The following is a 144,179-nucleotide window of genomic DNA, read 5'->3' as shown; positions in this document are numbered from 1 at the left end:
ATTGTGTGTGTGGGGGGGGGGGGTAGCCCTTTACATACTGTTCCACTGAGCTATGAAAAAAAAAGAGAACTTAGAAAAAACAAGAATGCGATTGTGGTGTTAAGTAAGTAGACAACCTGCTCAGATGGAAAAAAATGCCACAGTCCCACACAAAGGCTGTTGTGTTGCGCAGGGGTTTTTAATAGGTCACCCCAGCATGTAATCCCAAAAATGTCATGGGGAGTTGCTTGTGGGATGTCTTTGCTAATTGGCAAAGAAAGTAGGACATTAGATATGTTGACCAACCTGGAGAGGCACAGAAGGGGTGAGAACTAAGGGGGTGTTGCTGAGGATTTCTGGGTTCTGTTGAATTTGTCTAAGTTTAAAGTGAAACGTTAGCGTGTAAGCAAACCAGTCCAGTTTAATATAGCCCAATCAAGGGACCATTTTGTCTACCAGTAGTTGATTGAAGATCCTTGTAACAAAAATCTTTGTCTGAATTTAAGTGTGATAACTGGTAGTAATTTTGATGCTGCTTATGTCATCTAACTCTTTTAATTGGTGACAGGTGTGATTTTTTTTTTATTTTGCGTGGGTTGACCCTATTATATTGCAATCATTTCAAGAGGTAGTCTTGATATATTCAAAGTAATGCGTGCCATGGAAGATACAGAGATGAAAATATCAACTCCTATAAAGATATAAAGTGTTCAAAGTCCAGAATGTTGTTGAACCACACTCTACGTATTTAGAAGCCTTCAAGTGTCAGATTATCAAGAGGTATTGACAAATTGTGTTTGGGTGGCGGCATTGTTGAGCTTCTGATGAGTCATACCCTCATGCACCTCCATACAATCCTTACGACTGCTAGTCGTGACATTTCTGCGCATGGTGAAACGTCAACCCTGCAGTCTTGATAATGCATGCACTTCTGTTGCACAATTGCTGTCAGCGTATGCTCCATTGCCCATTACGACAAGTTGAGCGATCGGCATGAAAAAAAAAAGTATTATTTATAAACTTGTGGATAGAGATTTATTTGCTTTCATCTGTGTCTTGTGAAGCTTGACTGATTGTGCATGGCTGATCATAGGAGATTTCTGTGCATTTGTGCTGTGTGTACCTGGTACTTAAAAATGGATTGTCACTCTATGCGCGCACGGGTTCTATAGTGTTCAGAAAGCAAGTAGGCTCTAAAGAAACATTCTCGTCACAACATGGTAGGACAATCTCGGGGTTAGGAGGTTTCTAATTAAAAGAAGAGTCAAAACGATTTCATCAACTTTAAATACATGTATCCTGTAGGGTCTGAGAAAGATGACTTTTATACGCAGCTTGTGTGTGGCACACTATTATAGAGACATGGTTATTCCATGGGCCACCGGCAAGAATACCGGTAATAATGCAACAAAGCTTGGCACTGCCAGAGAGCATAGAACCCCAAACATGTACTTTGATAGGAACTTCTGTGGCAAAGTATACACACACACACACACACACACACACACACACACACACACACACACACACACACACACACACACACACACACACACACACACAGGCACACACAATGGATGGAATCCACGTCCCTTCTATGAACTATCACATGTCAAGTGTGTAAACATACAACTATAAAGCAGCACTTTCATTTGATGCATATCCTTTATATTTGAAGTGACACAATGGCTTGCATTCGAGGTAATTTTTTTCCCCCTCCATCCAGTTGTGTGAATGAAAGCAATCATGGTTGGATGATTTTTACAGCCTTGTGGGTTTACTAGGAGAGCCGTCATCTCTTTGATTATATAGGCCGGTTCTTACAGGTCTTTGCTTGGTTGGTGGCAATCATTATACAAGTCATTCCCGTGAATATGATTGATGTACATGTACATGGTATTCCATATATTGTATATTAATATTGTTTTCCTGGCAAAGCCAAGTCCTGCTAAAGCTAAATCGCACTGTTACCTTTGTACAATATTTTTTCCTGCCTAGTTGTCACCATATGTGACCCTGCACCTCAAAACAAACAAAAAGTCGCCAGACATGAATTTTTAGTTAAGACCATTATTTTGAAAGAGCAGACTTTAAGCTTTAAAATGATGCATAACTCAAATCAAATGGTCTCTCCTAACCTATCTAAATATTGGAAAGAAAGCACAAACTCAGGAAAAGTGTGAACTGAGAAAAGAGGCTCTGAAGTACAATGTCTATTCAAGCGCTTAATCTTTACCAAACCGTGCTGGCTGTGCGATGAATGGGACAAAAAACAGGAAGTAAACCACCAGAGTAACAACAATGAAGGGATTATTAGATTAAACTGAAATTAAGCATGCTTCATTAACACATTCTGTCCATAATTAATGCCAACTTTCAAAGCAGTAGCACTATCCTTTCAAAAGTTATTAGAGTTGAAAGTGAAGAGTGTGGACAAGGTTTTTCAGAAATGAAAAAGGGATTCCAAAGACACGCCTAATCACACTATTCTACCAAAAATGTTCGAGATAAACTGCTAAAAAAAACACACTTTCCTGCCCGTTTTATGACACCAAATTTTAGCATAATGTAAAAGAAGACCCGCTTTTTCAGAAAATATAAAAAAGTCAAGTTCGGCTAGGTTGACCCATTTCACTTATTTTCAGTCCTCACGCAAAATCAGTGTGTGCGACTTTATGTTCGTTTTGAGGTGCACAGTCACATATTGTTCATTCATAACTGTTAGTCTGATAACAGTAAGGTCTTACAAATTCTTTACAACTGTATATTATACATGTACACATATGTAGTATGAAATGAAATACAACTTTAATATGCATTTATATTGCCAAGCAAGAGGTGTTTAGGAATTTGAAAAGTATGTAAAAGTTAGCAAATGAAACATGTATATTTTGCTCCTTTCCTGTGATCATTTAATATGCAGATGTTTACAAGCTCTATTTTTGTGGAACATGATAACATGCATCTAAATCATGTATTATAACTTAAAGTGTATGTAGATTATATTATTGTGTCTTTGCAATGTACAGTTATACAGAGAATTGTTTTATTATAGTTGACTTGCAAACTGTATGCTTAAAATACATTCTTTTTAATACTATATGAATTGATATGCTTATGCTTCCAACTGCATCCAGTAATCTCATTATTGTTTTCAAGTGAAAATAGGACTTCCAAAAAATGGGTAGCGTACATTTGTTTGTTGTTGTTTTTCTTTCAGGAGTGCTTTTTTATTTATTTGTGGGCAAGTCCAAGATAAGGTCCCCTCAGAAGGCAAAATTTCATCTTTGCTCAATATTGACATGTTTGGTATCATTTTGAAGCTTATGAGTTGAAGTTTTGATTTCCGTGGAGGAAAAAATGATATTATGTAAATTTATGCAAATTTCAAGGGCTTCATTTGCATAAATGTGAAACACAGCGTTACGTATGGGACATTTATAAAAATTCATATCAATTCAAAGGAAAGCAAATAATATTTGATTAATATGTGGACATAAGAAGTTCATCACATAGTTTAACTTGGTATGAAAATTTAGGGATTATGCAAATGATTATGCAAATTAGCTCGTGTCCTATCATGAGATGTCCCATACGTAACAAAATGAGGTCATTTTTTTTAGGTTTTTTCTGAAATTGCTAAGGTTATTTTAATGCCCTTTTGGAAAGTTCTAATTTATTGTTTAGAGAAATTAAATACCAGAGAAAAAAGAAAAAAAAGTAAAAGAAATATCTTTTATTAGGCATTGAAATAATGATACGTATGGGACAAATGCGTTACGTATGGGACAACCTCATATATATTGCATGTGAATGCATGTAGCTAGCTGGGAAGGTCTCTCAGTACACAAATGGTCAATCATCCTGAAGGAAGCATCCCAACATTGTAGCTACTTTTTGAGTTATAGACACTTGAAACAATACATGAACTTAACTGAACAATTTTCAGAAAGGGGGAGGGGAAAATGGCAAAATACACAATGAAAAATCAGCATTAAAGGGATGGTATAGTTTTTTGTAGAAATGGGGATTCAGTTTTCAACATTTAAAGAGATGATTGGAAACCAATTATATGAATTACTTAAGAGCATAAAATCCTCAGACTAGAGGAATTCAAAGTTTATGTGATGGAGATCCAATTTGAAATGGTTGTGATATATATATTAAAAAAAAAGTAAATATGATCTTTTTTTTTATTGCAAGTGATACACAAATTGTCCTTATTCAGTTTTCAGTAGTAGCCACAACAAAATTCATGGGTATACATACTGAGGTGTGACTCAAATCAATGACCTGACTGCTAGACAGACATCATCTACTCAATCACTGGGGTTCCACGCGGCAGGTATTGCTTATTTATCAAACTTAATATTTCTTGTGTCAAGTTGTTATTTATTGAAACTAAATGGCAAACTGCCCTTCATCAAGGGAAGTAAACACTTTAAAACTATTCAATTTTTCAGTAGTAACTATCCTGATAAAAATAGGGCATACATACTCAGGTTGGTCATAAAAAATATAGAATATGATTGAATGTGATTATGATGGTAAATATCTTGGGAATATTGTTCCCTTGTCAATCTGGGTCAATATTTGAGTAATTTCAAGTGATTCTACCTCAACAATTATGCAAAAAATTTGTTTATGGGTATTTTGCAAAATTATTTTGCAAAATACCCATAAACATGGTTCTCCACACACTAAATGAATGGGGGACAAAGGGCATGCATACCTAGGTTGGTCATAAAGATATAAAAATATGATTGAATATGATTATGACGGTGAATATTTGGGAAATATTGTTTCCTTGACAGTCTGGATCTGTATTTGAGTAGTTTCAACTGATTTTACTTCAATAATCATGCAAAATACCCATAAACATGGTTCTTCACACACTAAATGAATGGGGGACAAACTGTCCCATACGTAACTGTCCCATACGTAACACGTCATGTCTGTCTTTAATTAGAACCTGTAATTAGAGCTTTTTGCCTAATGACATGAAACTTACCCGTGATAATCTTGAGTGTTGTGACTTTCATCACAGTGAGTTACAAGTTGTAGAATGATATACTTTCAGAGAGTTTTGAGGTTGAAAAAAATGTTCAAAAAAACAAAATTTTTCTGGTCCCATACGTAACGGCACATATTTTCTCTTCTAGAATATAATTGTCAAGGTCATTTTTCTCAATTTTTTACATGATTATACTTCTCCTAGATATCAATCACCATGATGAAGTTCAATATGATCAAAGGTCATTAACACTATTTTTCAGGTCATAAAAGTCTCTGAATGTCCCATACGTAACGTGCGTGTTATCTTGGACTTGCCCTTGTTTGTTTTCAGTCAAAGTAGGAAGTTGTGTGTTAGTTTGCCCATTGGCAGTGCCAGCTATAGCTGAGCATCGAGTTTTGAAAGTGGTCAAACTTTGTATTACAGGAGTGGTCAATTATGCACCAATTGTCTGTGCGTCATGTTTCGAATCCTTGATCCGTGGTTTTTGTCGCGTAGTTCATGGAACCCACCCTGGCCACATATTAATAGTTTGAATAGATTCTCAAGAACAGACTTGTGCACTTCTTGTTCTAAAGTCTAAAATTTGTCTTGTTTTGTTTAAATATTTTCAATTCCAAAGTGTTGGAGCATTTCAGCTGGCATTTTTTTTTCTATCTTAAATACTGAGAGTCACAATAACTACTGGTACACTGTATCATCCTCAAATTTCATGTTTACAAGAATCACAACACTTATATTAACAAGTATCAGTACTGTATATTCTACACCAAAAACATATTTCACAGAACAGTTTTTGTTTTTGTGTGTGTGTTTTTACCAGAATTTGGTGTGTATTCAATGAATCAATATCATGATCCTAATATTTCTTAGCATAGCAGTTGGCAGTCAGGTGGTCTAGACTAGTACTAGACTATCTGGGAGTTGAGTGTTATTTCTGAGTAGTCTGCTTTCAAGAGCACTGTATGTGCTATATATTTCTCAGGGGTTTTTATTTCTGCAAATTTTGTGAGTCGAGTTCTATTCGTGCATTTAACAACATGCAAAAAAAAAAATGTGAATTTCAATCCTGATCCTAATGCATCATTTTTGTGTTCATTGCTGTACTCAATGATCACAAATTTAGCCACTTGCGAAATTATTGGGAAATCCCGATTCATGAAAAATTAGATTCCCTGAATATATGGCGTATACAGAACCAGTCATTGATCTAGATATAAATCATCAGTAATTGACTAATTACAGTATCACTTATCAAATCTATTTCTGATCCTCAAATTTGCAACACATTTCAAGAAATTTGCGACTTCTGATTCTCTCTCAATTTTTTTTCACTTTTTTTTACTGAGTTATGTAAATCTAGTGAATGTAATCAGTTCAATATAACTTTGTAAGAATTATGAATTGTTTATAAATTGTATAAATATTTAGTAATGCAGTGGACTTGAGAGTTGCCAATTTTACAAGATGATAATTTTCCCAAGGACTTTATCGGTTTTAAAAGTAATGATACATTGTATAGCTTTTTTTTTTTTTGAATGCTACAGTAATCAAATATGTGAGGATAATCTATTTAAACTACCTCATTTATTAAAGGCAAACCCTGTAGAATGCAATTATGATGCCATGTAAAAAGGAAAGAACTAAAATGAAATCATGCATTTAAACACATTTAAGCCCAGAGCCAGAATGGTGTTAATATACTGTACAAAATCTGTAGAGTCTTGTCGACTGACAATCAATGATTATATGTACCATAAAGGTGGAAGGTGTTGTGTGTGATATGTCTAGTTCCACCAAAGGGATACTATGTACTTGAAATTGAAGAAATTACATGTGTGCATGATTAAAATTACTTCAACATTCAGCAACATATATTGCCAAGTATAACATCTTAAGTTCTTCTTGTGTTTTCTGTTGTACTCTGTTGTCAATATGTATGCATTTTGTCTTCTTTTTTTTAATATTTTATTCATCTGCTAGTGTATTAATGTAATCTGCTAGTGTGTTTATGTACAGTGTGTACCCGATATATGTGTGTGTTTGTAATTATGAATTGAAGACACATATCAAGGGTATTTTTTTTGGGGGGGGGGGGGAGGGAGGTTATTAGCTTTATGCATTACATACATTGTACATGCTTGACAATGTATATTTATTTTTTCATTTAAGTGATCTGTTTGGTGCCTGTATACAAGAAGTGAATGCATTCCTTAGATCACAAATATTATATGTTTTCGTTTTTTGATAATCTTTTATTTGATTTTGATTTTCAGATGTGACTGATTTAATTTTTACTTTATTATGATGTGGTGCTTGGCTAGCAGTCAACCACTGATCTTGAACCATGTCGCAGCTATATTTAAGTTGATATAGCTGAATAATGTTGATAATAATAACTTCCTGTACACTGTACCATCAAGTCATAAGGCAGAGTGTGTAATATTCAGTATTTTTTATTTATCTTTCACCCCCCCCCCCCCCCCACCCGTGGAATGATGACAATTTCCATACAGTCCTAATTATTCAAAATATCATTTTATATCAATCATCAAATAGCATTTAAGAAAAAAAAAAAAGAGAACAAAAGAGAACAAAATTTATTGTGCCTCGTGTATAAAGAGCACAATAAATTGGTTAGCATGCTTCGATAAAGTCAACCTTGTCTATATCAATTTTGCACCAGTCAGAGAAATTGCCGAAGTAAACAATAAAAAATAAAGAATAAAAAAAATAAATAAATAAATTCTTAAGATGGATGTAAGCATGTGATAATTCTATTGTGTGAGTCAAAATTCTTGCATATCTAAGGATTTTCTCTGTTCCCTTTTGATTTGACTTCAAATAAGGTGAGAGTGACTGTCGTTCTTAGCAGAGGTCAAACATTTGATTGGTTGCTTTAAGCAGCATGAGGTATTACTACTCTGATGTGTATATGTTATTTAGCAACCATTAGATAGAGAAACGCACTGTACAAGCCAGAGATACCAGTTAAAAGAGACTGTGCCCAAATGCATGGGAATTGATTCTCGTGTCACGACAGGCTTGGTTACTCATCCGTGGTATTACTTCATCAACCCCCAGAGGTTTCCCAGGGAGCCATCATCAGGATCACAAAATTCATTTGGCTTGTCACTGCAAGGGATGCACTGAAGGCTGTTTTGACTCCGTTTCACATTTGTAAGTTTGCAATTGGAAATACTGTAACCGAGCAAGGTAGAGTACATACTGCAGTAGTAAGATGAGAGAGGGAGATAGCAAGGGAGATGGGGGGGGGGGGAGAGATTTTAGTTGACAAAACATACTAACATTGTACAATGATACCTGCATGCCTCTTGCGGTGTGTTTAATGTAACCGCGACACTTGACATTATGTGACGTGTACAAGTGTACACTCTGACTGAGCGGTAGATCAGTTCACCATTATAGTGTGTTTGCTCTGTGTCGTTATTTCCTGCAAGTTTGCCCATGCAAGTTTGCCTATGGCATGCTTGCATAAGGCTAGGGACCTCATGTTTGGTCTTGGTTTTTCTCTTTTTTTTTGGGGGGGGGGGGTGGAGATTTCTATTTGGTGCTGTGGCAGGACTCGAAATGTAAAATGCCACTCCATTCTCCATTTTCAAATTAACTTTAGTGAATACAGACAATATTAGACAGTTTCAAAAAGTAAAATGCACTGGATATTCAAGAAAGATGTTGAATTCTTAGTTTTACACAGGATATAGCACAAGAGAGTTGTTGAGTTGAAAAGTTTTGTGCTTTAAAAATTGACGTTGGGCCACTACATTTATCATTTGGTTGCCCACTCGGGCAAATAAGATTCAAAATGGATTGTAACTTTTGCTTTTATTCAGATCACTACATATCTTTTCTGGGGCCATCAATTTGAAGATTTTATTGGCACCAACAGCCCACCAGACAGAAAAGTTAGTGTCGAGCCTAGATAAATGTGAAGCACGTTCAAACAAATCTGGCTTGTGAGTCCTGAGTTGATTCTTCATACTTTCATGTGTCACAGCTAGTATTTTGAGTGTTCTGTTCATCTGTTTTGGCTATGTAGTTCCATTATCTTAAAATACAGTGTAATAGGGAAAATGAATGAAACATTGGCCCATCAGCGTTTGTTCATTGAGATTCGTGGAGGGCATTCCTTCATAATTCTTGGCTGCAAGTGATATGCCCTAAATGATGTCTGCACATCCGGATGATTTTCAGACTTTTACATTTGAACAAAATAATGAAGGGGTCGGTGCAATATAGTGCTAACCCACACAATAGTCATTTCGAGATAATCGCTGTTGTGAATGCTTGGAAAATCCATACATTGTACATTAATAAAACATGTATGCATGCATTTTTAACCATCTTATTGGTTGAATTCAAATATGATATTTTCACGGAGGTTAGAGTGAAGGATAAGGATTATGAAAATGCATGTAACTCAATTTTGACAAAAGTGTGGGTTAGCACTATATATTGCACCGGCCCCTTCAAATATAAATCAGTTTAACTGAGTACAGAGTTTGTAGTTCAATTTATAGTGATTGGGATGAGGAATATGAATGTTTTCAAATGTTATAACATAATTGCAATGAACAAGGATGATGACATGGCAGCCTCACCATAAGTATGCATGAGTTGGAGCTCAAGGAAGCAGAACAAATTAAAAGACGAAGGCATGCATAGATTCTACACAGGTGACCTTGTTATGAAGCAAGCGGTATTGAATGGAATTAGCTTCAAAATTTCTGAAATATGTGAAGCTCCTTTGTAATCAACACTATGTCAGCGTAATTTGTACACAATTTTTTTTTCAGAGTGTTGGTTTCACTGCTCAAGGATCACAATATAATCCAAAATTCTATACCTGGAACTGTTGATTTATGTACTACATGATGTGAAATTATGAAAATCGTCTGGAATGCCACTTAAAGCATTTAAGTTTGTCTGCCTACTGGCATACTTTGCACCCACTGACCTTTGAATGAGGACAGGTAAAGTCTGATAATACTGTGTACATTTTGAGTGCGACTGAAAGAAAACTTGAAATAGAAAGACATAAGAACAGGCATGAATGCATGTACCGAACAAACAGAGGCCTTCAGGTAGCTCGTGATAGGCATGACAGTTGAAATATTTCCTGTGATAGTAAAGACATAGGGTGGTATGGTTAAATCCTTCCTAGGTTAAGTCGGGATTTTTCCTAAGTAGTACTAGTATTCTGAAAACCTTCCTCAGTTTCTTCCAAAATGTCTTTCTAACTTTTTTTCCTTAACTTAGGAGGAAACTTTAATATAGGAAGATATGCTAATGAGGATGAGATATGCAAATTTCTGACTTAGGAAGAAGTTGGTATTCTAGAATGCACTTAGGAAAGAATTTTAGGAAGATATTTGGGAAAGCCCCACCCCTGTCCTAAGTACGTTGTTAAGATATAGCAATTAAACTGCAAAACATCATAATAGGCACTTGTCATTCACTGCACGCAACATGTACATTGTACTTCGATGCGCGAAATGGGCATGAGAAAGGAGACATGCTGCACACATATTTTAACCCTACATGTAGTTATACTGTACGCTATTGTCATTGGTTAGTTCCTTATGATACGGCATTTTGCATTGGCTTAAGAAAGGACGTGGGTGGGATAAGGATGGCCTAATTTGCGTCAAGAAGCTCCTAGGAAGAAATTTCAGAATACCAATTCTGTCTTTCCTAGGCACTTCCTAAGTTTCCTTTAAGAGGAAGAAACTTAAAGGAAGATCTTCAGATTACCACCCAAAGTCCTGCCAGCACATAGGCCTGATTCCCCAGAAAAATGTCAATGTCTATCGAGTCATAAATCTATATAATTCAAATATTTGATTCTTGTGTCAAAATCTTTTCTGACGCGTGTTACGCATTGGTATCACGGGAAATAGCGTGTGTTTAGCGGCTTATCGCTGACAAATGGATTTTTCCGCGTACACACTTGTGGCCGGACGTGGTTAGCCGTGCCTGGGCAGTGCTTCAGCAGTGGAACAGCCGCCAAAGGCCATACCCTGTACAAAGCACGGCCAAACCAAAATTGACCAAAAAATTACCACCTACGACCACGTCCACCAGATTTTCGTAACTTTTTGTACGTGATTTGGATGGGAGTGCTGTGTGACCGGGGCCTAACAATTGAATGCACACCAAATTATGCAGTGCTTTTATGTTAGTCATGATAAAAACCATGGTCGTACAATACATGCTTCAGTGTGATTTGAACCCACGACCTCCTGATTGCTAGACAAGTGTCATATCCACTGGACTACTGAGCTTCCATATCCAATAGCAAGCAATGGTTCTGATCCCCTATGGCAGCACGTTTTGCATACTTATTCATATATCAATGATTCTTGCGTCAAATTGTTTTCATTGGAACTGATCGACAAAATATCATTCATTGACATAAATGTGACCGTGCATCACAAAATGAACAAAAAGTCGCATGCACTGATTTTGTGTGAGGACTGAAAATAGGTGAAAAGGGTCAATTTGGTCAATCTTGTCATTTTATATTTTCTGAAAGAGCAAGTCTTCTTCTACATTACGCCAGTAAATAAGGAGAAACATCAGACGATCTTGGTATATGATGTTCAAGAGTTTATTGGCCGTGACCGAGTCAGCGGTACGGTACAGATACACACGTCGGGTGTAACACGTTGCAAGCACAACACGTGGAAACCGATCAGAGTATGGAACGCCACTTGATACAACCTAACTATAATTATAATCATAATGGCGTGATCCCTTTCTTCATTCCTCTTGTTATTAAAATGATGGCACTACCCTGTACATACAATCTACTCAAAACTACTCTTTCTAAAATAACCTTGATCAACAACATACTGTACGCATCTACTCGAAACTGCTGTTTCTGAAATAGCCTTGATCACCAACATGGTGTCAGGCTATATGCATGAGCAAAACGACAATCATACACACTATCCTAAACATCACATAGGGCCCAACTCTGAACAATGTAGCAATGTATAAACAAACAACTACATGGTATTAACTTCCTTCTCGCTGAATAACTTAAAACTGTTGCATGACTGTTATCTATAGCGGCCTACTCTAAGAATAAATGTTGATCACATACATATATAAAACAAATTAAACAATATCTAACCTAACATTAAAACAATTTAGGTTGATTACGCAACTAGTAAATAACTGCACTATCACAAACACACATAATCAGGCCTACCTTACACAATGAGTGAAAATAACATCACTTATAACACAACTATCATGCTGAAGCTCCATTAATCAAAACACTTTTTACCGCCATCAAACTGCTTAACACATCTATAATGTTTGAGCACACACAGTAACTCATAACTAAGTTACACTAAACTCCAAACTTTGACAGAGTGAAATCAATCACAAAATGTTATGTATGGGACTGTACACAGCAACCAATGAGAGAACATACAACTACACTTGTACAAACTGTACCTACATACATAGTTATAGTGTACCTCAATACGTACCCCTATCAAAAATACTCAAAAACACGTCATACCTCACTTCCTCTTTACTCCTTAAGCCAAACACATCCAATGAATCAGCCTTGCAAAAGGAAGAATAATGTGTACAAATATTAATATAACAGCCAAAAATGAATAATATCATCTTAACAACGATTACTTATACTGGGTGTAAAATACTGGAAAAGGGCCACACACATATACATGTATGTGTGTAGATGGGAGAAGTGTGAAAAAAAAAACCTGCAGTTGCCCAAGACTATAATGAACAATAAATATAACCATATTTAGTACAGATGCCCACAAAAAAAAGGGAAAAACACTATCCAATATCTACCAATACTGGCTGTCAAATGTGAAATCTATCTAAATATAAAGATTGTCATGAAATACAAAACAAACTGTTATGACATACCAAAAATGACATGTACTGTATTCACATTCATGTAACAGTATGTTACAGATATCCGCATAGGATACTACAAAAGGTGGACAGCGGGTCAGGTCTGGAGAATGGGTACATGTACAGTACCTGCCCCACAGAAAATCTGTGTTCGTAAGCGAAATAGGAATACATGTATATCAAATCATGAAAAGGAATGACTGGTATAAAAAGCAATGATCCGGCATGCAATACGGCAACAATGCCTAGAGATGATACAACTTAGAACTTACACTGTATATACAAATGTGCGAGATGTATGAAAATTCAATATGTACAGACGCCAGCATAGGAGAAGCTGGTATACAACCTTTTAGGCATTTTACTCCAGAAATAAAATAAAACCGACATCACAATGTGAATTAACCAGCAGTGAGTACCAATAGGTAATAAACCTAGTACGTATTAAAAACCAGCTCATACACTTTAAAAGACTTCAACACACAGTAGAAAGAGGAGAATGTGCGGTCCCTTCCGGAAAGCAAAATACACGTACAGCTGTACAATGTCACATCTAAAAAGAAGAATACTCCCTGTGGACTTGATACTAAGGTAAGTATGGAAATAATGGGAAGTATTGGACTCTTCAATACATGTATAAAACATGCAGACTGTAAGATATGCTGCAAGGAGCTGGCAAATAAAAAAAATGTACCGGTAACAAAGTTATACGTTCATAACTTACTACATGTGTATTGACACTGAGCCGCAATGAGACAATGATAAAACACTTGAAACATATAACTTAACATATTCCCTTCATCTGTTAAAAAAGAAAGAATTAAAAATTTTGAAAAAAAATGGCACACTTGTGACAATAATGAACACAAGTAACATAACCTTAATGCCAATTTGAGAAACAAAATATCCTGCAATGCGGAGGATATAAAGTAATAGTCTCCCTACATAAACCTATCAGAATTATGTCTACAATTATACTGACCATGGTTTAAGGGAAAGTAAGAAACAAAACAACTTATAGAGTAATACACAGTAGAAGATGACACGGGGGTAGAATACCCTACTTAAGTCCTTCAACCTGGAGTTACTGGGGACAAGGGTGGGTGGTACGGCACTGCGAGGCCAGTACAGGCTGGGGGTGCTGGGGGATGCGCGATCCAAGGCACAGGGGAGCAGTTGACGTCCACGGTTAACCAGTCGGTGATGTCACTGGTAGGAGATTGGTGAACAGGATGGCGCTTGGTGGTCATCATCCAGCTGGCAAGATGCAGAGCACCATCAAGGGGGCGACAAGAAGGACCTCCTTCAACAGGGATTGAAGGCAGGCGGTGGCCAAAGGTCCAGGGGAATGAACTCCAGGTTGGGCTAGCGTCAAAGCAGGCAGGGTCAGCACTATCCAAGGACAGGTGGAGGCCCAGTGTGTCATCATCGGCATTGGGGGTTCGTGACTGGTCAGCAGCGAGGACAGAAACCGCAGTCTGACTGGTTGATGGGCACACGTCTGGTGACGGAGTACGGCAATCCAGCTGATGGACAGGATCACGAGGCTCTCCAGCAACAACCAGGGCTGACAGCTGGTCACTCCGGTCAAGGGCAGACCGACACTGGTAGCTAAATGCTGCCATGTCACGATAGGCGTTGTGATGTAGCGGAGGAGAAATAGCCACACAATCACTGTTGTGGGGAACACCTGGCGTCTCTCCATCAGGGCTGATGATGGGCCACTTCTGATGATCATCAGGAGGGGTGGCGTTCCTGGGATACAAGGAGGGAAATGTCTCACCAACAGTGGCAAGACTTGCACTCTCAGGAGATGGGTGGAGTCCCATCAGCGTATAATCTATGGGATTCCTAGAGCGAGGCTCAGCACTAATCACAGGGGTACCAGAACTACATTCTGTACACACAGGGGGATCACAGCTAGGCTCAGTGATAGAAGTATCACAAGTGGGATCAATGACTAGGGATTTACATATAGTGTGTGTACACTCATCTAACGAGGACCCAAAGCTATTCATGGAGACTAGCCCGGAGCACATGCTATGTTCACTAGAAGAGGGAGCAGCACCAATTCCACGGGAGTCACACTCAGAGCTATGCTCAGTAACCATGGCAACACTACTGACCTCTGTACAGGGAAAGGCAGAGCCAGGCTCAGTGACAGGAGTAGCAGTGGGACAGTCAACCTCATATCCAATACATGAAGTGGTCAAAATACCAGAGGACCTGCTCGTATGTGTAACTAGACAACCATCCAACCAATCATCCCTATCAGCATGGTCAAAGCTAAGACTGTCACCTACATACACTTTAGTCTGGGTACTAATGCCACATTCATTTTCCCTCTCATTCTCGGGAAAGCACTCACGCCTAGCAGACTGACATACTTCTGACTGACCACCATTGTCACTTTCTTTCTCCATCTTACTCTCGAGAAACCACTTACAATCATCACAGGGCTGATCCCCAACACATTCATCATGTTGTGTCTCATACTCTTTGCACTTCTGTGCAGACACTGTAGGCTTACTAATCTGATTGCTGTGACGGTCAGACTCCATCGACTCAGGCTCATGTGTATGCTCACATTCACATGCACTAGCGATGCTAGTTGGAGTCTCATTCATCTGCACAAGGATATCACACTGCCCGTAAACTGTATGTCCAAATGTAGGCTCACACACACACTCACACTTTGTCTCCGTCTTCACTACGTGGACATCATCACTCATCACTGTGTGCACAGGTGGATCAACACAACCTAAGTTTAACGGCAAATCAGTGTATGTGAATACGAGCTCGTCACCAAACATGATCTTATGTTTTGAGGGTCTAATGGACAAATCGTTGTGTTCCATGAATGGAGCACCTGCTGCGACTGCAGCATTCATATACCCATCCTCAACCACAAAGCCGTCAAACCACATCTCATAACCACTAGCACTGTGGACCAGTCGGAAAGAAGTGAGACCTACAATGCATGATGGGAGGGTAAACGATTCATCACAATCAATGTAGTCGTCATAGCCAAAATCGTCAACGACGATATCTAAACCACACGCTTCAGCAGCCGATTCACTCACCAAATTAATGGGAGAACCAGAATGCAATTCAACCTGTAAAATCTCTTCATAACCTCCCCGAAGGGTAGCAGGGAAATGAGGGACCTTATCGTCAGGCTTGCGTGTCGCTTCGAAGTCCGAAGCGGCATTGCCAACCGGGCGCCAGGGTTGGGCTTTCTCCACCTCCGGCTTCGCGGAGGCAGCAGCGCAACGCCGCTCGCGCTCGGATGCCGTGCCGCTACGAGTGGGCTCGGCCACAGCCGCGCATCGCTGCGTCGACGATGCTGCGGGCATTGCAGTGCGTAGAGCTGCGGCAACTCAATAAACTCGAACTCTAGTGTCTTTTACCTCGATTGTCACACCAAATTATTTGGTGAGCGTCTGACCCCTATTGATTGGGCTGGATTCACCTTAATCTAGGATCCTGGTAGCGTCTATTGATGAATTCATGGATTCGAATCAGCGCTGTCACCACGCCAGTAAATAAGGAGAAACATCAGACGATCTTGGTATATGATGTTCAAGAGTTTATTGGCCGTGACCGAGTCAGCGGTACGGTACAGATACACACGTCGGGTGTAACACGTTGCAAGCACAACACGTGGAAACCGATCAGAGTATGGAACGCCACTTGATACAACCTAACTATAATTATAATCATAATGGCGTTATGCTAAAATTTGGTATTACAAAATTGACAGGAAAGTGTGTTTATAATATTCAGCAGTTTATCTTCCACACTTTTTTTGATAGTGTGATTACGTGTGTCTTTAGAGTTCCCCTTTCATTTCTCAAAAAAAAACTTGCTGTACACACTCTTCACTTTACTCTAATAACTTTAGAAAAGATGATGCTACTGCTTTGAAAGTTGGCATTTATCATGGACAGAATGTGTTAATAGAACACGCTCAATTTCAGCTTAATCTCATAATCCCTTCATTGTGGTTAAACCAGTGGTTTTCATCTTGTTTTTTTTTTGTCCCATCATTGCACAGGTAGCACAACTTGGTGAAGATTTAACACTTGAATAGACCCTGTGCTTCAGAGCCTCTTTTCTCACTTCAAACTTTTCTGGAGTGTGTGCTTTCTTTCCAATATTTAGATAGGTTAGGAGAGTCCGTTTGATTTGGGTAATCAATATATCATTTTAAAGCTTGAAGTTTGCTTTTTCAGAATATGCTCTTAATTAAAAATCCATGTCTGGCGACTTTTTGTTTGTTTTGTGGTGCAGGGTCACAAATATACTTACCGATTATCCAGTGTTTGAGTATGGAGCCATGGGCTAGATTTAAACCCATGACCTGATCAGGCCGAAGCTTGGTGGTCTCCCTTACAAAAAATAACCATGAAATTTACGGTATTACCATGGTAAAACCTCAATTGCCATAGTAAAACCATGGTATCGATGGTATTACTACGAGTACCACAGAAAAACCATGGTAAAACCTCAATTGCCATAGTAAAACCATGGTATCAATGGTATTGCTATGAGTACCACAGAAAAACCATGGTGATGCACGGTGATACCACAGAAAAACCATGGTAAACTATCAATACCATGACACGACCATGGTACTGATACGTATACTATAGAATAACTGTGAAGTCTATGGTATTTCCATGGTTTTACCATAGGCGACACAAAATAACCATGGTAATAGTATGTTATAATTTTTATACCATAGCACTACCATGGTATTACTACCAGTACCATGGAAAAACCATGCCATCTACTGTATTTGCCTGGTATAACTATACAGGTACAATAAAATAACTATGGTGATGCCGGGTTATGGCCATCATACCATGGCATCACCACGGTATTACCACTTGTACCATAAAATAACCATGGTATATAAGGAATTTCCCCAGTATCGCTGCACTAATTAACCATGGATATACCATGTAATAACCATCATACCATGGCACGGTTCTGGCACTACTAGGCCTACTTGTACCATAGAATAACCACGGAGATACCATATATTATGATAACCATCATACCATGTACTACAACCACAGGGTCTTTAATCGTACCGCAGCATATATAACCATAGTCTTTTTGTCATCTTCTGTATTTCTAAGGGTACACAAAAATAGCCATGGTGATACCATGGTTCAACAACAACATATCAATTATGATATTCTTATAGCTGAAAGGGACTGTACAGTAGGTACTGGTTGAGATGAGGATTCAGATTTACAACTTATTTTTTTCTGTTAGATGATAAACCTCTCATGAAATAAAGTGTATGAAAGAGCATATACAGCTGTAATTTCAAGAAGGATTCAACGTTTTGAAGAAAATTCGTCTTGAAATGGCTGAGATTACCAACCCCCCCCCAAAAAAAAAAAAATCAAAATGAAATTGACAGGCCCCATCTTTCATTAGGAGCTCTTTGTTTTAATTTGTTTTTAGATATCTCAGTCATTTCTCAGCCTGTTTTCATTAAATAAACGTTTGAGTCCTCTTCTGCTCTTTATCATTTCAAAGAGTGGTTTCTAAATATCTCGCAAAATGTTACAAGCTGAATCCTCATCTCATCCAGTACTGTATACTCCTTTTAAATGTCAAATAATGACGAAAAAAGGTACATTCTCTACTGGTATCACAAGGAAAAAATGGTCCCATTATAGCTATCCGTTTGACCCAACTTGTTCAAATAGTTGCAAACTGGAAGTAGGCCGATACTCGTTCACATTACCATGGTGTGAATTACCATACAATTAAAGATGAAAATTAATACCAACTCACGCCATTCCAGCTGACACTAAATTGAATGAGCTGGCACACTCTGAAAAAAAAAAACCCAATCAATTCCAGCTGAATATTATGGCCTGGCTCTAAATCATTGATTATGAAGTTTTATTTGTACCAACTGGAAAACATGTCGTTCAACTGGCAGACTCACTAGTTGACTCCACTTAGACAAGTTGACTCCAAACTAACATTTCATTCCAACTGACAGACTGAAACAAATGAAATAAACTAGACAATTGTCTACCAATTAGAATTCATTGACATAACCTACAGATTCACCACTGGATTCCAATTGCAAGAAACGGAATAAAGTGTCATACTGAAATATCAACTACCCGATTCCTGTATAGATACAATAATTGTATTGAACTTGACTAGACACAACTGGCAGATTTACCAGTTGATTCCACTTGAAAGCGATGGAATGGACTGGTACACTGAGAAAACATAGATGACTCCAGTTTGAACAAATGGATCAAACTGTGATGAGTGAGTTACATGTGTGTAATAACAACATACCTAATAGTAGTAGCATAGTGGTACTGGTGATAATAATGATGATGATAATAATAATAATAATAATAATAATAATAATAATAATAATGATAATAATAATAATAATAATAATAATAATAATAAGGTCTTATCCAGGAGAGCCTCTCCAGTGTTGTCGCTGCTCTATACCACAGGGCCCTGCCATACCACTAACAGTTGAACTGTTCTAATGAAAATGACAGATTAAAAAAATTAGATCTATTGTGTAAACTGGAACATTAAAGCCTATTGGTTGATTCCAGTAGGAAGAAATAGACCAAAGTATGCCCTTAGACAAAGTGGGATCAACTGGACACAACAAGCAGATTTTTCAGTTGATGATCCACTTGAAAGAATTGTGTGAAATGGCATACAACAACCAGTTGATTACAGTAGAAACAATGAGTGCACATTCGAGTTCGACACCCACAAATCATACAGCCAACAAATCAAACAACCCATGAATTTGACACCTAGCGAACAAGGCCCACATGACTGCGACACTAGGTAAATAAGGCCCACGACACTTTTACAATAAGCCCCATGATGCAATGTCGAGCTTGTGGGCCGTATGACTTGTGGGATGACCCCGAAAAAATTGGACCAATTTGGTGCAGGTTGAATCGACTGGACACAACTGGCAGATTTACCAGTAAGAACTGGCATACTAAAACATCAACTCCATGATTCCAGCAGATTCAACTTTTTTGAACCAGGCTCTTGTATACCTGTTGCAAATGACTTGACACAACTGATAGATTTATTCAACTTCAAAGCAATGCAGATTTAACCTACTTGCACTTTGATAAAGTTTAGGCTGTAACAGTTAGTAGAACCCAGCCGGGTAATGTATCAAACTGGCATGACTGGGGAAGTTCATCCAGTTCATCAAATCTGGCAGTTTTACCAATTGATTCCACTTTTTAAACGATTATAAACGTACCAATACATTACAGTCAAAACTATTGGACCATTATGAGTATACTTGCAACGAATGGGAAAAATCAAAATATATATCAACCGATTCTAAAGGTAAACCCCTTAAACTCTAAGGGACGTGGCAGGAGAGGGAAGGGCGGAATCCACCCTCGATGTTTCGAGTCTGCGATGGAAGAGACCCTGTCATGAGACATTTTCCTGACTTTTTTTCAAGTTCAACTTCAAATTCATTGTTGTTTTTTCCACAGCAAAATAATCTATTTGGTGAACATAAATCTCGCTTTCTTCAATGAAAGTAGAATGCATGTAATTTGTACAGAGAAAGCAATAATTGAAAACCTAAAGTAGGGGTACAATGCAGTGGTTGCTGAGGTAACAAAAGTGAAATAAATGAAATATGCATTGTGTGAAAAAAGCAGGGACCCACTAAAAAGACAAAGCTTGTGAAGTACGGTCCCTTCTCCGATTGAAAAAAAAAATCGACGCAAAGATTGACTGAAAACAGCAACAAAGAAACTCTTTAAAAATCTGACTATTCTTTATCGGAGCAGATCCAGGAATTCCGTAAATGGGGTGGGGGTGGGGATGGGGGAGGGATCTGTCATGGTGCCACTTCCGCAATTAAAGGGGGCAGACACGCCCATTTTCATTTTGTTTTCTTTTTATTTATTTATTTTTATCTTATCAAAAATTAAAGAAGGGGCCCCCTGGTGCTATCACTGCTGTAACATTAATCACTGCGATTGATTGATCTTGTGCTAATTATGGTATAAAAGTGGTCAATGAGAATCTCATAAGAAAACAAAGGAAACAATAAAAAAACAAAGAAATACATTTGAAACTCAAAAAAAAAATCATATACATAATAAATTGGCTTTTGGAAGTCCTTTAATGTCTGATGCATGGTCTTTAAACATGTAAAAACAGACTTACAAATGATTAAGATATAGACTCTTAATGCTTTTAATTAGGCTAAAATAAGATGATGGGCCTAATTTGCACAAATAATTAATTGATGAATTAAAATTAGAAATTGACAATAAAAAAAAATATTATAAGATATATAACACATAATTTTGTAGATTACAATGTGGTTGTAACTTGGGCCAAATTTCGCTACGATCGTAATACTAATGGTCGAGATCTTGTGGAGGGGGGGGGGAGGCGAAATTCCCTCCCAAAATGCAATTTTTAGCATTTATAGCCAAATAAGCCTGGCCCGTTAAAGATAAGCAAAGTTTTGGAACTAATTCACATTGTGTGTTATCTCATACAAATTCCAAGTACGACCCAAAATATTATACCGGTATGTTCATGTAATAAATGTACTACAGCCTGTATTTAGTATATGTGTGAATGTGTGTAGTGTGTGTATGTGTGTATGTGTGTGCTTGTGTGTGTGTGGGGGGGGGGGGTGTGGGTGAGTGCAAACACCCGGTTAGTACTAATATATCCATGGTACTAAGAACTGACTTCTTCCCATGCAGTTTAAACCTCATTAACCCAACTGGAAAATGTAACACAAGTTGATTCAAGTTGCACGAACCATGTTTTGACTTGGTTTCTGTATCGCTCATGAATATTCATGAGAGAGCATCTAACATGCAAAAGGTGAGAAAATAGATAAAAGACATAAAAACCCAAAGTATATATTCTGGGTTTAAACTTTGAAGTATGTTGGGAAATTTCTCTTTTGTTACCAACTATTTTAACTTGTGTTATAACAATGCATATTCATATTTTGATAGGACTAATATTATGCATGACATGTAGTTAGTAACCATGCCTTAAACCTTTTCAGATATCAGCCCATATATAAAGAACTGATACACTAGCAATGTATCTAGGAATAGGATGTATACTCTAGGTATACAGATAGGTAGACCTGTATAGATTAGGATGTAGGTCTTGTACAACAGTGTAGAAACAGGTGTATGTGATTCGAGGCCAGGTTATGTAGGTAACATACTAGTACTGCATGCTGTAAATACACGACCATTAATGTTATTTTTCTTTTCAAATTGTAAATACCATGGTAATACCAGGGTAATACCATGGTAATACCATGGTAAAATCACCTCAGAAATACCATGGTATTGTACCATGGTATTTGGTAAGCACAGTAATACCATGGTAATATACCATGGTACATGGTAAGAGCAGTAATACCATGGTATTTTGCCATGGTAATACCATGGTAATGTACCATGGTTTTACCAGGGCAAAATTACCAGGTTTCCATGGTTCATTACCATACCATGGTATTACCATGGTAAAACCATGGTTCTTTTTTGTAAGGGCTTGTGGACACAACACCTGTCTAGCGATCAGGAGGTTGTGGATTCTACTCCCATCCAAGTATTGTAGTACAGCGTATGCCCATAATTTTCATCATGGCTCTTACTCAAAAATGCTGACTAATCGGTGTGTATTATGTTGATGATGGGCAATTTGTCAATCAGTTCCAATAAATCCAGAAGTTGAAAAACCAGAAAACATACCAAGATTTTGTTTTTGTTTGTGTGTTTCTTTTTAATGGATGTTCCCAGGCACCAGGACAAAGTTGACTTTTATATGCAAGCAGAGTATAAAATACCCCTCACACAAACAAGTTCTTGTGAACCAAGCAAAGCTATCTAAACATAATGATGTATATGACATTCTTTATGTGTGAGCAATTGTCTGATTTATATATTCATCTTATCAATTGGGATGCCCCTAAAAATAAAGGCTGTATATGGTCTACACTTTGGACTTGTTCTACTCTATTTTACTTTTGGGAATGCGACATTTTATCTCTGTCTTTTATGGGTCTAGATTAAGAATGAAAGCCTTTATCTTGACAATTATGTCGTAATATCGAATGTAGAGAATACTGTCGGTTCGTGACCTTCATTGTGAGAAATCAAATGATTTTATGATTTTTATGGTGGACAAAGTCAGACATGTTTGATTTACAGTAGATGTTATGCAAAGTCTTTGTTTGTTTATGAGTGCAATAGCAATCTCTGCTGATGTCGACCATGCACGAGTAGTCCTGAATCATCAAGGGTCTATATTCACTACATTCCAAGTGGCCCCTATGAGATGATGTGTGTTATTCTGAAGGTTCCTGATCCTGATGTTTTGATTGTCTGAAAATGAAACAAGGTGAAATGTGAAAATGGGGAAAAAAGTTCAGGCTAGCAAACTTTCAGAATTATAAATCATATTTCGTTTTAGGATAAACAAACCCTCAGAATAAGGAGCTTTATTTCATTTCCTTGTGCATAGTTCTGTTTCATAGACTCTTAATATGGTGCATTCAAGAGCTCTAAAGTGAACCAAACCAAAACATGGCAAACTACTGTGCCCGATTTGGAGCGTTTGAGTGCTCTCTTGAGAAAGCTTACCTCATGAGTTATTTCTAGAGGGGGTCACACATTTTGCAGCAAGAGGGTCATTTACCTAGCGTGCTTAAACTACTTACAAATGTCCCGAACAAAGAGAATGAACTCTTTGCATTATGACGCATGTGCATGACACGCTCCTTCTCAAGTGTGAACTTTTGGTATGCTTTTGGTACCCTTTTGGAGCACATCGGGACGTGGTCCACTTTTGGCTTGGTTCAGTTTTGTACGGTACACTATAGGAACGTTCGAGTACTCCTCTGGTGCAGGTACAGTACGGTTCAGTTCAAATTATTATGAGAACACTCGAAAGCATCCTTGGTATCTTAAGGACGACAAGCAGAGAAGAACAAGACATTACAGCGTGTACATGTAGCATTCAGATATGAGCTTTTCTGTTTGCATTTAATGCATAAAAATAAAATATGACTCCGTGAAGTTTGATTCCAGACAACATAAAAGCAGTTACAGGTAGCACTGATAACAAGTGATCATCACTCAAAGCGCACTGCTCGCTTTACAAGCGATCACTAAAGTCGCCACATGTAGAACCATGGCTGAGGTCAAATGAAACAACACAGCTGTTGATGATTAGCGATTTACACACACTCTTACAAACATAATCACACTCTTTTGTCATACCAAACGATTAGTAATTTAAAAATAGTGCTCATCATACACGCGGTAAGAACCTACACGCATCTATTATTTGACACATATACAATTATCAAGATTTATGATGCACATCCTTTCTCCCTAACATCAGAAATTTAAGGTAGCTATCACTGTTGGATTCACATAGCATCGTCAATTCAGCTTTATGCAATACCTATCACTGTGAGCATTACTTTCATACACTATATAAACCAACTTTATTTTTTCTAAATGTTTAAAATCTCCATTTTGTCAGAGGAAATGGATTTAAATCACATCATTCAGCCAGTGCTGTATATAAAGAGGATCTGAACAACTGCTAAAATTGGACACCATGTACTAGTAGTTGCCCAGCGTATTACACGTTAGAGGTTTAGCATGTATGCTCATACGTAGTATTGAAGCAAACCAAATACGGGGTAGTGAACAATGGGTACCACGTATGAGCGCACTTTGGTACATGTAACAACATGGCTCTACGAAGATCACGAGACCTGTTTTTATCAATCACATGCTTCAAATCTCAGCCGAAAACCAAGTTGGCCAGACTCTCTTTATATACGGCACTGCATTCAGCTACCCACACCGAACTGATGACGATGACATTAATTTGTCAACGTCACAGATTTCATGACCTTTAGTGACATAAAGAGGCTTCCAGGTCATAAAACAGAATAGAACTATGACAAGGCAGAAATCCATTTGATTCGAGGGTAAATGTAATTCAGCGGACCTTGTAACCAAACTCCCTCAGTCTGTAATTTCCAGGTTCGCGACATCAAACATGGGCAAGTACATTATCCGACTTTTCCCTGAAATAAGCATCACGAATAGACAGTTTATTATCATCACTGTTGACATTTTGACAACATTGAAATACCTTCACAGACATTTACGCATTGAATCATTCATTGACTGATCCTGGTGTGAAAGGGGAAGTGTTCTACGGACTTTGTACAGTATGAACGGCCCCCTACTGCTCCAAGAGGAGCTGTAATTATGGTGAATCACCTATTGTTAGAAAGATAACATGGCAGTATGAGTAGTGGGGAAAGAAAACACAACAACATTCACATATTAAACATTGCATCTTTCACATTGCATCTTTCACATGTGGTTTTATTCTCTGCTCACTGTTCAAGAGGAAATTGTGACCTCAAATCAAAGTGAAATTCCATTTCATGTTGAAGTTGATTATGATCGAGGAAAATTGAATGAATAGAATGGAACAAGCTTCATACGTGTTGTAAAAAAATCTGACGTAGAATCAAGAGGAAAAATTACAGAATTTCAGAGTTTCACATATTTTTACCAAACAGAAGCTGTAAAATTCACAAACAAGAAGAAAGTGTCTACCAATCTCGTTCATTTCTACTCCACTGCATCTTTCACATGCTCTAATTTTCCAGAGAAATATAAGAAAACAAAAATTAATACAAATTATACGATCACTTTAAAGGGTGTGTACAGTTCTGGTCGAGGTGAAGATTTAGCTTTTAACGTTTTGTGAGATATTCAGAAACCACTCTAGGAGATGTCAAAGAGCATGCAGTTCTAAGGGGTATCAAAAGTTTATTCGATGAAAATCGGTTTTGAAATGGCTGAGATATCCGAAAACAAGGTGAAACAAAGAGATCCTGATAAAGTTGTGGCATGTCCCCTTTTATTATTAGCACTTTTTTGGATATCTCGGTCATTTGAAAACCAATTTTCATCAAACAAACGTTGAATCCTTCTTAAAATTACATGCTCTTTCATATTTCATAGAGGTTTCTCATTATCTCACTTAGGAATGTTCAAAACCTGAATCCCTACCTCATCAGTATTGTACAGTCCCTTTAAAGGGAAACCACTGTGCAGCCATATATTGTATGTTGAGTCATGCTTAATGATGGGTGCTTTATGTGCTCTGCCAGCTGTCATATTCAGTGGCTATCTACATTTTTTTCTCTTTCTCTGATTAGCCCTCAAACTACATTAAATATCATTAAAAGATGAACTTGATCTCTCAGACCCATCTTCTCCAATCCATGTCATCATAAGGAGTCAAAGCTGTATCTGCAGAACCTACATTGTATAGTGAACTAATACAAATGACTATTGTGTCATCTACTTTATATTTCATTCAACCACTATGTCTTATCACTGAGATGTTTAATTGACATGCAGAAGTAATATTTTTCTTTACATTTAATTTTGTTTCTTCCATTGCAAGTTACACACACATAAAAATATAAATTTTACATATCTGAATTCTTTTTAATAACAATTCAAATGTGGTAATCATAGTAATCATATTCTAATTGCTACTCTACAACACCATCATACAAGTAAACAAATTCTTCACAAAATGTATGCACTGCATTGAAAGTATGATTTGATACAAAACCCACAATCAAACTCAATACACATACACAGACACACACATACACACAAATTGCCTTGTACGGTGAAAAGAACAACTGAATATTGGAGTTCAATATACTGTAAGCAGGGTTTAGAGAACATATTCATATGATTTTATAGACTTACAGAATCGATATAGGCCCATGCCTAATGCTGAGAAACGATTCTTTTGCTTTTAAATTCCGATCAATATAAAAACTGAAAACATTCTTTGTAAACACTCTATGTAAGGTCATGTGGTATTATTCTCTGTTCACTGTTCAAGAGGAAATTGTGACCTCAAATCAGAGTGAAATTCCATTTCATATTGAAGTTGATTATGATGGAGGAAAATTGAACAAATACATGTAGAATGGCACAAGCTTCATAAAAATCTGATACAGAATCAAGAGAAAAAAAATACAGATTTCAGAATTTCACATATTTTCACCAAACAGAAGTTGTCACATTCACAAACCAGAAGAAATGTCTGCCAATCTCATTGATTTTTACTCAACTGATAAAAGTCCACTCTTAGTACACAAGTCCACAAGCTTGTTGACTGTGGACCATGTAGCCCTGTTTTCTGGAACTCCTTGCCTACAGAAAATAAGGAAATCAACTTCACTGGCATTAATCATTTACAATGTATATTTAAAGACTGTTCTAAACACCCACCTGATTTCACAAATGTAGAATGCTAGTAGAAATTTCCTGTTATTTGAAAATACTGTTATAAAATTCATTTCATATATTTCTTCATTCTAAAGAAGTGATTTAAAAAAAAGCATATCTTAATTACTAATTGTATGTAAAGTGCATAGAGAACCAATTGATGATTATCATGCACTATAGAAATTTAGAATAAATCAAAGTTATCACGGATTATGTTATTCATGTCACCATGATGTAGCATTATAACATTCACACAATACAGTGTTTTTACGCCAAAACATAAAATTTTCACTGGTTTGATAGCAACATGCCAAGTCAAAAACAAATCAGATGTACAAAATGTAAACACTGTGTGTGTGCATGCGCATGTTTGTATGTGTGTGTGAATGTGTGTACATGTAGAGATTTGTTTGAAATCATAATTTTACATTATTCATGTGATTTGATATTTCCATCATTTATCTTTTCTTTGGATAGGCGCTATCATGTATGGCAACTTAATGTGTTCTGTATTTGGAAGTATTTATGTGTAATTGCAATCTACACATCGTTGCTGGGGCGACAAGACCTTGAATCTACAAAATGTCAAATTTTCAGGAGAGCAAAAAAAACAAAAACAAAAAAAAGACATGGCAGCCAAAGCACTGCATCAAATGGGAGAGCCTTTCCTTTGACATGCCATGGTGGCTTTATTTGTGGGGTAAGACAGCTAGGATTTGGACAGGACATCACTCACACTGTAACTGATTATCTGACCATTAATTTTTAAAAAATCATTTTCACCAAAAATTTCAAATACGAGGTCTTGTTGCCCCAGCGACGACTGTATCTTAGCTTTACGACATCGATTTTGAAAATTTTATCAAATACACGATTCCACTACGAAAATGACATGGTAGCAGCAGTAACATGTACAATGTATGAGTACCTATAACACATACACACTATAGAAGTTGTGCAGATGTCATAACCTTCGAATCACATTCTGCCCTGGAACAAATCATTTCGTCATACATGTTGTACTACCAGATGACAGATTTTAACATAAAGCCAAGCAAATTTTCAGAGAAGAATGCAACAATTTCTTTTGTCTGACACATCAGAATATACATGACAACTCATGGGTAAAAAAAAAAACAACCAAAAAAAAAAACCAAAACAAAACAAACAAACAAACAAACACATTCCACACAACAATACAGTGTGTATATAGCTATAATATATATGATGTATTTATAAGGTACCATGAATGATCATGATTGCACATCCAAAATATATTGAGTTGATGAAAGTTTGTTGCAAAAGACCAGATTAGTACAGTCATATTATTCAAAAGAATCTACATGTATATTTCTTCCATCTATGGTACAGGAACAATCTGAAGCAGTATTCCAAACAGATTATACACAAACATTAAAAAACATAAATATATATGCTACACATGAATATTTACATATAAAATGTGTTTCACACATCACAAGCACATATAACATTCTACAGTGATCACTTTCAAACATGAAGTGAAGGGTTGGGAGTATACTGAAATCAACAATGCTTGAAACAATGTGAGATACAAAAAACAAAACAAAACACAAAGTCCTTTTATCTTTCCCCTTTTGTGAATGGCAATGACAGAAACAATCACCTTTATATAACTGGTACATGTGGGTGCGATCAATGTCACTTTTCCATGGACACATGAATATAAAACTTGAATGTTATAGAAACTTTGCATTATACACTTTATTTGTCTGATCTTTACTAAACTATCCCTATTCCCTTCAACTGTTTCATCTCCCCCCCCCCCCCCCCCCCCCCCCCCCCCCCCGAGAGCAGGGCACACACACACACAACCTGCAGCCTGCACAGGCAAATTTTGGCCACTAAGTTGTCTTTCGCTGGGTGTGCGTCAGCTTTCGTTTCTTGCTCGGTCGAGCATTCTGGATCGATGCCAAGCATCCGTTGCCATAAATTGCTCAGGGATTTTTGTGCACGCACTTTTTAAAGGTGTTTTGAGATTAACCCATGAATTTTCTCGCTATAAGGAAACAAGGCACATGCATGCAGAGCTGCATGCTGGACCAACACAAGACACAAGTGAAACACACAATGGGTATTTGTTGTATGTGTGGAAAGGAGGAGTCAAATAAATGGACTCTATGTTCTTGCCAGTTAAAAGTACTTTTCAATACATCACAAAAAAGAAATAAACAGATAAACAAGGGACTAACTGCATATTGTACTTAGATTCTAATTCAGATTCTTTTTCAATCTCTCTGTGTTTTCTCTTTTTATTTTTTGGTACAAGGAGAGGTAGAGGGTTATCACTGCTTGGGTATCATGGATCACATTTACATTTTCTTGATTACCAGTATGTCATCATAACCCTTAGGGCAGTGAGAGTAACCTTGGCTAGTCTATGCTAGCAAACAAAATGGAAAAAGCTCACATTGTGGCAAATCTAGCTTGCTGGCAGTTTAATAGAATTTAAGTATGCAGTGTATGAGGTTACAATCAGGCATCATGTACAGATATTAGACAATAACAGTTTCAGAGTAATTTGACATGACAGTACAGTCAGCTGTCTCAACTATGCTTCATGTTTTTTCGCTGACCCCCAAGTTTGCTGCCAAATGTTTCTTTGTAGATTAGCAGTGAAATCCTGAGAAAAACTACCCATATGCATCGGGAGCAGCCAATCTCTTTTGTATCACTATGGAGCTCCTGCAGAACTGACTGGGCTAAATAGACCCTATGCATGCTTGGAGTGTAGCTTAGCACAGAAAACCCCATAAGATTGTATGCACTGCTCAAAGTCCCTTGCACAGAAAGACTTATGTAAGTGACAAACAGTGTACAACCACTGACGAATTTGGGGAGGCATGAAACATCATGAATGCCATTAACTGGCTTGGCAAGTTACAGCAAATTTTAATTAAAAAAAAAAATGTATCCCTACAGAAAAATTACAAATAAACAGCAACAGCAACAACAAAAGTGCAGGATCATTATGACGTGATTGGCAAAAAGAAAAAAAAAGAAAAAATAATAATTCAGAGAAACAGTTGAGATGTGATAGAATAATTATTGTCAATTGAAAACAATACATGTACTCGTCTGAACTTGGCACATAGATATCTAAGTAAGATATTAACCTTGCAGGAAATTCTATCATTCACATGATTTTTGTTCTCACCTAGACAAAGCAAGTTGGGCTCAATGATGATACTTGTTTTCATGCTCTCACTTCATACACTGTGTATAATAATGATCTAGATGAGGCTTCCTTGAGAAATCTGCCCACTGCCAACAGTTTGATTCCCTAGCATGGAAAAAGACATATACATACATGTACATTGTATATATCTCATGCACAGAAAATTATTTGCCTTTTTGAAATTCATATTTCCACCACACTCCTCTCCAATGCAAAGCACTGATGTCATTTCACTACTTCACTGTATTAAAGCACAAAATGAATGGCATGAATAGTGCTACCAACAGACAAAGCCAGACACTCATCCAGCATGATCCAACCCTATTAAAGCCGTCATCCAAACGCAACACTTTTCATAAACATGTACATCTGAAGCACTTCATGAATCATGAATGAAGAAAATAAAAGGCACTTTAAACAGAATAATGAATTCTAGGAAAATCATTCAGCCATACTTCCTGCATATCAAAGTTTCGTTCAACGTTAACAACTTAATCTATTTAAAAAAATGCAATTCTGTAATTCTTAAGTTTACTAAAGACTATGTTCTAAATTAATGTGTACTACATACATTTTTTATCAAAACCGAAATGATGAAAGCATCATAAATAAAATACTGCATACATTTCCGTTATTCATAATCTATATTGCATATCCTCACAGTGACTCACACCTCTTTGACTGTTGACCTTTGTACAGAAGTAAACATATGTGACTTCTACATTTGTAATTTCACTGCACCATAAATGCACATGACATTGTGACCCATGTAATACAACAATTCATTCTATGTACAATTGTAAGTACAATTTGAAGCTACTATAAACTGTATCATATACTTCAACTGTACTAGAAGCACAATGTTGTGCGCCATGTCAGATCTTAACCTGTTGAAGATGAGTCCCGAGTTTACTCAGGCAAGTGTCTATGAGAAATGTGCGTCGTAGCAAATTCAGCCCATCCTCTACGGGTTAAGGCTCTATAACAAACAAACAAACAAACAAACAAACGAAAACATCTCAGTAGAAACATCAGGTAAAGAATGCACTGTCTATTATTGGTATTAGCCCAGTAAAAAATCAGTCAGTATCTGGGAAACCAAGTTTTTTTAATGCCTCATATTCCTTCAAAAAGATAGTACAATTTTGATTGTGGAATACTCTGCAGTGTGTGATATAGAACAAGGACAAGTGTGAAATTACTGGGTCAATAGATATGTTTTACCCAAAATGCAATCTTTTATTTAAAATTTCCCAGCTTTCCGTCCTGAGGATCTAATACTGTATATCTAGTACTACAATATTTCTATACTTGCAAAAGTTGGCATTGCATTACAAAAGAGATTACCAGTATAAATCTACTATTACCACACTCTTGCTATTGTTAAATGGAGGGGGGTGGGGGTGGGAAAGGGGCAGGTTATAATCTATTATCATATCCCATAGTGTCATGTCACACAAAGACATGATCAGAGTCCGCAAAGATGTTGCACAAAAACAAACTTTTCTTTGCAGTCAACTTGCCCAACTATCAAAACAAGAAAAACATTCATGAATTCAACCTCAAATTGGAAGTCTCAAAGGTCAAGTTTAATACACACATAACCTCTGCATGAGTAATGCCTATGTTGCAATTTGATTGTATTCGCGTGGACAGAGTTTAAGGTGTGCGTTTGTATATTAATAGAAATGAGCAGATGCATTTCTGATGAATTCATAAAGGGATCCATTTCAAATCTACATAGCTGACGTCAATCTTCATTCGGTCTTGCATATGTGACAGTGCACCTCAAAACAAACAAAAAGTCGCCAGACATGAATTTTTAGTTAAGACCATATTCTGAAAGAGCAGACTTTAAGCTTTAAAATGATGTATAACTCAAAGCAAATGGATTCTCCTAACCTATCTAAATATTGGAAAGAAAGCACAACCCCAGAAAAAGTGTGAACTGAGAAAAGAGGCTCTGAAGTACAGTGTCTATTCAAGCGCTTAATCTTTACCAAACCGTGCTGGCTGTGCGATTAATGGGACAAAAAACAGGAAGTAAACCACTGGAGTAACAACAATGAAGGGATTATTAGATTAAACTGAAATTAAACATGTCTCATTAACACATTCTTTCCATAATTAATGCCAACTTTCAAAGCAGTAGCACTATCCTTGCAAAAGTTATTCGAGTTGAAAGTGAAGAGTGTGGACAAGGTTTTTCAGAAATGAAAAAGGGATTCTGAAGACACACCTAATCACACTATTCTATCAAAAAATGTTCGAGATAAACTGCTAAAAAACACACTTTCCTGCCCGTTTTATGATACCAAATTTTAGCATAATGTAAAAGAAGACCTGCTCTTTTAGAAAATATGAAAAAGTCAAGTTTGGCTAGGTTGACCCATTTCACTTGTTTTCAGTCCTCACGCAAAATCAGTGTGTGCGACTTTATGTTCGTTTTGAGGTGCACGGTCACATATATATAATATGTTCGTAGTTACATCGGACATGCTTGTGCGCAAACAAGTCTTTGTTGTCACCGTGAACGTTTGATCGACAGGTGCGTGACTTCACGCATGAGTTCATGAATGTCCATAGGATTATCACATCACTGGCCCTGCCTGAAGGTTACTTTATGTTGTGATGAATACTCACACACCTTGTCGTCAATCCCTCCGCATGACGGGTGGATAAAGCTGTTCCACAATTCCCTTGCACCAGTCAGCATAGAAAGAGGTCTTTGGATGTGTTCAACACACAAGGAAATCATGTTGAAGAGCTTTCAGCTGCATGTATTTCCTCTTCCCCCCCCCCCCCCCCCCTTTCAAAATAATGCCCCTCTCAAATTCTATCAATAAAATGACAAGCCTCTAATAAAGGCTACTGTACAACAGATGACAATTTGATTGTAAAACACCCTAAATGCTATCATGGCAGTCTGCCTATTTTAGAGCAGCAGTTGCAGAGGGCTACAGATGATTCCGAAAGTAGATCGGGTATCAAATTTTGGATACATTGTGATATAAATTTCAGATTTCCACAGTTTTGGCTGGATCATTTTATTTTGCAATTGTCTTGACTTTAACAGCTCTGACTCTACAACATGACAAATCGCAAATCATCTGGTAAGAGTGTATTACTCCAGCACTTGCAAAATCGCAATAAGTCACTGCTGTCTTGTTTGCATTGACATCACATAAATCTTGAAAACATTCAGGAAAAATAAGGAGCTTACAGATGTACATTCATAGTTCTTCTAATGAAAGTTCAACCTGAATGTATCAACATTTCAGAAGCTTTTCAGTGACTCTTCAATGATTTCATTTCAGAGGCAGCTCTGAGCTGCCTTATACAGCCTTGTCATGTACATCAATGCCACAAGCTATCAATAAGTAGCATTACAGAAAACATTACACAACAGAAATCACACAAGCTGTTGTAAGTTATGTACCACACCTCACATACACTGTAAGTATCTTGAGTTGATTTGTTGACCTGCTCAACCAACAACTGTATCTGTACTAGATGGATGGTGTAGGATCACTAGCTATCAACATGGACACAAAGAAGTTATCCATTTGGGTGTAGCAATGATGGACATAGCACCAATACAAGTACAACACAGCATATAACATGAGCTTCATATTCTTGAGTCTCCCACCTTGTATACAAGTAGCACTGGTTTTCTTCTTGATAACAGTTTTACAAAGACTCTAAAATGCATTCACACACACATGATTACAATCTTGAAGGTGTGTAATTCCCCGCATGTACAGTCTGTCAATTGGGCCCTCATTCACTTCAAACCACATAGAAGGCCCTTAGACCAGTTTCATACGGCTTTTCTTTGATGACTGAACACACAAGTTTCATCAACCATGCACGATGATCACAACTCGCAATCAAGCAAATTGAGTGAGCATTCAATGAATGGGAGATGTATGAATTTGGACCTCAAGATATTTGAGTACAACCCCAAGATGAAGCCTCATTCAAACAAAAATCAGTCAAGCAGTATTGCCTGTGCTGTATCTGAGTGCCTCCAAACGAACTACCTCCAATATCAATAATTGACCAGCTGTTTACACGTACTGGAACATCTGAGATAAATGCCCTAGAAATTCTCTCCCACCTACAATTGTATTACACGTCTCTGTCCCGATCTTCTACAGAAGCATGCAGGTAGCCATGCTGGTTTCCGCTTGGCAGCAAATATGCTAAATTGCTCTTGCATAACTACAAAGCATCACATGTGATCTTTTTCAAGTACAAGTACAATGTAACCTCTATAGTTATTTGTGATTTTACACACAGATTGTACATGAAGGTGGCTCTTTATGCATCGCACCTCATATCTGACTGTTTCTTTGACTTGCAGGTGAATGAATGTAGTGTGTCTACAGGTAAACTCCTAATGCAACAAGGCTCTTAGTCACATTCATGATGACTTTGTATGTCTGGTCATTACAGTATAGCATTTACACGATGGTATAAAAATAGCGATACATAAATTATGTACACTTCTAGTTATGAATGAATGCAAATAAATAGCTGCGCGGCAGTTACATGTGCAGGTGGACAATGTTTGATGCCACGGGGGAGCCCTACCTCACCGCTCATCTCTAGACAGTAGGTTGTCTTGGTCTTCCTCTGTCCTAGAGAGACTGGGCTCCTCCTTGCTGGTAGACGGGGTTTGGCCGGAGCCAGAGCGGGTCCGGGAGAGGAGGGGCCGCCCCAGGAAGGGGTTGACCCGGGTGGGCGTGGCCGTGGCCGGGGAGGGGCGGACGATGGGGGCGGCAGTGGGCGTGGCCGCCGGCATGTCCACGTCGTTGTCTGGGGTGACGGAGGAGGTGTCCAGCTCAGTGAGGAGAGTCTGGCGGCTCAGCTGGCGCACAAACTCGTGGAGGTCAGCCGAGTGCTCCCTGTCTGCCTCCTTGATCCATTCCTGGAGGGGCGTTGGTGGTGGAAGAGGTGGTGATGGAGGGAGGAGGAAGAATAGAAGGAAGACGAGGAGGAAAAAGAGGAGGAAGGGGAGGAGGAGGAGGAGGAAGAGGAGAAATGTGCTCTTCATTCTGCTGCAAAAGTACTCTAGAATTCCAGTAATGTTTTCAGTGTGGAATGCAATTGTGTCTGACAAAACACATCACAAACCAACCTACTGTACACGAAATCTCGGACAGATGTACAAATGTACATCTGTGCGCTCTGTCCCGAGTGGGGCTGAAATGAAATCACCTCTCACTCTTAAACCTCATACGAGGTACACGTGTGTACATGTATGTGGACAACACTCTCTGGTAGCCTCCCCTGTTACAATCTTTTCTGAACCAATTTATACCATGATTTCTTTCTATTACAATTGATATGCATCAAACCAGCATGAATGCTATAGCACCCATGTCAATTCTAGGCACATTCTAGGCACGTCCAACTCAGTCGATGGCGTGCCAACTTCGCATATTCTGCTCAACAAACAAAGCCGCCAAAACCGATCGATAATCCGCTAATTACTGCTTATCCCGCGGCACAATGAAAGCGTTTCTCATGCTTTTGTTCCTCTCATATACGGCTTGCATTCTATGTGGTGATCGACTATCAAGCGATGTTCCCAACTAGATTTGCTCATACATTCTAAGTTTCTGTCACGGTTTTATGTGCAAAAGTCATGCCTTTACAGTAATGTCGCATTTGGTCATTCAAAAGAAAAATGGAAAATAGGGTCGTCATGCAATTTATATCGAAACAAAGCTTGGCATTCCTCTTTAACTTTGCCTACTATTATGCCCATCTTAACAGAAATTTGTAGAAGTTATACAAATTGGAAAAATATAGTTCTTTCTCGAAGCATGACTACCTTCATGTCTCAGAATAACGTGGCACACAGGGGGTTTCCACCATGGCACATAAAGAGTTAAAGGGCTGGTATAGTTGTGATTGAGATGGGGCTTCAGGTTTCCAACCTTTTTTTTTTTGTGAGATAATGAGAGACCTCTTAATCATGAAATATGAATGAGCATACAATTCTAAAACAAAATTATAATTTATTTGATAAGGACTGGTTTTGAAATGGCTGAGATATCCAAAACAAAGAGATCCAAGTGAAAGAAACATCTTTGATGCATTCACTTTTTCACAGAAGCCAAAGATGTCGGTTGGTACAAAAGTTGAAGTTTACTCACCTTGACTTCTTCTGCATACATGGTCTTACTAAGGTCTGCCTTGGTTCGCTGTCTAGATCCCTTGTAACATATAGTGCCCTGCAAGCAAAAATGGCCAAACAAACATAAAATAAAATAAATACATAAATAAACTAGAGAAGCACTCCGAGAGCGCAGACCTCCGCCAAGCATGCAGCTCATTTCCACCACTGATCTTGTTCTTCCATAGTTCAGTGATATTCACCTATACGTACTTATAGCATTGTGTGCTAAAAGTCGCCCAATATACATGTAGAAGCCTTTGTTACGTCATAAACCCTCAGCTGCACGGCGCGCCTCGCCCTAGCAGAAACTAGAGCACGCACTTTAAAGTGCGCATGCAAACCTCAAATATGCGCAGCCTGAACTCCCAAGATCATTGACCCTACCTGCCAAAATGTCAAAAATCCTTCATAAATTCAAAATTCTCGCATCACTGCCAACAAAAGATAATCGTTTGTTACTTGTGTCATTCTCAACCTTTCCTGCAAGTTTCATCCCAATCCGTTAATTACTTTTTGAGTTATTTTGCGCACGGACAAACTAACGAACACACAAACAACGGTAATGAAAACATAACCTCCTCCCTTGGCGGAGGTAATAAACAAACAAAATCACAATATACAGACATGTGGAGAAAGGGCTTGGAAAGGTATGCTTTAGGAAGGATGACACCAAAAATCCTGCGAGGTGGTGAGGTGTGAAAGGTACAATCCTGCCAACCCCCCCCCCCCCCTCAATTTTTTGAGGAAAAACCCAGATCAAAACTTGATGATGATGATGATGATGACAACAGTCATGATGATGATTAATGTAGTTTAACCACTTGTTATAGCATTACAAAGGAGAAATCGCTGGTGCCAAATAGGTCAGGGTACCAAGTTCAGTGAAAGTACATATAACCCGTTCTATTCAAGAAATAGACTTTCTACATTAGTCTAAAAAATTAGACTGATTTTGCTAAAAACAGGTGCTCAAAAAATGGGAAAAACAGTCTACAAATGATCAAAATTTTAAATGTTAATCAGAAATTGTGGTGCAAGGTTTGGCATAAACAAAATGGAATTAACAAACCTGTCCTTCATTCTTTTCAGAATTGCATCAGTCATAGCTGAATATGTCAATGTTGGTCTTCTGCCAAACCTGCTGAGCTGGCAAGGTTCGGCTTTTGACGAACCTGCCGAGCTGGCAAGGTTCGGCTTTTGACGAACCTGCCGAGCTGCCCAGGTTCGGCTTTTGACGAACCTGTCGAGCTGGCAAGGTTCGGCTTTTGACGAACCTGCCGAGCTGTCCAGGTTCAGCTTTTGACGAACCTGCCAAGCTGGCAAGGTTCGGCTTTTGACGAACGTGCCGAGCTGTCCAGGTTCGGCTTTTGACGAACCTGCCCAGCTGGCAAGGTTCGGCTTTTGACGAACCTGCCGGGCTGTGCCCAGCTGCCCAGGTTCGGCTTTTGACGAACCTGCCGGGCTGCCAAGGTTCGGCTTTTGACGAACCTGCCGGGCTGCCAAGGTTCGGCTTTTGACGAACCTGCGGAGTTGGCAAGATTCGGCTTTTGACAAACCTGCCCAGCTGCCCAGGTACGGCTCTTGACGAACCTGGCGAGCTGCCAAGGTTCGGCTCTTGACGAACCTACCGAGCTGCCAAGGTTTGGCTCTTGACGAAAGTGCCCAGCTGCCCAGGTTCGGCTCTTGACGAAAGTGCCCAGCTGCCCAGGTTCGGCTTTTGACGAACCTGCCGGGCTGCCAAGGTTCGGCTTTTGACGAACCTGCCGGGCTGCCAAGGTTCGGCTTTTGACGAACCTGCCGAGCTGCCCAAGTTCGGCTTTTGACGAACCTGCCAAGGTGGCAAGGTTCGGCTTTTGACGAACCTGCCGAGGTGGCAAGGTTCGGCTTTTGACGAACCTGCCAAGCTGGCAAGGTTCGGCTTTTGACGAACCTGCCAAGCTGGCAAGATTCAGCTTTTGATGAACCTGCCAGGCTGCCCATGTTCGGCTTTTGACGAACTTGCCCAGCTGCCCAGGTTCGGCTTTTGACGAACCTGCTGGGCTGCCACGGTTCGGCTTTTGACGAACCTACCGAGCTCCAAAGGTTCGGCTTTTGACAAACCTGCCGAGCTGCCAAGGTTCGGCTCTTGACGAACCTGCCCAGCTGCCCAGGTTCGGCTTTTGACAAACCTGCCGAGCTGCCAAGGTTCGGCTTTTGACGAACCTGCCGAGCTGCCAAGGTTCGGCTTTTGACGAACCTGCCAATCTGTACAGGTTCGGCTTTTGACGAACCTGCCGAGCTGCCAAGGTTCGGCTTTTGACGAACCTGCCAATCTGTACAGGTTCGGCTTTTGACGAACCTGCCGAGCTGCCAAGGTTCGGCTTTTGACGAACCTGCCAATCTGTACAGGTTTGGCTTTTGACGAACCTGCCGGGCTGCCAAGGTTCGGCTTTTGACGAACCTGCCGAGCTGTCCAGGTTCGGCTTTTGACGAACCTGCCCAGCTGGCAAGGTTCGGCTTTTGACGAACCTGCCGAGCTGGCAAGGTTTGGCTTTTGACGAACCTGCCGGGCTGTGCCCAGCTGCCCAGGTTCGGCTTTTGACGAACCTGCCGGGCTGCCAAGGTTCGGCTTTTGACGAACCTGCCGGGCTGCCAAGGTTCGGCTTTTGACGAACCTGCCGAGTTGGCAAGATTCGGCTTTTGACAAACCTGCCCAGCTGCCCAGGTACGGCTCTTGACGAACCTGGCGAGCTGCCAAGGTTCGGCTCTTGACGAACCTACCGAGCTGCCAAGGTTTGGCTCTTGACGAAAGTGCCCAGCTGCCCAGGTTCGGCTATTGACGAACCTGCCCAGCTGCCCAGGTTCGGCTTTTGACGAACCTGCCGGGCTGCCAAGGTTCGGCTTTTGACGAACCTGCCGGGCTGCCAAGGTTCGGCTTTTGACGAACCTGCCGAGCTGCCCAAGTTCGGCTTTTGACGAACCTGCCAAGGTGGCAAGGTTCGGCTTTTGACGAACCTGCCGAGGTGGCAAGGTTCGGCTTTTGACGAACCTGCCAAGCTGGCAAGGTTCGGCTTTTGACGAACCTGCCAAGCTGGCAAGATTCAGCTTTTGATGAACCTGCCAGGCTGCCCATGTTCGGCTTTTGACGAACTTGCCCAGCTGCCCAGGTTCGGCTTTTGACGAACCTGCTGGGCTGCCAAGGTTCGGCTTTTGACGAACCTACCGAGCTCCAAAGGTTCGGCTTTTGACAAACCTGCCGAGCTGCCAAGGTTCGGCTCTTGACGAACCTGCCCAGCTGCCCAGGTTCGGCTTTTGACAAACCTGCCGAGCTGCCAAGGTTCGGCTTTTGACGAACCTGCCGAGCTGCCAAGGTTCGGCTTTTGACGAACCTGCCAATCTGTACAGGTTCGGCTTTTGACGAACCTGCCGAGCTGCCAAGGTTCGGCTTTTGACGAACCTGCCGAGCTGCCAAGGTTCGGCTTTTGACGAACCTGCCAATCTGTACAGGTTCGGCTTTTGACGAACCTGCCGAGCTGCCAAGGTTCGGCTTTTGGGGGGGGGGGGCCAGGCCCCCCTCCAGACCTCGGCCGTTGACTGCATGATCGCGACGAAAATTCGCACACACGTTGCCTATGATGTAATCTAAAGTACCATGAAGTTAAATTTTTTTAAAATTATCATTTATGCTTAATTATGCTAATTTATGCATAATGATGCATGAAATCAGACAATTTGGTATAAATCACTAAACAAAGCTCAAAATGGGCACATTTTTTGTGTAAATATTCTTTTTTTTAATAGTGTCCTGAGCAAATATTAGAGAAAAAAATTGTGCCATCGGAAAAAATTTCTTAAGTATTTTATTGTTTTTTGAATTTCTTATGTATTTCTTTGTTATTTCGACTTTATGTTTGTCATTGTTTTTTCGATGAAACTTGTTTGCGACATTGTTCCGAACAAGAAATTATGTTATTAACTGATTTTAATCAGGAACCCCAAAATAATCATGCTTTTACGAAATTTGCGTGTAAGCACAGTTTGCATTGAAATTGTACACGAATTCACGTTTTTGAGCAATTTTTGGTCTGACATGCACGTACATATTTATGCGCAACTTTGGAATCGCGCACCCGGGCATCGCAAATTTGGTGTCAAAAGATGCGGGAGACTTGAAAGAAAAAAGTCATGAAACGTTGCGGCGTTATCTTTTCGCGTTAGCGATACATCGCGCGAAACGTCGAGGGGGGGAGCCTCGGAGGCCCCCCCACCCCGGCGTAGTTAGGGTTAATGATCCTGTCAGGCTCCAAATTTTTCATCTGTTGCAATGTCCCTTTGCGAAGATCACAAAAATAGGGATTAGAAACAGTTAGTTGCAGTGAATAATAGGCAGAAATACATCTTAAATGCAGTTCAGTTTAATTAGTTTTCAGCGAAATGCTTTTTCATTTTTGAAATGCAAAAACATGCACTTCTATCATGCCACATTGAAAGGTTCATTCTTGTGTTGTTTTGATTATCCAGTACGCTGATAACCACAAGAAGCTACATGGTTCATGCATACCAATTTGGGGACCAAACTGCAGTGAAAACATGATATTCAAACATGAAAATGAAACAATTTTTATTCACTAGCTTAATTGTGACATTTTCAATTGCCAGAGTCACAAAATATGCTGCAGAAAAAAGGAGAATATTCCACAAAGGGTAAGATAAAAATTTGAGGAACATTAATTGCTCATTTGACTAAACAATGTTTTCATTATTAACTCTTTATGTGCCACGTTCGCACGTACGACTCAGTCGACGGCGTGCCAACTTCGCATATTCTGCTCAACACACAAAGCCGCCAAAACCGATCGATAAATCACTAGTCCCGCGGTACAATGAAAGCGTTTCTAGCGCTTTTGATCCTCTCACATACGGCTTGCATTCTATGTGGTGATTGACTGTCAAGCAGTGTTCCCAACTATAGATTTGTGTGTACATTCTAAGTTTCTGTCACGGTTTCATGAGCAAAAGTCATGCCTTCACAGTAATGTAGCAAACTGGTCATTCAAAAGAAAATTGAAAATAGATTTGTCATACAATTTATATCGAAGCAAAGTTTGGCATTCCTCTAAACTTTGCTCACTATCATGTCAAAGCTCAACAGCTGAAATTTGTAGAAGTTACACAAATTGGAAAAACAGAATTCTTTCTCAAAGCATGTCTACCTTCGTGTCCCAGAATAACGTGGCATACAGAGGGTTTCCACCATGGCACATAAAGAGTTAATATTCAGCTTCAGGAATGTTATGCTCCAGCACTATAACATATGAAACATATGAAACATATGAAAAACACATACGGTATGCAAGCTGAATAGTTCAGTAGAGTACAGTTCAAAGTATTTCAACAATAAGCATAGCATATTTGCAGTATCGTCTCTTTCTGGAGCTCAAAAAGACTGAGCACATCGGTACTCAATCCTGTGAATGGCATTTTGAATCAGTACAGTGTATTTCGAAACACTGATTCTACATAGCAAATTGAGCATAAACACAGCCCATGTAAAAGTAATACAAGATCATAAAGTAGTATGCCATATTGAATCACAGAGAGTTAAGCTGCATTATACCTGTTTGATGGAGAAGATGACTGATGATTCTTGATGTATGGTATCCTCCACTTGTGGTATAGGAACATGTGCACTACACTAACCTCCTTTTCTCCTTGTGAAAGATAATATGAGTCAGGGTGGGCAATTCGTATAAGGCTTTGGTTGGCTAGTCCATGCAATGAGGTTATACCTTTATACCTCTATAAAACAGGCCCTTGCCAATAAGCTACACTTAGCAGGCAATCCTAATAAATTATCTCCTTATCAGAGACAATGAAAACTCTCTTGTGCGCCTCCAAGATCAGATTGTTGATATAGCCAGGGAGGGGGAAGAGATACAATGTATATAGCCCTAATGCACTGCTGGTTTGGGGAAGTACCAAGCCCTATGGTTTGTTTCTCACAGAAGTGCTTTGTGGTCTGCCAATTAACCACAGTCAGCAAACAATGTTTGGGCAGTCTGTGGTTGAAACTCAAAGCTCCTTGGCATTCCTCTCAGCCTTCATTGAGAAAGTGAACTGATGCTCCATCCATACCAGCTGTGTACTCTGGTTAGATAGCACATTCGTCAGCTGCAGATGTTCCTCTGGACAACTATGATTCTAATTTTCTTACAATGGAGACGAATGATGGAAATATCAATGAACTTGATATCTCAGCTCAGTATTGATGATGATGGAGATGGTGCTAACATTTTGTCCTCAAAATTATCAACAAGAACAAATACCAATGGAGCTTCTGACATGATGGATTTATCTCACCTGAGCTTTGATGAGCTCATATTAGACATGATGCTGAAAGATCAACTCCTACAGAGGAGTTTGCATGCCACATTAAGATGAAATTCGCTTGCCTCATGGAATATGCACCAAGACAGACATAACAGTCAGTATCTTCGTGGCAAGGCAGAAATACTGGATCCTACTCTTGGCCGAGCTGAATTCTACAAATCATCGTCAAAGTTCTTCTGGCAAGTGAGAGTGAAAAAGGTAAGTTTTATGCAAACATACTTGCCAATCATGGGGAGTTTTTGCACCAACAGAGAAGGCTCAACATGTTTATTTTTCAACAAGTGTTAATGAATTATTTGGGAATACATGATACATAGAAAACCTATCCATATTCTTTATAGTGTCACAATTAAAAATGCAGATATATCTCATTAACTCGTATTAGCTAATCGCAGCTCTATAAAATCATTGAAAATGTAATGTTCAATTGGATTCTTTCTTATTTTCAGATATGGTGCTATATGAATTAATGACATCACAATTGATGATTCAGGCATCCACACAATTGTGACTGTTGTGAGGCATTTCGGTTGTATATTCTAAGTGACACTTGAAAATATAATAAAATAAATTGAGAGTGCTTCAGAAAGTTTTTGTAGACCTGTGAAGTCATTTTATTTTGTCTTTCAAACATATAATTTTCAATTTCTTAATCAAGGGGTACATTTGGAAACATCTACAGTGTACATGTAGCTGTCATTCAATTACTGGTGGGATTTGAATGTGTGTTCTGGTTAATTTAACCTATGCACACTTGCTTTTTAATATCCCTATATTCTAATGCATGTAATTTTGTGCACTGCAGTACTTTGATGGGGAGTGGTGATTTGATCATGCATAAAAAATTTCAGATTTAGAGTTTGGTGTAATTGATATTCTAACTTCATCAGTTTTCATTTCATGCAGACTTGAGATTTCTTCAAAATGCCAGAAATGTATTGTCCTGGAGAAGACACTAGACAAGGAAATGAACCAGACCAAAAAGGAAAGAGCTTGAGAATGCAATGATGATGCACAATGAAAGCCAAATGTAAGTGAATTTCAGGAAACTATTATACATTTCATCTGTGTACCAGTAAATGGTAACTCGGTCTGCTGCTTGATGGTAAAACTGTCACATAATCACAATCCCTCAAGGTCTATGTCCATCATCTTCCATCATCATGGTGTTTACATCTTTTTATACCATGCCATGTTATTTCCCAAATATAATATGAAATTTATATTGATGTGCAACATCATATTTCATGAATTTTTTTCCTTTCCACAAAGAATTAACTTGCAGTTTGGGTTTCCCTTTTTGTAGCACAGTCTGCATAGTGTGTACCAAAAGGGGTGTGAAAGCATTTGTGGGACAAATTCAAATAATCCAAAATGCAGAAAAATAATGTTAGTACCGCAAAAATATCAATGCATTCAAAATCTGAAGAACAGTGTTTTGTTTAGAGTAAAACGTCTGAAATCAGATAAAAGAACAAGTCCATTTTCATGTGACAAGTGGAGTATGTGAGAAAATAGAGCGCTATCAGAAGAGCACATTGACAGTTTGAGGAAAATCAATAATAGTTTTGAGGAAAATCATACAATCTGTTCAATTTGTTAGCAATTTTTAAAAATTTCTGTACAGTCACTACCTGATGAAAATTACTACAGTCTGTGATGTCACATATGTAAAGAGAAAACATTTCTATTAAGAGAATTCCACAAAATTTCATTTTGAGAAGAAAGTACAAAGGATTCCCTTAACTGGTACTGATGTATGTTTAGAGTAATATTATTCCCCGGCCTTCTGAATGAGACAAGTCAATTGTTCTTGTCATATACATAATGCTGCAAAGTGAAAAATACAATTGTATGTTGATTTTTCTTTATATTTTCTTTATTTTGTTGTACACATACGTGACATCACAAGATGTTTTAGTCTTCTTATCCTGCCATGGAAGCATTGAAACTTCACAAACTCATAACTTTTGAACAGATACAGTTGTCAGACTTTCATCAAACGTGCATTGATGTATTGTACTTATAATATTGCTACTTCCTCTCAATTCACATGCATTTTAAAGGGATCGTATAGTTTTGGTTGAGACCTAATTTCAGGATCTAACATGTTTTGGTGAGATAATAAGAAACCTCTTATGAAATATGAAAGAGCATGTAATTCCATGAGGAATTCAACATTTATTTGATGAAAATTGGTTTTGAAATGGCTGAGATATCCATAACAGAGCAATTCTAATTAAGTTAATTAAATTACATCTATGCATTGAAACTTGTGTATTTTTCCCCCACTCCTCACTCCCTTCCTACAATATCCTTAGAGCACCATGGTCATAAGCTCTGTTTCATGGGGGCTCATATTCATTTGCTTTATGTCATTCATTACAAATTGTACTTTGACTATGTCTGATTTTCAATAAGAAAAATTGAAATGGAATTAAATTGATATGGTCATGAGATTTTATCAATGAACTCTCTGCTCTGCTGTAGTGGTTGTCAACACAATGGAATGTGCTGGTCAGTAGCCTGAAACAAAGGGGCACGTAGAAGTGGGTAGAACAGGTCAGTGGGGACTGAGTGCTTTCCAAATAAACCAGTGGGTCATAGGGTAGTGCAAGGACATTAAGTGTAGGAGGGAAGTGAGGAGTGGGGAGAAGTACACAATTTGGGGTCTAACATCTTCCTGCAAATGATTGTCTTTGACTTTAGAATAACTAAGTATCTCAGAATGATAAGGGGAAAAAGTAGATGAAATGGCAGTTACAGAGAAAAGATACTGAGCTGATGTGATGAATATACCTACTGGCTGGTTATCTACTGGGGATAAGACAGTGGTCAAGGCCAATCACCTTTCTGTGTTTTATGTGGTCTTTGTAGCAGAACAAGGAGGTAATATATCTCTTTGAGTTGAAGAAGCCTTCAATCATCTTTAATAGTTTATCTACCTCCTAACCTTCTAAGAAGCAGTTTGTGCAATTAAAGGATGCAGTGCTTTGTGTCAGTGGGTGATTGCATATATACAAGTACATTCAAAGTATGCACTTGGTGTCTAGGATTAGGGTTTAACCCTAATCCCACTGGGTTATTTGAGGGACGAACTTTTTTGGCCTCCCCCCCCCCCCCCCCCCCCCCTCAGATCTCGGTTGTGGATTGCGCGATCCTCGCGAAAATTTGCACTAAGGTAGAGGCCAATAATCTAAAAGATTGTATAGTTAGATTTTTCAAAATTTAATTTATGTATTTTATATTAACTTAATGCTTATTTAAGCAAAAATATTTTTTTGCCTATAAATCCAAAAGTAAAGCTCCAAAACTTCTAATTTTTGGTAAACATTTTTTCATTATCCTCAACAATAATATTGAAGAAAAAATGCAGCTTCGTAATTTTTCTTATGTATTTTATTGTTCATAGAATTTCTTATGTATTTCTTTGTTTTTTTACTTTTTGTTTTAGTTGTTTTTTGTCGTCAAAATTTGTCGCAGAAACTTTTTAAAGCATAATCAAGCTTTAATGAATCATTATCAGCCACTGAAAGTAAAAATATCTATTTTTATATATAATGAATTAATTGCAAAAACACAATTTACATTGGATTTGTTCATAAAATCACGTTTTTGAGCAATTTTTGGGTCGACAAATTTTTTTCAAAAGGGGCATGGCTTCAAAACGATATGGCCGGGAGTGACAAATTTGGTCTCAAAAGTTGCGCGATATTTGAAAGAAAAAAGTCATAAAATGTCGCGGCGAGAGCATCGCGCGTTGCAAAATAAAACACCAAATGCGAATTCAAACACCATATCAGCCAGCTCCTTTACTTTTAACGGCACAATTTGTCAATTTGTAATCCTAAAGTAAAAAGCTCCCTAACCTGTATCGTGGGGGAGCAAACTCCTGCCTTGTGGCCCTTCCTCACCCCTCCTACTGCAGTTCCACCTTGGTAGGAGAATTCACTCAGAGCCATGCAGTAAGAAACGCTGGCATCTTTGCATGCAGTTGATATTCAGTGTATTGGCAGACCATACAGTGGGGGGGGGGGGGGATATCATGAAAGTATGATTGTGGCCAGGGAGCCAGTGAGTTCACAGCCCTGTGGTGGTTGTTGTTTGTTTGCTTGCCTCCCTGTGCCACATTCCATTGACCACCAGTGAAGGGCATGAGAGCATTTTCCACCTCCCTGATCAGTGTGTACATAAACAAGATTGAGCAGGTAACTCCAACCACTGCATTTTCTGGGAAGCTAGTGGCCAGAAGAGTTGGTATCACACCAGATAGGCAGCTTGCAGCTTGTGTCTTTGATATGACTAAGCAGTAACTTCAAAAATTGATAACTTTTGAACAGATTGTTAGACTTTCCTCAAACTCTCATTGAACTGTTCAATTTCTACTAATATTGCTGCATTCACTCAACCCACATGTCTATGAAGGTGATCCGAACTTGTTCTTTAACAGGTTGGGGCTTTTATACTTCTCAGTGTATATTGGACTGCTTAGCCAGTTGTTGATAACAGGACACTGAACTTGACTATCAGCTAGCTAGAGCTGGACAAGTCATTGTTCTTTATAAACAATGTTATTGATAAAGGTCCTAATGTGATATATTTCAACCAGACTTAAAACAAGTTTTGAATGTTCATACAGCTAAACATGGATTGTGACTGCATGACACACATTTAGGATGGAAAGACACCCATTTTTATGCTGATAAAAGTGGGCCGACAACACTTCTGTAAATAAAATCTGCAAGCTGATCACCCAACAGCTATATGATGATAAGGATTAAATGCCCTAAAAAACAGTACTCAGCAGTCACATCTATGTAAAATACATGCAGCTACAAGAAGCATTTTGAGAAAGTCTGTCACCAGCCTTGTCAACAAACTCTATAGACTTTTGCTTCATACAAACTTTTGAAACCAAGTTCATTTCTTGATATTCATGACATGCATGATTGTTATAAGTGTCAAACAACTTTATTATGATAATTAGTTAACCAAATTTGCTGACATATACATGGTATATCAAGAATTAGTTCACAAATTGAGAAAATGTTTCTTGCATGAAAAACAAAATGAATATTTTCCCTTCTATGTGTCTTCTTTTTTTTTTACAGGGTATCAATGATACAGAACTCCTCAAGACACATGTGACTGGTGTTATCCTTCATGAACAACTAAAGAATTTGACTTTTAGATATTGGACAACACAGCTATGATTCAAATCTTACCATCAATATCCTGCTGAAAGTATTCCTAGGTGTTAAAGGTAAGTTTTTCATTTGCATCAAAGCAAAAAGTAGGCATTATTAAAGTAATTACTGCTATTCCGCATGATGCATACTGGTCTTAAAAGAGGTCTTGCACTCGGACAGTTCCATTCTTTGTAGTTTTTAGTAGTAATCACATTTAGCAAGTACTTTCAACTATTTAAAAAAATAAGTCTATGTTGAAAGGAAATGCATTTAATCCCTGTCTCCATACGATGGCTGATTGCCTACATCACAATGTATAGATTCCTTTTAACAACAGATAACCAATTACTGTCATGGTTATGATATCTGGCAATAAACACAAAGCAATTTCAAAATATTATAATACTGTTCAATTTTGGAAGGAATAATAATCAGTCAGCTCATTTGACATCCCTTTGTCATATGCAAACCTTTATGTATGTGCACTTCCTGCCTCCCATTCAAAAAATGTGATGCAATTCTATTCTGTTGAGATCAAAGGGACCAAAATTGTTGTCGAGCAAAATTTAGGCAGACAATGACAATATTGATACTGAAAAATATGTGTATTGTTTCTTCCAAAATGTAACAATGTTAAATTCAATAAGGCAATAAGAAAGAGCAATGGACTGGTGTGTGAAAATGAAATATCCCAATTCATTGTTATACAGTATAAAGTAAAAAGATATATTTTATACAGTTGTAGGTACATTGAAACTTACACAACATTTAAAGAAAAAAAAAATGTAGTAGAAGACTTGACGGGTCTTTAAATGTACTTTGAAGGGTAACGTTTACAGATAGGCCCTGATCATCATGTAGTAATCACACTGCAGTTTAGAGATAGAAAATGATACATGACCGAGTACAATGTACATTGATAAAGATTCCAGAAAGAAGGTAAAATTTGAAGAGGCCTCATATGAGCAACAAAGAAGATAACTCAAGAGAGGAGAAAGATAAAGGTGTTGAAGTATGTGAAAATCTATCTTTACATCCTCGAAAATGAGAGTACAGATTTATTATGAAAATTTGTCTGAATAGTTCATACAATGTACATGCTAGGGATGACAGGAATGGTTCATCCTCAATTATTTGAAAATATACTTGGCATTTTATACTATCATCGCTACAATTTGTAGCTCAAGTACCCTATCGACAATACAATCGGATGAAATAAGTGCTATACTACATGACTGTAATAATGAGCCTTTTACAATCCAGTGTGAGGTCAGACAGTTCACACTACTGGTGTGCTTCCTATGCAATCACAGCACCTATACTCCCCATATAATAGTCAAGAGGCATTTAATCCTAATTCTGCATAAACTTGGCCCTCTAAAGAGGTGTGGACAATGTAGGTAGTTTAAGAAGTACATGTGTGGTCACCAAACAGGAGATTTGAAAAGTCAAACAAAGCTTAAGAAAACAAACACCTCTGTGCTGCAGCTAAACAGGAAACACCTTACTATCTGTGTGTTATACTGTCCCAAGAGTTTGTGTTTAAGTTTTTAAATTTTTGTTTCTTCCTTATAGGGTCATGTCACCAGACAGAAGTAACAACAGCACTAAGACTTCAACAGCACTCTGCAGGATTCAGAATGGCATTCATCTCCGTGAAATTCAACATAAATAGGCATATGGATACATACAATTACAATATACTCCTGTGTGCACTGGATGAGAATGCTTCTGCTATTGCCATAGATGAATGTGCTTACAGCTAGCAGCAGCAGTACCACTGCTCCTCAGGAACATTAGTAGAAATGGCTCAATGTGATGTGGACATCATTTGTGTCAAATGATCATGGAAGCTATACATGAAGTATGGACAAAGAGTGCTAACAGACTTAAGTTAACAGTGTGGGATTCAAATTTCCTTGGCTTGTAAATAAACTGTTTGTCACATAATATGTTTGGAAGCTAGATACTCTGTAAGTAGAATAACATCAGCTCAAGGCTTGCCTAAATTACTGCACTCAGCCCCATATTTTCATATGTGTATAAATACATTTTACTGGCCTGCCAAGCTGTACCAGGGAGAGAAGTATCCTTTTGTATATTCTTCTGCCCCCCCCCCCTTTTTTTTGGGGGGGGGGGGGGTTGAAATGGTGCTCTAAATACATTTGAACTAGATGTATGTATTCAATAATATTTTTTTTGTTTTTGTTTGTTTGTTTATTTTTTTTTGGGGGGGGCGGGCAGCCCAAAATTAATATCGCATTGTTTTGTGTGTTCTTTGTTATTGTTTGTGTTTTTGTTTGTGTGTGTGTGTGACTGTGTGTGTGTGTGTTTGTGTGTAACAGGTGTCTAAGATGGTTTAGCCTGAAATTTTGGTGGCCAAAAAAGGAAATGAGTACTGGCCCAAAATAAGACCAACAAAACAATCTATTTTCTATGATAGTTGCTTGCTTTGGGGACAACAGATAACTTTTTTCTTTTAAATTGATGGTCCACAATTAATCAACCTAAAACCAGGCTAATGGGCCACAGTTAATTTTTGACCCTGCATACTGCATATGGACCTGCAAGCAAGAGTTAATTATCCTAACTTGGTTAAAAACTTTTGAGTACCTTTTTCTATTTCAGTGTTGAGTAATGTTATCCACAGAGAATAACTTCACCACTTTCTGAGGCCACTTTAAACAAACTAAAAAAAAATACAGTTCAAGACTCTTCTTTTCTTAACAATCATGGATTCAATTTTCTCAGTACTCTTTTTGCACTGGAAATCAATTGAAGTGTGCCTATCGCTTGACACCGTAAATTTGAAAAGTCTATTTATTTGGTGTATGTTGCTCCACATATTAGAAGCTTCAGTTACACTGCATGCTTAATGCAGCCATGTAGACTGCGTCTGTGTGTGAAAGAGAATATTATGAGCCCTTATGTCTCCATCAATAACATATTTTTCAACAATTAATTAAGACCATTTCTGAAAGACATCGAAATATAGAGCAAGTAGTTGGCCTATTTCTTGCTGAATTGAGTAGTCTTCTATACAATTGATCATACAAATTGATTCATACAAATGAAGTGAGTATAGTATATGTATCACAGGCATGGCTGTTCTCTGATTTGAAAACTATTAAATTACATGCAATTTCATATTTTTTTCTATATTGGTATAGGATTCCTTTCAAACAATTAAAAGTGTAGCATATCCCACGTTAATATGTCTGAACACCTATTACTATTTTTATGCAAACTATACATTACAATTCTTCGCAAAAATTTTTGTTTCATTTTCTTTGCTGACGACACCTCTCACACAAAGCTGGGAAGGTTCAGCAAAATCCAAACCTGTGCATCTAGGCAAGTTTGTCAAAAGCCAAACCTGAGCAGCTCAGCACATTCATCAAAAGCTAAACCCGGGGCAGCTGGGCAGGTTCATCAAAAGACGAACCATGGAAGCTTGGCAGGTTCGTCAAAAGCCAAACCTGAGCAGCTCGGCAGTTCGTCAAAAGCCGAACCTGGGCAGCTCGGCAGGTTCGTCAAAAGCCGAACCTGGGCAGCTCGGCAGGTTCGTCAAAAGCCGAACCTTGAGAGCTCGGCAGGTTCGTCAAAAGCCGAACCCCGGCAGCTCGGCAGGTTCGTCAAAAGCTGTGCAACTCGGCGGGTTCGTCAAAAGCCGAACCCCGGCAGCTCGGCAGGTTCGTCAAAAGCTGTGCAACTCGGCGGGTTCGTCAAAAGCCGAACCTGTGCAGCCGCTGGCAGGTTCGTCAAAAGCCGAACCATGGCAGCTCGGCAGGTTCGTCAAAAGCCGAACCTTGCCAGCTCAGCAGGTTCGTCAAAAGCCGAACCTGTGCAGCTCGGCAGGTTCGTCAAAAGCCGAACCTTGGCAGCTCGGCAGGTGCGTCAAAAGCCGAACCTTGCCAGCTCGGCAGGTTCGTCAAAAGCCGAACCTTGCCAGCTCGGCAGGTTCGTCAAAAGCCGAACCTTGCCAGCTCGGCAGGTTCGTCAAAAGCCGAACCTGTACAGATTGGCAGGTTCGTCAAAAGCCGAACCTTGGCAGCTCGGCAGGTTCGTCAAAAGCCGAACCTTGGCAGCTCGGCAGGTTCGTCAAAAGCCGAACCCTGGCAGCTCGGCAGGTTCGTCAAAAGCCGAACCTGGGCAGCTCGGCAGGTTCGTCAAAAGCCGAACCCTGGCAGCTCGGCAGGTTCGTCAAAAGCCGAACCTGTACAGATTGGCAGGTTCGTCAAAAGCCGAACCTTGGCAGCTGGGCAGGTTCGTCAAAAGCCGAACCTTGGCAGCTGGGCAGGTTCGTCAAAAGCCGAACCCTGGCAGCTCGGCAGGTTCGTCAAAAGCCGAACCTTAGCAGCTCGGCAGGTTCGTCAAAAGCCGAACCCTGGCAGCTCGGCAGGTTCGTCAAAAGCCGAACCTTGGCAGCTCGGCAGGTTCGTCAAAAGCCGAACCCGTACAGATTGGCAGGTTCGTCAAAAGCCGAACCTTGGCAGCGCGGCAGGTTCGTCAAAAGCCGAACCTTGGCAGCTCGGCAGGTTCGTCAAAAGCCGAACCTGGGCAGCTCGGCAGGTTCGTCAAAAGCCGAACCCTGGCAGCTCGGCAGGTTTGTCAAAAGCCGAACCTGGGCAGCTCGGCAGGTTCGTCAAAAGCCGAACCCTGGCAGCTCGGCAGGTTCGTCAATAGCTGAACCTTAGCAGCTGGGCAGGTTCGTCAAAAGCCGAACCTTGGCAGCTCGGCAGGTTCGTCAAAAGCCGAACCCTGGCAGCTCGGCAGGTTCGTCAAAAGCCGAACCTGGGCAGCTCGGCAGGTTTGTCAAAAGCCGAACCCTGGCAGCTCGGCAGGTTCGTCAAAAGCCGAACCTTGCTAGCTCGGCAGGTTCGTCAAAAGCCGAACCTGTACAGATTGGCAGGTTCGTCAAAAGCCGAACCTTGGCAGCTCGGCAGGTTCGTCAAAAGCCGAACCTGGGCAGCTCGGCAGGTTCATCTAAAGCCGAACCCTGGCAGCTCGGCAGGTTTGTCAAAAGCCGAACCTGGGCAGCTCGGCAGGTTCGTCAAAAGCCGAACCCTGGCAGCTCGGCAGGTTCGTCAAAAGCCGAACCTTAGCAGCCTGGCAGGTTCGTCTAGAGCCGAACCTTGCCAGCTTGGCAGGTTTGTCAAAAGCCGAACCTGTGCAGCTCGGCAGGTTCGTCAAAAGCCGAACCTTAGCAGCTCGACAGGTTCGTCAAAAGCCGAACCTGGCCAGCTTGGCAGGTTCGTCAAAAACCGAACCTTGACAGCTCAGCAGGTTTGGCAGAAGACCAACATTGACATATCCAGTTATGACTGATGCAATTCTGAAAGAAATGAAGGATAGATTTGTTAATTCCATTTTGTTTATGCCGAACCTTGCACCACAATTTCAGATTAAGATTTAAAATTTCGATCATTTGTAGACTGATTTTCCCATTTTTTGAGCACCTTTTTTTAGCAAAATCAGTCTAATTTTTTAGACTAATGTAGAAAGTCTATTTCTGAAATAGAACGGGTTATATGTGACCCTGCACCTCAAAGCAAACAAAAAGTCGCCAGACATGAATTTGTATTTAAGACCATACTCTGAAAGAACAGACTTTAAGCTTTAAAATGATGTATAACTCAAATCAAATGGACTCTCCTAACCTACCTAAATATTGGAAAGAAAGCACAAACTCAGGAAAAGTGTGAACTGAGAAAAGAGGCTTTGAAGTACAGTGTTTATTCAAGCGCTTAATCTTTACCAAACCGTGCTGGCTGTGCGATGAATGGGACAAAAAACAGGAAGTAAACCACCAGAGTAACAGCAATGAAGGGATTATCAGATTAAATTGAAATTAAGCATGCCTCATTAACATATTCTATCCATAATTAACGCTAACTTTCAAAGCAGTAGCACTATCCTTTCAAAAGTTATTAGAGTTGAAAGTGAAGAGTGTGGACAAAATTTTTCAGAAATGAAAAAGGGATTCTAAAGACACACCTAATCACACTATTCTACCAAAAATGTTCGAGATAAACTGTTTAAAAAACACACTTTCCTACCCGTTTTATGATACCAAATTTTAGCATAATGTAAAAGAAGACCCGCTCTTTCAGAATATATGAAAAAGTCAAGTTCGGCTAGGTTGACCTATTTCACTTATTTTCATTCCTCACGCAAAATCAGTGTGTGCGACTTTATGTTCGTTTTGAGGTGCACGGTCACATATACGTGGATATATATGGAAATGTCATCATAGCCAAATTTATGGATAGGCCTACAGTTCTCCCTAAATACATATTAATGAGCTAATGAACTTTATTCATTATCAAATCAAAGGGGATGGCTAGTAACTGATCAGTGGGAATCAGTGAGAATGCTGGGGGATGATTGTTCCAATTCTTGTGGGTTTCATTTAAGAGTACATTATGTATCTATTGTTGTGTGAAAATTATTTGCTTCAGAATGGTCTCATATTCAAGTAATGTGCAGTTTAATGTTTCCATTTATGGCCAGGTTAGCATGCCTGTATAGTGACAGGGCAATTAAACTGCACATCACTTTAATATGAGACCATTTTGAAGCAAATAATTTTCACACAACAGTAGATATATAATGTACTCTTAAATGAATCCCACAAAGATTGGAACAATCATCCCCCAGCATTCCCACTGATTCCCACTGATCAGTTACTAGCCATCCCCTTTAACATGCCAAGTTTTTTCACCATTTCAGGATTAACCCATTGAGGAAGGACTGGTTTTGCTACAACACCCATTTCCCATTGACACTTGCCCGAGTAAACTTGGAACTCATCCTCAAGGGGTTATGATCTGGGCATTTTTATGGATTTTATGATGGATTTTTGATATTTTGGCAGGTAGGGTCAATGAACTTTGGAGCTTAAACTGTGAATTTTTCTTAAGTTTGTATACGCACACTGAAGTGCATGCTCTAGTTTCTGCTAGGGTGAGGCATGTTGTGCAGCTGGAAGTCAATGATGCAAAAACATTATTCGATATTAAGAAATCAGGCATTGTATTTCCAGCATGGATACATATGGGTGGACATCACAGATCTCTATAGAAGAAAAAGATATAAAGTGGTGGAAAGGAGCTGCTAGGTGGAGGTCTGCACTCTCAGAATGGTTCTCTTGTTTTATATAAGGACTATTTTTAAATATATCGTCTCATATCAGCATGTTGTATATCCATATGTCGTATGAACATTATGATAACTCGGTGTGCCCAAAAGCACTATAACTGACCATTCGGTGGAGGTTGCCCAGCAGCACGCCGAGGTTGACGTCGGCCCTGGCCCGAGGGAAGTAGTTGTCTACCTCAGCAGCCGTCAGGTGGGTGGTTATCTCTACGATGGTGTCAGCTGGGGAGAGCAGAACAGAGGCAAAGTCTCACATAGTCTAGCTGCCTCAACTTCAAACTCGAACTTTGTACACTGTACATCTGGCACAATAGGAATGGGCCCCAATTGATTGCCCTACCCATCTCTATCATGGACAATGAGGTCCAGTTCTAAAAAGCATAGTCAGCAAAGTGGAAATTTTCTTGCATTTTGTGCTACATAATACTAGTGCCACGATAAAAGCATTCATATTTGTTTATTTTTTTACTCTCTTCTGTTACCAGTAGCTTTCTTCGCATTTCCAAGTCTTGTAGCGTGTAAAACATACCTTTTACAGCATTATGTGCATCACATTTGAGGTCAATGTTCAATCTCATGGCACACACACAAAGAATGTTAGAATTACGAAATTGATATAAATTGTGACCCGCTACAACAAAAAGGTCCTAAAGTCGCGCACGGTCGAAGCCGTGAAAATCGTGTTTGAAGTCAGAGCATTAAAATTGGTCAAAACTTACGATTTTCTGATGTTGATATACTATTGGAGTCTAACATGTCTTCTATCATCTGTCGAAATTTTGAAGCAAAATGATCAAAGGAAAGACCAAAAAATAGCGTTTTTCTGAGCCATGTTTTTTGGCGTTTCAACGAAACAGAAACTGGTTCGAAAATTTGGATTGAGCGCCACAGATAGGTTCCGCCCCTAACAACGACCAGAGTGATCTCATTGGTCTGTTTGCTGCTTGCTGCTAACCGAAGCGTGAAGCTCGCACACTGCCCAGTCGACTGGTACGTGCGGGCGGGGTGCGCTATGCTCAGCCGCTTCTCACATCCTGGTCACTGATTGGTTGGTGAGGAGACCGCTGACGCTGATGTGCTTGAATGAACTCTTCGGGGGTTACTAGGGCTTACCATCTATTGTCCAGAGGTGAAAACTGACTTGCGTGTCCCTTGATCGCGATTGCGTCGAAAGGAAGACTTTTAGGGCGCTTTTCTCGAAACAGTGATTTTCCAGACGTCTCGACATGCTCTCTTTTATACATCGATATCTCCGCATCCAATTATCTTTATAAAACGTGTACATATCAATTTAAAGCAGAAAGATTATGGGATTATATCAAGCAATTTTCAAATAATCGACCTCACCCGACTTTAGGATCATTTTGTTGTAGCGGGTCACAATTAGAGATTATTTTCTTATTCTTCTCTTTTTAACAAAAAGAGATCCATCCCAAACTTACATCCCCCATTTCCGTTCTGGGCATCTTCAGTCTGCTCTGTCTTCTTCTTGTGATACTGGATGCGGAACAGGAAGGCTTCCAGGATGAATGCTATCACTATCGTCACGACAACCTGCCATGGAAACCAAGTCACTCTGTTACCACACAGAATATCGTACGGAACAAAACAAAAATAAACAGCCTTTTATAATGAACGAAGATGGAAAACGAATTGGCCATACGGAATGAACACACACAAAAATGGCCTTAATGAATGAAGACGGAACATGAATCGATAGCACCAAATGCGATCATGCAACACAAAACCCTGCAAAATGGCAACACAAGCCGAATGATACCCTATTAAAGCTAAATACCATTAGTTACCTGAGGCAATCCAAGAAAGGGGGATCAGCATCATGCATCCACTTTTTGTGTGTGTAATTGGGGAGTACCACTTCACCAGGTGAGGTCTGTATCCTGCTTTGTGCAGAAGTGAAATGGGATCTACCATATTTACCTCCGCCAAGGGAGGAGGTTAATATGTGACCCGCTACAACAAAAGGATCTGAAAGTCGGGGAAGGACAATTTTCTGAAAATGGCATGACATTACTCCCATACTCTTTTACTTTAATTTCATACATACATGTAGCACAACTCACAAAAATACTTTGTTGCAGAGATATCCATGATTTTATCAGCGCCTGTCAAGTGGTTGAGGAAATCAGAGTTTCAAGAAAAACGCCTTCAAAGTTGTCCTTCCGACGCTATCATGGTCAAGGGGAAGCGAGACAATTTTCACCGCTTGACAATAGGAGGCATGCTCCCAGCGACCCCCGCCATGTTCACTCAAGCTTAGCGCCAGCGGTCCATGTACAACCAATCGGTAATCAGGATGCCACCCACTGACCAATAAGATCACTCCCTCGTTGCTAGGGGCAGAGTCTAGCTGCGGTGCTAAATCCAAATCTTCGGACACGTTACTCTTGCATTGAAAGTCAGAAAATCATGACCCAGAAAAACACTGATTTCTTGCCTCTCCGTTGATCATTTAGCCTCGAAATTTCGGCAGATGATGGATAAGATATTAGATTACAAAATTATGCAAAAAAACAGAAATTGGATTGTTTTGACCAATTTTGATGATGTGAATTCAAACTCGATTTTCTCGGCTGGGCCATCAGCGACTTTAGGATCCTTTTGTTGTAGCGGGTCACATATGTTTTCATCGGTGTTGGTTTGTTTGTTGGGTTGTTGGGTTGAAACAAAAGGCTTCTATATTGGGAAATCGGGCAGTTTTCAGCATGCATATGCCATTTTCAGCTTGCATATGTCAGATCCTCGGTGCAAAGTCTACACTACAGAATTGTCCTCACCTCACACTGAACGGGATAATATGCAGTAGGAAGGGAAAAGGGCAATGACCCCCAACAAACTCACCATGCTGGACAGATAGAACAGGAAGAAGTATATCCGACTCCACTCCGACACAGTGGTGGCGTAACCTCCCTTTTCAGGTAAGAAGCAGAAGAGTGAACAAAGAAGATGAAATTCCAAGGAGGTTACAGTATCAGACACATTAGATGTATAACTGTACATACACAATAGAAGCCCAAGAATATCACCGCACAAACCAATGTGGCAGAGTACTGCATACGCCATACATTAAGTATTCTTTCATACAGTTAAAACACTACATAGGGAAAAGGTCAATAATGTGCAACGCCACATGTTTGGCAGCTAAGGAAAAAAAATGATACAATAGGGCAACATGATGTGTGTTGGCTTGGAGTATTTCTTTCTCAGCACACACACACACAACAACAAAAAACAGAGATTTTGTTCTTGTGCAAAGGTGCATGAGTGATTGCTGAATGTTTGTAATACATTATACTGTTACAACCTGAATTTACACCAAAAGGTGAGAAAAGTACAACCTGCAGTCTGTATGTGCCCTATGGACCAGGAACAGCATATTATACATTGTATGTGACCCTGCATCACAAAACCAACAAAAAGTCGCCAGACATGGATTTTTAGTTAAGGGCAGATTCTGAAAGAGCAGACTCTAAGCTTTAAAATGATGAATAGTTCAACTGAAATGGACTCTCCTAACCTATCTAAATATTGGAAAGAATACACACTCTGGAAAAGTGTGAATCAAGAAAAGAGGCTCTAGAGTACAGGGTCTAGACAAGTTCTTAATCTTCTCCAAGCTGTGCGAGCTGCGCGATGAAAGGGACAAAACACAGGATGTAAACCATCGGAGCAACAACAATGAAGAGATTATCAGATTAAGCTGAAATTGAGCATGTTCAATAAACACATTCTGTCCATGATTAATGCCAAATTTCAAAGCAGTAGCGTTACCATTTCAAAAGTTATTAGACTTGAAAGTGAAGAGTGTGCAAAGGATTTCAAGGAAAGAAAAGGGGCCTCTAAGACATACTTGATCATTCTAGTCTCCCCCCATAATGGGTTGTAGAAAAACTGCTGACATCATACTCTCCCATTCATGTTATGATCCCAAACTAAAGAATAATGTAGAAGAAGGATAGCTCTTTCAGAAATTATGGAAAACTCAAGATTGACTCCATTGACCCATTTCACCTTTTTTCAGTCCTCACGTAAAATCAAGGGGTGCGACTTTTTGTTTGTTTTGTGGTACATGGTCACATACGCCCTTCTAGTGTGAATACACTGTACAAGGTTTTGCTATTGTCTGGGAGAGGGACAAATAGATTGGACTGCATATAAAAAAAAAAATAAAAAAAAATGGGGTGGGGCAAAACAAAAGTGCAATGGTTTGTATACTTACCATGATTATATGCCAGTTATTCACTACAGTTAGTTCAAACAGGGTGACTGTGAAATAGAAAGACAACAGAGCCAAACAGCTGTGAACTTGAAAACGAGCTTGACAAATTGAGGTCGAATCAGGTGCAGTGCTGTGCAGAAGCTCAAATTTCAAATTTAATCTCACTCATGCCTGAATGAAAAAAGACTTCTACATTCAAAGTTTAGAGCCAAATGGAATTGGATTCACACATAAAAACATGCTGCAATATGCAGTAGGTATTGAAGGCTAGTTTATATAATCTTGGTCTGCAGCATTGCGATTCTATCGAGAAATGGCTGGCTGTGAAGACAAGTGCTCAAAAATATTCAGCCTACCATAAACAGAACACAAATCAGTCATACATGTAGTCTCAAATTTTAAGTTAGACAGCATATTAGTTAATTAACCCATTGAGGATGAGTCCCGAGTATACATGTACTTGGACAGGTGTCTATGGGAAATGTGTGTTGTAGCAAAATCAGTCCATCCTCAAAGGGTTACTTAACTCTTTGTTTGCAATGGTGGAAACCCCCTGTGTGCCACGTTATTCTGAGACACGAAGGTAGTCATGCTTTGAGAAAGAATTCTGTTTTTCCAATCTTTATAACTTCTACAAATTCCTGTTAAGCTGGACATAATAGTGAGCAAAGTTGAAGAAGAATGCCAAGCTTTGCTTTGATATAAATTGTAGGACAAATCTATTTCTATTTATTTTTTTTTAATGACCAGTTGCTACATTACTGTAAAGGCATGACCTTTGCACATGAAACCGTGAGAGAAACTTCGAATTTAACCGCAAACTTAGTTGGGAACGCCGGTTGATAGTCAATCAACACAGAGAATGCAAGCTGTACGTAAAAGGAACAAAAGCACAAGAAAAGCTTTCATTGTACCGCGGGATTAGGCGATTTATCGATCGGTTTAAGCGGATTAGTGCGTTTGAGCGGAATATGCCAAGTTGGCACACCGTCGACTGAATGGGACGTGCGAACATGGCACGTAAAGAGTTAAGAAGCTCGAAATCCAAGACTAAGTCACCATGATACCTCCTGACCATTATCGAAGAGATGAGGATTCGTTGTTTTGTTGTTACTGCTGTTTTTATTGATATTGTTTTTTGGGGGTTTTTTTGTTTTGTTTTGTTTTGTTTTTTGTTTTTTTTCAGGGGGAGGGGGGTTCTGTCCTCTTTTGTGGTGCTGGTGAGTATACTGGTAGATATTGTTCATATTGCTAGAACATTAAAGTTGTATACAGTATGGTAATTTCAATACGTCAGTCCGTAAAATACAGCTGTACATTAAGATGAAATGTCTCTCTCTTAGAAAGGAGAGAGAAATCATTGTAAGTGTAGTGACGTAAATAAAGAGAAGTTGAAAGAGACGTAAAGAAGTTCAGAGGAGAAGAACAGAGAAAGAGAATAAAGGAGAGAGATGGGGTGGGGGAGCATGAGAGAAGTACCATGTATCTCAACAAAATTCTCAAGATGTATTATAATCATACACTGTAGTTATATTCCTACATGTACATCCCCCCCCCCCCCCCCAATTTGGGGATACAGTAAAACTGTAAATCATGCCAGACCTGCATGTACTAAAAAAAAAGATAACCTTTCAAAAAGGTTAGAAGAGTGAACAATGCAGACAAGTGGCATAGTAACTAAGAGCAAGTACAGCAAAGAAGAAACAAAATTCAAGAACCATGGAACGGTTCAAACAAGGCTTAACACACATCATGAGTATCACAGAGGACAGTATATTATGCAATGCATTGAGATGCATATTAATCAAACTTTAAAACATAGCGAACATTTTTTATCGAAAGATGAGCATTAAACGGAAGTGCTGTTCCTGGGAGCAGTGCCTCACCGTAACTACGGAGAATGTCGTCAAAGTTGTTCAGGTAGAAGTAGGCCTTGTACCTTGAGGAGTTGCTGAAGTAGTCGGCGAAGGTTTCGTTTCTGGCAGAAGACGGTAGAGGTAGTAAACAAGAGAACCAAAATTATTTCGTTGGGATGCCATGCTCTTGTCTCATAGCACGAAATCCTACACGTTTATCGTTGCGATGAGAGCGTCAAATAGGGGCAAGTGAAGGCAACACAAGAAATTCTTTCAGTGGGACTACAGCCATGGGTCTCAAAGAGCGAAACCCTATACAGCTATGGCTGAACTGGCGACACTGAAGAATGACATACGAGACGGTGGCATAATGATAATGCATAGTGGTGAGAGACAGGATGCAATGGGGCAGAACGAGGAATCTGGCATGGTATAAAACATTCGGGTCAAAAGAGGACTGTGCTTTAATACTCAAGCTAGCTTGTAACACACTGCACTGAGGCTTGAACAGTAAAGTGTATGTTTACCCATTTTCTCCTTCTCAGGCAGGTCAAGTTTGCATAAACCATAAAACATTTTTACATAATTATGTACACTGCCACTGTCAAACTTTTTGGTACACAGAAATGTTGCATGCATTTACTATAATCCACATTGAATTATCATTTCCTGCACACAACAAATACAAGTATATTTAATATATAAAATTTGATTTGGTCACGAAATTTACAAATTACACATATTGCACACGCTGAATCCAATGTTTGGGAAAAAGACTTTTTATTTCAAAAACAAAGATTTTGGAACGTTTTGGATGAGGAATTCACCATAGCTTGTATGGTAAAAATACACCAACTGGCTACCCCGCAACAGAAAGCTGATGAAATGTGCATAATGTCTGCAGTGATTTCAGCACCTCGGAGGGAATGCATCAATAGCATGATGCTAATGTTGTACACTCTTTATGTGCCATGGTGTAGACCCCTGTGTGTCATGTGTATCATTCAGAGACCGCAATGCATGAGTGCATTTGAAAAACAGTCTGTTTTTACATTCAAAGCCATGTAACTTTTTATTGGCATGTTTATGTAACTTTTTATAGGCATGTTTATGTAACTTTTTATAGGCATGTTTATGCCAGAAATACAGTACTACAAAGCTTGCAAGCTTTGCTGTGGTATACATTTCATGTCAAAGCTATGGCTGTAGGTTTTCAATGTACTCTGGCATATTGTGATTCATTGATCAGTTTGTGTGCAGTCGTACATTTGAGGAAAATATGCAAAGTTGGCAAGCCGTTGACAGAGTCAAGCTTGCGAACATGGCTCACTAAGGCCCGAATTCACAAAGGTGGTTTAAATTCAGACCATGGACTAAATAAGCGTGAAATAGGCATGCCTTTGGCATGCAATCAATGCGCATTTGTTCCTGGACGTCTGTTGGCGTATGCAGAAGAAATTTGCATAAACCATGGTTTTGGTTTTAACCACCTTTGTGAATTTGGGCCAAAGAGTTAAGAGATAACAGCAGAGGCTGTGTGACTGACTTGCAACAATTCATCAGCTGCGTCTCGGCAAACAGCTCCATACCAATGATGGCGTAGAAGTAATAGATGACGAGCAGACAGAAGCCAACACTGTAGTACGGGGAAAATAAGAGATCTCAAGATATACATGTAAGCCCTTAGACTGCAATAGTAAATATTATTAGAACTGTTCATTGGAGGAACAGTGTACATTCACTGTTACTATCACATTCCATGTCAATTGTGGCTTAACCCTATTTTAACTGGGGGGGGTGTCAAATTGACCCCCCCCCCCCATTGACGTTTCGCGCCACGCTTCCGCAACGAGCAAAGATTTTGCCACGTTGTTTCATGACTTTTTTATTGAAGTCTCCCGCATATTTTGAGACCAAATTTGCGACGTCCAGGTACACCGTTCTGAAGTTACGTAATGTTTTGCATATGTGACCGTGCACCACAAAACGAACAAAAAGTCGCACCCACTGATTTTCTGTGAGGACTGAATATAGGTGAAAAGGGTCAACCGAGCCGATATTGACTTTTTCATATTTTCTGATGCTAAAATTTGGGATCATAAAATGGGCAGGAAAGTGTGCTTTTTAGCCGTTTTTCTAGAACATTATTTGGCAGAATAGTGTGATTAACTCTTTAGGTGCCATGTTGGAAACCCCCTGTGTGCCACGTTATTCCGAGACACGAAGGTAGTCATGCTTTGAGAAAGAATTCTGTTCTTTAAATTCGTATAACCTCTACAAATTTCTGTTAGGATGGGCATAGTAGTAGGCAAAGTTAAAGAGGAATGCAAACTTTGTTTCGATATAAATTGTATGACGAATCTATTTTCAATTTCTCTTTCGAATGACCAGTTGCTACATTACTGTACAGGCATGACTTTTGCACATAAAGCAGTGACAGAAACTTAGAATGTACGAGCAAATCTAGTTGGGAACACCGCTTGATAGTCAATCACCACATAGAATGCAAGGCTTATATGAGAGGAACAAAAGCACGGAAAACGCTTTCATTGTGCCGCGGGATTAGCAGTGATTAGCGATTTATCGATCGGTTTTTGGCGGCTTTGTTTGTTGAGCAGAATATGCGAATTTGGCACGCCGTCGACTGAGTCGGACGTGCCAACGTGGCACATAAAGAGTTAAGTGTGTCTTTAGAGTCCTGTTTTCATTTCTTAAAAACCTTGTACACACTCTTCACTTTCAAGTCTTATAACTTTTGAAGGGATAATGCTACTGCTTTGAAAGTTGGCATTGATTAAGGACAGAATGTGTTGATAAGGCATGATCAATTTCAATTTAATCTGATAATCCCTTCATTGTTGTTACTCAGCTGGTTTACACCCTGTTTTTTGTCCCATTCACTGCACAGCCAGCACGGCTTGGTAAAGATTAAGCGCTTGAATAGACACTGTACTTCAGAGCCTCTTTTCTCAGTTCACACTTTTCCTGAGTGTGTGCCTTCTTTCCAGTATTTAGATAGGTTAGGAGAGTCAAATTGGTTTGAGTTATACATCATTTTAAAGCTAAAAGTCTGCTCTTTCAGAATATGCTCTTAACTAAAATTTCATGTCTGGCGACTTTTTGTTTGTTTTGTGGTGCAGGGTCACGTATGCATGTCAACATGAAAACAGCTCATATTCATGATATCATGTGCAAATCCAATGCAAATTGTGTTTTTTGGTTAAATTGATATAAATTAGATTATTTCAACTTTTAACAATTGAAATTAATCATTTCTAGTGTAGATAAGCTCAAAAAAGTGCCTGCAACAAATTTTGGCAAAAAACAATAGAAAACAAAAGGTCGAAAAAACAGTAAAATACATAAGAAATTAACAAAACAATAAAAAACAAAAGAAATTGATTTTGATCGTGCTATTTTTTTACAACAAAATGGTTTGATGTGTCTTGAGGAATTATAACACAAAAATTTAGCAATCCTTCAGTCTTTTTAATGGAGTTATAGGTGAAAATATGATGTCATGCATAAATTGGCATAATTAATTTATCAAAAATAGAAAGGCAATATTTTTCTATTGTATGACCATATAACCTTATAGTTGACATCCAACTCTATCTTTAGGCAAAATTATGCGGTGATCGCGTGATCGGCGACCGAGATCTGAAGGGGGGGTCAAATTGACCCCTCCTCCCCAGTAAAAACTTGGTCTGAAATAGCCCAGTTAAAGGCATACAATCGTGGCGAGTGGTTTGTGCGGCACGGAGACGAACGCAACACGCTGCCTCCCCCATTCTGTATCAAATGTAGAGACACCGAATGAGAATAGCGCTGGCTCAATGGGTCAGCGAACAACACTCTAGACTACAAGAGTTCTGTGCTACAAATCTCCTGACCCAAAATGGCTGTCCGAGCAAGCCACGAGAGCTTCAGAATGGACGCACACTCTCAGTGCGCATGCGCATGAAGAGAGGCCGAAAGAGCCACGCGTCTTCTGGCCTCTCTCCTCCAATCACCGCAGCTCGCAGTCACAATGTTTGTGTATGATGCGTACACACACAGGCACACACACACACACACACGTGTCTCAGTGGCAGCATTGTCCCACACATTTATGGATATAGCACTGAGTCTGGCATTGTGCAATTGCATGCACAAACTTCGGTCGTTCAGAGTTTACGTACCATTAGGGATGATGATCGTCGGACTTTAAAATAGGGTTAAATGGAAGAGAGGTACATGTACATCGCGAAAAGACAAAAGCCAACAGTGTAGTTTAGGGAAAGGAGACATCAATATATGGACGCTGAAATTACTGAATAAGAGTAACGTTGTACATTAGCCGTACATCTGCCATAAAACATTATTGTTCAACACAGAATCCATCAAATACAGCTTACTTTGAGTGTTAGAAATGTTGCAAACCTTACCTTGCCATTCTTGGAGTCAGCTCATACAGAGTGCCAAAGACATCCCGGTATCTCCGGTTTATCTTGAATATTCTGAAATTAAAGAAATGAAAATTTTGAGCACACATGCCATAGGAGAACACCTTGAGACAATGCTGCTCTCTCAATCAATTAAGTTTGTCTTTATACCCATTTGAACTGAAATTTTAACAGAGAGGGAAAATCAAGTTGATACACCCCTTAGAAATACAAAAGCATAAACCTAAACCAATGGACTGCTTCCAAGGAAGTAGCTGATGGCTGCTTTTCCCAAAGCAGTTTCTCCTCCCCCTCCCCTCCTCCTCTGCGTCCCTCTCTTTTCCTCTCATTTTTAACGAACACAATTATGACCAAATTCTGGTTACAACAAAGTAAAAATTCAGGGCGCAATGTTTTCCATTCATGTTTTTTTTTTTATTGTTTATAATTATGTTCGGTTATGATGAAATTTCAATATAACGACATAAAGCTGCCGGTCCCGAGGACTTCGTTATAACGGGAGTCCACTGCATGGTCATTCTATGCAGTGTCGTTATGATTCTTGTTTTCACTCCCAGTAACTACATCTCCAACTAAAACTCACAAGTCTCACATGCCTAAGGGTAACAATAAAACACTTTACTTTTGTGAGATCTGAGCCACATGTTGCCCCATTCCTCTTAATCTGTACATGTATCATTTTTCCATTGTTACATATTCCCTGCCATTGTATTTCAAGTCATGTTTTCATATTCTTCAGTCGAACAAATAATAATAACAATAATATAAATGAATAATAACAATAATAGAAATAACAGTAATGATAATTATAATAATCATCATCATCATCATCACCATCATGATATCAACTCCTTGCACACAAGCCCGCTGGTTGACAAATGGCGTAAACCTAAGAGAGAGATGGGGGTGGGGTGTGGTCCTGGTCTAGCTTACCTCAGCAGTCTGACCGGGCGAAGGATGATGATGTAATGGAAGGACTTGTCCACTACCTGTGTGACCAGGCCTATGAAGGCAGTCACTGTGATGAGGAAATCAAACCTGGAAAGAGATGATCAGACATATAATGAGTAGAGTTGTGTCTGTATGTCATGTGGGGGTTCTGTGGTACAGTGGAAAAGACTCTTGACTTGAAGGTTCCAAGTGCAAGTCCTGTCAAGTGCTCCTGTCCTGGGACAAGATTTATTTATCATTATTACTATTTTTTAAATGGGTATGCGGCAATGCTGGGGTACAGTAGTAATAATGGCAGGGCTGTCTGGAAGAACAGTGTTAACGCTGAAGAGGATATGCTAGGGAAAATCAGATCATCACATTAACAGCATCATTATCATTAATCATTATCATTATCAAAATCATTATCATCATCATTATTATCATTATTAGAATTATTATTATTATCATCATTATCATTATCATTATTATTATTATTTTTATTATTATTATTATTATTATTATTATTATTATTATTATTATTATTATTATTATTATTATTATTATTATCATTATTATCATTATCATTATTTTTATTATTATTATCATTATTATTAGTATTATTATTATCATTATTATTATTATTATTATTATTATTATTATTATCATCATTATTATCATTATTGTAACTATTATCATTATCATGAATCTACTGGTATTTTGTTATTTCAATCATTCTGTGCCTCCACCCTATCACACAAACAGAGATCTTAATTTCGTTGAAGATTAGTCCCTAGTATACTTGGGCAGGTGCCTTAGGGAAATGCATGTTTGTAGCAAAATCAGCTCATCGTCAATGCATTTACTGCTTTCAATGGAAAGTAGTGCAGGACACACACAATTTCCTGGGCTGTCCATTGTTGTAGTACAATTCTACACCATACTTACTTTTTATTTGGGTTCTACATTTGATAAAAGTTTTATCATATGTTGGTTAGATTTTACTCTTTTCATCACAACCAACTTCAGCATGGTGTGGAGTGGAATTGCATCGTAACATCGACATTAAATGTTCATTCATAGATATATGGTAAAAATGCATGCTTAGCACCACAATATTACATTTCCATATTCTCTCACAGTCCGACATATACAAATTTCTGTGATGCAATCACTCTAAGTACAATCCATTCCTGACTGAAACATTGCAAAACCTAAACTATGCACCTTTCTGCCTCATCTTATTAACAAGAATGATCAACATTGAGTGCATTAACAATAGCTTGGATAACCAGAGCTTTAGTGATTTTCTTTGCAGAGTTGCCAGTGATGACTGGCATGAACGTTGATATACTCACAAGTTCCATCCGTTTGTAAAGTAGCCCTTTGGACCGAGACCCAGTATCTTTAGTACTACTTCGAGAAGGTAGACTGTGTGTAAAAGAAACATGTGGCAGAGATCACATACTCTAAACAGTGCAATATCTATCACATGAACAGGTTTACATCAAGACACATACACGCCTATGGCAAAACATGTTAAAGTTATTCATTCTGTAACATTTTACAGGAACAACTTAGAAAAAATTAAAAAACACAACAAAACAGAAGTCACGCTGGAAGTGAACCATTGCTTAAAACTAATGCTGCCAAATACAAACGTTTAAGCTTAATTTACCAATAAGCCATAATAATGTACAGATATGGACTGCTTTTGGGGGCACTGCTGATATTTTCGCTCCCAGGGATCTCAACTCCATGCTATGATCTGAGGAGCTTGCTCTGAGGGTGATCACATGGAGCCGAAACCCCTACGGGTATAGTATAGGGGATAGCATGCTGGTGGAAAGGCGTCTTCCCACAAAGGGCTAGGAGTGATCTCTAACTGAAAGGAATCAGATTGAGGTTGGGGAGGGGTAAGAAAATAATATAATTTCAAACTCCTACACACTGGATACTTTTGCTTCTCTGCTTCTCTCAACTTTTCCTTATTCAGGTATCCCCTTCTTTGCCTCTAAATTTATTTCTGTCTTCTTATATTCCTCTTGTGTTGTTCTCCTCAGTCGAATGATATTGAAAATACTCAGAAGTTCACACTGTTTATGTGTTTATGTGTTTTGTTCCCTCAATTAAAAATAGAGATAAATTGTATATTAGAAACAACATTGCCTGGAGGCTGTTATCCAAGGTAAGCAAATTGCTGAATCATATCAAAACTGGTCACCTCCACATGTATAAACTTAAGATACAATGATACAATGATATATATGTACACATATTATACACGTAATTATTTACTTCCTCTGAATACCTTGTTTATATTTTCATGTGAAAATTGTTGATCTTGTCGTAATGATATCATTCATACAAGTGGAGAAATAAAACAGACTATATCTGAAATTGAAGTACATTCTATAACAAAAAGGATTTCACTACTCACATGCCACAAAGGCCCAGTCATACCAGTAGACCGAAAAGACCTGATTCACAGACTGTGGCGAGCTGGAGCCTGTTGAGAAATATGGAAGAAAAAAATACATATACAATGAAATGATATCAAGAGTCCTCTCACTTCTGACATCAAGACAGTTTTATTTATTCATGGTTTATTGTGGCTCAAACTAAAGGAATCAAATGTCCTCATCACTCATTCAGGAATTTCCCGACATTGACAGACTTTAATTGACTGACAGGGAATAGCGCACAACCCTAATAGTGTTGGAGAGATGAATTGTTATCGAGTGCACTATGCTTGGTTTGTGCGTATGTGTCTTCCATACATTATGCCTCTTGTATAGTATCTGTAACTTTTTTTTTTTTCTTATCAAAGTTTAATGTTCTGCCTGATTCTCCGACAAATTTGAATAATAGTAGAAATAGTTGATGTAGGTGACTTTTTTTCATCTTTATTTCAAAGTACTGAAGAGAACAAGTAAACATGGTACCTGGGAATGCCATTGGGTATTTGTATGTGCATGAATATTTCCAATCAAGTTTTGCATAATACATTTTCACAATTTTTAAATATTCACTGGGGAACAAATTTAAGTTTTGGCATGGAAGAAACATACATTTTGATTCATATCTACTTTCATAAGAGGTCTGCTTGTCTTTCCCTACAAAGTATTCCTTCCTCCTCCAAAGTTAAATACATAACTGTAGCAATTGAATTTTTCTTGTGTTTGGTTTTATCAGTAGTGACTTTGAAATATCATGAACATACAATATCCAGTGTATTGCCGATACTAAGCTGTGGAGGTGGGATCAGATTTTAGCTTAAACATGAAAGTAAGGTTTCTGACCGCGCTACGAGAGGTGTGAAAATTGCAATCTTGCTTGTTCAGTATGTCTCATATTCCCTGCAACTCCATGTCCCCCCCCCCCCAACCCCGAAAAAAAAAAAATGATTCCGCTGGCACAATGCCAACTCAGCTCTCTCACCCCGTGAGAAACTTGGAATCTTCTCCATTCAATAACTTATCTCCTTGACTGCACCCCCTCTCATCCCCCTCGAACCCCCCACCCTCCTCTTCCAATCATACAATAATCTTCTCCCCATCGCTCCGGAGTTTACCGGGAGGAAGTGCCGGGTCAAGACAGGTCGCCGGGATTGTTGGTATAGGATTAGTCGTCCGACGACGGACGTCGGATCAAGGCGGCCGGTCCGCTCCGGATTAGCGGGGATCTCCTCACGAGGCCCCTGCAATATCGCCGGTGTCAGCTTTTGCGCCGGAGATTGGGCCGAATTTCAGTCTTGCTCTGTACAACTCAACCGAGCATTCTACTATAAGAGGTACTTCTGATCTTGATATCAGTTGCAGTTGTGGGGAGGGCGTGGGGGGAGGACCGAGAGTTTGGATGAGGATGCTGAAGGGGAGTGCTGGCTTGTAGTTCTGAAAACTCCACTCCTACGGCTGCGAGGTGCAACTATGCCATCTACCGCGGGTTCAATAACCCCTGCTGCAAAGGGGGGCATCTTGTTACAGTTTTTTTTTTCTACCCCCTCCTCCATTTTCTCTGTGCCGTTCTTTGGCATCCTTTTGAGTTAGGGACAATTGTCGCCTTCCTCCGGCAAATCCCCTCCGTGATTGATGCCAGCGACAGGTACCAAGTGCCTTCCAAGGTGGGTGAGAGATTGAGTTATAATGGTAGTGGTGCTCTTCAAACGTAGGGTGTGAAAAAGCAACAAAAATATGTAAAAAAAAAAAAAAATGCTTTCTGCAAAACCTCACACTAGGAATCCATTGTCTCTTGAAAGGGCCCTTATCAGACACACACAGACACACACAATTCACACACAGACTGACTCTACATCACTTTCGGTTGTCGTGAAGAGGATTTCACGCTTTACCCTCCGACCCGTTACAGTTACACAGACACACAAACACGTGACACACACACTCACACAATGTGCCAGAGGATCACACAGGACGGCTGCATGACTGGCCTTCACCTACTTCACACAACAATCTCTACAAAGATCAACCTGTTACGTGCATTTCTTCACACACAAATATCTACACAATACGATTCATCCATTTGGCATCCTGGGGGGCGTTTCATCAACGAGTTCGTCGGAGTTTTCACCGACAAATTTGCTATCAGCCAATCAGACCATGGATTTCATTAGCTTTTGACAGTTGTCAGTATAAATCCTTGCGTCTGATTGGCTGATAGCAAATTCGTCGGTGAAAACTCAGACGAACTCGTTGATGAAACGCCCCCCTGGAGCTCACGTATCTACATTGTATCAACCTATCCAAGCCAGGGTGTATTGTCTACATTCTGGTCCAACTGATTACTCATTAAAATTTCCCTATACAAAATGATCGTTTGTGAAAAATTTCTTAGTCCAAATGAGTGTTCATGAAAATTCCCTTGGTCCAAATGATTGTTTGTGAAAAATTCCTAAATCCAAATGATTGTTTGTAAAAATATCCTTTGTCCTAATAATTGTTTGTAAAAATCTCCTTGTTCCAAATGATTTGTGTGTGTGTGTGTGTGTGAAAATTTCCTTGGTCCTAATGACTGTTTGTGAAAATTTCCTTGGTCTCAGTGATTGCTTGTGAAAATTTCCTTAGTCCCAACGATTGATCGTGAAAACTTCCCCAGTGATGAAAGGAATAGGAAAAGGAGGAAAATCGTTTTTATCACAAGTCCTTTCCAAAGAAATACAGATATTTTGAGCGAAACTGGACGAGGATGAGGATGAAGGGAGTGACATATCTTGTTCGTTAAAAGTGAAATGAGTGAAAATTTGTCATGTGGAAGATTATCACCAATCTAGCATGTCTTCCTCTGGATCAAAATAGCAGATCAGATCATTTCAGTGTGACACTGCTTGAACATACAAAAAGTATTCCTCCCCTTAATTTTAAAGGAACATAAAACCATTTCTTGATCCCTCCACACAAAAACAAAAACAACCAACCCCCCCCCCCCCAAAAAAAAAAAAAAAATTCTCCAAAATTTTTCTCTTGAGGTCACAAGCATTTTATGTGATTGTACACCCTCCTGGGTAGAAGGGCTTTATATTATCAGGAAAATTTACGGGGAAAAAAAGATTTTTACTTTTTAGGAGATTATTACAAGAAATTAGCAGTATAGCACAGACACCAGCAAAACTAGTAATTTGACTAAATAAGGTTGTTTTTTTTTTCTCCCCCAGATGGATTTCAATGTCAGGTAAAACTGACATACAAGTTTGTATCAAACAGTTTTGTAGTATTGTATATAAATGCATCAGTATGGGAGGCTGGCAAGGCTAGAATGCCAATGCTGCACTTGAACGCAATTTATGTGACTGCTTTTTTATTCAGCTGAACATTAGAAAAGCCATCACATCTAGTGTGCCAATATGTTCATGAAACCAGAATAACCTACGACCCTGTAATGACATACGTACATGTAAGAGTCTTCATATGTATTTGGAGGATGCTTGTCAGTCGTAACAGTCACAACTCATCGTAAAACATTCAATGATCGTAAGTAATCTTTGACCGGTAAATCTGTGTGTCCCATTTACGGCCCAGAAAACTAGATTCCTTTCTTAAGCTGGTACAGTGTACAGTTAGGTGATTTAAACCTTTCCTCAGAATAATACAGCTGGAAACTTCTTTATGAAGGAGGGAGATTTCCAGTAAATATTTTCAGACACCAAAGAAAAAAAAAAACGCCAACTGCTATTCTCAAAACAAAAGTGGAGCATATTCCCGAATGACAAGGGTTACTTTTTCATTTCTTTTTTAAAAACTCTGAGGTGCATCACCTATAAAATTTCATATGAGATGTTGAGAGACATTATCCTTTTCAACCATGCAAAAGTTTTTTAACATCTGCAAAGGGGATATAGAAACTTCCAAAAAAAAAAAGAAGCAAAACAAAGAGCAAAATAAAACATTGTACTTTCTATCCACCTATCACTGCACTAGGCTGTCTTGGGGCTCTGCAAATGTCTGCACAACTCTCTCTTCACAAGGCACTTTGATACGGCTTTCACGACAGACACGAATCAAATGTAATGGGACCATAGTGATGATCAATGTACTCAAGGTCTGAGTTCACTGGTATTTACTTGAACTCCCTATTTCATTTGGGCACGTAAACATTACTGGGTTTGCGGGGCTAATTAATTGAAAACACCCCAATTACTGTGACTGGGTTAGCCACTAGATATAGGCAGTCTAGAAATTTGCTCTTGTGTTTATTTTCGCCTTCTCTATTATGTTTCCTTCGTTAATGAGAGGGGGTTTTTCCCCACGTCACATCACAGCCTGACAATTTGTCTGGATTAGGATTGGCTAATCCCCTAATCCTCGCACCCGCATCAAATCCCGACCGGGAGGGATTAGCAATCCTTTCTTCTCTGCGCTCTCGTTTCCTCGCGGCAATCCTGTCTGTCTCCCTCTCTCAATGCAAATCCGCTAACCACCAACCCCCAATCTCACGAGACTCAGCTACCCATGAAAGATGTGCTCACGTCGACAGAGCACCCTCCCTCACTCTCGTCGATGAGACATTGGTGCACTGATGAATTCCCGCTCTACCAGCGGAATAAAAATTTACCTCTCTTTTTCGCGGCAGATCCTTGGAAGTGACTTTGAGAGAGTTCTAGCAGTTAAAGATTACCCAGAGGATCAACGCGTGTAAGTCAAAACCCATCACCTCAGATTACAATGTTTCTCCGAGCAACGCATATGATTACCGTCTGGTTTACAGACAAATGCTGGAATCTGTTTTCCCCCAAAACTAGCTTTTAATCACTTATCTCCCATCACTATCGCATCACTCGGGAGAGAGGATTTCCACTGTTTCTTGCATCTGATTGGGTGGAGGGAGATCCAACAAAACTCACAGCAGATTTAATAGAGGCTAAAACCTCTGGGACTGAGGAATGCTTTTTAGGCAATACGCAGCTATATCCAAATCACACGGTCTGTTGGAATTTGCTAACTTTCAAGCTACCAGCAAACATGGGATTAAATCTCTTCATTTCAAGTAATTATTAGTGACACAAAAGAGTACATTTGCTATATGTGACAGTGCACCTCAAAACAAACAAAAAGTCGCCAGACATGAATTTTAAGTTAAGATCATATTCTGAAAGAGCAGACCTTAAGCTTTAAAATGATGTATAACTCAAATCAAATGGACTCTCCTAACCTATCTAAATATTGGAAAGAAAGCAGAAACTCAGGAAAAGTGTGAACCAAGAAAAGAGGCTCTGAAGTACAGTGTCTATTCAAGCGCTTAATCTTTACCAAACCGTGCTGGCTGTGCAATGAATGGGACAAAAAACAGGAAGTAAACCACCAGAGTAACAACAATGAAAGGATTATCAGATTAAACTGAAATTAAGCATGCCTCATTAACACATTCTGTCCATAATTAATGCCAACTTTCAAAGCAGTAGCACTATCCTTTCAAAAGTTATTAGAGTCGAAGGTGAAGAGTGTGGACAAGGTTTTTTCAGAAGTGAAAAGGGATTCTAAAGACACACCTAATCACACTATTCTACCAAAAATGTTCAATATAAACTGCTAAAAAATACACTTTCCTGCCCGTTTTATGATACAAAATTTTAGCATAATGTAAAAGAAGACCCACTCTTTCAGAAAATATGAAAAAGTCAAGTTCGGCTAGGTTTACCTATTTCACTTATTTTCAGTCCTCACGCAAAATCAGTGTGTGCGACTTTATGTTCGTTTAGAGGTGCACGGTCACATATATCAGATGATGTGAAAAAAAAAACGGTACTTCACACCCCAGCATAGTCTTTGTGATGGGAAATGTTTATAAGACAAAGTATGTCTCAGAACTGTTTTAGACAGATGATTAGTCAGTATGATTGTATATTGAGTTATCACAGAATAGAAAGCAGACTAACCTACCAATGTACAATATATTGTACAATGAACAACTCTATTGAATCCTTGTCACAAACAACCATTTGTATCAAAGTAAGATTAATGTTGCAGTTGGCAGATTTTCACTGCAAATTCTGAATTTACACCATTTCGCCAGATTGACAAAAACATAATCAATACTGTTTAAAAGTTTTCAGCCTGTAGATATTCTTAACCCTAACTAGGCCGGGCTATTTACAACTGTAGGTAGATGATAGAGCCGGAGGGGGGGGGGCCTCCCAGGCCCCCCTCCGGATCTCGGCCGTCGACCGCGCGATCGCGACGAAAATTGGCACACGCATTGCCTATGATGTAATCTAAAGTACCATGAAGTTAATTTTTTCAAAAATTATCATTTACGCTAAATTATGCTAATTTATGCATAATGATGCATGAAATCAGACAATTTGGTATAAATCACTAAATAAAGCTCAAAACAGGCACATTTTTGGTGTGAATATTCTTTTTAGTGTCCTTAGCAAATGTAAGAGAAAAAAATTGCACAATCAGAAAAAATTTCCTAAGTATTTTATTGTTTTTTAAATTTCTTATGTATTTCTTTGTTTTTTCGACTTTATGTTTTTCATTGTTTTTTCGATGAAATTTGTCCGTGACATTGTTCCGAACAACAAAATGTGTTATTAATTGATTTTAATCAATAAACCCCCAAAATAATCATGCTTTTATGAAATTTGCCTGTAAACACAGTTTGCATTGAAATTGTACACAAATTCACGTTTTTGGGCAATTTTTGGTCTGACATGCACTTGCATATTTATGCGCAACTTCGGAACCGCGCACCCGGGCATCGCAAATTTGGTGTCAAAAGATGCGGGAAACTCAAAAGAAAAAAGTCATGAAACGTTGCGGCGATAGCTTCTCGCGATAGCGATACATCGCGCGAAACGTCGAGGGGGGGGGCCTCGGACCCCCCCCCCCCCCCCGGCCTAGTTAGGGTTAATAATTGATTTGTAAAAAATTCTCTTCCCTCAGAATATGACCCATTTGAACATGTTTCAGAAATTTAACAGCTGCCCATCCCCCATTTTTTTTTTTTTTACTTTCCAACACTGAGGTCTTTACATTGATGTTCCTAACTGTGTGGTGGTGGTGGTGATGAAAGTGGACAGAAACAGAAGAGACATGGGTGAGAAAGGAGGAAGAAAGAGTTGGGGGGGGGGGAGGAAAGGGCTAGGGAATAGGCACCGGCGCTCACCTGAGAACATGATCGTCTTGACAATGAAGACCAGGCCATTGATCGCAATGACGATGTCTGTGAGAAGAAAAAAACAAACAAACAATGGATTCGAAAGAATAGAGAAAGACACAGAACCAAAAATGTCACTGACTGGGTGTGGCACTCATCTGACATCTAGTGACACCAGTATCTATGACTTCTAGACATCAGTTGCATTAACCCTAACTTACCTGGGCTATTTAGCGAGCTTGAATTCCTGGGGGGGGGGGGAGGGGAGCCATTATGGCTCCCCCTTCAGATCTCGGCCGTTGATCGCGCGATCGCCGCAAAATTTTGCATGAACATACAATGTAAAGCCGGATGTAATCTACAAGATTGCTAAGTTAAATTTTCAAAAAATTTGCATTTTCTATTTAAATCCATTAATTATGAAAATATATGCAAAAAACCTCATTTTTGTCTGTAATTGGCTTATAAAAGCTTATGGAATGCTGATTTTTGGTGTAAATATTCCTAGTGACATTCAAAACATTTCTGTGTAAAAAAAAATTCAGTATCAAAATTGATTTCTTATGTTTTTTATTGTTTTATCAATTTTTTAAAATGTATTTCTTTGTTTTTTCGAACTTTTGTTTTTGTTGTTTTTTTCAACAGAATTTGTCATACACATTTTTTGAAGCATAATTATACTAAAATAAATTGATTTCAGCCATAGAAATTAAAAATATGAAACTTTATATGAATTAATTGAAAAAACACAATTTGTATTGACTTTGTACACAAAATCACGTTTTTGAGCAATTTGGGGGTTGACGAAAATTTTTTGAAGGAGCGTGGCTTCGGAACGGTATGCCCGGGTGCGACAAAATTGGTCTCAAAAGTTGCGCGAGACTTGAAAGTAAAAAGTCAGCGAGCGGCGCGGTCAAAAAATTTTGCGCGCCGGAATGGTCGCGGAATTTGTCGAGGGGGGGGGCCATTATGCCCCCCCCCCAGGTAAGTTAGGGTTAATGGAATGCACACCATGGAGAGTTTGTAGGATTCATAAAATGCCTCTCGCTTGATTTGAAACTTCCAACAAATTTGCCCAATCGAAGTACAGTGTAAACAGACATGTGTATCCAAACATCATAACCCACCCTTTCCCCTTTTCCACATTTTGATACTGGTATGATACTGCATGCAGAAAAATATAAATGTCCATGTCTCACTATGGTGCATATCAGTACAGGTAACTTTTCATGCCATAATTACACAACATTTACACAAATCTTGTTGCCTAAAAAGGAATTCTTACTATTTCTTAATACTCATACATGTATATGAAAAGGTAACAAAGGAGCACGCACTATATGTTGTTGCAAAAAAAAAAAAACACTTTTCACAAAATCTCAGCAAAAATACAGTACCAATGCACAGATGGTCTGCATGATATCACTGAGTTGCCAATGTACAGAGAGTTCCAAAGAAGCAACTTCCTAAACTCTTGACAAATGCATAACTCATGGAGGATTCACCCAAACACATTCTACTTTTTACTGGACCAGAATTCTTTAACACATTTTATTCACTGAACATGTTGGGGGCGCCGGTTCCATTTCGACCAACTTCATTTGTGAGAGCACACCATTGCTGGTTGTGAAAGCCGACACCTTTCGTCTACCAACCTTACAAACCCAGCCATCAAGCCCTAACCCCTCTTCTTACCCCCCAGCACCACAAGTGGGGAGGTGTTTACCCTTGCTAAGTGGTGGATTAACCTTTGGACACCTGCTGCTCTTAGCCCCTAAAACCAGAAGAAAGCACTGCACACCTATTCACACTAAACAGAAGAAGAAAGTAAATTCTTTTTCCCCCTCCAAAGAGTATAACCTTACCCATGAACATTGCAGTCACCGCCAAAACTGGATTCAAGTGATAATGTTCATGTGCGGATGATGATGATGACAATGAAGATAAAGCTGATAACCTCTCAATAATGTCTTAACACAAACTTCGTACTAAGGGTAACATTCAAAATCACCATAGCTATTTAACATGCACACTAAACATCATCACTATACTGATCCTCACCAGAGTACTACGAGTCTTTCTTATGATGGTGATGCCATAATGATCTTAGCGTTGCTTTTAAAAAACAAAAAATAAAAACCCTCAACAACAAAAATGCTGTCACAGACATGATACAATTAAAGTCTCTTTAATATTTTGAAAGCCATGTAGGTACAAAAACAAAAGTTATTCAAACTTTTCTCAAGATAAAGAATAGGCATCACCAATAAATAGAGCCTACATTGAGTTAAATGCATATCGTTGCAACTAATTTTCATATACAGAAAAAATATTAACTTTACAGCAAAGGCAAGTGGAATGCAGAGTACACAAGAACAGAGTAATATGACATCTGTACAAAATGACTTATTCTGTTTCTGCTAGCATCCATTTTTGTTTTTTTATTCAGTTGATTAAACTTCTAACATTCACTTTAAGCTGGTACCTAAATTTTTTTTTCCAGCTGAAAAGTTCAATAATTACGTTCAGATGCAAATGAAATGCATACATACATACACATTTGTACTTCCATTTCTATCTTTTATCTACACCCTATAATACAGATTTGAGCCAACTTGAAAGCCGAAGCTTATCAACCACGATAATGAAACTTGCGTGTAAGAGAGAGAGAGCTTCATCTTTTGTAGGGTTAGCCTGAGACAACCAAAATGGCATATCATCACTGTTCTTGTCTTCTCCTTTCTTCTTCTTCTTCCTTTTTTTCTCATGTGAAAAGGTTGAGGCGGAAAGCCGGGGCAGAAGCCACTTAATCTATCCTCAAATCCCGCCACTCTTAATAGTCCCCCATGGTCCGTCCGGCGAAAGGGGAGAGATAGAGACGAAGGGTGAGGGTAGGGGGGAGAAAGTACAGACGACACCGCCATATGTCGCTTCGCTTCCCAGCGACGTGCACTCTAAACATCACACTTACCTTCCCCATCCACCCCCACCCCCCTTCCTCTGCGAAGCTGCACATACAAACCTATGCTCCTTTTCCTTGTCCTTTTAGCTCTTCCGCTCTCCCTCGTCCTCCCCCAAACAATTGCCGCCGCGTCGTCCGTGGCGACATCTATCATCGCCGTTGCTCTTCCGTACCCACCTCCCTAACTCCCCCTTCTTATTGCTTCCTCTGGCCACTTCTAATTCCCCGCCTCGCGCTCTCTCGCAGGAAAACAACCAAAGTGAAACGTCTCCGAAATTGGGACTAAATATCCACAACGTCTCCGCCCTCATGTTGTTATTGTCTCTGCCTTTTCCTTCTTCTTCTTCTTCTTCTTTCTTCTTCTGTCATCATATTCGTGCCTAATTTTCATTACAGCACAGCCAACGACCGGCAGAAATCAAACATTGACGAAATGTGCGGAGGGATCGGGATTGTTTGGGGGATTGTTTTTTCGAAGATTAATATTCGCCTTGGGGGGTGGGAAGGTAGCATTATTTTTTTTCCCCCATCTTTATTTCTTTCTTTTTTCTCCTCGGCTTGCATGCCATTTGAGGTGTTACACCACCTGTTAGCAAAAGGACAGACAAAAAGTTGCGGCCTCGGACACTCTCTTGATGGTTACTTGCTGACAGTTCCTCTCAGTGCCGTCTCCATGGGCATGAAGAGTCTATCTGGGACACAAAACATCATCTGAAACTGGCATGGACTTTTGTTTGGTACAGGCATGACCACTGCACTTTTCCCATTTCTCTTGCCCTCCCGCCCCCCCCTTTTTTTTTTTCAAGTGAACTTAAAAAGACATGGAAGATATATACCTATACATTCTTTGTCCTGGCATAACTAAAAGGACCACCTTGTACAAAACGAAAACAGAAGTTGGACGTGGAATTTGTTTTCTAAGGAGAAGTCAACCTGAAAAGGAAGACAAAAGAAGAAGAGGAGGAGTAGGAGAAGAAGGAAGAGGATGTAGAAGAAGAAGAAGAAGAAGAAGAAGAAGAAGAAGAAGAAGAAGAAGAAGAAGAAGAAGAAGAAGAAGAAGAAGAAGAAGAAGAAGAAGGAGGAGGAGGAGGAGAAGGAGGAGAAGAAGAAGAAGTAGAAGAAGTGAAGAAGTAGAAGAAGAAGAAGAGAAGAAGAAGTCAAAGAAGAAGAAGATGATGATGATAAAGATGATGAGGAAGAAGAGAAAAAGAAGAGTGATGACAAACAGTTGTACAAACAGTGACATTTGGGTACAGACATGGACAGATCAGAAACACCAAGATCTCTAAAGATGCATTGGACGTGAGAACACATACTGGAACATGTGTCCGGGCATAAACACATCCAAAGAGTCATGCATCACCAAAGGGGCAACGCCATATGGGCCGGACAGCGAGACAACCAACATGGAATTGTATGACTGGTTCTATGCTCTTTGAATGACCAGTCGGCAAAACGGGACAGTCAGGCATAATTAATCCATGAGGTGTCAGATAACCATAATCCTCATATCTGTGTTGGTTGGTGTCATATTTTTATATAACTATATAATTTTCAACATTCATTCCTGGTTTTTCACAAGGCAAAAAATTTAATGAAACTTTAACAAATTCCAACTAATCTTTGTCAAATAGAGGATATGGAGTCAGATTCAGCACTGCCATCACACACTGTGAACAAGATAATCATTTTCTGTAGCAAGACGCCCTAAGAGTGAACAGGTTATTAAACCAACATTTTGTCCAATCTGTATTTTTGTTACTGCACACCCTGTGTGCGTGCACACAAAATCACAACATGTTTAAATCCACTACCGTATCAATCACTGCTAATGCTCTCCTGCTGAAAAGTGAGATTTGGAATGGCAACGACCTACCACAAATCTGGCACCAGCCACTGACATACCTACCACAAATACTCCTCTTCAGGGCTGATGACAATACCAAGTCAAAATCAAGAAGGAACACAACAAATCTATTTGGGAGATACCTGTGTATCCCAATAATAAGTGATAATTCTTTTTTATACTAATTTTGTCAGATCTTGAAGAAGTTCATCTTTCAGGCAGCATACTGTAGAATCAGGAAGACTTGGTACATGTATGTCTTGATTTTGTATCTGCATTGTGAATTCAATACTTATTCCTCACAGTCTATGAAAGAAAAAGGGATTCTCATACACTGTTGGGCACTCTTTTATTGGGTTGCTTCTCTGCAATCTCTAGGTGTGCTTGGCGTGTGTGTGCTTAGTACATCAGTCTCGAGGATGTACTAATGAAAATGGCCAAATAAATTCAAACAGCAGCAACAACAACAACAATGCTAGTCTTTTCTCAAGACAATCAAAGTACATTGTAATCAGAGATTTAGAGTGATTTTAGGGTAAGGAAAGCCAGCCTGCAATCTTTCATCATGTTTGGGTGTTTTGATTGTTGTGTTTTTGGTTTCGTTGTTGTTGTTTTTGTGTGTGTGTGTGTTTTGTTCTGTTTTGTTTATTTTGTTTTGTTGTTTGTTTGTTTTGAAATTGTTGTTTGTTTGTTTGTTTTTTTGAGGGGGGAGGAGGATATGAAACTTTAGGACTTACAGACAATGGCAGCAAATATTCTTGACATGACCATACGTTGGAGGAGCCTGAAGGGGAGATCCAGGGGGCTGAGGAGGGACTCGAACCACAGCCGCTGCTCCTTCTCTGATTTCCACTTCAGCCGGGATACCTCAAAGATATTATGGAACTCCTGTGATGAAGAAGGGATGCGGGAGAAGATAGGCATCACTGATTAAGGGAGGGGGTGGGGATGTTGCTAGGATACTTGGTAAGTTTTTCATATATGCCTACAATCTTTTAACCCGAGCAAGTCCTGGGAGTAATTTTGGTGAAGAAATTATCATTTCCTCATTGCTGCATTGGCAACTCTGAATTAATTTGCATATCTCATACTGGAAAATGATTAGGTAGATCCGCCTGATTTTTTTTTTCATTCAAGCTGCACAAAATTGGAAAATAATCACAGAAATTTGTCAATTTGAGGGAAAACAGGATTTCTAACTTTCTAACTCTAACGGCATAGAACCCTATCTCGTGCTCACCTGCAGGTCCAGTTTCCCCGTGCCACTCGTATTTAATGTCTTGAACATGAGGAGGACATCCCGTTTGCTTTTGCGCGGTGCGTAGTACTTCAGAACCCCTTCGAAGTGAGGGAAGGTCACTTTACCCGGATGCTGAGTGAGAGATAAAAATAAAAAGTGAGAGAAAATCATTATGTAACTCTCAAATACACCACTGCTTGATTCATACCACATTTCTGGTGTTAAAAGACCCAGCAGCTTGGGAATTCGTGCAACGGGAAGGCTGGCATTACTTGGATATATTCTGAGAATCCTCGTAACAAATCATGTACAGCTTCGTCACTGATCTCTACATATTGTAAGTACACACAGCGCCAGAGAATCTCAACTGGAGTTGACCTTAACTGATGAGTCTCATCAAGCACAATATTTATATGATAGACTCTCATGACCATTAAGTAGTTTGTTGGGGGGGGGGGGTTTGCCCCAGAGTGCAAAATTTCTTTATATTTCATTGTTTTTCAAATTAGCCTTGAGATCACAAAATACCAGAGTGACAAAGTGGTTTCTCCAGCCCCATGCTAAGTTTCCTCTACATTATAGTAAGAGTCAACTCCACTGTACTGCAAGGTGAGATTTTGCCTATTTGCAAAGCCTGACACTAGCAACAAACATTGAAAGGGGACTTTACCTCAAATGTACATGGATTCAGTGAAGGCAGTGATATTAGTATCAGATGTCTGTGAAGTTAGAAGAAAATTGGATGATCAGCTCAAAGGTCATGAATTCGAAAGTGTTGGTTAAATCTATGTGCTGTCATTGCTTGATAAGAAGACTTCAACAATTTGTGACATCACAATATCGTAACAATATAACAAAGAGAATTTCCCCAAATTTCATTGTTTCTATAAAAGAAAAGTGCACATTCGTAACATAGGTTATTTACTGATAATATCATTCCTCCTGCTTTCTGAAAGAGGTATGATAAACCTCAAGTGCTCTTTCATTATGCTAGAAAATGAAAATTTGTTGAATGGCCTTCAATGGCAAACCTGGTGACATATCCCTTAATATCCACAGGCATCTTCATTCTATGTCTCTCTAGAAAAGATGAGAGTGAAAAAAAAGAGAAAAAGAAAGTGATTTGTTTGCAAAATACCTTGAAAGCCCAAAGCCAAATGTTTGCCGTATGCCCTATTAGTTGTGAGCCTGCTGTGATTGTTCAAATCCCTTAATGGCGGAATCCAAAGGGGGTTTTAAAGTCACTTTAATGGGTGGCACTGAGTGACGTGGGGGGGGGGGGGGGGAAGGGGGACAAGAAAGCCAGTAGAGAGATATGTGATGGGATAGGGATGCTTCGCGGTGATGACACGCCCTTCACCGATCTTTTTCACCGCTTTCAACGCTCTCCCAGTGCTTCTTTGCATCCCCTGAGTGTCTCGAACGAGTGCCAGGATTAACGCAGGATCAGCAGCATGCCTTGACAACCACCGATTTCGTGATTGGTGGGTGAAAATTGGATGTGTCGTTATGGGATCAGTGTGTATGTGTGTATTTTGTAAACTGTCTGTATATTTGTGTGTGAACATTTTTTTTTTTTTTTTTTTTGGGGGGGGGGGGGGTACTTTGCTGTTGCTGCAGCTGTTTTCATTTCTGTTTTGTTCTGTTTTTTATTTTGTTTTCTATACCCTGTCTCTGATTGCTGGAAATTCAGTAAAGATTTCCCAGTATTGCAAAGTGAGCATATAATTTATCTCCTACATTTGATATGGCATATTTAATACTCTGGATCTTCACACATACTGACTGGTTAATCTCGACTGTGTATGGAAACACTGACCTATCCATATAGGCCTGTTTTAGAACAAAGTACTCCGCAAAAAGCCAAGGGGGAAAAAAAAATCATATCATCAGGCACGAGGTAGCTGTGTCAAAGAAAGCCTGCTGAAGTTCAACGACCTACAGTGTGTACACATATATGAGACCAAAGTACAGAGTGCAAATGTACCCACTAAGGTACAACTGTATGATGTTATCAACCATATATTACAGGTGATTTAAGCCAACAAACTCCTATAAAAATTCTATTGGGAATATCAAAATTTTGCTAGGCATGGGGTTAAGTTGCAGGAATAATGCTAGAGTTGGCCATAGCATCTCAAGTGCAGAGCAAAGGGGGGGGGGGGGGGGGAGGGGATTACAACATAAAAGTGCTGTTGAAGTTACATTGGAATACAATGCACTCCCATTATTGTTATAGCAAATTCTAGTTATAATGAAATAAGAATTCAGGCTGTAACATTATCTACTCTATGTCTTTTTTATCGTTTATTTGTTCAGTTATAACGAAATTTCGATATAGCAAAACTGCCAGTACCAAGCACTTTGTTATAAAGGAGTCTACTGTATGGGGAAAATAACATGTTGGTTGATTTCATCGCCCCTGACAAGATGCTTTACATGAATATATTACAGTACTGGCACAGGCATGATCAAGATATGCGTGATTCCTGTGAGTCTTTGAATCGTTTTCTTTTGTGAGCCAGCGATTTGCACAGGATCAGCAGTGTTATTAGCTACTGTTGTACTGTATAAGCTGTTATTTTCGCGCACAGATATTTTCGCTGATGAGCAGGTCACAGGCATTTTCGCGAGATGTTGCTTTCGCGAATTGACACTGAGGTTTGCAAGTGCACTGGTAGCCTATAGCGCATGGCAACATTTTCGCGTGTGGTTACATTCGCGGTCCAACAGTGATTCGCAAAATTCGCGAAAATTAAACCCTCGCAAAAATAATGATAGCTTACACAGTACGCTGCAATCTGAAGTATCTTTCATCAGTGTGTACTGGAAGCACAGAAAGTATGAAAAGACTATCAAGACGCACACATGGATTATGTGTGGGATCGGTTCAACTGTAATAATTTGTTTGTTCATGAAAGACAACCTGCTGGTGTTCTGATCACCAAATCTTCAATTTATAGCAGTTGACTTTATATCTTAAGCTCGTACTTTCATACACTTGCATGTCTCCTGGAATATACAGGTATGTACATTTTTCGCATGTGATCATGATAGGAGTATGAACATAAATAAATAGAATAATCTTGGCAGAGAGGAGTCAGTATTGAAGAGATAGTATATGGTGTAGCTCTTTGTGAATGATAAAACTTGGATAGACTGATTTATACATTTAAAAAAAAAAATTACCATATACTCATGCTTTTGCCAAATTCCTTTAATAGCCAACTTCTGCAAAACTTTGTCCTCCTATTAGGAGTCCTTGTTGCCAGGTTATGATAAGACTTCATGAATTGGAATCAAGGATGCCACTTATCCTCTGGTGATTTCATGTCAAGAACAGAAATTTATTGAAGACATATGTGCTATAGGTCAATAGTAGACTCTAGATGCTGACATTGTCACATCTTCCACTTGCAAATGTGGTTGTGCCTAATATCATTCACTGTTTCATAAATGTGTATGAAACTTTAAAAGTTCCTCCACTTTCTTGTCTTAGGTCCAATTTTGGTGAAACCTCTACCATTCTCTGTGTCTGATTTTGACTCCCTTTCATATCGAGACCAACTTGAACGTGTTGTGGCATCGCACTTTAAGGACGCCACCCGATACCAGCGCTCTTGCAAAGAGGCTCGTCATAATCTGCCACTGATGAGGAGTCAGATCACCGCCAATCATTCCCCGCTCCCGTCCGTCAGCCGTCGCATCGGAGGGGATAAGCGCAGCGGCTAAACTTAGGAAATGAGACAGTCGTAACTCGAGAGCGCCTCGTCTTAATGCAATTACGTCTGACGATGTATCGCGGAAGACAAGTGCGAGGGATACCGCGCCGAAGAGAGAGTCTGGAAGACTCTCCTCGTGTTTTTCTTCATCACTATACGCGCTTTCTGCTACAATCTATGAGATGATCCACGATTCCAGCAATACAAAGGGGATTCAACAAATCGCATCAAATAAGTCCCAATAATCACGGTTACGACATCTGATGACAAGCGATCAGAGTAATGTTTGTAGCAAGCAGATCTCTTGTGCAAAATCTTGTGCAAAAGTGCCACACTAGCTCGGTAGAAGTCAACTTACACATTACTTCAGGAAAGCTGTCTTGAAGACTATGTTTTCAAGTAAAACTACAGTACCTCATGCATCTGTCAGAAGAATCTATGACATATATCTCAATTTTCCCTGTCATTTTCTTTGAGAGAACATGAAAACACAATCCGTAACATCTTGAACATACACCTGCATGTATCTCTCCCATTAATTGTCCTTTATGATACTTGGCCAATCTTAGGGTGCTTCTAAAATGTAATGCACTGGATTGAATGTGGTACCGGTGGAGAGAACACTATGTTAAATATAGATGGTGGTCCAACTGACAAAAACACCACTGGTGGTACCATTAGTGAAAACAGTAATGGTGGTATTATTAATGAAAACACTAATGGTGGTACAATTGATGAAAACATAAATGGTGGCACTGTTGATGAGGACAAAAACAGTGGTACCATGCATTATTAGGAAAACACCATTAGTGGTACCACTGATCAGAACACAAATGGTGGTGCCACTGATAAGATGAATGGTGATGGCGATATAAATCGTGGTACCATTGGTGAGAACACCAAGAGTGGTACCATTGATGAGAACACCAATGGTGGTACCATTGTTCAGAACATATATTGTGATACACACCACTGGTGAGAGCACCAGTGATGGTACATTGTACCGCTGAGGATAACATCAATAGTGGTATGATAGGTGAGAACACCGGTGGTGGTACCATTGGTGAGATGAAGAAAGGAGGTAAAATGACGGTGATCATAACTTACTCTTCTACTGCACAGGAGCCTGAAGGCTTTGCTGGTTGCTATTCTCTTGTGCAGCATCAGCTTCTTGAACTTGTTCTTCTCTATTCCAGTGAAAGTGTCGTAGACAACAGCCAGTAGCTACAGATGAGTAAAAAAATCAACAACCGAATACATGATTAAATATCATGCCTCTTGAAACTGGAAGAACATCAGAGGAAAGACTGGTAGCCAACCTCTTCTTTGCTTGACAATATAAAGTCTGCTTGTTTCAAAATTTCCAATCCCCCCCCCCTCCCTGCACACACACACACACACACACACACACACACCTTGTGACAATCCTAGACGATTCAAGATGTACCACAATCTTTTATAGCCCTTCAATACTTTTCTACAGATATACTATTATTATTATTATTATTCATTCGGCATTTGCAAAACAATACAAGTGATAACAGAGAAACAGAATAAACAAACAAAACACAAGAAAACAAAGTGTCAGGCTTTCCCTGTTGAGCTTCCCGAAGGAGCCGGGTTGGAAAAAAGCAATCAAAATCACTATGACCCTTGGGCCTCTCCAACCAAGTTATTACGGTTATTGTATTGTTGAAGCGTCAACGATTCAATCTTGTATGTGATATTCATCATATAAAAAACATAGTTTGAACTTCAAAAGGCTTACAATAAAACTTTTCTGTGTCTTGAATTGATTTGCTATCAGTACGAGGTGCACATAAGTTGACTTCTTCATGTTTAGTGCGCTCTTTTTTTAATGAAAAGCTTCTAACTTGTTAATGACAAAATTTTTGACATGTTTGCACATTGCACATTGACAGCACAGACTTGCATCATGCAGAAATATGAAACGAACCAGATCAGAGCAAATCATGGCATTGCTCAGAACAGGGGGAAAATTGAAGTTTTTCATATATTTCATGCTTAAGTACTAAAAAAAAAAAAACAACAACAACAAAGACATAATGATAAAGCTGATTTGCTGTTTAAAATGCTGTCTGTCCAATCTCCAAGAGATTTCATTCACTCATAGGACATTTCCACATCCTGTCCAAACATTCCTAAATGGTTAATACGAAAGTGCAAACGAGTGGGGGGCATCCCCCAATTGCATTTGCACCGCGAAGACACATCCTGCCCAATCCCCCGCTCTACACCTGCTCAAAATTTTCTGCCCCTGTCTTCCATTTCCTGGTATAGCAATGTCACTACAATAGCACCCCTCCCCCTCCCTCTCTTTAAAGTAAGCCCTGACAGCCAATATAACTACCCTTGCGAATAAACCCACTCCTCTGCACCTCATATCAAGTGCTTAACAGTCCCTGTGATACCTACACTGTAACAAGAGGAGGAAACTGCATGTGCTTCAGATGGTATCAATTTGTCATCACCCTTTGTTACTGCAGCCTCAAAAAAAAAGAAAAATGATAGAAGAGCAAAGTGATTGCTCAACAATAACCTAAGGGCATACCTGGAATAATTTTTGCTGGCAGATTCCCCTTCCCCCATCTTTTTTTGTGGATCTCATTTCTTCTCTACAAAATTCTTCTCTTGGGGTCTGGCACGGTGAAATAGAATCATGACTAAACCTCCCACAATGGACCAGTCCTGTTTCCTCTTGGTAGCATGCTTGGTTTGACAGCTACGTTTCACTTTTGAACTCTCGCAAAAATTGTCCTGGTTCTGCTTCCACGTACTGAGCTTGCAACTCTGACATCAATTTTATGTTCTGTCTTTTTCTTTTTGGAGGAGTTCATTTAAAATCTAGATCTCTTTATGCTCACATGGGGATATTCTACCACAACTGTGTTCTACTATCTCTATTATTTCAAAAAAAAGTGCTGTGGCTTTTGGATTTTACATAACTATTCTCAAACATAATTAGCATCTGAAAAATTTTAGTCCTAAAACTGTAATATCAATAGAGTACTGTAATTCTATGAGTCCACAGTAGTACAGAAACATTGCGTGTGGATAGTAATTGATCGCGGTAACCCACTGTATCTATCAGCCTGGAATATAACTTCTTTGACTCATGACCCAATCTTTGCGCTTGCTGTGGTTGTTTCTTTGTAGTTCACCTATCTTGATATACCACAAAAAAAAAGCTGAACACAGTATTACCAAACTAGAAATATCACTGAAGGTGATTAATACCCCCGCCCCGTGACGACAGTCTTACCCAAGGAATGATCTTTCCTTGATCTTCTGCCATTTAAATGCCGTTACCATGGCAACGCAGCTTCCGACACGTCCAAAAAATATGTCTTGCACATCTTCCCACCAAGACTATTGTGTGTGCCACATTTCATAAGCTTTTGTCAAAAACTGAGGAAGTAGTTCAATCCGCAAGATCTTTCCTTGATCTTCCGCCATTAATATGCCGTTACCATGGCAACGCAGCTTCCGACACGTCCGAAAAATATGTCTTCCACATCTTCCCACCAAGATCAAGGTGTGTGCCACATTTCATAAGCTTTGGTCAAATGACTGAGGAAGTAGTTAAATCCGCAAGATCTTTCCTTGATCTTCTGCCATTAATATGCCGTTACCATGGCAACGTACTTTCGGGTACTGTCAAAAAATGCGTCTTGCACATCTACAACCAAAGGCACACATCTGTACCAAGTTTCATGGAAATTGGGCAAAAACTGAGGAAGTAGTTTGCAACACAAAATTTTCCATCATTTTGGCTCATAATATGTGAGCTGTTACCATGGCAACATACTTTTTGTCACTGTCAAGAAATGTGTCATGCTGACCTATATCCTAAGACAAACATTCAATATGAATTCCATGAGAATTTGAAGAACACTGATGAAGCAGTTTTGCCATGAAGCATTTTGCCCTATATTTTACCAATAACATGCCGTTACCATGGCAATGCACTTTTTGCCACTGCGGAAATATGTGTCTTGCACATTAACATATTCAGATGAACATCTGTACCTACTTTCATAAAAATTGATCAAAAACTGTGGGAGGAGTTCGCACACAAGATTTGTACCCATTTTTGCCCATAATATGCCGTTACCATGGCAACGTACTTTTGGGTACTGTCAAAAAATACGTCTTGCACATCTACAACCCAAGGCACACATCTGTGCCAAGTTTTATGGGAATCGGTTGAAAACTGAGGAAGTAGTTCGCGACGCAAGATTTGCAACGGACCGACCGCCCGACCGTCCGCTGATTCCTATATACCCCCTTCAAACTTCGTTTGGCGGGGGTATAAAAATATAATAACAAAACAAAGTGGCTCTGAAACTGTGGCAATAGTGGCATTTGTGTGCATTTCAATTTCGCAAAGCCAAGATTCATGAAATTAAAATGCACACAAAGTCCTTGTCTACACTATGCATGCATTATATGCCAGTGGCAATTCGCGAAAATTTCATGCCACAAAAATATCTTACATTACAGTATGTTCAACAGGCTTTCTTTCACTACAGTTGTTGTTCGCAAGAGTACAACAAATTTTCTCGCTCATATCCCACACACACACTCACCAGGTTTATGAGGAAGTAGAGCTCGAGAACGAGAAAGACGATAAAGAAGATTGCAGAGAGCGGGTTGTGGTTGTAAGCCGGCATCATGACATCTGGAAAGCTGTAAAGAATCAATTGGACAGGAAAAAAATGAGCAATATTTGTACCTTTCTGGATTGGTTCAGCACATTCACACTCACACAAAAAAAAATAATAAAATGAAAGAAAATGGGGATCCCAGTTTTGTTCTGATTAATTCTCTAGTGCAATCGTTTTTTCTTAAATAGGCCTACACGAAAGAGCTCTAGTAATGCATGGATTGACAACTTCACGGGTTATCACTGCTGTGAAAGTAGCAATTCGTCGGGTGCCCGTGCATTGGCCGTTAATGCAATACAATTTGTATTGCGTTAACGGCCAATGCACGGGCACCCGACCAATTGCCCTGCAACAAAATTGTACTACACTAATTATACTCATAGACAATGATCCTCAACATTATCATTTCAGTTAAATTTTCAAAACTTGTAATACTTTGTACAATTCCATTAACAATCAAGATAGTCTTAGACTTTCCATGCAATTTCTACAATTATTATGCTTAATAGCACAGTACCTATCATATGCAATACAACACTGTATATTCCTCACAGACATTTATATTGCCATGGATGAAGCAACTGACTACAATACACATTGTGTATACATATTAAATAAATACATCACTGAAATTTTATCATATTCACAGGACATCAACCCCAATCAAAGTCATTCCACTTACTTTGCCGTTGTCATTAAAACAAAGAGATTTACGAAGCTGTCCTGCAGCGTCTGGAAATAGATGTCATCCTCAACTGTAACAAATAAGTAGAATCCTGAAAGAAAGATGTAAAAAGTGCATGGAAGATAGGTAAGAATATATCACAAACTGCATTTCGGTCAAAAGAGTGATTAAGTTTTGAAGCGTGACATTACTGACGTACACACACACACACACACACACACACACACTAACACACAGTCAAAGGAAACCCGGCATTTGTGTGTGGGTAGATTTTGTTTGGTTACAAATAGAGGGTGTACTTGAGAGAGACAAATATTTTGGGGCAAAATTTGAATATAATTTGAATATTACGCAGGACTGTGAGGTTAGGGCACGGTTGTACAGAAGCACATGAGTGAGAGTGAGGAGTTGCATTTGAGCAGTGCTGGCGAGAGGTTGCTGGGGACAGGTTGAAGCACTAAAGAGCAGAGCCTGACCATCCCGAAGACATTTGGCTGCAATGCTTGGTGCTATCCCCATGGACACCGCCTGCCTGACCTCATGAAAAGTAAAAGTGACGAAGAAGCTGAAAGTTTGCAAACATTTCCAGATTGATAACAGATCACAGATGAGTGCAGAGAAGGAGAATATAAGTCTCACAGGATTAGTGTTTGCAATGTTCCGGAAGATAACTGAGCCAGAAAGAATATTGGCCTGATAGTGAGTAAGTTTTAATAATCTTGTGTTAGTGAAGAAGTACTGTATTGTAATGCAAACACCAAAAGGCACGTGACAGTCGTTGAGAAGGAGAAAGGACAGGGGTTTCCTTGTGGCTGTAACGATAATCCCTTGGTATCGTGTGGCTGCTCCATTGTTCTCCTAGCCTGATACTCATAGGTAATAAGTACTGTATACGCTGTTATTTTTGCGTACAGATATTTCCGCGAATAACGAGGTCAGAGACATTTTCGCGCAATGTTGTTTGATGATTACATTAATGCTCTATTAACACAGTGCACGGAGACATTTTCGGGTGTTGTTAAATTCGCAATCCAACTGTGATTCGCGAAATTCGCAAAAATCAAACCCTCACGAAAATAACAGCTTATACAGTACAATACACACACAAAGATCGATGAAGAATTGTTTTATATCGATCGAGAAACTAGTGTTACAAGAAGGTATGTTTTGTTTTGTGAAATTATGCTCCCTTAGTACTAAAGTGGAAGAGAGTAGATTTTATGCATAGGAAATGAACAGTAGCCAGCATAAGCTCGTCTAGAAAGGAGTATGTATTGAAGTATTAGGCACTTTGTGAGGGTTTGTTCGAAAGAGAGACCCAAAGTAACCGTGTCATCAATAATAGCTGACTGGTACAGTTATTCATATTACATGAAGATGCTAGTTCATATGTAAGGGGGAAAATAACCCGATGATCTGGTGTATACCGAAATGAAAAGTGAACAATAATTACCTCCCTTTGTGGAAGTCACTGCACTAGATTCCATAACACCATAAGAGTATATGAAACCTGAAGAAAATAAGAGTTGTGCTGTTTTGATGACTGTATTCTACATTGTAACAGCACAGTGAGAGTAGATAAAAGGATATGATAGAGTACTGAGTATGAGGAATTCCCCGTGAGATGTGTATTGTGAGGAAAGATTCTTTGCTTCATTTTATAGCCATTATCCAGAGTCAGATTCAATCCAGACACTACATATCCGAGATCTATCCAGAGTCGGATACAGTCCAGACATCCAGTATCAGAGGTCCAGCCGCAGACACAGGCAGACACCTCCGAACCAGACAGCTATATTGTACTGTAAAACACGATATTTTCGCGACATGAAATTTTCGGGAATTGGAGCCGACGGCCTTTTTCGGGGCATGAAATTTTCGTGAGTTGCCTCTAACATTCAATGCATGATAGTGTAGACAGGAACTTCCATGTTCATTTTAATTTTGTGAATCTTGGCTCTCGCGAAATTAAAATGCACGCAAACATTCCTTGTTTTACAGTACTCGCGAATCCGCCGACAATGTGTATCCAACAACACAACTGATAATGCCTGTCAACACCACAATGCACTGCTGGAAACGGGCATCAGCCTCCTTGCACGAACCGGCTATCTAACGCCAGTATCCAGCTTTGCTCGAAGGGAAGTCATCGAGCGGCTATCCGCATCATGGAATTGCATACATGTACAATGTATATGTAGGGACTTCGTACACTGGGGATTCTCTGAATTGAAATGCATGTGCTTTACTTAGGGATATTGCTGGCAGGGTATAAGAACTGGTGAAGAATTTAGTCTGCTTTTGTTTTCTCCTTTCTTTCTTTCTTTTTTTGTGTTTTTTTTTTGGGGGGGGGTTGGGGGGGGGGCCCGAAAGAGAGCTTTTGGTGTGATTGTACAATCTGGGAACAGAAGATCCCACATTTCACTGACGGAAGTCAATTAAAGGGGTCAGATGACATGAATTTGATTTCACACCGTAATCTATTGAGTATTTTATTGCAGTCGTTCTCCCCGAAACCCTTTGACACAAAAACACAAATAAATCAAAATTGCACGCAGCAAGAAACATACAACTCATATCAATCATACAGCCCAGTGTGAACTGAAAACAATGTTGTAGTATCATGTGGAACTGTTAATTCCAGACTTCACATTGCTTTATTGTTCCAAAATTGTGGGGTTTTTTTTTTTTTTTTTTGGGGGGGGGGCAAGAAAAAATCATATTGTAACAAGTCATTTTAATGAATGATATGATTGATATACTGTACTGCATGTGTCAACATGATACTTTTATAACTTGTAACTCTTTGCATCATGAAACTGGAAATTAATTGGATTAAAGAAGAAATCAATTCCGTGGTACTACCATGCATGTACAGTCAAGAGTATGTGATAATGAGAAAAGTGGTTTCAAGTTGGTGAATGTATCACGTATGCTCATTGCTATGTGTATACATGAATGGATGTGAGATTCACTTTCAAACAAATTGATAACACAGCAATGCCAGTTGGCCATTAAAACTTGTTGCATCTTGATTGGAGAGCTCTTTAACACAAGAAATAAATCAAATATGAATATTGCCATCTGTCCAGTTTGTGCCAATTACATATTTGCTTCCACCTAATTCAATGTTGCACATGTTTTATCAGGAGGGTTGACAAACACACCAGCACAGGCCAAATGAAGTACTACACTACATTAAAAAAAAGAAGAGAGAAATAAATAAACAGTTGAGCTCATTACAAGAAAACAATGCACACGAAAAAAGCAATGTCCTGTGTATCTGCATGCTTGTGCACTGTCTTCAGTCTGTGTATGTAATACCAGAGTACCCTTTGCATCACACATCAAACACTAGGCAAAAAGCAGAAAGGAAAGGCAGCTGCCAAAGGGGTTTGCCAGAAAAATCATCAACTTCACCCAGAAAATCTCCTCCACAGGCTAATTAAATTCATAATAAATCTACATGACAAATTTTATGTATTCTGGGTATCAATTCATGCAACTCTCTAGAAGTTTTGTGCCGCAGACATTGTTTTCTTTTTCTTCTCTTTTTCTTTTTTATATTCCTCGATATTATATGTATATTTCCCTCATTCATAAATTGTAAGTCCTTTCAATTATAATCATCAAGTAAGAATTTATCTCATATCAACATCTGGGAATCTACACCATACAAGCAATGCTTTTATGCAGATTCCTCATATTTCACATTTTATTGTCTTAAATACTGTACTTGACAATTCACCCATGCATTTTTTTTTCTCTTTATGGTTTATTTGTTGAAATGTGGAATACAAAACAATAAAAACAAACAAACAAACAATTCTGAAATCTTACTTGTCTTTGCTAGCAGAGCTGTGGTCACATGGCTGCCACAATTTGTACACGATACCCAGGTATTTGTACATATTATCAGCACAAATACAGTAGATTCATCGAGTATGGTAAGAAGCACTCTCTAAACCCTAATGGTGGGCCAACTTAAAACAGGGCCAAAGACAGATATCCATCAAAGAAACAGTTGCATCTTCATGGAAGTACACGTTGTATTGGCACACCATGGCTGACAACACCTGCTACTAAGTCTTACTTTCCAATACACTGCTTCTGGGCCCTGTTGCATAAAGCTATCATCGATGGTAACTTTACAATCAACTCTGCCATCAGTGGTAACCATCAGAGATTTCGTGGGTCTGATTGGCCATGGAATAGTGTTGCTATTAAAGGTAGATACCATTGACTATAGAGTTACCACAATTTTATGCAAAGGGGCCCAGGTGGATGCTCATCTTTGAAAATGTGCAGTAGTGTCGCTTTATAAACTGAGGGTACTTGCCTAGTATTGAGAATATGATCATGAAGTATGCAAGTAGAAAGAGCATCTCCATGATTGGCGGTAGAGACTGGATCATCTGGCGAAGAACTCTGGGATATTACAAACAAACAGAGAAACAAAACAAGAACAAATGAGGAAGTCACTTCACAGTCAGGCATGAGAAGCGCAAGTTTGAAACACTGCCCTCTTTAAACAGCATTGATCCCAATCAAAGTTGGAACCGGAATGGTATGTGTAGCATTTTGGCCTAAACAAACAAAACATTTCATTCAACATAGAGATGAAAAGTATCAACATTATTCTCAGAATTTTTCATGGCATAAGATGTCTTCTAAATGCCTGTAGAAGGAAAAAGTTACTGAACTCTCATGGACACCTGAGAGTTCAGCAGGCCATTTTCTGTCAAGGAATATATCACAAATGAGTATCAATCGCTTTGAGGTACAAAGGGCCCCTTTCCATCAGTAAATCTAAAGTGGTCATGTAAGTTTCAGAGTGTATATCTTGCAATATCTCCAACAAATGAATGATCATCTTTTTTGTTTTTGTTTCAGAATACAAATCTTTTGAAGACATATCACTTACAAATGTATATTCAAAGATAGGGCTAGTGCTGGACAAGTAATACTATTTCAGCGGAGAATATGTTCACAAAAGGTAGCATCATGGGTTCTTTCTTTTTCTTTAAAGTGCTGTAACTCTACGATTAGATCTCTCTCATATAATGCCCACAGGAACCCATCAATTATTGAACACAGTAGCAAAATATAAAGATGCATTTGTATAGTATATTTAAAGTTACTTTGCAGATTGTCATCAAATTCAAACATGACAAGAAAGTTGCTAGAACGAGAGAGTGTGGAAATGGGATAGTTTGGATGAAACAAAAGTTCGTAAAAAGTTCAAATAAAGGAAGTTATTATCACCTTCTCACTCCCCCACAGTAGTGGCAGTCCACCAGAAATATCGGCCGCAGCGCCCTGGTCACCCGGAAGTGTGACCGCTGCCGGGCGATGACCACCACGGCCTCACTGTACATCACAAAGAGCACCATTGCCTTTGGAGAGTGGTGGAAGTAGATAAATATCACCTCTGGATTTAGAGTGGATGTTTCCCTCTCAACAGAGTTGGAAATTGAAATACTGTATACTTCTCTAATAAACCTCAGTCCATTTACTGTAAACACAGCAGTGTCAAGTTTAGAATTACAAGATGTAAGATTTATCAATAACTGCTGCTATCCTTATCACGGAGGAGGGGAGAACTATGAAGAGTGATAAGATTAATGATGACAAGCAATTACACAATTAATCACAGTATTTGTGCATGCATGACAGGTTTAAAATATTTACAACATATTATGGAAAACAATTACCAAATATTCAAAAATATTTTCTTTTTTAGCTCCTTCCTACACCTCCATCCACATTGGCAAGCTAAAAAAAAGGGAAAAAAGCAACAACAAAGGAACACTACGAGTACATTGTCTCACAAACTTTAAATGTATTGTTATACCTTGATAATAAAAAAAGGGTTGTATATTTACTTTTTAAGATTTTGCTGCTGTTGTTGTTGCAATAATGTTTTTAACTCTAGTGCCAGTTCATTGAACTCTCAACAGGGTCTCACCATTACCGTACAAAAATTTATGAATAAATAATGCCAGAGACACTCAAGCCAGTGCAAGGTTGTAGCCACAGCAACTCACTTTCAACAGAGTCCTCTTGTGCTTGATGAAAGACTTGACCCCCAGCCATCTCATCTTGAGGCCCAGGCCAAAGGCTATGATGGTCAGCCCAAACAGCTCCAGGGAGGCATGGATCTGGAAGTAAATGTAAAATAGATAACATTAACCTAGAAAAAAATATATATACTTTCGGATTGTGGTCAAGATGCCATGGACTGATAGGACTCTAGCCTTTAGTCACACTGGCAAAAGATCGAGAACTTTATTAAAGATCGCAAAGTCTTCACAATCTTTGGTCCGTCTGTCCACATTGGCAGTCAAACTTCTTAATTTTTGGATTGAGAAGTTTGGGTCACTCAGGGTCACTAGTGCCCGTGTGCAAGAAAGGAGAAAGAGTACACCGTCTGATGGCTAGTTAATGTGATATGTAACAATGCAAACCTATAAATCAAAATGGCTACGCATTTCAGAGGCACAGTCGGCAAACAGGTGGTGGACTGGTCACAGGACAACAAACTTCATAAAGTTTCAGTTACACGCATTCACACTAGCACAAGATTGAGAAGTTTGGGTTTTTTTCGGGGGGGGGGGGGGGGGGGGGGGAGAATATCCCTAGTTTTGAGTGGCAAGTTTCGCAAGAAGTTTCATGGGAAGTTTGCGGTCACACTGGCAAAACTTCAAGATCTTAAAGATCATGATTTTAAACTAAGTTACGATATTCTGCGAGTGTGACCGCGGTTGTAAGTCACCATTCATGAAACAAAAACAACAATACCAAAGTCCAATCGGTATTACAAGTATTGACATGTTCCTACAAGGACAGATAGCACATCAAACTCAATGCACATACCACATTATACTGTACGTTTTAGCCTGTCTGACACTCCACCATTGACCCTTATATCTTTACAACAATGCATATTAAACAATTACAAAATTACATACCATGCAACGTGACTGCATCTTGATATCTAATGACACAGAATTCATTGATTATAAGTACAAGTGTACATACAGTGTATAAAGTGTAACTCATAAAGTGATATTGCGATAATGATCTTGGACTGAAATCATTACATTTTTTTTTCCTTTGGTGAAAATGTGACTACGACATCCTAGATGTATAACATCAGGTCAAAGTTTCTCACTTTTTTAGTTTCCAAATGACATTTATAATCAAGAACTGACATTTATTTTCTACTAATCTGACAAGATTAAAATGAAAATAAAGGAAACCCTCTCCCCCCACCCCAAGAACTTCCATCTTTCATACCGGTCTCCCTCCCCTACTCCCCTTGCACTTCTGAAAGGCAGTGACCTCTATTAAACAGGGATGCATTTAAACAAAGATAATGATCAATAAAAGCTATCATAAACAGTGACATGAGAGATAACTGGGAAAAAGTCTGAACAGCAAGGACTTTGTGCCAGGCTAACTTAAGCCGACCAACAAACGTTTGACTACACTTTGATTTCGCTTCGTATCATGAAACTATAATCCACTTGACAATATAATATATTTTGTGGGTTTCACTTTTGAAATCTTAAATGTTTTTGCTGACAAAGCTGCGGACACATGTCTGCCATGCCTTTGTACGCATCATATTTTTAAATATATCGACACAGATCTACAGATCAAACAAATGGTGCAACCTGGCGCATGGCAAACAAATTATGCATTACGTTTGAACTGCTCTCAGCACTGGATGTTACTGTTGAAACAATCGATAGATTTTATGTGTTGAATCAATTGTGCTGACTAACAATGATATTTGTGATGCCTGCATGTCAATACTGCAGAAAAGAGTGTGAATCTGGGATAAATTTTCAATGTGAATTCTCCATCATCATTCACATTATTTTTCTGGTATGCAATACACACAAAATATACTACATACGAGCTACAAGTAGCGTGAAAGACATAGAAAATTTATATGCCCCAACGATTTCAACATCTATATTACAGTATATGACATTGGAAAGCCTGCTGCACAAACTCACAATCGATGGTGAATGCAGATTTTGCATTGATAAATGACAGATTCACAAGAAAGTTGGTACTGATATGATACACCTCTGCAAATAAGGATATAAGAGTCATAGATGATAATGATTAAATAATAACGATAACAATTAATGATAATGATAACAATATCAATAATAATAACAAAAAAACAATGATAATAATTATAATACTATAATAATAATAATAATAATAATAATAATAATAATAATAATAATAATAATAATGATAATAATAATAACAATAATATTAACAATAATAATAATTCAATATATTGTAGGAACAAGAATAAAGTTTGCTTTGTACAAGAAACAATTATTTTCTATAGCCTCAGTCCTTATGATCTCATATTTCGGCAGTGACATAAAATCTTAGTGGCTGATGCTCGCGGGCTGAAACAAATGCTGCACCTAGCAGACCAGGGCTGAAACACCAGTGATTGCATTTCAATAGCTAGCCCTGCTCCTTCTTTCACCCCCCTCAAGGAGTCAACCGGGGAGACATTGGCAAAAGGCAAAAGTGCAGCAAACAGCTATTAGCACTTCTCAATCTCTGTAACCGTCAACTCCTGGCAAGGTACTGAAAGAAGATAGTAGATGGACGCAGGTTCGCGAACAAATCGGCAGACGACAAAAAAGCGTGACTCAAGACATGTTGATCAAGCTGCTAAGCCCTCAAGCCTCTTCTTACACACACTCAAGAAAAAGTTTTTGAAAAAAAAAATGTCTATGAAATATTGGATTCTGGTGGGGTCCAGAGAATACTTCAAAGGGATAAGATAATTAGCACCAACAGAACATGAGACTAGGCCCCCTCCCCCTTCATATCCTCTTCATTCTTTATACCCACACCCCCCCCCCCCCCCCAAATAAAAAGGGGGAAAAAAGAAAACGTCAAGACCCCTTACAACTTTTGGGGTCGGTTTACAATAGAACTGTGCTGAAGGGGCGCGAACCAGTGCTGCTGCCGCACGAGAAAACTCGCAAAACTCGCACCCGGAGTGTGTGAACAGTTTGCACCCGATGACGGAGGCCTTGTTGTGATAGAACGTTGCCGAAATTGGCTCTTATTTTCACAGGCTCAGATAATATAGTAGAGCGAGAGATAGGCAAAAGAAAGACAGCGAGAGAGAGAGAGAGAGAGAGAGAGGGAGGTACATTGTAGGGACAGGGAGTGAATCTAAAAGGAGAGATGGCGCAGATAAAAAAAATAGATGGCAGACGCAAGTGAAACGAAGAATGTCGCAGACCGAGAATGGAGTCGAGAGAAGGCGACAGAGCTCGAGGCTATTGACCACAGAAGTGTCATACTGCCATAGCAACAGGAGTAGCTGGTACTGATGCTTCCACCAGATGCTGTTTGGGCTCTTGAATGTGACATCAGCAGCACATAAACATAATTTAAGACAAAACTTATAAAGCACAGAGGAATCCAGCAATTTATGTTCTACAGCAAGTTATCATGACCATTCTCCGACATTGCGTAAATACAGCATTAGCAATCTAATGTTTCCCCACTGACTTTTCACAACAATTCTGATTGTTATCTGCTTTTCAGTTCAAACTATTCCAAATTGGTATTCCTACACATCTAACTGCTTTCATTCGATCCAATGTACTGGTAGTATTAGGGATCTCCTTTCTAATTGCTGTTTAATCATGACTTTATTCAAGTTCAAGAAAGTGTGAGAATAACATACACGTACAGTATACAAAAGAACCAGGTCCACCGTTTCATTCAAAAGCGAATGGCAGGTTTAGACACGTACATGGGGGTGCAAATCAACAATATTAGAGTTTACATTATTGCAACCCATATCACACATAAAATATCAAATACTACCGGTGATCAATCAATGAGAAATCAATACATATATTATTTCTGCGTTACAATAACAACAGTGGTGTACCAAGTAATTATCTTCCACAGTATCAATACAATAATTCACATTGAAATATAATATAATAAAATTATACAAACATATCATATATATAAAGACACTGAAAGTAGTGACTATACATTGTAAGTCCAGTATACAATGTATAAAAATATGCAGACTGATATTCTGATATCAAGCAGTTGATGTATTGATGCATGCTATCATTACTGTTAGGATTACAAGGATCAACTGTGAAGAAAACACTTTTGTATAGCAGTGGAACTCAAACTACGCAAAGACCTCTTCGACAGCTTGTGAAATACCCTGCTCCTATCTCCCAATACAATAGCCATTCTTTCTTCATGCACCACATCAACTGGACCATGCAATGGCAGACAATATCTTTTTTCTATGATATTTTGCTACAGAACAAATAATGCAAACATTGTGCACCAAGAAACTTTTGTGTTTGGGGCAAATACACATGATGTACATGTAGCACAGTAGTATTTTAGAGAGTACCACCTACACTGGTGCAAAATTCACAGGGAAAACCGCACCTCAATGTGTCTTTCATCAATACAAATAACCCTACCGTGTGGTGCTGCATCATAACATTGTTGAAAACTTGTAACTGCAATATCTGATGTAAACAACTTTTCACTTGGCTTTAAAAATATATGTTGTGACCAGAAAGTACAGTCTATCATATTTTACTCCAATTACTATCAAGTCCTCCAAATGTAATTTCTGTTGCTGGAGCTTGAAAATTCTTATGTTTATAAAATGAGTGACAGAGAATGAAGGGATAAATGAATGAATGAACTCTGAGAAAGATGGATTGATAGATTGATGGATGTACATGTCTGCTACGTAGCTCATATTTTCATTGCCTTTCCATTCCTGTCACAATTCACGCAGCAATAAGCATGCCTATGACTGAAATCTGGGTTTGTTCTACTCTGATCTGTATCAAGGCAGTATTTCCACTGACATTATACATACCATAGTGTTTGGGTAAACTGTTAATGATGAGGGATGATTGCTCAACAACAGATGTAATGACTTCAAAGTTCAGTTACACTTGAAAATTGACAATGGCACACAATTACACCCCCAAAAAAAGCAAATAATCTACGGGATGACACACTGTGTGCAGCCAGCATTCTAAAACAACTTGAACAAAGTTCTACATTTGTACACAAGACTTTGTTTTTAGAGCATTGTGGGAAAACATGGTGTATCCTATGACATCCGCAATTCACAGTTGTCTTTAAAACCAAATTTTACCACGCTATGTTTTGCCTGAAAAAAAAATCTTATTTTCCAATTAAACAGAACAAAAAAATAAATACAGAAATTTATGTCTTGCACAAGATAAGATGACAAACAAAATCTAAATTTCCAAATCGTCACTGGGGGAAATAAAGGAAAAAGATGCAGTTGGTGAAATCTAAATCTTGACAGTTTGCAAGCAAATCTTGTTTTAGTCAAGCAATAGATAGAGGCTTTGAACAATAGAGAGACTTTGAACAAAGGAAAATCCGCTGTATCACACTACTTGTACAATGTGTACTTCGTGTACATGGACTATGGATGAAATGAAAAAGGAAACAAAAAATCAAACAAAAAATCAAATGATCAGAGCACTACAAAATGAGTAACAAAAGTAAAACTGCCTTGATAATCAATGCAATGTCGAAGTTTTTGTTGCATTTCATCATGGACATCTCTTCGGTCAATCACTGCGATGATAAAACATTGAAACTGTGCAGGCTGAAAAGGGGGTACGTATGGGGTGCCACGTGAGCCCATCTTTTAGCAATGCATATATCGGGGAATACTGCGCACAATCTCCGAGGACCTTCAATTTACTGCAGGCACCATTTCAAGAAATGAACATCTGACGACAGCCCGGGCCGAGGACAGAGGAGGGAGATGGGGATGAGGATGAAGAGATGAGATGGTGATGGCTGGAAGAGTACAGTGGTGGGATGAGAGGATGGGGGGATGGGGAAGATGGAACAGGGGTAAAGGAAGGGGGAGGGGTTGTGACCTACAGGTGGGAGGGGATGGGAGCTGGGAAGAATGGATAATATTGGAGATGAGATGGTGATGGCTGGAGGAGTACAGTGGTGGGATGCAGAGAAGGGGGAGGGAGAGGGAGAAGATGGAGGAGGGGTAAGGGAGGGGGAAGGGTTGTGACCCACAAGTGGGAGGGGATGGGAGCTGGGAAGAATGGATGATACTGGAGATGAGATGGTGATAGCTGGAATAAAACAGGGGTGGGATGGGGTGGGGGATGGAAGAAGGTGGAGGAGGGGGTAGGTGGAGTTTGGGGAAGGATGGGGGAATGGAGGGGGAAGGGATTGTGACCCGCAAGTGGGAGGGGATGGGGGCTTGAAAAAATGGGTGATATTGGAGATGACATGGTGATAGCTGGAAGAGTACATGGGTGGAATGGGGAAAGGGGGAGGGGAGGGGGAAGATGGGGGAGGGGTAAGGGAAGGGAGATGGGTTGTGACCCACAAGTGGGAGCGGGTGGGAGCTTGGAGGAATAGATATTGGAGATGAGATTGTGATGGCTAGAAGAGCACAGGGTGAGATGGAGGGAGGGAGATGAAGAAGGGAAAGGGAGAGGGGAAGAGTTGCGACCCACCTTTGAGATGGGAGCTTGGAAGAATCAACAAGAACCAATATTTTGGAAAACTTTTGTACACTGCATATAATGCATACAAATTTCAAACTTGTTACTGACTTGTGATACAACATACACACCTTTATTGTATGGCCATACACATACTCATACATTGATCCACAATTGTACCAAACTGTATGCTCACTACTTTCAATACATTGTGGAGTGTACATTGTACTATAAAGACCAAGCTTGACTTTCTTTTACCCATGTTTAAATACATCACTGGTGTAATCAACTTGTGTGCTTCACTGAAGGAACAGCCAAAATGTTCTGTTGAATCTTACAGTAGAGCAGAGCTCAACCCTGCTGTACTGTCATGCACTATGAAATATGAGTGTGACAGCTAAGAGTAGGTTGTGTTGGTTTGTTGGTTTGATGCAGTTTTCCTCACAAGCTGCGGGGTACCGTGGATACATTGTATATCACAAATCTTTTGAAAGTAACTGCACATATTTAAATGTACACACTGTACAATTGGTACAAGTGATCAATAATGAGCAACTGGACAAAAAGGCATTAAACAAAGTTAACAAAACAAAAAAGAGATTAGGTAAACCTGTAAATCAATCAAGAGCTTCTTTATACACAGTGTTTGAAATTATGTTAAATAAAGTTGTAGGAAAGACAAGGTTAGGCAGGGCCTGGTAGGACTACACGCTATTGAAAATAGTAACTAGAATGAACTGAAACAAAGGCAAAATGAAAATGAAGCATGAAATAAAACCAAACACTTTCAGCTTATAGAGTGTTGTACCGCAAGTTCAACTCTAAATTCCATAAAGTCTCTTTTAACTAACCCTTCAATTAATACAAGTTGTGCTACGCTTCGTTCACTGATTGGCACCCACCAAGAATGCTTCCTTCCACACAGACAGACACAGATGTCAGGAAGCTCATTGTCAATACAGATTACCTAATCCCCCTAATCCCTATGGGTCATCACATTTTTCCTGTTGGACTTGGGAACATAATTACATATGAGTGGGCTTGCGTGTCCGATCAACAGTATTGTACAACAAGGTCAAGTGCAGTTATTAAATACTGAATGTTGATGAAGATGCTTGGCAAGTTCAAGGTGCTATACACAACATACAAGAATCTGGGCACACAATGGTTTAATATACAAATGTAGTTTTGGTTGTGATCCTAATAAAAGGTGGGTCCCATTTTTATTGGGACCACTTTGTTTTTGGATATCTCAGTCATTTCAAACTGATTTTCATCAAATAAACTTTGAATTCCTCTTACAATTTGTACACTCTTTCATATCTTGTAAGTGGTTTTGAATATCTGTTTTGAAATGGTAGAGATATCAAAAATCAAAGTGGTCTAAATGAAAGGTGGGTACGGTAGTAATTCTACAAGTGTATTAGGACCACAACCAAAACTATTATACCATCCCTTAAATTGGTTGATGGGGCAGTGAGTACCATCAATGGCACTCCATTCCCTTGCTTGACCCTGCCAGTACAGTGCACGTAAAGTAAAAGGCTAAGGTTGGCTTATGGCGATATGCGTCATATGTAACATGAGCTGCGCACTGTAATGTCATGATCGTGAACACTGTATGCTCAAAGGTTAAGCTAATATAATGGGTGGTACACCTTCAATGGAAAGCACTGATACTAATCCCACTCCCGGTAAGAACTATGCAATGCCCTTTCCAGATAGTGTCATGATTCATTACAGTACAAGCCTATAACCCCTGCGTGCAAGTACAACCAATTGATACAGTTGTATCATGCTATGAAAGGAAACTATTTCACATCAATATGCACTAAAAAAATTTAAGCCTACACCAAATGCTCCAGATATGAGGTAAAAGAAAGTTGTGTTTGCACCACATGACCTTGCAAAACAAACTGCCTTTGTTTCCTATTTGGCTTCATTCATTTCTATAAAATTTTCAGGAAATTCAGAAAGGAAGCTACATTGTATTTAACATTTGTAGCTATATCTACAACAATTGTATGTATACACAGGCAGTCTTAAAGGGATAGTACAGGGCAAGTCCAAGATAAGGTCCCCTCAGAAGGCAAAATTTCATCTTTGCTCAATATTGACATGTTTGGTATCATTTTGAAGCTTAAGAGTTGAAGTTTTGATTTCCATGGAGGGCAAGTCCAAGATAACACGCGTGTTACGTATGGGACATTCAGAGACTTTTATGACCTGAAAAATAGTGTTAATGGCTTTTGATCATATTAAACTTTATCATGGTGATTGATATCTAGGAGAAGTACAATCATGCAAAAAATTGAGAAAAATGATCCTCACAATTATATTCTAGAAGAGAAAATAAGTGCCGTTACGTATGGGACCAGAAAAATTTTGTTTTTTTGAACATTTTTTTCAACCTCAAAACTCTCTGAAAGTATTTCATTCTACAACTTGTAACTCACTGTGATGAAAGTCACAACACTCAAGATTATCACAGGTAAGTTTCGTGTCATTAGGTAAAAAGCTCTAATTACAGGTTCTAATTAAAGACAGACATGACGTGTTACGTATGGGACAGTTACGTATGGGACAGTTTGTCCCCCATTCATTTAGTGTGTGAAGAACCATGTTTATGGGTATTTTGCATAATTATTGAAGTAAAATCAGTTGAAACTACTCAAATACTGATCCAGATTGTCAAGGAAACAATATTCCCCAAATATTCACCATCCTAATCATATTCAATCATATTTTTGTATTTTTATGACCAACCTGAGTATGCATGCCCTTTGTCCCCCATTCGTTTAGTGTGTGGAGAGACATGTTTATGGGTATTTTGCAAAATAATTTTGCAAAATACCCATATAAATTTTTTTTTTGCATAATTATTGAAATGGAATCAGTTGAAACTACTCAAATACTGATTCAGATTGACAAGGGAACAATATTCCCCAAATATTTACCATCATAATCATATTTAATCATATTCTATATTTTTATGACTAACCGGAGTATGTACACGTGTATGCCCTATTTTTATCAGGATAGTTACTACTGAAAAATTGAATAGCTTAAAGTGTTTACTTCCATTGATGATGGCCAGTTTGCCATTTCGTTTCAATAAAAAAAAACTTGACACAAGAAATATTAATTTTTATAAATAAGCAATACCTGCTGCATGGAACCTCAGTGATCGAGTAGATATATGATGTCTGTCTAGCAGTCAGGTCATTGATTCGAGTCACACCTCAGTATGTATACCCATGAATTTTGTCATGGCTATTATTGAAACCTGAATAAGGACAATTTTTGTATCACTTGCAATAAAAAAAAAATCATTTTACTTTTTTTTTTTTTATATTTATATCACAACCATTTCAAATTGGATCTCCATCACTAAACTTTGAATTCCTCTTGTCTTAGGATTGTATGCTCTTTAGTAATTCATATGATTGGTTTCCAATCATCTCATCAAATGTTGAAAACTGAATCCCCATTTCTACAAAAAATTATACCATCCCTTTAATGCTGATTTTTCATTGTGTATTTTGCCATTTTCCACTCCTCCTTTCTGAAAATTGTTCAGTCAAGTACATGTATTGTTTAAAGTGTCTATAACTCAAAAAGTAGCTACAATGTTGGGATGCTTTCTTCAGGATGGTTGACCATTTGTGTACTGAGAGACCTTCCCAGCTAGCTACATGCATTCACATGCATTATGTATGAGGATGTCCCATACGTAACGCATTTGTCCCATACGTAACATTATTTCAATGCCTCATAAAAAATATTCCTTTTGCTGTTTTTTCTTTTTTTCTATGGTATTTAATTTCTCTAAACAATAAATTAGAACTTTCCAAAAGGGAATTAAAATAACCTTAGCAATTTCAGAAAAAACCTAAAAAAATGACCTCAATTTGTTACGTATGGGACATCTCATGATAGGACACGAGCTAATTTGCATAATCATTTGCATAATCCCTAAATTTTCATACCAAGTTAAACTATTTGATGAACTTCTTATGTCCACATGTTAATCAAATATCATTTGCTTTCCTTTGAATTAATATGAATTTTTATAAATGTCCCATACGTAACGCTGTGTTTCACATTTATGCAAATGAAGCCCCTGAAATTTGCATAAATTTACATAATATAATTTTTTCCTCCATGGAAATCAAAACTTCAACTCATAAGCTTCAAAATGATACCAAACATGTCAATATTGAGCAAAGATGAAATTTTGCCTTCTGAGGGGACCTTATCTTGGACTTGCCCGTGAGGAAAAAATGATATTATGTAAGTTTATGCAAATTTCAAGGGCTTCATTTGCATAAATGTGAAACACAGCGTTACGTATGGGACATTTATAAAAATTCATATCAATTCAAAGGAAAGCAAATGATATTTGATTAATATGTGGACATAAGAAGTTCATCAAATAGTTTAACTTGGTATAAAAATTTAGGGATTATGCAAATGATTATGCAAATTAGCTCGTGTCCTATCATGAGATGTCCCATACGTAACAAATTGAGGTCATTTTTTTAGGTTTTTTCTGAAATTGCTGAGGATATTTTATTGCCCTTTTGGAAAGTTCTAATTCATTGTTTAGAGAAATTAAATACCATAGAAAAAAGAAAAAAACAGTAAAAGAAATACATTCTATTAGGCATTGAAATAATGTTACGTATGGGACAAATGCGTTACGTATGGGACATCCTCATACATATTGCATGTGAATGCATGTAGCTAGCTGGGATGGTCTCTCAGTACACAAATGGTCAATCATCCTGAAGAAAGCATCCCAACATTGTAGCTACTTTTTGAGTTTTAGACACTTGAAACAATGCATGTACTTGACTGAACAATTTTCAGAAAGGGGGAGGGGAAAATGGCAAAATACACAATGAAAAATCTGCATTAAAGGGATGGTATAGTTTTTGTAGAAATGGGGATTCAGTTTTCAACATTTAATGAGATGATTGGAAACCAATTATATGAATTACTAAAGAGCATACAATCCTAAGACTAGAGGAATTCAAAGTTTATGTGACGGAGATCCAATTTGAAATGGTTGTGATATATACAAAAATATAAAAGTAAAATGATTCCTTTTTATTGCAAGTGATACACAAATTGTCCTCATTCAGTTTCAATAGTAGCCACGACAAAATTCACGGGTATACATACTGAGGTGTGACTCGAATCAATGACCTGACTGCTAGACAGACATCATCTACTCGATCACTGGGGTTCCACGCAGCAGGTATTGCTTATTTATTGAAATTAATATTTCTTGTGTCAAGTCATTTTTTATTGAAACTAAATGGCAAACTGCCCTTCATCAATGGAAGTAAACACTTTAAACTATTCAGTTTTTCAGTAGTAACTATCCTGATAAAAATAGGGCATACATACTCAGGTTGGTCATAAAAAATATAGAATATGATTAAATATGATTATGATGGTAAATATATGGGGAATATTGTTCCCTTGTCAATCTGGAACAGTATTTGAGTAATTTCAACTGGTTCTACCTCAATGATTATGCAAAAATTTGTTTATGGGTATTTTGCAAAATTATTTTGCAAAATGACCATATAAACTTGGTTCTCCACACACTAAATGAATGGGGGACAAAGGGCATGCATACTCAGGTTGGTCATAAAAATATAAAAATATGATTAACTATGATTATGATGGTGAATATTCAGGGAATAATGTTTCCTTGACAATCTGGATCAGTATTTGAGTAGTTTCAACTAATTTTACTACAATAATTATGCAAAATACCCATAAACATGGTTCTTCACACCTAAATGAATGGGGGATAAACTGTCCCATACGTAACTGTCCCATACGTAACACGTCATGTCTGTCTTTAATTAGAACCTGTAATTAGAGCTTTTTGCCTAATGACATGAAACTTACCAGTGATAATCTTGAGTGTTGTGACTTTTATCACAGTGAGTTACAAGTTGTAGAATGAAATACTTTCAGAGAGTTTTGAGGTTGAAAAAAATGTTCAAAAAAACAAAAGTTTTCTGGTCCCATACGTAACGGCACATATTTTCTCTTCTAGAATATAATTGTCATGGTCATTTTTCTCCATTTTTTACATGTTTATACTTCTCCTAGATATCAATCACCATGAAGAAGTTCAATATGATCAAAGGCCATTAACACTATTTTTCAGGTCATAAAAGTCTCTGAATGTCCCATACGTAACGCGCGCATTATCTTGGACTTGCCCTACAGTATTGGTGGAGATGAGAATTGGGCTTTTAACTTTTTGCGAGATACCAAGAAAACACTTATGATATAGTACAGAGCATACCATTCTAAAAGGAATTCAAAGTTTATTTGATGAAAATCGGGTTTGGAATGACTGAAACATCCAAAAACAAAGTAAAAACAAAGCAATCGTAATAAAGTGTGGGTCCCACACTTTATTAGAATTGCTCTTTTTTGGATATCTCAGCCATTTGAAAACCAATTTTCATCAAATAAACGTTGAATCCTTCTTAAAATTACATGCTCTTTCATATTTCATAAGAGGTTTCTCATTATCTCACTTAGGAATGTTCAAAACATGAACCCCCTCCTCAACCAGTACTGTACAGTCCCTTTAACCTATGCTGCAACAAAGGTTTGTCTTTCACAGATCATTTGTGTGGGTGGACATGCTATGCGTGGGTTAGCTGTAATTGAAAACATGCTTATCTTGTTTTGCAGTCAGAGTTAGTCTGAGCCATATGTCACAACAGCAGTCACATTTATCAACCAAGTGTGAGATTCAGATTATAAATCGTAATTCAGTGGCGACCAACATCTTGAATGCATTAATACAATCAATTGTGAGAACTCAGTAACAGGGTGTAGCCTGGTGGAGAATGCTGTGAAGGGTCCTAGGAATAACGCATTAGACACAGGGTTTCTCATGAGTCAAAGAATGATTTTCTGGGTACTCTTTCTTTTTTTTAATCAACAACTATGTAGTAAAGCAAGGGTCAGCACAGACATATTGTATCAACATCATCTGGTACACAAATAATTCTGTATCACCCTGAAATATTTGCATTCAAATTTTACAAAAATCATTACTACAAATGTACGTACCATTCAACCTTGAAAGCTGAAACAAACAGCCATGTTACACTATTAACCAGTTCCAAATACCCTTGACTGCTCGTACTCTCTCCTTTCACCTTCCTCCCCCCCCCCCCCCCCCCCAGAAAAGAAAAGAGAGAAAAGAATGAGTAAATAACTGAATACTACAGCTATAACTATGGCAAATGAGTCAGATCCATGAATTCTTGTGTCGGTTTAGTTTGTTTGTTTGTTTGTTGTTGTTGTTGTTTTTTTTTTTTCATTGCAACTGATTGTCAATGACAAATTGTTGAAAAAAAAAAATAAAAAACTTGTTTCACAACATTGGCTGGCTTTGCTGGTACATGTAATTTGCAACAATTGCATTTAACAATTGAAATGGTCACAGCTCAATTTCACTGTTGCCCAGATTTCAAACAGAGTGCTGAGTGTAATCACCGTATGTTGCAACCATTGCAAAGCATTTTACAAGTATTTAAAAGTATAGGGGGGTGGGGGAGAGGTATTCAGCACAGGACTTTTTCAGTGGTACATTGCACTTGCCAGAACCCGGTTAAACGAAACCCTTGTTTACACAAAAAAGTAAAAATTCAGGTCCTACAATTCACTTTATATCAATCTTTATATACTTTAATGTTTGGCTACGAATTTCTACATATTAACTCTTTATGTGCCATGGTGGAAACCCCCTGTGTGCCACATTATTCTATTAGACAGCAACGTATCCATGCTTTGAGAAATCATTCTGATTTTCAAATCTATGTAACTTATGTAGATATTTGTTAAGTTGGACATGTAGTGAGCGAAGTTGTAGAGAAAATGCCAAGCTTTACTTTGACGTAAAATGTATGAAATATCTATGGGTCTTTTTCTTTCAAATGACCAGTAGCTACATTGCTGCAAAGGCATGACTTTTGCACACAAAATAGTTACAGAAACTTGTAATTCATACAAAAATGGAGTAGGGAGCACTGCTTGCTAGCCCATCACCACATAAATTGTAAGCTATCAGAGGAACAGAATCGCGAGAAACGCTTTCATTGTACTGCAGTGGCATTTGGCGATTTATCAATCGGTTTGGGCAGGTTTGTGCGTTTGAGCAGAATATGCGAAGTTGGCATGCCGTTGACTGAGTCGGGCGTGCGAACGTGGCACATAAAGAGTTAAAAGAAAACTGCCAGTCCGGAGGACTTTGCTATCACTGGAGTGCCTGTATTAGCAGTTTGCAAGTTGTTTGTAATCAACAACACGATTGGACTCAAAAGAGCCTCGGGATCGAGGAGGACGACTTACAATCGGTTCCAGCTGGAGCGCATCCACCGCCGGCTCCTCCACGAGGGCCAGGAGCATGACGAGGAGCGCGGCCGCCAGGTCCATGATGTAGAAGTAGAAGTTGTGCACCATGACGTAGGCTGGCAGGGCGTCCTGGCTCCGCGGGTGGGTGTCGAAGCGGTCGTTGTTCTCCCCCTCCTGCAGGTAGATGGCGGCCTCTCGGTAGTTCAGGTCCCAGTCCTGGCTGCCGCCCAGGGCGGGCATGGAGAGGGAGGAGGTCTGGTGGGCCAAGAAACCAGGACTACGGGCCACCGAGTCATTGTTGATGATATCTGAAAGGCAAAGTGACCCCAAATAATTAAAAGAAAGGGATTTCAATAACATTGTTCTCGCAATTTTCTTTTTGTCTGATAATTTTTCAAGTGACTGGCTGAAAACAAAACAAAACAAAACTTCTATGGGTATAATTCCCTTGTTGACATATAATTGAAAAGAAAACTTGTATACTAGAATTCAGAATTCTTGTTGTGTTGTGATAAAGAAGCAATGATGAATTTCAAGGAGAAAGGTTGCAGTTACAATATCATTGCCCTAAAATACACTTGTATTTTTGTGTAGCACTCAAACTAGTTGCAGAGTTGTCGAGTTCAGCAAACATCATTAAAACATTTCAGCCAATGCGCATAAATTTGTGGTTGCAACCATATTCACTATTTGCTGAACATATTGTAAAGCCTTACATTCTTAGTTTTAACTTTTCATGACAGTTCTATTATTTTGATCATCTACTTTTATTCTATTCATTAGACTGAATCAGCTGGAATGAAGGCGTGGATTTGGACCTTAAGACCATGTAGTCACAGTGCCCTACAAAAGTCCCTGGAACTGCTGACAAAGGATGGACTGTAGAAGTTAGTACTAGTGTTTGTGCTGCTTACTGTATTCATGACTCCTTTTCTGAGTACCAGGTACCTGCTGATTTCTATAGGTGACGACACAGTCAGATTATGACTGACAAAATGTAAACACTGGCAAAATTTGGAGCACTGACTTACCAATTTTTAGAATTCTTATCACTTTAATTCTGAGCGTTGTTTGGAATCAACATTAGAAGTTATAATCCACGCTCCTTAGATCAGCTACTACACTTTAAAGTGTGGTTGTAGAAGTTGTTGCATCTTAAGACCTTTATAAACTAGACTTGTGATTTTTCTGCGATGGACTCATAATCATCAAGACATACTGTATTATCTACAATTACCACTGATATAATTTCAGAGGCCAGCCCTTTGATTTGAAAAAAACAAAACACAAAAAACATAAATGATGTTAACTTTGAAAGTTCTGATGGCTTGGAAGTACTACCGGTACTGACTCAGATCCACTCTGTATTAGTATGACAGTGAAAGTGACATGTGATGCTTGGGGTTGTTCCAATACAATCTCATCATCACAAATAGCTGCACATGGTTGTAATGCTGACATGCGCTATGTGCACTGGTAGTGACATATTCCACACAACACATGCTACAATGTACACTGCCAGAACACTTTACGTATAGCCAATGCATGTACAGACTACGTATTATAAAGAATCATTTTATTATATTTTTTAAATCATAGAATTAGCACACATTAATTGGTTTTATTAGAATACAGAACTGGTTCATTCAGTTTCAGTATCACTAATGCTCTACACTATACCTACAGTCTTTGTGAATAATTCATAAGTGTAGAGTCTTAAACAATTATATGACAAATGTTGGATTACAGATAGATCTATTTACCCGTTGAGGACGAGTCCCAATACTCAGGCAGGGGTCTATGGGAAATGCATGCTGTAAGCAAAATCTGATCGTCCTCAACAGGTTAATGTCTATTGCACATACAGATAACATCTACATTTATTACAAAATATCTAACTAAAACTCAAATGAAGCAAATATTTATGATGTAACTTTTTAAAACAATTTATATATGTTTCAGGAAACTAAATCTTGGGAAACCACCACATAATGATAATATTAATAATAATAAGAATAATAATAGTAATTATAATAGTTATTTAATGATAATAATAATAATGATGATAATAATAATAATAATCTTCATCATCGTATGAGTGCATCAAAGAAGATTCGTGTTAGGTACCCGCGTACACTTGTAAACCAGCTTGTTTACAATGTAACTCTCGCGAAAAGTTCTTCTTCCCCCTCAAAATATTGGTCCCAAAAAGCAGAGGATGTTAATTTCTTTCTCTCTCTCTCCCTCCCCCTCTCCTTCCATCTCCCTCCCCCTCCATCTCTCTCCCTTTCTCTCTCCCTTTCTCTCTCCCTCTCTCCATCACTGACACTGTCTTTCTTGAAGTTCGGGTGTTCTATTTCAAACTCAAAATTTAATAATCCCTGTCTGAAGACTTTTTGTTGGTTTTGTGATGCAGGGTCACATATGGCAAAAAGCTTCATGAAATGCTCCCCAGGCCGCCCCCAGGCCAGGGGCCAGCTATGGCAGGAGTCTTTCACTCTTCACTACACACTTCAGTCAGACAGTGAGCAAAACCATCTTTGTGGCGAATGCTGGCTTGACCATAATTAATATTGCTGAAATTTAAACAGTTGAGCAAAAATTGAATGGAATTTCTAACTGGACAGGCCTGGTCTTCATACCAGCAGGGAGGTGAAAGAGAGATCTCTTCCATGATCCACCTCTCTGATACCAGGTATACATACGACAGTCGACGGTCCACGTAAATTTGATCGGCCATCGCGTACGTGCAGTAGACTAGTGTTTACGTGCAAGGTATGGAGCTTGGTAAAGTACATGCGCTAGCAGACGTCCCCTTCTCGTTGTATTCATCGCAATTACAACAAGTGCGAGAAGAAATATTGTTCATAAGTCCATGATAGAATAAAAAACATGACCCCTTACCACATCTCACAGATCGGAAGCTATGGCTTGCCTGGGATTCGGTCAATAATGGGCTTTCAAGTTCAACAGAATCGGCGATCACTTCATCCTCGATATCCGCCATGTTTACGTTCCCATCTGATAAATTCTCGTTTTCTCTCGATGAGTGAGAATGAGAATACGCGAGATTCAGACCCGCCAGTTGACCCTATCTCGACCTTTTGCTGATGGCAGGCCTCTGGAGTGAGTAACTAGGCAACGAACCGTATCACATAAATACCTGTAGGCGAATGAATATGAAATATTCCTGTAAAAGCCGCAGAACAAGGTGACATATACACAAAATACTGCTTTTAGTGTTAGTTGATATCTCCCCATTCAAACCATAACCATAGCTTCAGTTTATTTATCTTAAAATATGATATAAACTAAGAGTTATATTCTTGCAAGCGCACGGATATTCTATGCCTCTCGACTGTGGTGAGGTTACCTCGCCAGTCCCGTTGTTTATGTGTTGTACTCGCGCCTCTCCCTGTGTACGATGCATGGTTATGGTGCGGTAAAAGGTTTGCATGCACCGTGAATGCAGTGCTCGATTTGGATTTAGGCCTATGTGCTGGACAGAAGGTAAACTGATCGTGATCGTTGACGATGGTTACGTGCCAAACTTTGTAGACATTGTGTTTGTTCTTTAGCATGCCCGTGATCATCAAGAAACTAACGGTTGAGCAAAATTATTTTTGGAAATACTAGACTGCAGAAAACATTCTTTGGCCAAAGCGGACAGTTTACTTCGTTGTATAAGAAGGGGTGCACCACCGGGTGACAAGTGTTTGTGTGATAGTTTGTCCGCAAAAAAAAATCAAGATGTCGTTCGCCGACATGGCAGTAATGGAGACCTTTCGTCTCCTGGACAAAGTCCGGGCGGAAGGTCCCAAGGAGCGTCCTGAACGACCAAACATGGACTACCCCCACGTGAAACCCCATCGACCAAGCAGACCCAAGGAGCCCAAAGCACACAAAACGGATCCCCTGCGCATTCTTGACCCCGGGAGAAAGAAACTGACGACTGTCGAATCCCAGCGCATTCTCGCCGTCCTTGACGAAAGTATCAAGAAAGTGGAGGTAATGAGCTTGATGCCGTACGCCTGTGAAAATGTCAATCGTTTTAGTGCCGTACTTGGTGCAGAAACCGTCCTAGCCATGCAAGAGCATGGAAAGATTGAGGCGTCCTTCCGAGAGGCATTCAAAAAACTCAGCGACTACCAGAATACTGACAAACTTTCCCTGCGCTCAGGTGCAGGCAGCCGAAAATCCACACCCGGCATGTCACTGCGTCAGGACGTGGAAGATGACCATTTTGAGGAAATGCAAATGATCGAGAGCAGAAAGCAGACGCCGGTCGATCGGTTACAGGAAAAAGTGGAATCGGTCACACTCGAGGACAATCAGAACGTTATCTTCGACGAGGAGGAGGAGCAGCTTGCGAAGGCAGTCGGCGTGTACGAACAGCAGCTCAAGTTCTCATGCAGGAACATCCTGCGATTGCTCAGTCTGAATCCGGCAGCAGTCAACCAACTGCGTGCGGAGCGGGAGCACCGGGATCAGGAAGCGTCTGCTCTCGTCGGCTACATGAAGGACCTGCGGGGATTTATCCTGGAGAGGCTCCTGACCACACCCCTGGAGGAGAAGGAGAAGACAGACTATCTGCAGGAGATCACCATCAGGGAGCAGAAGAACTCAGAGGTCATCAAGAAATTGTCAGCAGAGCTCCAAGAGGCCATTGAAGATAAAGATATGAAGGTAGGCCTACGGTTAAAAAAAAAAATTCCGAAATTTGCAAAGGCATTCGAAGAGTACAACCTTGATATGACTATATGAGACTATGTTGAGCAGACCTGTAACCAGTTCTTATTGTTATCTTGATTTAAATTGTAGATAATCTGATAATTCAGTTTAATAATAAAAATTCAAATTTGTTATGCCTCAATCCAAAATTATGATTTAGGCCTATTTAATTATTGGAATGATGATAAGAGAAATTCAGTCAGTGGTCACTCACAGTATAAATGTGTTTACTTTCATTCAAAGAGAAGAAAGGTGATTTCTATGACAGTAATCATAAATTGTAAAGATGCTCTATTGTAAATGAGAATTAACCATGGTACACATATTGTAGCCTCCTGCTATTGATGTTACTGCAGCATGTAAGGGCTTCCTTGTTCAAAGGGACACAGTGGATAAAAAACGCTGTTTCCATGCCAACTCAACTAGATTCTATGTTTTGATCCATTTTCATCCTGCAGATATCCAAGCAGAATGATGAGATCCGTCGCCTCAAGGGGGACCTCCACCAACTGGAAAAGTTCTCTGAGGAGCACATCCGGCGCACCAAGTCTGAGTCAGAGAAGCAGCAGCAGGCGGACCTGAAGAACTCGGAGGTGAAGCAAAGCAAGCTGCAATCGGAGCTGCAGGCCCTGCGCACGCAGCTGGCCAACCAGACTTCTGAGCACAGGGACAGCGAACTGGCTCTCAGAAAGGTGTGTAAATGAAGGAAGGTTCTAATGTATCTTTTTTTTAATCTTTTTAATGAATAGAAGTACAACTGTAGAATGATCAACTGGATCCACATTGTAGACAACAGATCAACTCATGGTTTGCAGTTATGATATATAGAGTGGAATGAAAATCAATAAGTGCCAAATATGATACAGCTTGAAGGCTTTCATACAAAGTGTCTCTAATCTTGCAATTTGAATTTCCTTCTTTTTGTGTGTGAAACATCTTGGTAGTAATTGAAATGATCCAAAATATATTTTCAATGTACAAACATGTACTGTATACAGTGCACTCCCGTTATAACGAACACGGTTATAACGAAATTTCGTTATAACGAAGTAAATCTTCTGGTCCCAAAATTATCATCATTAAAGTCTATGGTAAAAAATTCACTTATAACGAACACGGTTATAGCGAAATTTCCGTTATAACGAAGTCTTTTCCGAGCGCCACTGACAAAGAAAAACAAAAGAAATATGCTCCGTTATAACGAAATGCGAATTGCTTTCGAAAATACATAGCGGAACAAGCATTTATAGCGTCTCTGCAAGGGTGAATGCTTCACACCACTGTGTGTTCGCTCCACAGTTTCTGAGGGGAACTTGCGTTTATTATTGTGATACAGTTATCCCATTACATTTCCATACTTTCCAGTGTATGATAAGTATTCAGCAAACAGAATATGATATTTATATGTGGTTTCCTTGTTTTCTGTATATATTGTATTTGTTCGGTTATAACGAAAGAAAACTGCCGGTCCCGAGCATTTCGTTATAACGGGAGTGCACTGTATATCAATAAGTGATGTGCTTGACAATAATGACTACAATGTACTTTCATATTTTTCTCCCACACATTGTGTGCCTAATCCACAGAAAGCAACTGGAGCATGAATTTTCTCTTTTTATTCAAAGTTACAGTGTATGTCAGTGTCTGTGATACCATGGTCAAAATGTGTATTAGATATACAGTAGTTACAAAAATACTTACAAATAATTATCATTTGGGTGATTACCCTGCAACTTTACTTGAAACATGTTAAGCAATGAGGGAAGTTCTGTATCATTTGAATCAAATGACATTATTGGAGAAAGAAACTATTTATGAGAAAAATCTCTTCATTTTGTTCAATATCTACATTGTGTTTGTCTTTCTACAAATAACTTTAATCCTTTTACATTTCAGAGAAAGTACATGATCGAGACAGAAGTTGAGAACTGGATCCAGAAGTATGACCAAGACATGGGAGAAAGACAGGTAGGAGAGACATAACAGACAATAGGTGCGGTCAGACTGGCAAAAGATCGAGAAGTTTAAGATCGAGATCTTACAGTTTTGCCAGTGTGACAGCAAACTTCCCGCGAAACTTCCCGATATGTTTGCAGGGGGTGCCTCCGAAGCGCGAGGCCATTGTCATGTACAGATGTGCATTGTTACGTCACAATCAGTAGCCATCGGACGGCGCACTCTTTCTTGCGCATGTACCAATGGCCCAAACTTCACAATCTTAAACTTCTCGATCTTTTACCAGTCTGACCGCGCCTAATATGAATTTTTGAATGCCAGTTGAGAGTGTTTGTCAATTCATTTTGGAAGTTTGCAGTTTCCTGCGAATTTATATTGAATGCATAATTTACGTTTAGTATTGATTATGGTGCTTATGTTTGAAGAAAACATGCTTGTAAAACTACCAATTTGTCACCTAAATTGATGACCATTGAACAAGAGGGAGTGATGTTGTGGGATATTTTTTCTTCATTTTCTTGTGCTATTTTCTGACCGAAGGAAAACAAATGATAATAGGCACAGTAAAAGTTGTGGTGTTTTGCTCAAATTGGATGGATGTTGACACAACTTGAAGCTTCAGGCAGAAAATGATACCTGCCAATCATAGTGTTAACCTGCACAAATTTTTCAAGAAAATGACGCATTTTTTACACGCTCCTACCCACCACAGGCAGAGTTTGAGGATGTGGATGCCATCTACACGGAGGAGAAGGCACAGCTCAACGAACTGGAGGAGCGTTTCAAGACGCTGGAGGAGGAGTACAAGCGCATCGTGGAGGAGCGCCGCATTGCCCGCGAGAAGAAGGAGCGCGAGGAGCGGGAGCTGGCCATGATGATCAAAGCCGCCACCATCGTCCAGTCCTTCTGGCGCTCCTACAAGTGCCGCAAGGCGCTCAAGTCCAAGAAGAAGGGCAAAAAGGGGAAAAAGGGGAAGAAGGGAAAGAGATAAAGATGCATGCACTCATCATCATCATCAGCATCGTTCCGTAAAGGCAGGCTTTGAAGAACTTGAACTCATTTTCCTGGAGGGTCACTCATAAGACGATGCCCTTCTTCTTTGATTTTGCCTCTCTTTTTTTTTTCGCTCACTCCATCCATAACAGTCTTTCAGTCAAATCGCTAGATTTACACAATAATGACATGCATGCTTTTTTTTTTCACCTACCTGCCTTTTCTCATATTGTGTCTTTAGTTTGTATTCCAACATAAGAACAAGAGACCGTCCGGAGGGTTTTCTACGGCAGTTGTCATTGGACATGCTGAAGATATACCAGAAGCACTCCTTTGATACCTCATGCACCATCACCTTTTACGAAGTGCCATTTGGGTGCACAGGTTTTCAACTGTGTATCATTTCACTGCATGGATATGAACTGGAAGTCAGTGCTAGAAACTTGCTTCTAAAATAAGCTCTTTTCAAACAAAGAAAACATCTTTCTATGCAGCCATACATCTGTCATTCTATACACAACATTGCTGTTGTTTACCATTCTCTGGTGAGAGGTACAAACCTGTATGTTGTATGGAGTGGACACTGGTTTTCATGGTGTGCTGTAGTCCAGTTGTTAAATGAGAGAGAAAGACTGAAAGCAATATTGAATGTGATTTAGTTCTTCCCAGTCCCAAAAGTTTTGGCACTGAGTACCTCTCCTTCAGTACATGAACCAAAAGCTAAAGTGTACTCGACTGCATATCAATTGAAAAGATAAGTTGGTAGATTGAATGTAAATCATATAAATGCATATATTTAAATATATATAATATGCCTTGATCCGAATTTTCTTGATTGTATCCTTTTTTGTTCTTTTCCTAGTCTGTGACACTGAAAGACCACTGAAGAATATTCTGAAATGTGTGTGTGTGTGTGTGTTGCCGCTGAATAAAATCATGTGACTGATGTTCTTTGGGCATACATTGTATGCATTGTAATTTTTGTTCCATCAGTGAAATATCTTAACTTCACAGCCTATTTGCCAGATTAGACAAATACAATATTGTACATTTTTTTTTGTGCATATCACTATGGTACATCAGTTTATATACCAGAAAAAAAAGGAGAGAGAGAATATAATTATTTATATACCTATTATGTACTCATGGAAACACCTCTGTATGGAGCAGTCTCTCGTTTTACCATTATTATCATAAATACAAACAGCAAGTTTCATCAAAGTCAGTCGTGAAGTGATTAAACTTACACAATTTTAACTCTTTATTTGCCCTCTACGTTGTATGTGCCAAAGGTGAAATAGCTTCATAGAGGGAATGGGATGTAGTTGCTACCTCATGGCGCAAAAAAATAAAATAAAAAAAATTAATTTAAAAAACAAAGTCTAAAGAACTGGTTTTGTTTTTGTTTTTTAATTATTATACTTATATGTAAGAAGTCATAGAACATTTGATATCAACACTTCATCTCACTAGCATAATGTTTTTGGGACCAATAATACTGCTCCATGAAAACTTGCATAAATTTCATGTTCAATTCGGATGAAACTTCTACTCATTGGTGTGAGGATATTCTGATTATGGAAGTCAAACTCATTCATGGGGTGGAATGGCACTATATATCCAGAAATGCTTGAGGGGGGAGGGGGGCCGAGCCCCCCCCCCCCCCCCTCCCCACACTTTTTTTGCACCATACAAAGGAATACATAAGGTGTCACCACTTTGGGGCCACCCTTTTTTTTTTGTAAGTGGCACTAGAAAAAAATAGAGACCTTGAAGTGTGAGCATGGTAAGGTTATGTTTTTGCACTGAAGACCTTTTTTTTTGTTGTTGTTGTTGTTGTTGTTGTTGCTTGTCGGCTGAAGAAACCCGGAAGTGGCACCAGAAGTTGCGCTGAACGCCTTTTTTTTTTTTTTTTTGCTTGTTACTGTTAGCTCATGAAGCCTGGAAGTGCCCCCCCCCCCCCCCCCCCCCCCCCCACTTTTGAAAACGCTCCGCCTGCCCTGGTGACTCAAGAGTAAGAAAGAAAAAGAGGTGGTAGAGAAAGGGGAGAGTGAGGAAGAGAGAGAGAGAGGGAGAGAAAGAAACGATCACGCGTACACACAACACACACTATCATACTACTCGTGTATTTCGACAACAAAGGATTGATCTAAACCTGTTCTGTGGACAGTAAAGAGCTGCCGAGGCAATCAGAATAATGAGATGAAAATAAAAGCTCTGCCGCCCTCTTGTGTTATCCACGCGACATTGTTGCAGGTGCACAGTGCGTATTTACGAAGACGCAGACCGTCCTTCCCACGAGCCTTGCGTGGCATAATTTTCCGCACATTGCACGTTAGGAATAATATTATCATTATTTGCCAGTTATTACCTTAACGGACTTACGATGTTGCGTGCTTGATACTGAGTAAAGGAAGAAGGTTTTAATCTGAAATAGAAAAATGCAATAAGTGTATTCTTCTGATTTGCGGAATTACTTTCGGCACAGACTGCCTGAAAGAAGGAAATAATCGGGCTTACAGAGCAGGATAGCACATAAATGGGTAAAAAGAGGCTTTTATTCATTTACTTATCAATTTTACGTTTGTAGCACGAATTTATGCAGACGTAATGTATATAAATCCATGTGACAAAGCTTGCAGACAAGATCTTGCTGGGGTTTTTTATCATCTTTTTTTTTTTTTTTTTTTTGGTTCTCATTCTGTTCCTTTTCTTCAGCAATGCAATGAAAATTCTCCTTACACTGCAGTACTCTATCTGTTGTACTGGACTTTCCAGCGTGAACAAACTGACAAAGGGACATACTTTTGAGAGAGAAGAAGGGAGTATCGGCATTAGAGCCAAAGAAGATGTGAACAACTTAGTGAAATGGAGGCAAAACGAAAACGAGACTCACAATGAGTGATGGCTATTGAAAAACAGTAAATATCCAAAGGCTAGCAGGGAGTATGGTCAAACAACGCAAGAGAATTAAGGCTGCAGAGTTCTTGTGATTTGATTTTGCCTTTCGCAAGAAACAAAATAGAGAGTATGGATCCAAAGTACACAATTTAGACTTACTCCAGTGACTCTATATGATAAACTGATGTCATGCTTGTTTCCCGCTGTAATTGAATAAAACATCGTTTGGATTAGGATCACTCGGCAGATTACCGTCTGTTTTTATCTGGGCCCACTGTATGCGCACGCTCCTGAAAGATAAACGCGACGTGAAGTTTAACCCAGCTTGCTTCGTCACGCTCGCAGATCCTCGCAGAATCGCGTACCATTGATTATACGACCATAATTAGGTTACAAATAATTACGAAATATCCACCAGCTTACACTTTTCCCCACTATCGCGATGAAAGTATATCCCACGATTTTTTCACCCTTTTCTGACGGCAATGTGCAATACATCACCACTTCTTCGTCGTAGTCTCACGCTGATCTTTCTAGCAATCCTGCATAAGAAAGTAGAGGTGAAAGGTTACACTAGAAATGGCAAAATTATGCACCTGTAACAAAAAAAAAGAGAAAAAAAGAGGTCGAGAGGTCATTTACACGAGTGGTAAGCGATTAGAGGTCATTGACCCCGACAAGTGCAATTCATACAAGATTATATGTGACCTAAGTGACCCTTAATTGCAGTCAGGACGTGTCGTACCGTTATTCCATTTCCTCGCGTACTGCACTTCCTGTCATACACGTTCATTGGTGTTAATTTGATTAAAATTCCCGGGATACGTTACAGAGACGGGCAATTACCCCCCCCCCCCCTCCCCCACCCCATCAGCAGCCTGCGGTTTCATTGATGACTTGACCGAAGCACGAAAATTCCGTCACTCACAAGTCAAGCCGTCCTATTGTAGTGTAACTCTATCAACGACAATGCCAACTGTTTATGCCTAAATTGCATTGTCGATAGAATCTGAATGTTTACTGGTTTTGAGAGGGACAACAGCGAAATTCATTTATGCTTCAGCCAGTTTAACCCTTTGTGTACTTTGAGCGACAATTGGCACCGTGACGGTAATCCCCCATAGTGTTGGACACACTGTCCAAAGTTCCTGGCACAGAACGGGTTAATCTCTGATGAGAGCAACAGATTGATGATCGGCGGGAATGAATGAATGACGGGAATGTTTAGCGGGAAAAGGAAATAATAGTTGTATTGCCTAAAGCATCCTGATTCCGCGCTTGATTACGTCATGTCTCGACCTCTTGTTTGACTTAATTACCAATTTGAAGTTTGGCCATGTATGACAAAATGTCAACAATTTCATGACGCAACAAACGAATGAACTTGTCCATCTTTTTCAAGTTTGTGAAATATCATCCACGTGGCATGCACTGCGACCGTATTTGAGAGTTCGAAGATGTCGGGCAAATTTTTGAGGGACAATGAACTAAGTGTAACAGACAACACAAATTAGCCAAAACCGATTCATAAACGCGTTAGATATCAACCGAATGACTTCAATAATGCAATTTGTCGTGTCACGTTCTGGATGTCTGCTACCCCCCCCCCCCCCCCCAACCTACCTCTCCCCAATTCACCCTTCCCGATATCTCCTCTTCTCGCTTTCTGCATGGGGCAGCACGTTCACGTGGGTTCAATGTACTTAAGCATTAGACCCAGTAGAGTGCACACCAATCATCCATGCCGTCATGTATGTATCGCATCACGAGGTTGCATTCCGACAAACTATCAATGTGCCACAATGTGTCTGTGTGTATGTATATGTGAGAAAGTGTGTATGTGTGTGTGCGTGTGTGTGTGTTACTGTGTCTGTGTGTATGTCATGAATAATTATAAAAAGAAAAGAGAAAAAAACAAAGATAACAGAATATAAAATGGAAGGAGGCAAGGGAGACAGAGAGACTCGGCGACAAAAAGAAGAAAAAGAAAGGAGGAGAGGGGGAGGGAAGAGGGTATACAAGATGACATTAATCAGAACCTCCAGAAACTTTAGAGTAATCACGAAGAATTTCAAATTGAATCATAGTTCATTATAATCGAGAGTACCGAGTAACATGATCACCCCACTTTCTTTCAAATCTGAAATCGCGGAGATGTCCATGTACTTGTTTTTTTACATTATGATAATTATTGATAAGAATCATAAATATACTTTTTTGTCCAGTAACTATTTGTGTTGAAGAGGAGATATATGTATTATCAATCCACATGACATTGACAAATAAATGAGCATAAAAAGCGACAGGCAAATTAAATCTTGAAGGAAATAAAAGTATAATTTGTGCACAGATAATCGTGCACAGGATAATACACGTAGGACATACATGCGAAGAATACAGCATTTATTGTACAATATACAATGACGGGGGTGTGTAATGATAGTAAGTCATTATCTGTAATAAACACACAGAACAGAAAACCAAAAACTGAAACTCTGTGTGTGTGTGTGTCTGTGTGTGTCTGTGTGTGCGTGTGTATTACTATCGCTTCACCATGCCAGTGCGATTGTCTTGCTCAAGAGCCTTTTGATGTCGTTTAGGCCTATTTTGTTGATATGATTTCATCTTTATTTCCTCGCTCCGTGTTTATTCCCTTCATAATCCTTCATATTACATCTAATCCTTACGGGAAGGAGATTCCTGTGTATACAGTGAGGTGGCTGGAGAGTTCAACGTGCATGTGTGTGTGTTTGTATGTATAATTATGTATGCATGCATGCATGTATGCACATGTATGAATAATTATGGATGTATATAAAAAGATAGGCAGACAGACAGATACATTGATAGATAGATAGATAGATAGATAGATAGATAGATAGATAGATAGATAGATAGATAGATATAAGATGAATAAATAAATAGAGATAGATAGAAAGATAGACAGATAGATAGAAAGATAGATAGAAAAATAGATAGATAGATAGATAGATAGATAGATAGATAGATAGATAGATAGATAGATAGAAAAATAGATAGATAGATAGATAGATAGATAGATAGATAGATAGATAGATAGATATGTACAGATAGATAGATATAGACAGCTCTGAATGAAGATGCGCAGGAGGGGAGGGTAAGGGAACATTTTAGGGCCTACTAGAATAGTGAAAGTCGGCAAGAAAACAGAACAACTCGAACCTATAGAATCGTTAATAAGTTTGTATAATTTTGACTGATCTATATTCGGGCACTATTGGAACGTAATGACATGAACATATCGCCTAGACCGAATGATAACAAAAATAGTATTATGTTCAAATGTTCAGTCGAGAACATACATGAAACGATGTCACGAAAGCATGTCAGACTGTCACATCGTCAGTAATCCTGAAAGATTTGAAGATTTAAGACAAAACACAACAACAACACATGAATATAGCAGACAGAGGAAGATTCTAGACCCTTGGATGCCCTCACAGATATTTGATAACCCGTGTCATATTCTCCACAGCCCTCGGGCGATGATTTCGTCACATTTCCGATCCAGTTTCTCGCCCAAAACTCGCGGGAAATCTCAAGACCTGATGTACTCTCTCCCGGTCCCCCCTCTTCCCACCCGGCCATGCCCGACGCATCCGGCGTTACTCAGCCCTCTCTATATACGAAGCTCAGCAGCCGAGCGGCAGGTGCGAGAGAGCAGGCCTTGTTAAAGCAAGAAAGCGTTATAACTATTGAAAATCGAACTGCCAGCCCGTACACTCTTCAGGTGAGGTGACAAGCTGAGTCCTCACGCTTTCGTATATAGGCGGGGCAGTCCCGCCTAGCTTTGACTTGGCTGCCCGCTCCATCTTCGTGCAATCACGCAGCTGCTGTTAAATCGCGTAGAGTTCCACTCTGACGAATGACTCCCGGCGAGCTCACCTATATAATACTCCCGTCTTTAATTCTCTCTGCTCCAATTTATTCATGTCATTTACTGTTTGAATTATTTCAAATTCCATTGCATGTAACCACCAAGAAAAGTCCTCACACAAAACAACAACAAGAGGGGATGATATCGCCAGGAATAAGCTTTTACGCGGCAGTCTCGGGGAAGTAAAATTGATTGACGGAACGGAAACTAGAGCAGCAAGGCGGGCAGAGAGCATCGTCTGCTCCTGATTACAAATCATGTTCCTTATCATGTTCTTTCGAGGGGGAGCTGTGGTTAATTTCTGCAATGACGTCATCCAGGTGGAACAATTAAACTTCCGATTTCTCATCGCGTCGCGAATGATGTGTTTTCCGGAGGGAGGGAAACCCAGCGAGATTTGATTTGCTGATAACAAGAAAAGGAACTGTGCGAAAAAGAACAAAATAATGAAACAAAAAACATATACGAGACTTCAGGACGAAAACGATGTCGCTTTTGGCGGCTTAGATAGTTTTCCTTATACAGATCCATTGCACAGGGTTTTACAACGGGTTTATCTCTTCCTTCTTCTTCTTCTATTTTCCATGTGATTGCCACATAAGATGTAAATTTGAAATCCCGTGTACTCTTTTTTCTTACATCATAAACGAGGCGCTTGCATTCTCCGAAATATCGCGCTAGCTGTAATCGGTCACACTCATTCTGTTTATCTATACATCAGAATAAAACAGAAAGAATGGCAGAAAGATTGAAGGGGAGACCAATTAAATTGAATTTACTTGTATTCTAGCGGTATACCAAATTAATGTCGTACATAAGTTCTGTGAAGCAACATAGCTGATAAAACAACAACAAAAACAAACAAACAACCCTATTTCTCTATACAAGCTATAGACTTTCCTCATTTCGCTTTAAATTTGGGAATTCATTCTGTCATTGATCTCGTCTTAACCTCTGAGTGTCAGTTTCGTTTTCTTTTGTTTGTTCATCAGTTGGCATCCAAATAATGTAGATGGTCTTTGAGCATTTTCATTTCAAACATACATATACACTTGCTTCACCGTCACTAAAATATCCATACACCAAAATACATCCGGCAATATTTCCCAATTGGATTCCTCCGTTTGGATATTGAATTATGTGTTATCGTGTGCGCAGCTGTGTCCTCCTTTCAAAATTTCTCTGACCAGTTTAAAATGTCGATATTAGTATAAATTATATCTTTCTTTTTTAAAGAAAACAATCATTGCGACATCCCCCAAGTAATTCACCATCCTCAAATCCTAGCATTCACCAACATGATCACAGAATCATCATCATCCTCACATTAAGCACCAGCAAAACCACTGTTACCACCACATCACCATTATCATCCTTCGTCGTTAGGATTGTCACCGGGTAAACCACCAGTACCGAAGTGGCAGCCCCGCCCATCGAATAGCTCCATGACCATGACGAGCACCAGTGTCAGTGTGTCGCTGTCCCCTCATCCATCATGCCCGTGATCATCCTCTTTCATTGCGGATGTTGTCATAGAAACCGTCGTTACGTTCATCATCTCTTGCACACGGCAGCTTTGCAAGAGGGCAGAGTGGCGTTGTAGTGACACAGAAAATGATGATGAGGATCTACAGGAAATTATAAGGAAGTGTCTAAAACCTTAATGATTTTAGCGAAAAACTTCATATTTAAGAATTGTATAAATAATACTGTATAAGAAAAAAAGAATAACAAATCTAGTGAGTTTCCTTTGTAGCTTTCAAGTCTGTAATCTCATACCACCTCTAGCTCCATGTGTATTCATGGGGGTGATGAAAAAGCGATGAAGATGGTGTGTTTTTCATATATAGTGCATTACGCCTTGATATGGATACCAAACCATGAATTGCTTGTGTAATTTATAATAATTAATCTGCATGGAAAATGGTTGGAGCAGCAGTCATCGATGCACATAACAGAAAGGTAAAAAGAAATAAATTTGAAATATGCTCTATCCCCTATCTTCTCAACAATATTATCACCCGCGTCTTCAACATGTTTAACGCAACTACACTCTAAGAAAAAAAGGTTCTCAAATGGTTCTCGTCGGCTCCAAAATGGTTCTCATCAGATGGTTCTCGCAAAATGGTTCCGATGAGCACCTTTAAATGGTTCCCAATCGAAATGGTTCCGTTCGTCACCATTTGTTAGTATGCGACCCAGTCCCCGAGTGTTATTTGTGGTACTCTTGCAGGTCATACAATATCTTTAGGTCCACTTTCATTTTTCCCCTTGCTGTATATTCGAATGCCAGATGTAAGAATCACCAAAACTGTGGTATTGGTACAAAAATATTGTATATGTTTCTACTGCTGTGATAACAAAAGGTACATATTGTTTTTATCGTAGACTAATGACTTCTCTTGGCTGCGTGCCAACTGACAGCTGCCACCATCCAATTTTAGCGCTCGATCAGATATGCGTACGCGTAAACGTACACATACAGGTTGTACAAGTACTGCACTGTAGGAACCGCCGCGGCAGGCGCCGCGGCTATATGTAGCCCTGTGCTGCCTGCCTGCGCCTATGCAAACCTACCACCACAGCGGCAGGAGAGTGCCAATGCAATACCATGCATATGCGCATGTAGCAGCACAGCAGACGGCTAATTAAGTACACACTTTACACACACTGTAGGTCTCTATGCATCACCAGTATCACACCCATATAACGAACGGCATCCGGTAACGTTAGACATTAATTTTGTCAAAGTGGACTGGAAACGTGTCACTGTCAATTCCATTTTCGCCATGGCAGTCATCACAATTTAGGAGAATATAAGGTAAGATTTTTAGTTTTAATGTGATTTATCTCGTTGGTACAAAATCAAGTTAGATTCATCACTCAGTTTTCGTTTTCAGTCAGTGATTAACCTAACGGTTAGCTAGATCCTAATGTTAATTTGATCGAAGCTGCTATCTTGTGTAATGTTTACTACCAGGTACAGTAGATCCAGATCTAACGATAACATGCATGTTAGGCCTAACACTTTACAATTAGAAATTTAGCATAGCAATGACCCATGCCATGGGCTAGCCCAAACAGAAGCCGTGCGGGGCCGGAGCATGGCCATGGCTGTCACGTTTTTACAGCGACTGGGCCGGGCTAACTTACTTAGCTAGGCCTGCATGTAACGTTTATAAAATGCCTATCGAAAATAGAGTCTAACTGCTACTAACTCCGAAACACAGCCCGAACGCGAAGATAACTGTGTACAAGGAGCGCTTCGGGGTAAGGTCTATACCGGTACATGCAATAAGGAAATTTGTTCTATAAGTTATAACTGTCAGTGTTAACGTTAGAGAGCCAATAGAGGTCTGTCTACAGCCCAGCCAGTAGGCCTATGTAAACTGTTAGGTCAAAATCTCTTCAGTATGTTTTCAGGCTTGTTCTAAGTAAGGAGTCACGTTATGTAATGCCGTGTTCTGTTTATCGAATTATAGCAATGACTTTGTTTTATTAACGCGGTGTAGGTCTATTGTATCTTTCAATTCACATGTCAGGGAAGTGGACACACCGACATGCACAGAAACCAGGGAACAAGTAACTCCGGCCGGGACGATGAAGCAGAACGTACATGTTTGGGTCGCTGGTGCGGAATTAGGGAAAAAGGTAGACTCTACATTGATCAGAGAGGCAGCCCGTGACAGACCGTTGACAACATCGGCCAGAACCGTAGGCTTAACACTAGCCAAGAATGAGCTGGGCGGCCACAATCGTCATCGATCAGAATAAGAGCCTGGGATAGCCCATTTACAGCATCAGCCAGAACCCTGGGCAAGTCGAGAATGAGCTGTGTGGCTAAGACAATACATCGATCAGAATGACAGCCCGTGATAGCTCGTTGACAGCATCAAACAGAACCCTGGGCTAGTCAAGAATGAGCTGGGTGACCAAAAGAATACATCGATCAGAATGACAATTTTATAGCCCGATAGCCCGTTGACAGCATCGACCAGAAACCTACGCTAGCCAAGAATGAGCTGAGTCAAAGAAAAAACACTGATGCTGCCAGAGAAAACCTTTGAGAAATATGTAGATAGGGTAGGTAAGTCCGTTTGCATTGACTTATATAGTGTATTTTATAGCTGCTCTTTCAGAATCTGCCGTCAACCAAATATTCATGTCAGGCGACTTTTTGTTGGTTTGTGTGATGGAGGGTCACATATGTTTTGTTATGATCCCAATACAGTATTTGCAACTTACAATGTACCAGTGATAATGTTTCACTATAATTTGCATTTAACAGCTTTGAATCAACTGTATGGGGGGGGGGGGGGGGGGGGTAGACGTAATGAGATCAGACCAGATGCCAATCTGAGAAGTGGAGTCATTCGTAGTTCTAAACTTTAAAAGCACAACGGAAAATGCTCTTTATACATGTACTTCTCCTGTCATTGTGTGGTCGATTTCTGCACACTTTTAAAGTTTGCACCTAGACTGGTAAAAATTATTGCATTTATACCCACGCAGGAATTACGCATTGCGTAGAGAATTGAAGATTATGTAATTTATTTCAAAGTACTGATCCACCTCTTGTCACCAGTTTATATTGCTTTTGCAGAAATACAAAGTGTACATGTACATGGTGGTGGTGTTTAAAAGACTTGGCAAATTTGGTGAACAAAATGACAAATGCTAACAACATAATATTGTCATAGGACGGTTATAGGACAGCAAATTGAAACCTCAGCTTTAGGCCTGCATTGTATAGTGCTCTAATGAATTTGTTGCTCTGCTTTAAAAAAAAAGTGTAAATTTTTATTGATTCCCAATGTTATATATTTTAGATCATGGTTGAGGAATTTTGTTCATTCATGCTTGTGAAACTGTGTGGGTGTGGTATCCTAGCTCTTTTCCCCTTGGGATTCGTATTATCCTTCACATTATAAAACAATGTGTTCTTTTCTTTGTGTGTGTGAGTGTGTGTGTGTTTTCGTAGGACATGCTGTAAATTGTCAGAAGTCATGATTAACCTGAATTGATACTCTTCTTGTATTTGCAGTTGTATAGATGTGTCTATGGTGCTTTCAAATTGCAGAACAACGACAAAAAAAAAAGGTCACTCGTATACAAACAAAGATAAGTTAATTCAAGTACTCGACGTTATGAATGTGAAGAAGTGTAAAGCTTATCCTATCCCAAGTATCATACCAGCAATATAATGTATGTTTTCTGTGACAATACCAAAGGTCCTGTTTAATGGAATTGTTTTCCTGCCCTTTGTAGTTGCTTTTAGGACAAATATGCTTCAAAAGAAAAAAAACAACAACAACACCGAAAAAACTAGCAACTATGTGGAGAAAGTTCCTCATACTACTTAAGTAATGTACTTGACTTCTGCCTATCTTAAGACTGACACAATTACTGTATCTCATCCATGCAGGAATTGTTTCACAGAGAATTAGAAATTTTGTTATGTATTTCAAAAGCCTGATGCACCTCTTGCTATTTCATATCATCTGTACAGAGATGTGTGATGGTGTTTCAAGAACTGCTCGGTACACAAATGACAAATATTGTGAAAAAAAAAAATTAGTGAACAAATGAAAATATTTTGTTAAGAATATTTGACAGATTATAACATGAAAAATACAAACCTCACCTTTAGACTGTAAAAGTTAAAGTGAATAAATACATTTCTGCGAATTTGTGAAAGAGCAAATTTCAATGGTTTTCAGTTATTGAGTAATGTTTCATGAAAAAAATGTTGGTGAATGTCATGTACATGTATTCATGCTTGTATCACTGCGTGTGCATGGGTGTGTTATCCTTGCTCTTTTTTTTTTCCAGTGTCAATGATAATGTATGACATGCTAATGTATTGCTAATACGTGTATACATGTTTTGAACGTATGTTTGACTGATGAGATGAAATTCAGATGAATTCATTTCATTTCAAATGAGTTTGTGATGCACATTTTTAATGCAGATAGGTAATGTACCTTTAAGAATGGTGCCAGTGAAGCACCTTACCAGCACTGCATGTGAAACACACCAAAAATACACAGACATCAATTCACATACTACATTCTAAGAAAAAAGAAAAAGGTTCTTTTGAGCACCATTAAATGGTTCTCAGCACTGTCACAATAGCGACACCTTTTTTGGAGCCTGTGAGAACCTTTTTTAAATGGTGCCTGTCAGCACCTTTTAACATTGGTGCCCATTAGAACCTTTTCCAATGAAATGGTTCCCATGAGCACCTTTTGAAAAGAGTCAAAAAGGTGCCCATCTTTAGTCAAAAAGGTGCCCATGGGCACCTTTTAAATGGTACTCACGAGCACCATTTCATCGGGAAAAAGGTTCTAATGGGCACCTTTTGCAAAAGGTGCCGACAAGCACCATTTAAAAAAGGTTCTCACGAGCACCTAAAAGGGTGTCGCTATTGTGACAGTGCTGAGAACCATTTAATGGTGCTCGAAAGAACCTTTTTTTCTAAGAGTGTACCACCTTCATCAGATTCTCCTATATAACATCATCATGATCTTCAACATTTATTATAATCATTGTCATTGTTAAGGGTCTTCATTAACTTTGGGATTTCTTGCTGTTCGTTTTTGTTCTATTCGACTTGGAGAGAGAAGAAGATTATGTACGCTTATTATTGTGAGACAAGATTACAGGTCTCTATTATGATAGCTGTAAAAACGGTATAGTGAGTATACGAAGGTATTATGGTCACCTTAAATGTTTTTGTAAGTGTCACCCTGGATGAATCGCGGGTCTTTTTTTTCAATATTTTTTTTTTTCATTATATAACCTCAATATGAACAGCACGCTATTATAGAAGCAATGATAAGGTGGCTCCAATGTTTTGATTTGCTTTTTTTTTTTTGGGGCATAACACTGTATCTTTAAACGACAAACACTGACAATGCCATATATAACTTATCTGCTTATAGTGTCATGATATACCAAGAGGATTTTTGGATTAGAAAACCGCGAGGAAACATAGGGATTTAAGAATTTCGTCATTTATTCCGGTGCTATAAAATTGAATTTGAAGCATACATCTTCATCATCATGATCATGTATAATATATAATTAGGCCTACATTAAGAGAAAAAAAAACATTGCGAACACGTAGAAAATGAATGTGCGTTCTTTTCCTGCTGCAGAGGACCTTTAGATGAAATCTAGATACCAGAATATATAGACCTTCCTCCCAAAGTCCTCATGTGTGCACATATCACTTTCCACAGCTTGCTTATAGCGTGTCTCGGGACGTCGAAGATGCGGCCAGCCAACACCGGTCCGGTGGACACCGGGTGGATGCCTCACAGTGACAATGTCAATAGATCCTCTTCGCTGGTATAACTACTAGTATAGTCGATATGTTTACCATTAGATTTTGTTTACTGTGTTTTCATCCCGTTGAATCCCTCCATTTTCGAAAAAAAAGCAAGAAAGCCAAAAGAAAATGAAATGACACAAAAAACGTCTCTCTGTCCGTCCTTCCAGCTTTCGTGACAGCTCCGTGTTATTGTTGTCTTGCTCCGTGGGTTCTTCCTCCTCCATGGCTCCTTCGCTTAACTGGAGCATCTCTCGGACGCTGAGAGATTCCACCGGCTCCTTCGCATCGCTTGGCGCCGCATCCGTCCGCTTGGAGTGGGTTCGGCCTTCCGGTCGTTAGGTGAGGCGGCAATGGACCTTAAACAAGGAGTTTTCAAGTCTATATCATGCTCAGCGCAACTCTAAAACGCACCTTTTGACTTCAAGCTCAACCACAGCAATATCAGTAAAACCATGGAATTCAGTCCAACTAGCGTAAATCGTCGCGGTTTGTTTGTGTGGGCTTTTTTTTTCTTTTATTTTTTCTTTAAGGAAAGGCGTTTCATTGACGATGATATCAATACGATTATACAGCAAAGGCCCGAAATTCACGTACAAAATTGCACAGAACATTTACCAGAGAAGCAACGATCGGCATTCAAGGAAAACGACAACAACAAACAAATCAAGATCACACTATGCAAAATTTTATAACTTAATGTTGATGCAAAAAGCTTTTGTGGAAATGGTGATGCGAAACGAAATCACTCTTAGAACACTTGGTTGCAGTGACTAGTTCAAAACACGTGCTATGAACCATCTGGTAATCAACAGTATACGATCATAAACTTTAAAATATTCTAAAATGAGCTGGTTCACTGCTGATGCAATCAAATCTATGGATAGTACTATTCATCCTAGGAGATATTCATAACAAGTTACCCAGGATATCCACGTAACAGTTATTACGATCCGCTCGATAACAGCGCTTGAAATGAGCTAATTTTGAGAGCGTTTTACAGTTGTTCGTGCAATCAGGCAATTAGCCTCGGCCATATTTTTAGGAGCAACCCTTGTTACAAATATACGGATATTGAAGATATTCAATAATTTAGTGTTAGTAAACAGGTCCGCTTGACAACGTGACCTATATATTACGCCGTTACCCCACGGGTTGCACTGCAAGCTAAGCCGACACTTTGGCGGAGACCCAACCGTACTATACACTGTGTTGCGACCTGTATATTGCCTGTCTGTATCGTCACCAAGAGACTTTTAGGTTGAAAATATCATCATCATTTGGGTTTTCAATATGAAAATGAGAAATCTATTATATAAAATTTGTTGTAGGAGCTTTTTTTGCGATACCATGGATTTCCACAAACTAAATTGACTGAAGCTTGTCCCTGCGTCCTCTGATCAAGGAAACATTTCCATAAACTTGAAAACTTGATTAAACTGGCTCATGCGATGGGTACAGAATTGGCCACGCCTATTTCAACCAACATGGATGATAGAGTCTGAATTGACAGTTTGCTATCAAAATCGAACTTTATGCGAAACCTCAAAAGAATAGTCGTTCTTCACGACCAAAAAGCGTGACCAAAACTTTCTCATGAAGGATAACAACAGGTGCATGTAAACTGCATGGATTCCATGTCTTGAAGTCTGATTATGAGAATACTCATTGACAGGACTATTAGAAAAACGGACCTGGATTAATATATTAGAAAACCGACTTGGATAGCCTTTGTATAAGATTTTCAATAAGATTTTATTGACTTATTGACTCAATGTATCAATAATGATATAGAATTTGATAGTAATATGTGACGTATTATTGATAATCAAGTCGTTTAGGTTAAGTACCCTACCGCTATCACTAAGAAGAAAAATATTTTGATATTTCTATTTCTGTAATCTTTAATAATAAAAAAAGGAGAACAAACAAATGGCATTTAGTTCTACAACCAAAATTTATACTGGGATGCAGCTCTAGAAAATATTTAAATAATTTGTTCTTAAGTTTTGTCTGCTGTTATTTTTGATATAACTATTCAAGCCAATTTTGCACATCTTACCCAATAAAACAACAACAACAACTAAGTTAGTTTCTCAAAATACAATTTCTTTTCTTACCAACTCTATTCCATGGCCTTACAGCAGAGGAAGAAATGAAAGTGACGAACTCTTGGAAAATTCATAGGGGCCTACATCTCTTGATGTGAAATTGTAGCGTTAAAGATTCATCCGATCTCTGTATAAAAGCTCATCCCTATTTAGAGTACTACAATGGAACCCCGAAGCGCCTATGCTAACAGTGCAATTATCCTTGAATCGTCAACCTATTAGAGCGCCTGTAATGACAGTCATGACTTTAATCATATTAGTCTGGGATGCTCGGCGTTACTGCATGTAGCAGTTTTTCCTCAGTCCCCAAGGGGGGCATGTCGAGATGGTTTTACAATTAAGATCGCCGCGATGTGACGATCCGGAGTCCCGCGAGCGCATCGTGCAAATTGGAACAAGAGAAATCTTCCGGATCACGGCGTTTATTACGTGTGGGACTAAGGCGCGTGTAATTGTCGGGTTCATTATACACATCGCCAGCGCAGCCTGCGATAACATCTGGTGAGCTCGGGACGGGAAGTAATTGTTTTAGGGGCAAAATAGATTGGAATTATCTGCTAGCAAGTTCAGTCTGGGTTGACTTCGGTCACGGGGTGATGGATCAGTCACGGCCCCACCCCCATTCCTTTCCCTTCTTCACGAGTATGATCATGACTGACATAATATGGAAATATGACAACCTTCCTATTTCCAGAGCCGAATAATATCATTTCATTTCAATTCAATCTAATCTATTCAGCGAGGTTCTACTTAATTTCAATCACGTCATGTATTTCGTTTCTTTCATAAAACATCAAATGAAAATAATTCATAAATGCCTATTTTAACAGCATGGGGCAAATAAAGGTCATTAAAGGACAAGTTCACCTTCATAAACATAAGGATTGAGAGAATGTAGCAATATTAGTAGAACACATCATTGAAAGTTTGAGGAAAATCAGACAATCCGTTCAAAAGTTATGAATTTTTGAAGTTTTTGCGCAGTACCCGCTGGATGAGAAGACTACTGCAGTGTATGAATAACTTAGATGTCACATGCGTACAACAATATAAGGAAAATATAAAGAGAATTTCACAAAATTCCATCTTTTGAAAAAGTACACATTCCCCTGACTCGTTACCGACAAATGTTATGGGTAATATTATTCCCTCTGCCTTTAGAAAGAGGCAAGTCAAGTGCACTTTTATTATGCCAAAAAAGTGAAAATCTGTTGAATTTTCTTTTACATTTTCTTTATACTGTTGTACGCATATGACTCACAAGCTGTAGCAGTCTCCTCATCCAGCGGTTCCAACACAAAAATTTAAAAAATTCATAACTTTTGCATCGATTGTGCAATTTTCCTCAAACTTTCACTGATGTGTTCTACTAATATTGTTGCATTTTCTCAATCCTTATGTTTATGAAGGTGAACTTGTCCTTTAACTTTGATAGTGCCCACTTTGTAATGTTCACGCAGGGGTCCCTTTGTGGCTCTGAATGGGACTGGACTGCAGAAGACGGAATGAATGAATGAATGAATGAATGAATGAATGAATGAATGAATGAATGAATGAATGAATGAATGAATAAATGAATGAATAAATAAATAAATAAATAAATAAATAAATAAATAAATAAATAAATAAATAAATAAATAAATAAATGAATAACAAATAAATGAATGCCTAATGAAAATATCATGATCTACCCATTGTCATAATTGTGTAAATCATCACAAACAATTGAAAATTGATGGGCTGGCGTGCTTCTTATGCATAATGATAATTATACATAATGTTTCATTCTTTAAAATCGAGTGATTTGTTTAGCTCTTTTATTTGTGTTTTCCTTTTCGTTTCTATTCCGTGCTTAAATCCTACGGATTCTCCTTGTTCGAATGGTTGAAGACCTCTTTCTCGATGACATGTTTGAAGAGGTGTCTATTTGCATGTGACGATGGTGTGCACATGTAGGCCCCTATGTATGTTTGTCAGTTTGCTACTACATGGCTAAAATGTTCCAGCCCCATTTTTTTTTCTGTTTGTTTGTCTGTTTGTTTGTTGTGTGTTTTGATGATGTCAATAACTAAGGTGATATAACTGTTGCCGATAGAAAAACAATCACCATCAATACAAACACTTTAAATTTCTAACTAGAAACGAATACAATCAAATTTCGTCAGCAAGATTGTTTGCCGTTATTACACTGCATAAAGTTAAAAATCAACCCTCCATCTTCCCCTCCACTCCCCAACAATTATGAAAATAATAACAATAATGATAAAAACAATTAATAAGAAATGATAATGACAATAATAGCAATAATAATGAGAAGAAGAAAAAGAAGAAGAAGAAGAAGAAGAAAAAGAAAAAGAAGATAAAAATGTATTGAAACTGACTGGTCTGTCCACTTTCGAGAATACAGCATTTGGATGGTTCTGAAACAAGGGGTTCGGTAGCTCGACCGATGCAACTCGACCCAGATTCCGCCTTTCACTGCGGGAAATTTACAGTCTTCCACTCTCCTTTATCATAGAACATTACACACAACATTACAATCTCAAAATTTCTTCCTTTTTTCTTCTTGATGAAAGCAATAAATATTGGCTGTACCTAGCCAACTTTATGCAGACGACTCTAACCAAGTTTGCCGACCAACAGACCCCTAATCAAAGTTTTGGCAAGGAATGTATACTACGAAAAAAAAAGAAGAAAGTCATCTAGACAACTCACATTAACCGTGACGGCATACCACTCGCATCAACTCTAACCCGAAAAAGGGAGCTGATTTGTAAACGGAGTTCTTTTGATGCCGACATAGCTTCAGCATTTTTCTTTCTCTCCCCTCTCTTTCTTGATCTCTCTCATTTTAGATCCCTGAATATAGGGGCCTACCCCTCCCTTTTCCTTCTCGCTTACTCTCTTGGGATGCTTTCTTGCAAATTATAATCCTTCAGATGATTTGCCGACGAGTATTCTTTTTTTTTTTTTTGGGGGGGGGGGTATTCTGTAATATCTTAAACGAATAAAAAGATATGGGGGAACACTGATCAATTTCATTCATTACATTCCAGCTATGAAATCTGCCTCCAAATCATTGTTCAGGTCATTGGATTTGATATTTGCTACTTTTTTTATGATGATGATGACTGCATACATGTAAAGATCTCTGTATAACACAGAATGAGTTACATAATAAAAGTTAAAATTGACGAAAAAGGCGTCCATGAAAACATGCGCCTTCCTTGACTGGTTCCCTGATAAAGGACATTGCACGGTCTAGACTTGTAATAGTTATATGAAGAAAAATGTGACTTTTTTGTTTTGCAAAATGTTGCTATATGGTCCGATAAAATTGAGTTTGGCAAAGAGTTGTATGAAGATACAATCGACTTTCCCTCACTTTGTATTCCTCGACCCTCATTACAATCAAGAAAAGTGAGTAATTCTTTCTAAATATGTGTGATTACTGAAAGTTATTCAAAAGAACAAGAGCTGTATTGTGCTGCAATTCACCTGTGTCCATTTGCATAACCACGAAGACTAGGAGTTTTCTGGCTACGGCATAGTATACTTCTTTGTTATTACTCTGAGAGAATATAGACCTTTTACTTAGCTTTGTCTTGATTTTTTTTTTTCCTGTAACACGTCTCTTCAAAGCCACCATAGGTCCATACCCCTGTCATCAAGAGGCACGAAATATTTACATCCTCCTGTCGTGTTCTTCAAAACGAAATGTCCAATGAACAAATACGCATGATTGTTTTCCTTTCTTTTTCTATCATAACTTCTTGTTTTTCATGCCGTCTCACGGGTTCGTCCCATGGGTGGGGGGGGAGGGGGTGAGGTACTCGGGAAGGGAAGGGGGAGGGGACCTGTAAAGGTGTATGTAGGTGAAAAGGGGGAGGGGACGTCTTCCTGCGGTCCTCTTTGGCCTGTGACTTGCTGTCATCCGCGTCTTAATTTGACGTCTGTCAACGCGATCTCGACTTTCCTCGTCACAAATAACATTTGCGCCTCTAACCTTCACTCGAGCTCGACCCCGGCCGACCACGGGGTACCGTGTTCCAATTTTCTACCCTTCTTCCCTTTCAGGCTAAGGTTCTTTCTCTCTTTCCCTATTTTTTTTTTTTTCATTTCATGAACTTGAAAGCGTGCCGCCTCATCCAACCTTATTCTCTCTGCGGTAGAGGACTGATTTGGACTGATCAAGACCCTAACAAATGTGGCGCCGAAAACGTGGCGAGCGCCTCTAACGACACCAAAGTCTACGCGTGGGTCACCGTAACATATCGCGCCGCCGGGGCCAGGATGCGTGCCTGCAGACGACGACGCTTCGTTCCCGCCCTATGGGATATCCTCGAAGAGCAAAAATGAATACAGGAACATAATATGATAAAGAAGAGACTGGTAAGCCATCGCAAAGCCTACACAAATAAACGCGACTGATCCCCGAAACGAACACAGGGGCTCACTGACGCCAGAGAGACGTGAAATTCATACAACAAAAGACCGGCGGCGAAGTCGTCAGTGAAAAATAGCTAGGTGACGGAGAAACAAAACTGCTCAAAATACCGCGGTGGGGACGGAGTCACGTTTTACCCGATACTCCGGCCAACACGTCTGGCTGATGAGGAAACCTCCCGGTAAAAGATCACAAACAATTCTAATTAGATATATTGAGGAGAATCAACTGTTATTAGGCGCGCTCGCGCGTCGGTCCATTTTCGGCCGCCGTCAGGATGGGCCGATCGAAAACAATAGCTTGGTTGAGCCTCATGTCCTCGGCGCAACACGCTGAAAATGCGATTAAATCGTTAGCGTTATAGCTGATCGTGAATGCATTGAATAATTTCTCCATAATGTCTGTCTCACCTGGGGTAACCCCTCACGTCACGCTCTTCCCATCCAGTAACGAGAAATCACACACGAATTAGAAAGCTGATTGTGATGTAGTGAAAATGTATTTTTATGATTCAAGGTTCAGATGACTTCTTCTCTAGATGTATACGGTGTTTCACAAACAGACAGACAGGCAGAAATATTAACGCCTTCTGATATGAGCACACACACGCACACACACAAAAACACACACACATTACTATATACACACACAGACAAGCAAAACGTGCACACACACACACACACTCACAATCACTCACGCTCCCCACAATATTAAAACAAATAAGGCGGTCACCAAACTGGATGGAACGTACTGCGACTTCGTGTTGTCATGAGAACCAATCCATAATTGGTGTTTCCTAGTTTCCGATGACTTACTGAAGGATGTGATGAAATTCTAATCCTCCTTTTCCGAAGAACCAAATATTCACGGTCAACTCTGAGATGTCAGGTTAAAAAAAAAAAATGGGAAAAAATCCCAAGGTTGCGATTCTCCCAAGAGATAATGGGTTGTCGAGGTAAACAACAATGTTCAGATTCTGCGGTCGGTATTTTATTCCCGTATTATTATCCTCAATTAACCAAAATGCATACAAAGTCGACAAAAAGTTGGAGCCTTTTTCAATGCGACTTTGAGAGCTAGACGAAAGAATATCGGAGCTTATTATACGGGGACTCAAGTCTGACATGTCGGAAATATTATCCGATTTTTGTTCCATCTCGCGGGCTTATATTAAGAGTAAAATGATTTCTTCCATATAACAGCAGATGGTGTACTCTTATGTTATTGTTCTTCCTTACTAAGCTTGTAGCTTTTACTATTTGCATTTCTGTGTATAATGTATGTATGTGCATTTTGTGAATAAATCAAATCAAATCGTATAAGATGTATCGGGGATATAACCATCTCCTTTCAATTCCAAACATAAGTTACAAAATGGCGGAAAAAAACTTTCTTGATGGAAGTAAGAAGACTAAAATATCGACTCTTTCTCCCATATTTACCCTACTGATAATCTTAGGTATAGGCTTTCTTGTCACTTATAAGTGTATGAATAAAAGTGAAAGTTATGCCTATGAAGATATGAATGTGATGATCAGCATCATCGACATTAGCAGCAGGCTTGTGTCATGACACAGATAATTGTGACGGTGACGAAATGATTAGAATATGATTTATATCGATAACGATAATAATCGATTTCTACAGGTACAATGTCATTCTGTTCATCGCATTGTGGTACTGATTTCATGACGTCTGTGTATATGAGCGTTTATTTGTATTTCTTATTTGTTTGTTGGAAGTGAAATAAATCAACTTGAACTTGAACTTGAACAGGTAATGATAGCAATGATGGAAATGATAATGAAGATCATCGAATGATAATAAGAGGCAATGACAATAATGACAATGACAATAACTATTTTGTATCATTTGGATACGGAAACAAATAAATGAAATGAAATGAAATGAAATGAAATGAAATAAAATGAAATGAACTGAAAAATTACTAATACCGACAGATATTATGTTGATGATATATGTTTTTTTTTATGTTATCCTCTTCCCGCATTGTACCCACACAGCGCGGTAGATTAGTGTATGTTGTTTATGTGCACCATCTTCGCTCCGCGGAGCGGATCCTTGTCATCTTCTACCGAGGAGCTTAAGCTCCTTGCTTCTACAAAAAGTCTTGCCCCGATCAACATCCACGGTTGGATTGCCAGCATGCGTTCCTTTCCTGCAGAGTTGGATGGTGCAGGATTTCCGTTCGGGTAACCACGGCGAGCTCGCGGCGAGTTTGAATTCATTCCGCGGGGTATATACCGTGCGCTTCCCTGCTAGAGAATGCAGATGGTGATTTGATATCGTCATGAATGTCATATAGCAACTGGTTTTTTTTTTTCATTTATTTTCTTCTTGTTGTTTTTCCTTTAAAGTACATGATTGTGATCTCGATCGAAGAACAAAATGCGTCATTAGTTTTGACACACCCCTTTTTTAATGGATTTTGCCATTCTGTGCAGAAGCGAACCATTTTAGCGTTATACATAGAACCAAACGTACGATGATTGACCGCTATGTTTTACATGCTTACATTAATCTACTGTACATCCAAGCCGGATATTATGATTCACTATGTTTTTATTATATTTGATGTACATTCCTTCATTGAGAAATATGAAATAAATTGAATTGAATTGAATTGAATTGAATTGAATTGAATTGAATTGAATTGAATTGAATTGAATTGAATTGATTTTGATTAGCCGAATTTGGAACTCTTCCACACAGGGTCACCTGAATTAGCTATATCGTTAGCTTTCTAAAAAAAAAAAAAAAAATCATCAAGAAGAAATAATTTGAAATCACAAATGTGTGGCTGTCACGACACTGCTTGATCTTCATGGGACATTGTCGTCTATACACGCATGCAGTTTTTATGCCATCTTAACCATTGAATACTGAACACATTTAATCTTCCTGTTCCTATTTGGCGTAACGCACGCAGTCATTGTATGAACGTTTATTGCTGTCAAATTTTCAATTTGAAGCATCTGCGATACACTTTTATTAATCAAGATTATGAATCACTTAGAAAAAGAAAATAACAATAGGCGGAGATAACTATCTAAACGCTCGACAGAAAACAAGAATAAATGTGAGGAAGGAATGGCATCATTAACCTCGATTTTGCCCTCAAATATTTA

General features: G+C 39.1%; 2 protein-coding genes across 2 annotated transcripts; one reads left to right on the top strand and one right to left on the bottom strand.

The window, feature by feature from the left end:
• Window positions 1–35,129: 35,129 nt before the first annotated feature.
• Window positions 35,130–115,657, bottom strand: LOC139732888 (two pore channel protein 1-like). The gene is made up of 23 exons (XM_071643724.1): window positions 115,547–115,657; window positions 112,640–112,950; window positions 97,712–97,825; window positions 96,930–97,060; window positions 96,004–96,092; window positions 91,662–91,755; window positions 90,902–91,001; window positions 87,399–87,515; window positions 82,570–82,701; window positions 82,067–82,217; window positions 76,531–76,587; window positions 69,350–69,418; window positions 68,268–68,340; window positions 66,913–67,017; window positions 65,962–66,033; window positions 63,081–63,170; window positions 61,565–61,656; window positions 59,679–59,725; window positions 58,301–58,369; window positions 56,881–56,992; window positions 55,545–55,660; window positions 36,700–36,777; window positions 35,130–35,465 (listed from the first exon to the last, which is right to left on the bottom strand). The coding sequence occupies exons 1-23, from the start codon at window positions 115,647–115,649 to the stop codon at window positions 35,130–35,132; spliced, it is 2,658 nt and encodes an 885-aa protein (XP_071499825.1). The 5' UTR covers window positions 115,650–115,657.
• Window positions 115,658–116,392: 735 nt separating this feature from the next.
• LOC139732839 (dynein regulatory complex protein 10-like) lies at window positions 116,393–120,320 on the top strand. The gene is made up of 4 exons (XM_071643680.1): window positions 116,393–117,328; window positions 117,832–118,065; window positions 119,270–119,341; window positions 120,042–120,320. The coding sequence occupies exons 1-4, from the start codon at window positions 116,393–116,395 to the stop codon at window positions 120,318–120,320; spliced, it is 1,521 nt and encodes a 506-aa protein (XP_071499781.1).
• The last annotated feature ends 23,859 nt before the right edge of the window (window positions 120,321–144,179 follow it).

The sequence above is a fragment of the Diadema antillarum genome, unplaced genomic scaffold (assembly GCF_040938485.1).
Source record: "Diadema antillarum isolate AM-2024a unplaced genomic scaffold, OU_Dant_1.0 seq00000454_RagTag, whole genome shotgun sequence".
Taxonomy (NCBI): Eukaryota; Metazoa; Echinodermata; class Echinoidea; order Diadematoida; family Diadematidae; genus Diadema; species Diadema antillarum.
This window is presented reverse-complemented; position numbering and strand designations above follow the sequence as displayed.

Coding starts and splice junctions, on each gene's coding strand:
- LOC139732888 (XM_071643724.1), bottom strand. CDS start 115,649: ATGGCGGATATCGAGGATGAAGTGATCGCCGATTCTGTTGAACTTGAA. Junction 76,588..82,066: donor AATATTTGCTGCCATTGTCT/GTAAGTCCTAAA, acceptor TTCTTCTCACAG/ACATCGTCATTGCGATCAAT. Junction 36,778..55,544: donor TGGGCAACCTCCACCGAATG/GTCAGTTATAGT, acceptor TTTTGCTTGCAG/GGCACTATATGTTACAAGGG.
- LOC139732839 (XM_071643680.1), top strand. CDS start 116,393: ATGTCGTTCGCCGACATGGCAGTAATGGAGACCTTTCGTCTCCTGGAC. Junction 118,066..119,269: donor GCGAACTGGCTCTCAGAAAG/GTGTGTAAATGA, acceptor TTTACATTTCAG/AGAAAGTACATGATCGAGAC. Junction 119,342..120,041: donor AAGACATGGGAGAAAGACAG/GTAGGAGAGACA, acceptor TACCCACCACAG/GCAGAGTTTGAGGATGTGGA.